Source organism: Alnus glutinosa, chromosome 9 (genome assembly GCF_958979055.1).
Source record: "Alnus glutinosa chromosome 9, dhAlnGlut1.1, whole genome shotgun sequence".
Taxonomy (NCBI): domain Eukaryota; kingdom Viridiplantae; phylum Streptophyta; class Magnoliopsida; order Fagales; family Betulaceae; genus Alnus; species Alnus glutinosa.
The window spans coordinates 24591817-24731883 of record NC_084894.1 but is presented as its reverse complement, the minus strand read 5'-3'; the positions used below and the strand labels follow the sequence as shown (position 1 = coordinate 24731883).

Sequence of the window (140067 nt, the reverse complement as noted above, 5' to 3'; positions counted from 1 at the left end):
GCCGGTGGGGGCCATGGCCCCCCCTCAACTCTTAAGAAAAAAATATTAAGGTAAAACAAAAAAAAAAAAAAAAAAAAAAAAAAAAATTAAGGTGTTTTTTTTAGATGAATCAAATGAAGGTTTTTTTTTTTTTTTTGCCTATTAGCCCTAGCAAGATTTTTTTTTTTTTTTTTTTTTTTCCTTGGCCCCTCCCCTTTTATCATCTATTCAACTATTGTCAAAAATTTTTCCTTTAAAATTTTACGGGTAGCAATGAACATGCATGAGAAGATAACAATGGAAGGAACTTTACAAAGTTGTAGAGACTTTGTTCAAAGTAAACGAAAAGGGTTTAGTCAAGTAGTGCATTGGAAGGAGACAGGTATGGATTTGAGGAGTCACAAGCTTGACCAAGCTCGATTTCCTAAAAATGTGTGGAAAAAAATAACTAAGACCTTTTTTATTTTTATTTTTTATTTTCTGAATCTTTGGACAACGGTTTTCTTTACTTTTTTTTTTTTTCCTAAAAACTCTTTTCACTTTTGCTTATTGATTTTTAATTTGAATGGAATAATAAAAATATCAAAACTGGGTTATGTTTAATTTACTTAAAATTTGCCTTTATATATATACTTTAACCCCTACTTAAGAAAAAAAATTATTTGACCCCCTCCCATTAAAATGTCTGGCTCCGTCCCTACAGACATGGATAGAAGTACCAATTTATCACTTTTAAAAACCTAAGAACTGATTTAAAAAACACCAAAAGCACATGGACAAATTTTGGATTTAACCCTAAATTAAAATTTGATACTCATTTCAGGAACTACAATTATATTTTGGTCATTTTTCTGAAGTATAGATTTGATCTAATCTCATGATCGAAAACAGGCGTTTATCTGAATCTCACTCTGAAAAATAGTTTCAGCATCAAGAGAATTTGAGATTGCCAATCTTAGAACAGAGCCTTGGAGTCAAAACTCTCATAAGGAACAGAGCCTTGGAGTTAACAGTGAAGAGGAACAAAAACTTGCACAAAAATGTAGTTTTGCCATTGCTTATCGATTTCAACATACTTATTTCCTGTGTCCCGAGGCTAATACATTTTTTGTGATTCTAGGAAAAATTAAATTGGAAATTGGCCTTACTAGAAGGGAAAGTAGAGAGATCGGTTTTGTGCTGTTTCTAAGCGCGTGGAGGCAGGAAGCCACTAGAGGTCTGACCTCCATCAACACAAATTGTCTGTCCAGTTATGTAGGAGGATGCGGGTAGGCAGAGGAATGCAACCATCGATGAGACCTCCTTCGGCTCACCCCACCGTCCAACAGGACTTTGCGAAGCTAAACTTTTCAAAAGCTGTTCGTTTGCAAAAGCCTGCAATGGTAGACCAAATCACAGCAAACATTAGAGGGCGGTCCTACATTTTATAATTAACATCCATCCTACTCCATGATAAGAAGAGTTTTTTAAAGGAAGATTATGTAGTGAAAGATACAACTAATAAAAACTACAAATGGGCCACTTCCCGCTGTGCATTTGGAAGCATTCTCCAACGACCACCACCCCCTTGATCTCTTCCATTCGTATTCAAAGTGGAAAGAATCCTCCCCCATAGTCTCCTAGTGAAACGGCTTTCACACTAACGCGCTTGCCAGCACCTAAGCCAATTGACCTACGACTGGCGGGTGTTGACCTATTTGTCTTTGTTTCATAGCTTCATACTTTGCTCAAAAAAATAAAAAGAAAAACTATAATACTGGGAAATTGCTCTAGGTATAACAAGTATAACTATTTTGCTTTCTAAGATGTATTCTGGTTATCCATCTATATCTGAGTAATCTCATTATCATCTAAATCGATTCCAACAAAACTTCTTATGCCCTTAACATTACTCATCAAGCTATTTTGCTTCTTATATGTAGTCTAGTCATCCATCTTGACCAATTTAAAACTTTACAAATGAATAGAACAAGAGAAAGACTCATTGAATACTGCAGAATGATGAAATATTGAATGATGATCATGCCAACAAGCCAAATGAAGAAGCATATGGTGAAAGGATGTTACAAATTCAAGGACGGGAGTTCTGATCCACCAGGGTGAGACGGAATTAGTCCTAATATTGTCCTTTGCCCACTCACATGCCAAACTTCTAGTAAGTTGGTTTATTGCTCCTGGATAAAACAAGACAAGTCAGAAACTTAATACAAATCAGGGCATAGGCTGTCAATAAAAACTAGATTGCATAAGCAAATTACCTTTACATGCTTCATAAATAGAGCCACTTCCCGTTGCCACCGATCCAGCAGTAGATGAAAGGAGAATGATGCTTCCTGCCCCTGATGCTTGCAGAAGAGGATGTGCAAGTTGGCACAGGTGGTAAGCAGCTTCAAGATTGATGCCCAGGATGAATGAGAAATCTTCAGCTGTGTACTCTACGGATGGTTTCATTAAGTTGGCTCCCGCATTGTTTATCTAGAGGCAGAAAATGGGCAGAACCACCCCAACAAAGGCTTAGTAACTAATAAAAGCTTTTGTGAGAACTTAAACAGAATGTCACTGAGAAGGCACAGGAGGTGACTGGGTTCCATGCTGACTCCATGTGTATGAGTTTTTTTTATGATGACTCTCTCAGAAATTAGACGATGAAAGTCAAAGGATTCAAGATGGCGAGGAATATCAATTTTCATTGTTAGATTCTGCTACCTAGGATGATCCTTTTCATCCTTCAATCAAAGCAAAATATATGGGTTGTCACAAAAACTGTCACTAAGAATCAAGCCAGTTTACTGTATAGAAGTCCCCTCGTACTTTCAGAATTCAGGCTACAGTTTACTCTTGATAATTTCAGGCTTGAACATGGAATCTGTAACATCCGATCTCCTACCCCTGACTAATTTTCATGTTTCGAATTTTCAAATCTTTTCCTGCATTTCCTCAGCAGGCAAACGCAACAATAGGAGAATTGGGTGGTACTTGTGTTTTGTGTTTATTAGTATTTTTCATATCTTCAATTTATTCTCAGTTGAAAGTATTTTTCCAATAGCATTGAGGTGAATTAACGAAAACAATATTCCAACTCAAGATCTTTCAAATCACAGATCAAAAATTAAGTCGATGGAAAATAATTAATTCTAACAAAGTTTCAACTCTCATCACAGCGGAGGAGAAAAATTATTTCAGTCAGGAAATGGAGGACTTACAAAGATATCGAGCTTGCCGTTAAATTGACCGGAAACTTTGTTCATAAGCTCCTCTCGTTGGGGTCGAGACAAAAGGTCACAGATTGAACCAGTAACTCGAAAGCCCTTCGCCTCCCACTCTTGCAAGCACTCACTCAATTCAGCTTCATTCCGACAGCATGTGTGCACGGTCGCCCCAAGCCCGGCCAATTCTTCAACAATAGCATACCTATACACATATATACATACAAACATGAAACACCCATCCGTTTGTCTCAAAACCAGTGAAGGCGAAGGTATAAAAACAGCAAATTTCTTTTCGTGAAGCTGAAAATAAAAGGCTAGTGAAAGAGAGAGCAGAGAGAAACGAACCCGATTCCTTTGGTTCCACCGGTAACAAGAGCTGTCTTTCCCTGAAGAGACCATCTACTGTTTTGTGCCATTTCTTCTGCTACAACTACTCCCACCACCTCTACCAGCTACCAATTCTAGGGTTCCACTGATGGGTTATATAGTAATACCGGACTGCCTGCCAGCTACCAGCCTACCAGTGGTGGGTAATGAAGATGACGATGCAAATTATGTAGTTTTCTGGTCTTTACATTATGTTCTGTCGACATGCTCGCTTTTGCAGGGAATGGTGGGTACGGTAGTTGAGGACATGCCCGCCCACTACCTTTCACCCGTTACTATTTTTTTTTTTTTTTTTTTTTTTTGAAGAAATTTGACCCGTTACTAACGAATAAAGAAAAAAAAAATGACATTGACTGTTTGTTCTAAATTCAAGGGATAAATGCAATATGAGTCAATTGGTGGTTAGCTTAAAATATAATTTTTTTTTAATATAAAAAATAATTTATATAGGTCTTTAGAATAGGCTAAAATAATAATTTAATTTATGTAGTAAAAATTTATCAAATTACTTGATGGATTCCATTAGTGTGTCACGTTAACATCAATAAAATGATAACACGTATTATTCTCAATAAAAAAAAAATGTAAAATATATAAAACTTAAAAATTAAAAAATAATAATTTTTTAATAAGAAAAACGGAAGGGGAAGGACAAAGATCCTCTCCTCTCCGGTTCACTTGAACCAGAGAAGATCTAGTTAGCTTTATTTTTATTTTAGGGGTAATATTGTCTTTTCACATTTTTATGAAAATATTTGTAAAGAACTTACTTTCGAATAGCTATATTTTGAACAGAATCATGAAACATTTGCATGAGCAATTCGAGAAGCCCACTTTCTCAAAAGTCACCAGGTTACAAAACAGGAATAAACTCTCAATAAAATCCCCCTTACAAGACTCTGTAAAAACTACTTAAAGCCCAAACCAAAATTGCTCACCAGCAGTAATTCACTTCCTTCTTGAGTGCACAAGAGGTGCCACGTCTCCTCCATAATCATATCTACCTACCAGCCTTCATTTATCTTCTCAAACCTAAACAAGCTTCTAGCAACTAACGGCTACGTTTGATATGGACATGCCTTATGAATCCTACTTGAAATGCCTAATCTGAAATGCACATGACAAATGATCCTCCTTTAAAACACCTTGCCCACAAGATGTAAGTAGGTGTCCTCTTAACTTGTAGAGAACTTCCCATTGGGCTTTGGGCTTTTATAAGAAAACACCTATCTCTACACTCCGTTTGGGCTTTTATACCTCATACATCTTCTAACTAACTAACAATTAAGCCCATTATTACAATTATTTCCCTTACCTAGTAGAAAAATGTTAGGGGTACTTAAACTTTTACAAAAAGAGCTTTACTAACTGATGTGAAATGTGTCATTAAAAAATTAATAAAATTAAAAGAGATAGGCTGGGTAATGTGCAGACTGACTTTGCTGACTTTTTTTTTTTTTTAAATGGTTTCTTTATCTTCTTATTTCTCACTGTAAAGAGATTGTCTTTCTCGACAGAAAAACAAGACTTGCAATAAGATTTAACCAAGGATGGGTCTTCCTCTTTCTCTCTCTTTTTTTCTAACCATGGATGGATTAAAATGTTGATGGCCCATATATGTTCTCTACTTCCCATATCTATGAAAATCAAAATGTCAATCTGGGTTTTGTTGATTTCACACTCAATTCTATTATTTTTCTTAAATTCCTTCTCTTTTTCTTGGCAGATCTGAGTCGCCATACGGCCCATACCCGAAAGACAACAGCTTCGGGTATGTTGGTGATGTACACCAACAGATCTGAGTCGCCATTTCAGATTTTACTGAAATGGCTTTTTACTGGCTAAAAACTCTATCTCTCTTCAAGTTGGGATTTTACTGAAATGGCTTTTTATTGGCTAAAAACTCTATCTCTCTTCAAGTTGGTGATGTACATCAAAGTGTTTAATTGATAAAAAGAATTGAATTGAAATGTGGTCTATGTTTCGCACTAAAATTCTGGGTGCTTGTGTTATCAGTTTAACTATGAGTTACTAGTGTACATGTTAAAGCATAGCGTAAATCAGAGTTTTGGCACTATGTGATTCAGACCTTCCATCAACTCTACAATGGCTGCAGTATTTATGCATGGTCAACTGAGTTTAGGTTTGGGTACCCAAAGATATGATTCTGTTCAATGGGTTCCTACCTCCAGGGATATTTGTTTTAATACTTTATTCGCAAGTCTGCTGAAACTTGTTGCTGATCACCTAAAACATAACACATTTGCTGGTTGTCTCCTTCAGCTTCTTCCTCTTATCCTCCCTTGTCGCCCAGGGCCTGAAGCTGGCAATCAACCTGCTCAACAGCAAGGACGTCAACGAGGCCTCCCTGCTCAATATTGAACTGAATTGAATTTAGATAGAAAAAAGAAAAAAAGAGAGAAAGAGGAAGACCATCTTAAATCTTCTTGCAAGTCTTGTTTTTCTGTCGAGAGAGACAACCTCTCTACAGAAAGAAACAGGAAGATAAAGAAACAACTTTTTAAAAAAAAAAGTCAACAAAGTCGGTTTACACATTCCCAACTATCTCTTTAATTTTATTAATTTTTTAATGCCACATCAGACTTCCACATCAGTTAGTAAAAAGCTCTTGGTAAAAATTTTAAGTACCCCTAGCATTTCTCTACCTAGTATATCCATCACACTACCCACCCCTTCAAAGCATCTTGCCCACAAGATGTGGGGTAAAAAGAAAAATACCCAGTTGGTCCTTTTGCTAATTATAATCAGCCCATTAGTAGCCATGCTCAATTGAACGAAGACTGGGAACTTTCCCAAAAACCAATTTCTCTAGAATTCTCTAATGCTTAGCTAAATCCCAACTTCAACGCACTGTTACCCCGTGCCAGGTGTTCATTTTTACTTCTGTTTCCATCTACTCATGCACGTCCCCACACTGCCCAACACATCACTTGACACACACATCATCTTCTTCCAACGCGAGCCTCTTAAACTGTGCATCCAACATCATCCGGTACAAGAGATTGTAAACTGTAAAGCCAGTGGTAGAAACGAATGCGAAAAATTTCCAACGCCATCTATGCTTCCACATAACAAAAATCACCCAATCTTCCTTCAAGGATTGAAATGCAAAGGAGGTCAAAACCAAAAATTTCTGCTGCATCTTCGACGTCGCCGTCATCACCGATGTTATTCCTGGATCAAAACTCTAGTTTTAGCACCCCAAAAGAAAAGGGTACCATCCTCCAAATTTCTTCCTAGCTTTTTAACAAAGATAATCTCTGCATAACAATATTGCGCTTCCCTGCCTGAAAAAAATTTTCCGACGACTTTCTTGAACATATCTTCATTCTTGATTTCTTGATGTTGCTGGTGGCACTTCTCCATTCTTGGGTTCTTGATTTCTTGATGTTGCGCGTCGTTCGGGTTCAAAAAGCCTAAGCTGTTAAACACTTGTTCTTGAATGTCTCTCGTCGTTGAGTAGTTGTCTCCCCGCTAGGGTGTTGTCCTCGTAGTTGTAGTTAGACCGCTTCCTAGAATTGATCTTGTACAATGGTCTCGTGCTCTTCAAGATTCGAGTCTCCTTTGATGCGCCCAAAGGATAGGTCATCACTTCTCAAAGGACGGTTATTAGTCTACCCTCACGAGAAGCTCTCCCTTACATCACCTATAGCCTTACACAATCATACTAGACTCTTCTGAAAGACTAAGCAACTAGACACCTAGGCATACCCATTACAGCGTCACGACAAGAGTGGTCACGCATACGTTTTGACCTAAACGTTCGTACTCTACCTACACGACTCCACATACGTGGACGAGACAAAGAGAGGTGTTGCACTTAAATCAATCGAGACACATGCAACACTTCCGAACAAAGGAAGAGGTCATTGTCTAGGTGGCATAGCTTGTCTACAAAAAACTATGCTACGTAGACAACACAAATCCTAATGAATGCATTTTACAAATCTATAATACATAAAAATATATTTTCTCAATGAGTAGAATACTCACTTTGGCTGCATTAGACTTTTGACTCGAATACTCCCCATGTTCTAGTTACTTGAACTCTATATTGGAGTACTAATTAAAGTCTCCAATCCGGACACGATCCTGCAAACATTTATGACGTTAGACTACGCTATGGAACTCTATACTCTATGACACATAGACTACCCGCGTGCTCACACGTCGCATCACTCGCTTCTAAAGCTATCTAGATACCTTAAGTTATTATTAGATTAGTCATTGGTTATAGGTTTGTGTCATATCTTGTTTATTAACTAGAAGACGCATCTACTATTTCATTAGCTTATTTGTAACTGTTGTGCCACATTATTATTCCTAATCCTTTTTATAGCTTGTTGCTTATTTACTAAGTTCACAACATATATATATATATATATATACACACATACACATACACATACAACGCTTAACTTAATCCGATGACACATAAATATCATGTGTGCTTGTATAGGTGAATTAGTTACTACGTTGCCACATAATGGATTCATATTACATTTATGCGTTCCTATTAGCTTACTAACTTATACTTATTAACTTAGGGCTATTTGAGTAGTTTACATCATAATATTTGTCTCATATAATATTAGTCTTAGGCTCTAGGTTTCTATCTTAATTTGTTTCTTATCCTTAAACCCCATTGCTATTATATTCAATACTTTTATCTTTTATTAGTTACTAACCATCTAGGTAGTTTAGATTATAGAACCTAAATCTTATATAACATATCAATTTAATCACTCAGTTTAGATTAGGTTACAATCACATATATATATTCACTTACTAACGCTTGAGGCATATACATAAATTTTCTATGAAAACCACATAGACACTTACATTCTCCAAACTACATTCTCCATTGACTTCATACACAAACTCAAATAAAATCCTCTCATCCGAAACTACATATAATCGACCACTACAAGAAATCACCATATAACAACAACAATTCATCAATATTCAATGCAAATCAACTCTCTAATATAACCCATATCATCCATTCGGCCTACCTTAGGGAAATACCCAAAAAAACCATACAATAATAATTAATAACTCCCTACCAAATTATGTTCCTCAAAGTCATACTCCCCAAGAAGATAACCCAGCAATACCATTTTCCAAAATCATCAATTTTACATACATATATTTAATCTTTTCCCAAAGAGAATTCAATAACTATGAACTTCCCTCCAAACATCATTCCATTAACAAACCTCAAAGATTAATAATACCTAGAGGGCCACCCAACCATTAAAAATCCATATCCATAATCCATAAAAATTAAGCTTCAAAAACCCATTGATTTGGCCAACCATATCCTAGAACCACACAACCCATAAATTTCTACATAAAATCAATCTACTAAAATCCACAACCAACACTTATACGGCTACAATGGAAGACATAAGAATTTAACAAAACACCACAAAACCTAGAAGTTCCATAATACCCAACAATCACGAAATCCAGAAATTGCCCAATGCCCATTCGGTTATCCCCAAAAATCAACACTCAAATAAAACCTAAAATCAGTAACCGGCCAAAATCCACAACACAGAAACCACACGGGTTCAACAAACCCATTAATCCCAAATAAATTTACAATTACCCAAATTAACCCATAATAATCTTAAAATGAAATTACTAAAATTGTAAGGATTTCTTTTCAGAAAACTACCGGAGATATCGCCGGAATAGTCTCTGGAAGTCGCCGGAAAACACACAGTAACAGCCGAAAAACGCACTTGGGAAACCGGATTTCCACTCGGGTTCAGCGGGTCACAGGTTTCACTCCCGGGTCTGGCGGGTTCGACGGGTTTCCGCGGAAATCTCTCGGGTCTCCTGTGTTCACCGGCGATGATCCACGAAACCCACCGGAAATCGGTGCCTCCTGACGGTCGGATCTTCCCCGGTTCTGCACCTCTGGCTCCGGCTCCGATCGATGCTTCACCCGACTCCCAGCTCTCTCTCTCTCTCTCTCTCTCTCTCTCTCTCTCTCTCTCTCTCGCCCAATCTCTCACTCTCGCCCAATCTCTCAATCTCTTATCCCCTCTCTTTGTTTCTCTCCTCCCTCAGTCTCTCCGACTCTCTCTCTGCCTCACTGTGTTCGTGCGAGAAGAGGAAGAAAGAAAACGAAGAAGGATGAAGAAAGACAAATAAGAAGAGAAAAGAAGAAAAGAACAGAGGAGGGGGGCTGATGCGTGTGGCCGCGGATAAGGCCAAACCTTGGTCTTTTCTAATCCCGGCCTTTATATTTTTTAAATTGTAATTTGCCCCATCTAATTCTTTCTATCTTTTATTGATCAATACTCAATCCTATATTTAATTAATTACTCCCACTTTAATTTTTTTGGTCTTTAGAGCATTAGTAGCAGTTACCCTATATTGGTTCTCTTCCCTATATTTAAGGAAAATTTCATGAAAAACATCAAAAATCCTCCCACAGCAGATGCCCTATATTTAAATTAGGGGTTGGGAATGAATAGTGATTCTCAATGTATACATGTCTACTATTCATTCCCTATGTATTATTTTAATATAAAAGAAGTATAATTAATTGATATAAGGAAAAGAGAAGAAGTAGGAAAGAGAGAAAAATAATAAAATAAAAGTAAAAAAATAATATTTAATTGATATAGGGAAAAGTAAGGGAATTTATTGTGGGGTATTTTTTTATAGGGAAGTAAAAAGTAGTTTTCTTCCCTAAATATAGGGAAAATGGTTAGAAATCTGCTGCTAGTGCTCTTACATATGGTCCAAGAACAATCAAAATGTGGTTGTGGCCGGTGGCCGGCTGGAGGAAAAAAAAAATGGCAATATGGTCACGTCATGGACGTTGAACAAGTTAGTCTAATGAGATACCCACCTTAATTTGTTGAACGGTTGTCCCCACAAACAATAAATTATTGAAGAAAGCAACACCGTGGAAGATTGAGGCCGCCGCTCATGACCACTTTTTAGTTTTTTTTTCAGTTAAAGAGGAAAAAAGGTTATAAACTTACATGGGTGAATCTTTTATGCTCTTAATCTGAATGGAATAAAAAATAAAAAAATTTTATAAAACTGCTTTCAAACAAAATGAGAAACGGTCACTTAATTAGTTAAAACATCTTTAATAAGTTATGCTTAAAACGACATACTATCTAACTCTCATTGACTTTTTCTTTAATAAGTTATGCTTAAAACGACATACTAGTAGCTAACTCTCATTGACTTTTTACTATCATTATTATTATTTTTATTATTATTATTATAATAAGTAACTCTCATCTTTCAATTTTTTTTTTTTGCAATGTCAACCATTCCGTTCAAATTCAATATTAAATCAAACGAATGTCCCTTTATACCCTTAAGATATTTATAAAATTTCAAATTAGGCTAAATTCCGGCAAAAATGACCGGATTCCAGCCATACTGATCAGATTCCAGCTAGTTTGGCCGGAATCTAGTTTGTTGGAATTCAGCACAGCGGTCAGATGTCGCTGGACTAGCGGCGGTTGCCGAATTCCATTTTACACTATTAGTGATTTTTTTGTACAAGCCAAATGCTGGAAAATCATTTTTTTTTTTTGAAAAATGATTACGTTCAAAATATTTTACGACGAAAAACATTTACGTCGAAACAAACGGAGTATAAAGAGATCGAAATTTTAGCAATTTTATTGTCTAAATAATTAACATTTTGGACAGTAATTAAATATGAGAGAGGTTATGTGAAGTGTACTTGTTTAAACAGGTAAACTCTACAATAACTATCATATTTGCATTCAAGAATCTCAATCCCGTAAAAAACGTTTCTCAATTATAAAGAATTCCTGCAATTTCATTTGACATCCGAATAGGATAAAGATTTCTCACAATATTTTGTCCAAATTGTTAACAAAATTGATCCAAAGTCCATCCTAATCCCGCTTCTTCAAGTACCCCTTGTTGACATATATATGGTCCAAGAACAATCAAAATGTGGATTGTGGCCGGTGGCTGGAGGAAAAAAAATGGCAATGATGTCCCATCATGGACGTTGATCAAGTTAGTCTAATTAGAAATGATGTCCCATCATGGACGTTGATCAAGTTAGTCTAATTAGAAATGATGTCCCATCATGGACGTTGACCAAGTTAGTTTAATTAGATACCCACCTTAATTTGTTGAACAGTTGTCCCCACAAAGAATAATCTATTGAAGTACGCAACGTTGGGGAAGATTGAGGCCGCCACTCATGACCACTTTAGTTTCTTTTTTCTTTTTTCTTTTTTAGACTAATTAACTGCAATTTTCACCATTAAATTATTGAAATACTTATAATATTTCCTTATATTATAAAGTATAAAATTATTATGCCTCTAGTTCTGAACCTTTCTCCAATATCCCATCTATAATTCAAATCGGGATTATAGACTATAGACTTACATTGGTTGGTGAATCTTTTACGCTCTTGATCTGAATGGAATAAAAAATAAAAAATCCTATAAAACTGCTTACAAGCAAAATGAGAAACGGTCAACTTAATTAAAACATGTTCAATAAGTTATGCTAGAATGACATATGACATATACTAACTCTCTCGTTGATTTCTTTTTTCTTTTTTATTTTTATAAGTAATTCCCATTGATCATTTCAACATAAAACGACATTTTGCCCCAATCTTATTCACACAAGAAGTCAAGAACGTTGTTGGTGTGTATTTAAGTGGTGTGGGGAAATACTTTCAAGTGAGAGTCTCAAGATCATTGTTTGATTCGTAATGCCTTCTTGGGAAAAATATAAAATTATTTAAACTTATTGGGGTAAGCAAAAAACACAAATAGGTTCAAGGACGTGTTTTTCATTAGCAAATTGGATGGAATCCACTAATGTTTCATATCAACATCGATAATATTGTGACACGTCCTTTAGAATAAAAAAAATAAAACGAAAAATTTCACTTACTATTCCTGATCTTTTTTTACTTTTGCAATCATACCCTCAAACTTTAAAAAGTGTTAATCTAGGATCACAATCTTTTAATTTTTTTTGTAATGTCAACCATTTCATTCAACGTTAAAACAAACTGTTAATAAGTAAAATGTCCCTTATAGCCCTAAAATGTTTATAAAATTACAAAAATATCTTGATTTAATAATCAAAAATTTATTATTATTTATATTTTTTAAAAAAAAAAAAATCAAGTCTAACCGAGGTCACAAACCTGACCCCCTGTGGGTGACAAATAGAGGTGTAATTTCAGACCTGTTATAATCGGCCGGGAAATTGAATTCGAGCACTAACCAACTCCAAGTAACTGAAAAATCGGGAAACCGGTTTAATACCCCGTTATTTATAACCAGGCACTTGGAGTCGAAGCCGGAGCCAGTTATTGAGTTTTAGACACCGGATTATAATCGGGTAATCGGCCTTTACTAGTCCGCCCTTTACCCTAAACACTATACGGTCTATACCCTCTCTTTTCTTCTCAGACTTCTCTAGACTCTTCCCGCCTTCCGCAATTCCGGCTTTTCTTTTCTAAGTTTCTTAGTTCTTCTTGACTTTCAGTTCTTCGGTTCACTGGTTCAGTGGCGCCCGTTCTTCTTCTTCTTCTTCAGTACTCACGCAGCGCCTGTTTTTCTTCTTCTTCGGTTCAGCGGTTCCAGAGTAACAGATTTCATGTTCTTCTTCTTCTTTAATTAGATTTTGTGAATTGATTTTATGATTCTTCAGGCGTTTATCTGAATCTCACTCTGAAAAATAGTTTCAACCTCAAGAGAATTTGAGATTGCCATTCTTAGAACAGAGCCTTGGAGTCAAAACTCTCATAGGGAACAGAGCCTTGGAGTTAACAGTGAAGAGGAACAAAAACTTGCACAAAAATGTAGTTTTGCCATTGCTTATTGATTTCGATCAACATACTTATTTCCTCTGTCCTGAGGATAATACATTTTTTGTGATTCTATGAAAAATTAAATTGGAAATTGGCCTTAATAGAAGCGCAAGTAGAGAGATCGGTTTTGTGCTGTTTCTAAGCGCGTGGAGGCAGGAAGCCACTAGAGGTCTGACCTCCATCAACACAAATTGTCTGTCCAGTTATGTAAGAGGATGCGGGTAGGCAGAGGAATGCAACCATCGACGAGACCTCCTTCGGCTCACCCCACCGTCCAAGAGGACTTTGTGAAATTAAACTTTTCACAAGATGTTCGTTTGCAAAAACCTGCAATGGTAGACCAAACCACAGCAAACATTAGAGGGCTGTCCTAAATCGATTACTCATCAATCTATTTTGCTTCTGATATGTATTCTAGTCATCCATCTTGACCAATTTAAAACTTTACAAATGGATAGAACAAGAGAAAGACTCCTTGAATACTGCAGAATGATGAAATATTGAATGATGATCATGCCAACAAGCCAAATGAAGAAGCATATGGTGAAAGGATGTTACAAATTCAAGGAGGGGAGTTCTGATCCACCAGGGTGAGACGCAATTAGTCCTAATATTGTCCTTTGCCCACTCACATGCCAAACTTCTAGTAAGTTGGTTTATTGCTCCTGGATAAAACAAGACAAGTCAGAAACTTAATACAAATCAGGGCATAGGCTGTCAATAAAAACTAGATTGCATAAGCAAATTACCTTTACTTGCTTCATAAATAGAGCCACTTCCCGTTGCCACCGATCCAGCAGTAGAAGAAAGGAAAATGATGCTTCCTGCCCCTGATGCTTGCAGAAGAGGATGTGCAAGTTGGCACAGGTGGTAAGCAGCTTCAAGATTGGTGCCCAGGATGAATGAGAAATCTTCAGCTGTGTACTCTACGGTTGGTTTCAGAAAGTTGGTTGCCGCATTGTTTATCTAGAGGCAGAAAATGGGCAGAACCACCCCAACAAAGGCTTAGTAACTAATAAAAGTTTTTATGAAAACTTAAACAGAATGTTACTGAGAAGGCACAGGAGGTGACTGGGTTCCATGCTGACTCCACGTGTTTGAGTTTTTTTTATGATGACTCTCTCAAAGAAATTAGACGATGAAAGTCAAAGGATTCAAGATGGCGGGGAATACCAATTTTCATTGTTAGATTCTGCTACCTAGGATGATCCTTTTCATCCTTCAATCAAAGCAAAATATATGGGTTGTCACAAAAACTGTCACTAAGAATCAAGCCAGTTTACTGTATAGAAGTCCCCTCGTACTTTCAGAATTCAGGCTACAGTTTACTCTTGATAATTTCAGGCTTGAACATGGAATCTGTAACATCCGATCTCCTACCCCTGATTAATTTTCATGTTTCGAATTTTCAAATCTTTTCCTGCTTTTCCTCAGCAGGCAAACGCAACAATAGGAGAATTGGGTGGTACTTATGTTTATTAGTATTTTCCATATCTTCAAATTATTCTCAGTTGAAAGTATTTTCCCAATAGCATTGAGGTGAATTAAGGAAAACTATATTCGAACTCAAGATCTTTCAAATCACAGATCAAAACTTAAGTCGATGGAAAATAATTAATTCTAACAAAGTTTCAACTCTCATCACAGCGGAGGAGAAACATTATTTCAGTCAGGAAATGGAGGACTTACAAAGATATCGAGTTTGCCGTTAAATTGATCGGAAACTTTGTTTATAAGCTCCTCTCGTTGGGGCCGAGCCACGAGGTCACAGACCGAACCAGTGACTCGGAAGCCCTTCGCCTCCCACTCTTGCAAGTTCTTATTCAGATCGGCTTCATTTCGAGAGCACGTGTGCACGGTCGCCCCAAGCCCTGCCAATTCCTCCACAATAGCATACCTATATACGTATATACATACAACCATGAAACACCCATCCGTTTGTCTCAAAACCAGTGAAGGCGAAGATATAAATAAAAACAGCAAATTTCTTTTCGTGAAGCTGAAAATAAAAGGCTAGTGAAAGAGAAAGCAGAGAGAAACGAACCCGATTCCTTTGGTTCCACCGGTAACAAGAGCTGTCTTTCCCTGAAGAGACCATCTAGTGTTTTGTGCCATTTCTTCTGCTACAACTGCCACCACCACCTATACCAATATTATTGCTACCAATTCTACGGTTTCCCTGATGGGTTATATATAGTAATACTGGACTGCCAGCCGGCTACCATGCGGTAGATGAAGATGACGATCTTTCCAATATATTCTGTCGACATGCTCGCTCTTGCATGGGAATGGAGGGCGATTGAGGACTTTTCCGCCCACCACCTTTGACACGTTACTAATGACTAAAGAATAAAAATGGCATTGACTCGCCTAATCTTCCGTGATCCGGCTTTAGTGCTGTTTAAAAAAGAACAGCATATCTGCTGTAAAAAAAACCGACGGTGTAGATTATATGGTAGAAATTTTAAAATAGACATCGTCGTCCTTAAAAAAAACTAACAGATTCTTTTAAACGGTGCTAACGTCTGATTCTAAAGACTATCATCCTATTTCTCAGCGGATCCAATTCTGCAAACCACTTCTCATGCCTTTGGAAACGCGCGCTATGTTGGGTTTCTTCAAAGTCGCACATGGCAACAAGTTCCTATGAAATCTCATCACGTGTCTTTCCAGCTATTTTGTGGTTCATGCATCTACTATCTTCTTCCTTATCTTTTCTTTCCTGCAATGTCTAAGAAAATATTTAATAGGTTTGTTAGTATTAAATAAAAATAAGTTTATTTGGTGTGGTAAAAATAAAATACTTTATTTTAATTTTATCCTATAAATTTGTCAATGGTAGTCATGAAAAGAAGAAAATATGAGTGATATTTTTAAAGTCCAAAGAAAAGAACAAAAAGAAATAAAAAAAAAAATAGAAAATATAAATAAATATAATATAATAGAAAATATAAATAAATGAAAGATAAATAAAATAATAGAAATAAAATAAATAAGATAGATGAAATAAGAAAAATTAAATAAAATGAGTCTAATACAAATGATGACCGTCAGCCATTATAGAAAAAGAAGATTGATGAGGTGAAGAATAGTCAAACTACGTGATAAAGATGGGAAAAATAAAAACAAACTCGATGGCTATCAAAAGGCTGAACGTCCATTTAGAAAGGCAATGGCCAAATGGCCATTAAAATAATAATAAAAAGGGGCAAAATGGAAAAGACTTAGAACATAAAATAGTAAAAGGAAAAGGTAGGTGAGTTAGTGAGATTAATCCCAATATTAGCATATTAGCATATTAGCATAGGTGTTAAACAAGGAGCAGGTCTTGTCCTTTATGTAAGTGCACGCCATGTATGTAATGTTCAAGAAAATATTTAATAGGTTTATTATAATTAAATAAAAATAAGTTTATTTAGTGTAGTATTTTATTCTATAGACTCGTAAATGGTGGTTAAAACAAAAAAAAAATGTAAAAGAATATTTTTAAAGTCCAAAGAAAAGAAAAAGAATTAGAAAACAAAACAAAATAAATATAAAAGAAATAAAAAAATATAAAATAAAATAAGAAAAAGAAAGAAATGAAATAAAAAGAAAAGTCAAAGTTAAGAAGAAAAAAAAATCAAATAAGAAGAAGAAACATGTAGGCGTCTAGGAGACCTAGTGCTTAATATCCGCGCAGTCAAGATGAATATTCTACTCACTGAGAAGTATTATTTTCATATATGATTAATTGCAAAATATATATTATTTTACAAACTTGAACCAATTGTATGTTGATTATGAACTGTTTTGGATGATTTGAGTACTTTTGAGTATATTGAAATTATGTTGATGTTTTGAAGTATGAATATGATATGTGGAGTTTAAATGAATGGAGTCAATGTATGTTATGGTTGGGAGTTTTGAAAACTGCAATTGCAATGGAACATGAATATGATTTTAGAGTGAGTTAAGTTATGCAAATTGTTTAGGAAATAACATGTTGAATTGTTTATGTTTTTATAAAGAAAACATGTGTTAAAGGCATGATTCATGAAATGAAATGTATATTGTTTTAAGGCATGAGGCATAAGCATATGAACGCTAAACGTGCATCGAAGTGAGGTTCATAGCCCACTGGAAATTATACATGGGTTAGATTCCCATGAGGTACCTACTTGGATTAGATTTCCTTGATGTATTCACGAGGTATTTACTTGGGTTAGATTCCCTTGAGGTCCTTGACCATGGGTTAGATTTCTATGAGGTGCCTACTTGGGTTAGATTCCCTTGAGGTACTAGTACTTACTTGGGTTAGATTCTCTTGAGGTCCTCGACCATGGGTTAGATTCCCTTGAAGCACTATACTTGGGTTCGATTCCCAAGGCATAAAACAATGAGCATGAGTATGTATAGCATTGTTTTTATGAGTAATGTTTTTATGTTATGAGTAGTTTTGCTAGACGTATTAGTATGCAAAAGAGTCTCAATGGAAAAGAGTTTATGTATATTTCTATCGGATGGTTGCATGATTTAAATGCTATTGTTTTCTAAGTCTCACTACATCAAAAGTATTATAGTAGGTGAGGATGTATGTAGTTGTTTCCAACAATGGAACTTCTACGTATAAGCTCAGCTGCGTAGTATGCTTTAAACGTTTTCTATTAGTCGGTATTTGCTATATTAGCTATGAGAGTTTTCAAACAAAAGCTTATAAAATTTATGGTTGTTATAGTGTACGCGTAACTAGAAATGAAAAGTTGGTTCTTTACGAAAACTCAATGAATAGTATACTTCTGAGGTCTTAGTATATTTATTTATGCTAAGATGGTGGGCTCATAATTCCACCTGTACGGATGCGGCAACCCCCGTAACCGTGCAGACATTGATGCTTTGATTGCAAGTTCTGCAGGTATAGATGTTGACTCGTTCACTTAGCGTACGGGATGCTATGATTGGAGCACAAGCGATAATCATAAGTTACGGACTCATGGGTAGTCCCCATTTTTGGTATTCTATTAATGGCTTGTGTCCTACATGGCATATGTATTTGTTGAGCCTGTATTTTAGTATGTAGTTAGAGTAATGTGTTTTATAAGCCTTAAATAGATAGACTTGTAAATGGTTCTTCTTGTAATTAACTGTTATGTATTAGATGTATTTCCGCTTATGATATGTGTTCCGCTGCACATTGATTATTATATTCCACTGTTAGATGTAACTCTGATTATCAGGTGTATGTTATGGGGCATGTGCCATATGTTGGCTGAGCGATATGTAGTCGCGCCACTGTGAAGATTCGTTTGTATGTTTTTTTTTTTTTAAAAAAAAAAAAAACGGGTCGTCACAACGCATTAAAAGTAGGCTTGACGATTTGGGTTGACGGGTCGGGTTCGTGTCGACCCATCGGGTTGGCAGGTTGGAATACAACCCGATTAATAATCGGGTTGGAACAGGTCAACCCGTCGGGTTTGCGTGTCAACCCGATTGTATTTTTTAAAAAAATAATAATAATAATAATTCAAAAAAATGCCATAAACGGGTTAGCGGGTCATGAACGGGTTGATGAGTCATAAACGGGTCTCGGACGTGTCATAAACGGGTTGGTGGGTTGGAAAAAAAAAAAATTAATCGGGTTGACCCGAACCCGATTAGCCCAAACCTAAATCCTATATTTTCGTGTCGGGTTCGCGGGTCATGTCAAAAATTGTCAACCCTAATTAAAAGGAGGCAAAGTCTCTTTTCTCTCTGCTATTCCGGAAAAGAGAAATAATTTGTGGGGGACGCAGCATCTCCTTCATATAAAAAAATTTGATTTTAATTAAAAAGTCACATTAGAGACAATTTTTTGATTAAAATCAAATTTTTTAAGCAAAAGGGGGTGCTGGGGGACGGTTTCCCGTCCCCTGTATATCAGGCCTCTCCGGAAAAATGGTGACTTTCTCTCATTTTCTCTTTGGTTCTTCGTAGAAAAATGCTGATATATGAAGATCTAACCGTCCAATTTTAGATTCGACTTCGGTAACGTGATCCTCGAAGCTCGATTTAAGTTTTGACCGAACGTTTTGAGGTAAATCGCAAAACTCGCATTTTTTGAGATTTTTGATAAATCTTGTAGAAATGAGTTTAACTTGGCGTTTTCTCTAGATTTTGTGTGGTTTGGAGTTGCTAGGAGCTTCCCGAGCATTTGGTCTTTGCTTGGCAAATTTTTGGTAAGTTTTCCATAGACATTAGTTTTGGATATTTCGTTAAAATGCTATTTTATTGTGATTAACCCTAAGTAATGCTTATGGGTTAGCAATATTGGGTTTATTAAAGTAATTAGAAATTATGGATAAATATTTTGGAATTTTAGAGTTTTATGGGTAAATTAGCAATGTGGCTTTTTTAGTGATTCAAAATGCTACCTAGTGTGATTATTAGTTAGAATGCTAATTAATGCAATGTATTGTATTTTTAGCGGCAGTTTACGGTTGAGCTTAGAGTCGTTTGGATATTTGGAAGTACAAGCGATCTGAGGTGAGTATTCTATTCACTGAGAAAATATATATTTTTATATGTAATAGATTGATATATATATATATATATATATATATATATATATATATTGTTTATGAAACCGAAAAAACCATATGATGAATTATATGTTTTGAGATAATTTGATTAGTTTCGATTATGTTCAAACTATATCAATGATGTTTAAAAAATGATGTATGAATGAAGAGTGTTGAATTAATTTAAAGTATTTAAGTATGTTCTGCAGTTGGGATTTAAATTATACAAAATTGTTTGAGAACATGTCTTGTTGAAACTGTTTAGGTTTTATGAAGAAATTATGTTTTGAATAATTTCAAAGTGTTTGATAAAATGATGTATTTGTTTAGTTTTAAGATAACATGATTTAGCAACTGCATGATTTTATAGCATGATACAATAATGAAATATATATACTGGTCAAGCACAGAGCATAAAACATGTAGGATAGAGCATACATCCACAGCAGTAAAGCAGCAGTATACACAGTTAAACAGCAGTTATCAGCATCATAGGGGGGCCCAAGCCCCAGTAGACCCAGTTTCATGCATATCATGTATAGCATTGTTTTATGAGTGATGTTTTTATGTTATGAGTAGCTTTTACTAGACGTGTTGGTATGCATAAGTGTCTTAAATGAAAAGCTCTTATGTATATTTCTATTGGATGGTCGCATGTGTTAAGATGTCATACATTGAATTTGAATGTACATGGATACATGACTGCCTAGGTACGAGTAATGGCATGTCTACGAATAAGAAGGTTGACTGTTATTATTCTTTAGGAAATATGTGTTAGCATAATTGAGTTTAACTCTAGTGCTCTCATGATCTATTGACGTTCAAGGCACGAAGCTGAAATAGGGTTAGAGATGGTATTGCAAGTGTTTTGTTGAAGGATGTTATCCTAGTATAGAAGAGTAAGAGATCATTTTTTATTGCTTAAGACTTATGTGTAAATGTGATATCTGTGATGAAGTGATCGTGTGCACATATGTCTAAGCCACCATTGAAAATATTATTATAGAGGGATCTATATGTAGAATCTTCCAAGCGGTAGACTGGAACTTCTACATATTTTCAGAGTTATATAATATGTCTTAATGCTTTCTTAATAGTCCGTATTTACTGTATTAGCTATTGGAAAATTGTGTCTAATATAGTGTTCGCACAACTAGAAATAAAATAAAGGTTGGTTCTTTGTAAAAATTTAGTTAGTTTTATATCACTGAGGTCTTAGTATGTTTTATACTGAGGCAGTGGACTCATTCTTTCACCTATGCGGATGTGGGTACCACCACAACCATGTAGATGATATTCCTATGATTACAGGTACTCCTAAGGCGGATGATGATCCGGTAACGTACTATTTGGGTTGCTACGATTAAAGTCTGTAGTAACAATTGTAGTGGGTTGGACTATGGTGTCCTTATTTTGAATATTTTTGTATATGACTTGTGACGTATGTGTCACGTATTATTTTGTATAAATCATTCATTTGTAATAGTTATATGTATTCAAACCTTAAACAGATAGACTTATGTTATGGCTCACATTTGTATAGATAACAAGTTTATTTATAGTTATACTTTTCCGCTTCGTTTGATGGTATCATATGTATTTCGCTGTAGATGTAACTCTGTATATCAGGTGCATGTTATGGGGCATGTGCCTATGTTAGTTGAGTGACACATAATCGTATCACTGTGATGACTTAATTTATATTTTGTATAAAACAAAAAAAAAAGGGGGTCGTCACACTTCCCCTCATTATTTTTTTTTCCTAGGCCTCCATTGTTAGGCAGATAAAAGACTAGAGATGGCAATGCAGTGGACCATGATCTACCAACTAACAAGCCGCTTGCGAGTGTTCCTACAATCTGCTCCATCCAATCGCGCCCTTCTCTTTAAATATTATGCTTCAATTATCACATATGACCATGCCAATCACTACTTGGTAACTTGAGTTCCATATGCAAGTTCTCGCTAACCAGTGACTTCTTATTTATCCCCCCATTTTCCTATAACTCTAGACACGTACTCATATTAATCACCCACTACGTCGACGCAACTACCCATGATATACTGAAAGTTACCCATATTCTTGCCACCTCACCCATCCTCAATTCTACCCACGTTGCTCAACTTCCCTGTCCATTAACATTCCTCTGTTCACCCCTGTTTTTCTCAACAAAAACAGAGGCCACTTGCTACACGTTTCCTTCGTGTTCTGATGCTACGGTTATATCACTCGTTGGTCAATTGTGTAAAATATGACACTGAATATAGTTTTTCGAGGATAATTTGACTATGGCTATTCCATTGAATATATGGAAGTTCAGAGATCAAAACAAAAGCAATAAAAGATATACATGAGACTAAGCTAACACTGTATGACTACAAGATAATTACAAGTGATAAGTCATACAGAAGATAAATCTAATCTCTCGTGATTAGATGAAACACTATCAGTAGTAAGAAGTCCACAAGTAGCAGAGTCTCTGATAGAAGCAGTTGGTAATGTATTTGAATGATGTTTGACGGGAACATTGGAGTTATCTTGATAACACTCTGGACGTCGTTCTTTATCCATATCTGATGTGTTGACATTTTGATCACACTTGGTAGACTGATTTGATACACTAACAAATTGTTCAAAGTATTTCTGATTGGGTTTCTTGGCCCTTCGACTTTGAATTGTATCACGTTCATTGTAGTTGGAGTGAGAATACCTCATTAACATTTTGTGTCAAACCAGGCTTTGAATATAGAAGCAAAAAATAGAATCTAAAGCTTATTTCCAAGTGTTTCTGCCTCGCTTTTGATAAATTAGAATAATTTCATCAAGTTCCATCACCTGCAAGCTGCAATTGACGTTTGCTATCTTGGTCCTCGAGAGAGATGACACCCCCTTACACTGCTTTTTTCCTTGATAAGAGCCGTTAGCTTCAATTGTTTGCATATTATTACTGGTATCACCTGTCTGCTATGCGTCCAACAATTGATTTTAAGTTTTTGAATGATAACGATGTATGCAAGAAAGCTAACGATTGTGCATGTTTGTTACTTTTGCAATGTGGCAGAGACATTGGTCCATGTGCGACTTTGAAGAAGCTCCAACGTCGTAGTGTTTTCGTTAAACGAATCTGTTTTAGTTTCTTTAAAGCGACACCGTCGTCTATTTTAAAAATTTTTCCATTCAATCTACACCGTTCGTTTTTTTTTACAGTAGATATGGTGTTGAGTCTTTTTGAATTCGAATATTATTTTAATTTATTATGCGAATGATGAGGTTTGACTTTGTAATATAAAATTAAAAAAAATATATATATATTATTCAACTTTTTTTATTTGAACCAAACACACCCGTTGTTTGTTCTAAATTCAAGGGATAAATGCAAAATGAGTCAACTTGGTGGTTAGCTTAAAATATAATTTTTTTTTTAATATAAAAAATAATTTAGAGGTCTTTAGAATAGGCTAAAATAACAATTTAGTTCATGTAGTAAAATTTTATCAAAATATTTGATAGATTCTGTTAGTATGTCACGTCAGCATCAATAAAATGATGACACATGTTATTCTCAATAAAAAAAAATGTAAAACATATAAAACTTAAAAATTAAAAAATAATACTTTTTTTATAAGAAAAACGAAAGGGGAAATGGGTGGCGTTGGGGAAGGGACAATGATCCTCTCCTCTCCGGTTCATTTGAACTGAAAAAGATCTAATTAGCTTTATTTTAGGGGCAATATTGTCTTTTCACATTTTTATGGACAATATTACCCCTCTAATAACACTAATTGGATCCTCTCTGGTTCATTTGAACCAGAGAGGATCCAAATGCTTGGGGGAGGGGGGTGGCTATAAAAAAAATAATTTTTAAGTTATATATATATACATATATATTTTACTAAGAGTGACACGTGTCATTTTATTGGTGCTGACGTGACACACTAACGGAATCCGTCAAGTGTTTTGACGGAATTTGACTGCAATGATTAAATTGTTATTTTGGCCTACCTTAAGGACCTCTTAATTATTATTTATATTGCATAAAGTAATTTGTAATTTAGGCGAACCACAAAGACTGATTTTGTATTTATCCTAATTATATACTAAACTATAAAATAAAAAATACGTACATAAAAGTATCTTTAAAGAACTAAATATTAATATTTTGAAAGAAAAAGAAAATTGCTGCTGAAAAGAAAAGAAAAAAAAAACATTTTTTATTGACAATAATTTTTTGTTAAATTCTTGATTTCTAATTTTTAATTATTTTTCAAAATTTGAAGAAAAAATTAGCAAGACTTTCCTCAAATTTAACAAAATTACTATATTACACTATATTCTTCCTTATTTCGTAGAGAAATGCTAAAGTTTACAAATTTTTCTTCTTAAATTTGGACCCCAAATGATGTATCATAATCCTAAATTTGTCCCTTTTTTATTTTTTATTTTTTTTTTCACTTTTCATATCATATCAATCATTTTTTTTTTTATTACTATTCAAATAAAAATATTCACCACAGAACAAAACTTTTTAACTTTCCTATTAAACAAATTCAAACTTCTTTCTACGTTATTTTACATCAATCACACTTTTATTATTATTCAACAAAAATTATTTCTCAACAAATGGTTACCAAACGGCATCTCTATTTCGAAAGACAAGCATTTTCCTTAAATTTGAAAATAAACCACATTCGAAAATCACCACAAAGTTATGTTTAAACAAACCATCTTGCACATGGGCGGCTCAATTTTACTGAGGTCAACAACTAATATTAATTTTAAATATTAATATGATGTATTTTTATATTAAATATTAAAAATATTACTAATGGGGAATATTCACTTCTATTTGTTCCACCAACAACATCAAAGTCAACGCTCATAATTCAAACAAAAAAATGCTCTCTTGAATCCATATGAAAATTTGGGATGGATGCCCAATGGCAAAGTCATCAAAAGTGTTGGGGGGTTTTGGCAATAAAAAAAAAAAAAAAAATTCCTCCCTTCAAGAATAATTATTCGTCTATATATATATATATATATATTAGAGGTATAGCCATTCCTCTATTCATTTCATCTCAAAGGTCTATTCCGCGTACCAATTGCATCCACTAGCAAAACAACCTAATTTTCATCCGTCACCTTCTCTCCTTGTCCTAGGGCGCTTTTTTTTTTCCAATTTTTAGACGGATCACAACCTCAGCATATATTGTCCTACCATAGCAAAGGGCCAAAAAGTATTGGGGTTAACCCATACATACCATTACTTTTATTTCTAAAGAAATCCACCAATTCCAAGAAATTTTCTTTTGGTAGGTTTAAGGCTTACGCTTAATAGGTTTCATCCATTCTTTTCCATTTGATACTCATAACAGATTACAAGGCTAGGAGAGAAAAGGAACTTTACTCTCAGCATGCAAGATAGACAAATGGAGGGTCTAAACAAAGAAAAAACACAAGACAGAAAAGAGCAAATGAAAATGTCTCAGTTAGAAACCATAAGTGGGGTGATCGATCGGCATATGTTTTGTTTTTCAGTCATGTTTTGGAAGGAAGCCATTCACTGTCATCCCTCCATCCACACAAATAATCTGCCCAGTTATGTAAGAGGATGCAGGTAGGCACAGGAATGCCACCAAGGAGGAAACCTCCTTTGGCTCTCCCGGCCGCCCTAGAGGAGTTCTTGAGTTTATAGCTTCCAAAAATTGCTTGTCATTGAGAGCCTGCAATAGAAGCAAGAACTCGGACTCGTTTCATATTATGTAAATCAAGAAATTGGAATGATTTTTAACTTGGTGGGTGCTGTCCAAGTTTCAAGGAATACTCCCTTCTCTCTTTATCCATGGATCCTATATGTAATACACAAGAAATTTTCTAGGATGACTAAGAATACTTTGGTATTAATATTAGTATTAAATTAGATCAAATATATTTTATGTCTAATTTTATATCTTCAGTTTGAACTATGCTTTAATACACATTATGGATAATTTAACAAGTAAGATTTAAATACTTTGATTTATAATAAATTAGTTAAAATAGTGTGAAATTTGTTTGTGAATTATACAAAGTTTTAATGGATCTTTAATAAAAATAAATAAATCAAATAATAAATCAATAAGAAAACTTTGAAATAGGACAAGACAAAAAAATAAATAAATAAATAAAGAATGATTTATTGACTTTTCAAAAATTTGAATTTTCAAAGTTAGACAAGTTGAGACATTAATGGCTGTACAGGATTTAAAATTGTAGAACTTCTTGAGTGTGTGCGTGAACTTAGCAGCATGCATGTTCAAGGGCATATCGCATGATCCAAGACAGGCTGGTGAATTTGCTGTAACTACGTGTCAAATGCAATTATGCAGAGCATTGCTATTTTTTCCACAGGATTTATTTATTCTTATATAGATAGCTGTACAGGATTTAAAATTGTAGAACTTCTTGGGTGTGTGCGTGAACTTAGCAGCATGTTCATAATGACATTATGACATTTTAAATATATGTCGTTATGATGTCTATATTTAGACAGAAAATAAGGGAAATAATCAATGGTCTAGATATTAGCATTTTAAAATTAATATTAGACTAATCTACTGTCGCGCGTGTGCGCAATAAATTGCAGTGAATTATTAAAGGCAAGAAGAGCTTTTAGATAGTCTGCGAAGTGGTAAGTATACTGAGAATTGATACTGTTATACTTATTGAAGTATTTGATAAAGTGTTGAGATATGATTATTTAATTTACATGAGCTTGAGTATTTTATGAGTAACATGATTATATGTTTTTAATTATTTTTACATGTATTGAAATAATTTGTGAAATGAAAGATAATGATTATGAAAATAAAAGAATGACTTTAAGAGAGACATGTTATTGCACATCTTTGATTAATGAGAATAAAAGAAACTAGAAGGTTTTCTATGTTAACTGTGGAAGCCGAAGGGGCCTTCCAGGTTAAATAAGAAACTAAGAGGTTTTCCTATGTTAACTGTGGAAGCCGAAGGGGACTTCCAAGTTAAATGAGAAGCCAGAAGTTTGAGGGTGTTCTTAGGTTAATTGTGGAAGTCAAAGGGGACTTCCAGATTAAATTAGAAATCATAAAGTTTTTCATGAACTGAGTTTAACCGAGCAGCCGAAGGTGCCTCCTGATAGCCGTAAACGAAAGGTTAAAGTCCTTTAGAAAGCCGGATGAGCCAGAAGAGTCTCTTAGAGAAAAATGAGAGAAGAATGCATTTTATAAAATGAATAATGTGATTTATATGTTTTGAGATTATTGAAGTGTTCATTAATTTATATTTATATACATTTTATGAGATGCAAGTACCATGTATATTGATATATGTATAAAGCCATACATATGAAAGAAATGTCACTAAAAAGATAAGTGAATTTTATTATGTATTATTAAACAACTCTACAATGCTTATCTTACCAGCTATGAATTATATAAAATGATTCTTTTTGGTAAACCTATTGTAGCTGTTATTATAATCACCATGTTGGAGACATTTTCTAAAAAGATGGCTCATATTTGAAAATGCTCAGTAACTCCTTATACTTATTGAGACCGTGGACTCATTAATCCGCCTATGTAAATGTGGCAACACCACAATTACATAGATGTTGATGCAGGTATAGAAGTGGGTGAAGAGGATCCATATGTCTGTCTAGGGTATTATGGATAAAGTTTTCTTGTGCTTTAGTTGTTGTAAATATCTAGAAAATGTCTATCTTTTGAAGTGTATCTATAGTTAGACATGTTCTAAGTACTTTTGATGTATAGCTACTTATGTGCTGTTTGTGGCACTTTTGACTAGTATTGTTCCATCATGTAAAGTACAATGTACGAATCTGTATAATATAGAAGTCATCATTTAAACTCTGATGTGTTCTATGGAGGTTATCTTATAAAAAAAAAAAAAAAAATCCGATGTGAGACATATGAACTCAGATGATATTGAGGTTGAGTTAGTAGTGCTTAGTGGAGATTGGAGATTTTCAATTTCATCTTTCATTAAGTAAAGGCGGGGCGCTACACTATAACTCTTCAATAGGAATTTCATAAGTGCATCCCTTCTTTTCATATATCATAGTACATTAATACTTCTTATTTTGGAAAGCAGCCGCCTATTTACATGAGAAAATGACATAAAAGGAGGCAAGGAAACTTTAACAGACCAGTTAGGGTAAGGCCTCCCCTAGAACATATCCTAATTTTTGGCCTAATTCTTCTTCTGATGATTGCCTTTGAGTTCCGAACACTATATCTGTAACATCCTAGCTTGTTCAGGAATGATTTTACCCTAAACTAATCAGGACTTGTAGCTTAAAGTTTTCACATCTATTTCAAGTGTAAATGTTGGATGGTATATATCTATTTCTACTCTTTTAAATCTACCTATGGCTTGCATGTGGTACAAATGAATAGATATACTCAACAATGGTCATGCCAACTAGCCAAAAGCAGAAGCATGGTGGAAGGATGTCATGGCCTTACAGGTTCAACGAGGGGGGTTCTGATGAACCATGGGGCTACAGAATTACTCCTAATATTGTCTTTCGCCCACTCACATGCCAAACTTTTAGCAAGTTGGTTTATCGCTCCTACATTGAGAAAGAAAAAAGAGACAAAATACACTGCCTTTAGAGTCACTATATAGAAATTACAAGCCAAAAGCTATGAATAAAATGCAGATTGCATAAGTAAATTACCTTTACTTGCTCCATAAATAGATCCAAGATTTAGTGACACAACACCAGCAACAGAAGAAATAAAAATGATGCTAGCTACTCCTGATGCTTTCAGAAGAGGATGTGCCAGCTGGCACAAATGGTACATGGATTCAAAATTGGTAGTCATAAAAGTAAAGAATTCTTCAGCTGTGTAATCTACAGTCGGTTTCCAGTCGTTCGTTCCCACATTGTTTATCTAGAACCAGAAGTTAGGAAGAACAGGATTTTAAAAGTTAAAAGAAAACCATTCCGTATGAAAACTAGTAACTTCCAACTTTTCTAGAAGCAAAATAGGAATCAGGAACTCTGGAGGATTCACAAAAGCCACTCCCATTTGTATACACCTGAACCCTGGATGACCCTTCTATTATCTTCTCAAACAGAAAACAGTCATATTTTTGGCGTCATATGATTACATGTTATCTAACAAAGGGAGGCCGGTGAAACAATGTCTAAAATACATGAAACCATAAAATTTGATAAAGCCCAAATAACATAACATGGAGTCACACAATTGGGTGCTACTTCATGTCAGAATCCGCTATGATTCTGTAACAGGTTTAAGTGTAGTTGGACATGGGCTGCTAGTAGTTGAATTGGTTACTGCAATTGGGCTGAGCAAGTGGGCTGATGGTTACAATTTAGTTAGTTAGTTTGGGTTGAGGAGAATTGTATAAAAGGTTACTTCCTGTAATGAAATACTCATGTAAAGTGATTAGTTCTTGTATTAGTTTTAGAGATTAGATTAGTGATAATGGGAGGCCCGATCTACCTCGAAATAGATCATACTTGTAATTCTCCATCTCCATTGATTTTCAATACAACCTTCATCCATTGAATCCATTGTTCTTTATAGAAAATTACAAGAAATATCCTTAAGTAACACCCGGGTGTGTTACAGATTCAATGCAGTAAGTGAAGATTTGAATGCTCTAATATGCGGAAACCTCATTTGCAGAAACAAGTATTTGAAAATTGTTACAGATAAGCTTAGTTTTATTGGGTTTTATTGTACCTAAGAAGCTGCTAAGTTCAAGCTAAATTTTTTTTTTTTTTTGATAAGTTCAAGCTAAAAATATACAAGGAAAGAATTTCTAATCTTTCAAGAAAAGTGACTTCCTTATGGATCATGAGTCCTCTCTCGAACAAGTTATCCAAAATTATCTTTTCCCTTCAAATTCTTTCAGTCTGCATAGTTGCCTTAGGAATAGAAGGAGAACAACGTTTTTATCACAACCAATTAGAATCAACCTATTATAAGATCCAACTATTTACTTTCTCCTACGTCTTCCCCACTTAATGTGGATTACGAGGAGTACCATAAGGTACTAGCAATCTATTGAAGCAAGTTTTCTGTTTCATCTTGATAAACCCATTCGAGGGCAGTTGATGAATTCTATGGATAACCTCACACTTCTATTCTAGTCCCAGAATGGCATTGATGTTTCAATGTTACAGTACAATCTTGTGTGTAAGCTAAAATGCTATGTAGAACACAATGAATTGAGTGTATTCACGACTTACAAGAATGTTTAGTTTCCTGTTAAACATCGAGGAGACTTTGTCCATCAGCTCGGCTCGTTGACCTGGATACATCACGTCACAAACTGAACCTGTGACTTGGAAACCCTTCATCTCCCAATCACGCAAGCATGCAGTGAGCTGGGATTCATTCCTTGAGCATGTATGTACTCTTGCCCCTAGCGCTGCCAATTCCTCCACAACAGCATGCCTGACCCAATTACAAAACCTTGTAAAAAGCTTTTATTGGATTTTATAAGATTAGTGTTGTTTAACCCTACGCCATGGAGGCAGACTTCTTCATAAACAGTTATCCATGAGACTTATTAACTAGAGAGAGAGAGAGAGAGAGACCAATTCCTTTTGTTCCACCAGTTACAAGAGCAGTCATTCCCTGAAGCAACCATCTGCCATCTCCGCAACTGCTCCCTGCCTGTGCCATGATGTCCACTCTCTCTGTCTATCTCTCCCACCTCTATTGATTCTAATGTTCATCACTTTTTACAATATTAGTTGGTGTATAATTCAAAGTGGACAAGTCAAAAAAATCGATGATTGACTCAAAATAATTTGTTTAAAGTTCTATTTCTTTCAAAGGGAAAATGATAGGCTCGAATATGAAATAAAATAAGGCCACTCCTCTTATCGTCTGCCGGCCATCTACAAGAAACTGCCAACTGTCTACAAGAAACCAACGAATAACCATTATAATAAGGTTTATAAGTCGAATGTAATTAAAGGCAAAGTGGGAGGATATGATGAGACTATCCTTGGCAAACAGGCTGATTATTCCGGTCATTTTGCTGTTGTTGCAAAGCCCATATTTTCATTGCATTGAAATGGAATGCCTCACAAAATAGCTATGGAGATTTTCGAGCCATTAAATATGTGATCTAATAAGACAACATTACTTCAAACATAGGAGTTGCTAACAGTCAAATTTGAGGAAAAGAGCAATACTTATTCCATTGCCTGTTTGAGCTGAAATATACCTAAGAAATGCCTCCTAACATGCTGCATGTGCAATTTGACAAAAAAAAACAGAGAGAGGAAGATGACAATAATAAAAATAAGAACGAAGTCCCACGAGGGTCTCATGTGCCAACACATGGGACTTGTTTTTGGCACTATATACATTAAGCTTGACTTAAGCTGCAGTTTAATGAAACAACTGGGAATGGTTGAAAAGTAATACAATCAGCTCATAAACTATTAGAAGGCTTAGAGATAGGAGGAAAAGATTCTACTTTGAGGAATACAAAAGTACAATAATTAGAAAATAAAAGGTTTGCTTTCAATACTACAAAAGACAAGGAGGGGAATACCAAGCTAGGTCATGTTGAGTGGAGATTAGACCAACAGGGGTCAATGAACAGTAAGAGAAAATAGAGAATATGGCTGAGTCGCCACTTCTAGTCATGTCTTGGGTAGAAACCATTTACAGACATCCCTCCATCAACACAAATAATCTGGCCAGTGATGTAGGATGATGCAGGTAAGCAAAGGAATGCCACAAGAGATGAGACCTCGTTTGGATCTCCAAGACGCTGAAGGGGAGTTCGAGAATACACCTCTTCTAGGTATTTTTTGTTGCTGAGCACCTAGATTAAAGAAAAATTCAAGATCAACTTTGACTTCTCGTACTGAATTAGATATCGACCTTTTACATGCCACACATCACCCGGTGCAAGTCCTAACATTCTAAACTATGAACTTATTAAGGTGCAGGTATGTTGCTATGATGACAGAGAAGCTTGAGTTTGAACAAAACTTGAAAATGTGGAAACTAGAAGAGAAATTTCAGTTTTGTAACCCATTAGATGAAAATTAAGAAGAAAAAAAATCTAATAAAGAATGCTTCTTTTCAAGTTATTGATCAAACAACTTGAAAAAGAAGCATTTGTCGTTTAACAGCCCTTGCTGCCATGATGTCGCAAAACATTATTGGTTAAATAACAATGTGGACGAGCTCAATCCAACTGATAATCACATCAGCACCGTGAAAAAAGAATTACCTGCTCCACCATTGAGGTTTTGATGTACCAGGGTGCAACAGCATTACTTCTTATATTGTCTTTCGCCCATTCACAAGCCAAACTTTTAGTGAGTTGATTAATTGCTCCTGGGAATCACATACAAAAAGGTTTTTTTTTTATAAGCTCCTCAAGTTCAAACTTTATAGGAACATGCAAGAATATTTTCATGTGACAGGTATATTACCTTTTGTTGCACTCTGAACAGACATAGACTTCAGTGAGACAAAACCCGATACAGAGGACATGAACACAACACTTCCCACTCCCGATGCTTTCAAAAGTTGATAAGCAAGTTGGGAGATATGGAAAACAGATTCAAAATTGGTCGTCATGAGAGTAGAAAATTCCTCAGCCGTGAAATCCACCGCTGGTTTCCGAATGTTTGTCCCAACATTATTTATCTGCGAATCAAAACAAGTAAGATTTCCAGTTCAGTAAACAAGGAAAGCAGTTCAAAAGTGACTAGCTTTATCACTTGTCCGGACAGTCTACGCTAACATAAAATGGTATATTTAAACACTTAATCAATATTCTAACACTCCCCTTCACAAATTAACTTTGAAGAGAGGATTTCAACTCGAACTCAGCCAACACTGATAGGAAATATGAAGTTCATCACTTAATCAATATTTAAACCCAAAAGGGGGACACAAACAGAACCTAATACATATGCAAATACACACAGACACACCTTCAAACACACACATCAATATGTTTAATGCAGGAGCTTACTTACGAGGATGTTAAGCTTCCCATCAAACACGGAGGACACAGTCCCCATGAGCTCCTCTCTCTGAGCTCGAACTGACACATCACAGACCGACCCAGTAACCCCAAAACCCAAACTATCCCATTCCCTCAAGCACCCATCCAGCTCACTCCCATTCCTACAACACGTGTGCACTCTCGCCCCAAGCCCCACCAGTTCCTCCACAATTGCATGCCTGAAAATCAAACCAAGTTCCAAATTTTCACAAACCATAAGGGAGAAGAATAAAAACCAAAAAATACTTTAAATAATTTGTGTGTGAACATACCCAATTCCGCGAGTGCCTCCTGTGACAAGAGCGGTCATTTCGCGGAGAGACCATCTAGGATTGTCCATTGGGCTACTGTTAGAGCCTGAATGTAACATGGGCTGGCTCCGGACGGGTCTTATGCTGGTGGGTTGTGGTATTTTGAGCTTCGAGTAAAGGGTTGGTGAAGAAGAAGAATACGGTGACGGTGGCGGTGGAATGAGGGTCTGAGACATTTCAGTGGCCAAGCGAGCAGGGTGAGAGTTTGAGGTTTAGAGCCGGGTTTGTTTATATAGATTTATATATAAGGAATTATCATGGTAAATGAGTGCTCTTTTGGAGAGGAGAAATGATATCTTTTCTTTCCCTTATATATTTCTTTTACAGTTTTACATTTCTTTTTAAATTTATCATTGGGTCCACAAATTTAATGGTAAATCACTGAATTTGAAACTTAGTTGTATAGAGATGTACAAAAAATGTATAGATGATGTAATTTTTAAAATCACCGTTAGATCAAAACTTAATAATGATCAATCTCAAAATTAATGGTGATATTAAAAACCACATCATTTTTTTAGGGAATAAGAGTAGGGTATGAATTTTATATATAGCATTACTATTTAAAATAACTATTGTATTTATGATTAATCATTATTGAATTTTAATTTAATTATGATTTTAAAAATCATGTCACCTTTAAGGGGATAAGTGAGGTGTTGACACATAGAAGCTAGAGGTGGCATACCAACTGATCGATACACAAGTGGCATCGCAGTTGAAATGTGGTAGCATGAAATGTTGACACGTGAAAGCACGAGGTGGCATAGTTTTGAACATGTGATCAATACTAAATCAATTATAACTTTTGCTAAGAATTAATATTTCAAATTTGTAAAGCTCTCTTCGACGCGCACACACCTAACCATATTTGGAGCAAGTCAATTTTTGGCCCAAAATTCACCATTTCCTCCTCCTAAAATTCTTTTAATCTCTGCTTACTATTACATGTAATTGTCAAAACATCACCAATTCCGCTTTTACTATTTTATATTAATATTCCCAAATTTCTATTTTTATTTAACTTATATTAACCGTGGACGCACATTACATGAAACATGGGAAAAACACAAATAGTGTTCCCTCAAACAAGATCAAATCATAGCCTAATCGGTGGGTATTGTTACGTGTGCCGCACACTAAGGAAGCTAAGAAGGAAAGTCGTGGTCTGCATGGCAAGATAAATCACGGGAAGGAAAGTCGTGGGCTGCACATCATGGCTAAGAAGGAAAGTGGCTGATCGCGGCCAAAATAAGGGATTGTTTCCCAGTAGAAAATTAGGAGAATAATAAAGGATTGTAGGAGAATAATAAAGGATTGTTTCCCATTTTCCCATTCGTGTATTTTTCCTTTCATGTAAGCATTCTATTTAAACCTAAGGAGGCAATGAATAAGCTATCAAATATTTCATCCTCAACTATTGCAATTGATCCTTAGGAGGCAGGGTACCTCGAATGCCCCTTATCCCCCACCATAGGTAGGCTAAGGAAGCTCTATTCCGAGGCTTTGTCTATGACCAAACATCAAACACGCTCTCAAACACAAGCACACAACAATTTGGTATCAGAGCCAATTCAAGATATGACGGAGCAGCGGTTGGAACGCATAGAGAAGGAACTGGGTGCGTTAAGCTCCATGGAGGAACGAATTCTCAAACGGATGGAGGAGATGCTTGCGGCAAAACCCAATACGAACCAGCAGACGCAAGGAGATCACCAGGAGGGTGAGGGGAGCTCTGCACGAAACAGGGTAAAGGGTAGTACTTCACGAACAGAATCTGGTTCATTTGTGCCCAAGTTCGCCAAGCTCAATTTTCCCCGTTATAATGGCTCGGAAGATCCAACTAGTTGGATATGTCGAGCGGAACAATTCTTCGAGTATCAGAATACAGCAGAGGAGGAGAAAGTATCATTAGCTGCTTTCCACCTTGAAGGGGAAGCACAACTGTGGTATCAACTTTTTAAGGAAGGAGAGGCAGCGTTGGAGTGGGAGGCGCTAAAGGAGGGGTTGCATGTTAGATACGGGCCTACTCAGTTCGACGATTTCTTTGGCGATCTAACAAAGCTTCGCCAAACTGGAACGGTGCGTGATTATCAAAGTGAGTATGAACGGTTGTTGAGCAGGGCTGGCCGACTCTCAGTGGCACAGCAGGTCGGTGGGTTTATTAGTGGCTTGAAGGAGACCATTAGACCAGAAGTGCAAGCCTCACGACCAGAAACGTTGACAGCCGCAGTAGGTCTCGCCCGGTTGTACGAAGCGCGACTATAGGCCCAAAGACACCCTGCGATTTTTTCTGAGGTAAAAAGAACCATGGCTTCTTCTAACTATCCTCCTTTACCCTCTGCTCATTTAGCCAGGAACCGCTCACCAGCAATTAAGAGATTAAGTCCAGCAGAGTTGAGTGACCGCCGTTCGAAAGGGCTCTGTTTCAACTGTGATGATAAATTCTCGCCGGGCCATAAATGCAAAAAATTGTTCCTAATAGAAGGTATATATGAAGAGGGTGAGGAGTCAAAGGAGGAGAATCCGAGCAAGGAGCGGTGGGATGAGGAAGACACCGACATTCCTGAAATATCCCTTCATGCGATTTCGGGTGCACAGTCTCCGCAAACCATGAGGATTAAAGGAATGATCATGAAAACTTGTATTACCTTACTGGCTGACACGGGTAGCACGCATAATTTCCTGAGCGTGGAATTGGCCGACCGACTGGGGCTGAAACCAGACCGACACACAGAGTTTGAGGTATTGGTGGCCAATGGAGAAAAGTTGAGCAGCAAAGGAAAGTGCTCAGCGGTTCAGGTTTGGTTTCAAAACACTAGGTTCACTATTGAATTTTATCTCTTTAATTTGAGTGGCTATGATGCAGTGCTTGGGGCCCAATGGCTAAGAACTCTTGGCCCGATTCTTTGGGACTTCTCCAAATTGTACATGAGTTTCCAGTGGCAAGGGCAGGAAGTTACTTTGAAAGGGTTAGCTTCCCCACAAGACAAGTTGCTAGAGGCATCAAAAATGCTAAAGCAACTGAGGAAACAACAGGAGGGAGTCTTTGTGCAGATATTCTCAATACACTTGGGCGTAGAACAGAGCTGTCCCGAAATTGCAGAACCTGAATTGTTACAGTTGCTGGAAGACTTCAAGGAGATATTTGCAGAACCCTGTAGGCTACCACCCCCCCGAAAGCACGACCATCAAATTCCCCTTATTGAGGACTCCAGGGCAGTGAATGTACGCCCCTACAGGTACCCGCATTATCAAAAAAATGAGATTGAGAAAATTATTTTGGGGTTGTTAAAAACAGGGGTTATAAGGGCTAGCACCAGTCCCTATTCCTCGCCTGTATTGTTGGTAAAAAAACGGGATGGTTCTTGGCATTTATGTGTGGATTATCGTGCTCTTAACCGTATTACCGTCAAGGACAAATTTCCCATCCCCGTCATAGACGAGTTGTTGGACGAGTTGCATGGGGCTCAGTACTTCTCCAAGCTGGATTTGCGCTCCGGCTATCATCAAATTCGAATGAAGGAAGGGGACGTGGAGAAGACAGCTTTTCGCACTCATCATGGGCACTTTGAATTCCTGGTAATGCCGTTCGGTCTCACTAACGCTCCTTCCACTTTTCAATCTTTGATGAATGATGTTTTCCGAGATGTTATGCGTAAGTTTGTCCTTGTTTTCTTTGACGACATATTAATTTACAGCAAGTCATGGGGGGAACACATGATCCATTTATTCATTGTTTTTGATATCTTGCGGACTAATCAACTCTATGTCAAAAGAGATAAATGCAGCTTTGGCCAAGTGAGGGTGAATTACTTAGGCCATATTATTAACCGAGAAGGGGTGGCGGTTGACCCTGAGAAAATCAAAGCCATGTTGGAGTGGCCACGGCCTACCACACTCAAGGCACTACGGGGGTTCCTAGGCCTTACCGGCTACTATCGAAAGTTCATCCAAAACTATGGTGTTATTGCTCGGCCATTAACTCAACTTCTCAAAAAGGATGCTTTCAAATGGACTACTGAGGCGGAACAAGCTCTGTTGCATCTCAAAACAGCTATGACGCGGGCTCCCGTATTGGCTCTTCCAGATTTCTCTAAGACATTTGTCATAGAGTGTGATGCTTCCGGGTACGGCCTTGGGGCTGTCTTGATGCAAGACCGACGTCCCATTGCTTTCTTTAGCCAAGCCTTGCAAGGGCGGAACTTAAATCTGTCAGCTTATGAGAAAGAAATGTTGGCTTTGGTGGCATCGGTTCAAAAATGGAGGCCATACTTATTAGGACAGCAGTTTGTAGTGCGAACGGATCACCGCAGTCTCAAATACCTATGGGACCAAACCATTGTAACAGAGGCTCAACAAAAATGGCTTGTCAAGTTGGTAAGGTATGATTTCATCATTGAATACAAGAAGGGGTCCGAAAACTCGGTGGCAGATGCATTATCGCGGCAGGGGGAAGGCTCTCTCATGGCTATCTCACAACCCGTACCCCAGTGGGTTGAACCCATCCAGCATGAAGTACAAAGTGAGCCCCTCCTCCGAGAGCTGGTAGAGAAGATACAGGCGGGTGACATGCAGGGACCATGGCATGTTCACTCGGGTGTCATCTACTTCAAGAATCGTATTTATCTTGCCTCCACCTCTGCGCTCACTCCAACGATCATTGCTGAATTCCACAATGCCACCCATGAAGGTTACCACAAGACGCTACAGCGACTGAGAGCAGTTTTTTATTGGCCAGGTATGAGTTCCCAACTCAAAGAATTTATCAAACACTGTGACACTTGCCAGCGCCACAAAACAGATGCGACCAAGCCTGCAGGGTTGCTACAACCGTTGCCGATTCCAGAGCAAGTTTGGTCTGATATCTCTATGGACTTCATTGATGGTCTCCCCCCGTCTAATGGAAAAACTACTATCTTGGTGGTTGTCGATAGGTTCTCCAAATATGGGCATTTCACTCCCATCAAGCACCCATATACGGCATCTCAAGTTGCCCAAGTCTTCTTTGAAGCCATTTTTCGGCTCCATGGGATACCAACTTCCATTGTGTGTGACCGAGACCCAACCTTCACTAGCCTTTTTTGGCGCGAGCTGTTTCGACTCAATGGTACTAGCTTCAGATTTAGCTCAGCCTACCATCCTCAAACGGACGGCCAGACGGAGGTAGTCAATCGCACCATTGAGATGTACCTACGATGCTTCACTAGTTCTTATCCTAAGCAGTGGGTTAAATGGCTACCGTGGGTTGAATTCTGTTACAATACCAGTTTCCACTCAGCCATCAAGCACTCACCCTTCGAGGTTGTTTATGGAAGGCCTCCACCCTCTCTCTTATCTTACATACCAGGTACCACTCAAGTTGCTGCGGTTGAGGGAGCCTTGGTTGCTAGAGACGCAGTACTTCGAGAGGTTCGTCGTCAATTAATGGGGGCCCAAAATCGCATGAAACAGGTTTATGATAAGAATCACACAGAAAGGGAGTTTTGTCCGGGCGAATGGGTCTACTTGCGATTGCACAACTATCGCCAACAGTCCCTTAGCAAACGGACCAACCAGAAACTAGCCCCCAGGTTTTTCGGGCCCTACCGCATTACTGCCAAGATTGGTCCAGTAGCGTATCGTTTGGCTCTCCCACCATCATCCAAAATCCATAATGTTTTTCATGTTTCGGTCCTCAAGAAATGGCTGGGCACCGGGACACCTGTACAAGATCATCTTCCCGTAGGAGAAGACGAGCCAGTGTTTCCACAAGCTGTGCTGGATCGCCGCATACAGCAAGGAGTCCACCAACTCTTAGTTCATTGGCAGGGATATTCACCAGCGGACGCGACTTGGGAAAGCTTATCCGACTTTCAACAGCGTTTCCCTGCTTTTGTCCTTGAGGACAAGGACGTTTCGAAGGGGAAAGGAGTGTTACGTGTGCCGCACACTAAGGAAGTTAAGAAGGAAAGTCGTGGTCTGCATGGCAAGATAAATCACGGGAAGGAAAGTCGTGGGCTGCACATCATGGCTAAGAAGGAAAGTGGCTGATCGCGGCCAAAATAAGGGATTGTTTCCCAGTAGAAAATTAGGAGAATAATAAGGGATTGTAGGAGAATAATAAGGGATTGTTTCCCATTTTCCCATTCGTGTATTTTTCCTTTCATGTAAGCATTCTATTTAAACCTAAGGAGGCAATGAATAAGCTATCAGATATTTCATCCTCAACTATTGTAGTTGATCCTTAGGAGGTAGGGTACCTCGAATGCCCTTTATCCCCCACCATAGGTAGGCTAAGGAAGCTCTATTCCGAGGCTTTGTCTATGACCAAACACCAAACACGCTCTCAAACATAAGCACACAACAGGTATAGATTATGGGTATGAGTCCCCTGTTTCCTAAGCACAGCTAGTAATCGAGATCAAATCCATGACCTCCAAACACAAATATATATCAAATGGGGGCGGAATCACCACACTGATCACCTGAAAATGCATATATAATTTCCAAGTGTTCTAACTTTTTGACTACTTCCACATTTATGGATATAAGAAAGCAATGTGTTATGAAATCAAAATTCTACAACACGTAAAAGACGTTGACATATCTTTCATTAGTTTATCTTAGAGTAATCGTAGTTTAATTAAATAAATATAGTTATAGTTATCTAAGTCGGTGCATGTCTTTTAATTATTTATATATAGCACTATAGTGCAAAAGTTATTTAGTAGTACGTAAGTTTCTCCAAGTTAGAGTTATCCCCAAGTAATTTATTTGTATTATTAGCTTATCTTAGGATAAAGGAATATATTTTATGTCTTTGTAATTCTCTTATTTACATGCATGAGTAATTAATAGAAAGGAAGCAGAATTAATCTCACACCTTGTATTGAAAAAGAATAGGTTTCCTCGATATCTAAAAAGCCTTAAGTTTCCTTAAAATTTAAAATCTTTCACTACTTAACAATTTCTCTCGTTACAAGTTCGATAAACCATTAGTTAACAATAATTAACAGGCAAATCATTGACCACAAGTGGTCAGTTTCCACGCGTTTTGACGGCCGGGGAGATCGACATACAGATCTTTCTTCTTTTTCCTGGTAATGCTGACACAAACATTTTGATTTTCTCAGAATAAAGAATATATAAGCCCTTTAATTAATTAGTTTAATTGACTATGTCTCTTGAGCTTCCACTTGGCAGACGTACGTGTAGAGATCATAAAATGGTGCAAGTTGGTACTTAATTAGTTGTTTTCATATAAATATGATGATCATCATATTTTTATGAAAACACCCTCTGTCGGGAGTGATTCTTAACTAGGGTTTGGCTGTCACTTCGTACTGCATGCTTGGAGCTTGGTTGTTGTTGGACTCCTTAATTTGGCTGCTAAGGTGGCAAACTTTGGCAAGAAAACGTTGAATATTGGGAACGTTGGAATTATCAACGTACCATGATCAAGAAGAGCTAGAGATGATTAATTATGTTTCAAAAAAAAAATGAAATAAAATTTTCTCCAGGTGATTGTGGCCTTATAAACATATTGTCACGTTATTTAAATAATATATATAATACCATAAAATAAATATATTTCGATTATTCTTTTGAAAGTTGAGAATTCCTGGCATTAGAATAGTTATATATATATAGGAAAAAGTATTGTCATTTCTTGATTATTGAAATGTCTTTAAAATTTTGAAGTTCTGCATGTGGAACACTTGACTGACTTATATATTGAAATGCACAAGATAAATAAAATGGATAATAATTCAATTTGACATGATCACTCTTAAAATGGATAATTATCGGATTATATTGTTGATGGTTTTGAGTTATATGTTAGATGTGCTGGGATCACACATTTTGTTATCATAATAATACCAAAGGGAAAACAAAAACAAACATAAAATAAAATAAAATTTGTCTAGCTTCTAGTGAAATTCAAAGAATTAGCCAATAATAACCCAGAAAATGAAGTAAAAGCCATAATTTTCTTTGGCATTCTTCTTCTTCAATAAATCTTAGGTTATGGTATATTAGTAGTATATATATATATATATCATCATTTTTGGTTGCCGAGGCATTTGATGGCACATAATTAAGAATCGAGTCCTATTTTTATCTTGTTGAATCAAAATCATGGCCATACAATTCAAGTCATTGCAAGGAGTTAAGAGTCATGTACATTATATTATGAAAATTTTATTGTGAAAATTCTCTCCTTTATTTTCATGTATTCTTATCAAGACTACACAAATGATTTCATTCATTCTTATTTTTTATTGCATATATGAAAGACAATCCTTATTTCATTCTGGGTTAGGGGATCAATTAATTCTTAATTTCCAATTATAATAATAATCTCTTTTAAATAACGTTGTTCACATAGCTAGGTGACGACCAATGAGGGTGATTGAGTTATAGCGTTGCAGCCAACATATGAACAAATAAGCATACGGATATATATATTAATCAAACTCTATCTTAGCCAAAAACCTATATTTTTCGTTTTTCTTATTGATGCTTGGGGAAAAAGTATAATAAAATATTTTGTGTGTGCATATATATATCGATCAATTTCTGAAAACAACGTTTTCAGACTTCTTTTTTTTTTTTTTTCCTAATTACGTTTTCAGACTTTCAGTATACAAGGAATTGGAAGTACGTACTCCAAACTTAAATTTATGGCTACCCGTAATGTCAATCTATCCCCATCAACAAATAAAAAATATAGACTTTCAGTACATGCAAGGCCTTCTGATCAACAAAATTGGTGTCATCTTTTTAAGCTATTAGTATATGAGTAGAAGTTTATCTAAGGCCTCTTTGCTAAACAGAAATGATTAGTTAGTACATACTTTATTATATATATATATATATATATATAGAGAGAGAGAGAGAGAGAGAGAGAGAGAGAACTAGTAAGAATTAAACAGAATGAAATAATATTCCTTCACTGTGTTTCAGTCATAAAGACCACAACCAAAAAATAAAAGGAAAAAGGGGAGATTTCAATGTAAAATTTATTTACTCATTTTATATATATATATATATATATGACTAATGTTATTTAATAGACTGCTATATTACTACTATACAACTAGAATAACGTGACACTCAAAATTAGTCTTTGGATCAATAGAAAGCTGTTACACATACATACATCTCTAGTTCACCTCTTTTGCAAATTAATCATTGAATCTTTCAAATGCCTCATAGATTCAATGGTGGATTTGCCCATCTCTTATACAAAGATGAACAAAAAAAATAAGTAAAAGATGCAAAAACCAAACATTTCTCTAGATCAATAAGGATTCGTAAAACAAAAAAATTAATGGCTGATTTTAACTAATAGTCCTATAATAGTCTACTAAATAACATAATCTCTCTCTTGATATATGTGTGTATATATATATATAGATATATATGTATCTATATTATTTTAAGGTTTTCTGAGTTTATCTTCAATCCTTTTTGGTTTATGGGCATGCATGGAATTGCTCTGGTTGAGATACAATTAAATATAGGGGAGAGAAAGTTCTTTCAATGTAATTACTTACGTACCCACCATATTGTATATATAAAATATTGCGACGAGTCTAGCTAGCTCTACCATGACCAAGTAGATCAAGGTTTGTCCTTTCATACAAATTAAATTGTATAACATCCAGGAAGTTACAGATCATAAATCTAGAAGGTTAAAAGCAGGCCCTCTGCCCCCCTCGACAAAACCATCTTCACTACCAGCCAGTCTACAATTCCTCTCTCTCTCTCTCTCTCTCTGGGGTTAAGTTTCCTGCAAAAATGGAGCCTGATCATGATCATCAGCCACCCCAAGAAAATCTGGACCAGGTGATCAGTTCAGATCATGAGCGAGGGGCAACCCAAGGCAAGTCCTATGACTGCACCTTTTGCAGGAGAGGCTTCTCTAATGCGCAAGCCTTAGGAGGGCACATGAACATCCACCGAAAAGAAAAGGCCAAGCACAAGAGATTCTCGAATATTGATGATCAATCTCAACCATCTTCGGACATCCCAAGGGTCTTTCCCTCGTATCCTCCAATACCTGCGACTTCTTCCTCTTGGCTATTCGAAGCCAATAAGCCTAGTGACGTCGAGAGTAGCACAGTAAAATGGCCTACGAGCAGGGATGAAACCCATGTCGGTGAAGTCAAGCAACTTCGTCTATTTGTCGAAGCATCATCAGACAAAGACCAATTTCATCGGAAAACTGAAGAAAAGGGTTTGTCATCTACCTATGACTTGTCTGGTTCGAAGATAGACCTTGAGCTTAGACTGGGGCCTGAGCCTGATCAGGACCCATCAACAGCAACTGGTACTAAAAAGTTCTTCTGAATTTCCAACATATATATATATATATCATGGTAATTATTATTTTGCATCTTACCGTAAAACATGTTTTCAAGTTAATTTTCTCGATTTAAACCTCCGCGTTCACATATGTAATTTTCATAATTTTATGGCATTTTGGTGGTGTAATTTAATTAAGCCCAGCTTGTACGGTACGGATTAGGGTTGAACAGGGCTGTTCCTGAGGATATATCTGTTATACATATATATATAAACCGTAGAAAGCATTTAAAAGTCTCCTTCGCGTTTCATGCACAAGAACCAGGGTAAATACGAGCTACAATTTTTATTTGATCCCTTCTCTACCAAGGAAGATAATCTTCTTCTTGATGACCTAAATGAGATGATCGATCTCTATACGTTTCTTCCGAGTTTCTATCTTTTTCTATCTAATACTAGCTCCACTAGTCGTGCATCAAGAATTAACTTGTAGACATTTTTATTATTCCAAGAGGCCTTTTTCTATTATCCTTAGAAGCATGATTATAAGAACCATTTTTCCCAAAAAGCAGAATCCTGGAAGGCAAATTAATTTTGGAATTTGTTTGCATGAAGTGGACCACTTTGACCAATCAAGTAGTACTTGTACTTGCCATCATTAGACTTTAACCATTGCACCAAAATAAATTCACTAATAAATAGATGCATTTCAAACTTGTTTTTCTTCACAATATTGCTGATAAACGTTTGATAAAGTACATGATTGAGTTATGAGGCCAAATAGTATGGAAATCTAACTGGTCAAACATCACTTCAACTCGGTTTAATTTCCTTAATTTCACAATTACTTAGGGAAAAAGATTTTCCGATATCATTCTAATCAGTTGAAAGGGTAAAAGTAAGTTATGATCATTGTATTGTTTAAAAACTATGCGAAGTTCAAAATTCAAAAAGTTATGATCATTGTTAGCTTATTTTAGCTATTGTTTTTTCCAACATTAAACCTGCATTATATTATTGCATGTCAAATGATAGGGATATAGAGGATATATGCAGTGGATGATTATAAACAGAGATCAAATTTAAAGCCATACGATCACAAGCGTTTCTCAGTATATATATATATATATTTCTTAGTTTAGACTGTAAAATGTGATCATAAGTATAAATTCAACTATCCAAGCTAGCTTGGCAGATTTTTCAGATGTGATTAATTGGGATGCCACTGGCTTGTTTAGGTATTTATTGCAAAGCATAAAACAGGTGATCAGGTAGAAAGTGAAAGTTATGCATATTTTTACACAAGTAATTAATTAGTTCTTATTCAAATTATAGAGAATGATGCTTAGAGAGGACTTATATATACACATTAATTACTGCATGCCTTGCATTGAATTAATTCGTTCTTCTATATTCTTGCTAGCACACGAAATAATTAAGTTCATCCTAATTTGGGACTGTCACTCGAAATTTGAAAATTTTTTATTTGGTTCATCAATGCTAATAGTTTTTGAATTTCAATATGTCTTTAATTAGTACTGTCATTTTTCTGATGACCTGTATTTTTGGCAATTACTCCTCTTTTATTTGCAGTGAATCCATCTTGCATAATTAAGGTCTTGATTGCAATAGAAACCCATGTGAAATCATTCTAGTTCATGATGCATGCGCTTCCTCCTGCCATCCTTTTTCTTTATTTAATTTCAACTTTTTCTGTCAAAGAGTGGAAGAAGCTCAATCCATATGGTACCCTCATGCTAGATGGATACCACCCTAGCCTAACTAATTTGAAATTATGTGAAAAATAAAATGGTAATAGACACATGACATGATGCCCTTTGGATATTGGTATCATATATATGTTATGATCTTTAAGTATCCTACATGGTTTAAATACAATCTTAACCATATTGTATAAGCTCTTGAGCATCCTACCCTTACAAGCTGATTTCCTAGGGTGGGTTTTACCCAAAGTTTGTATTATTTGATATCAAAGCCAGCTACACGTCGAGTATGAGATCAAACATGTACAGCTCGTCAAGTATGGGATCGAAAAGGTTACGGCTTTGTATTCGAGTCATGAAGGGGGTAACCTATGTAACGACCCACCCTGAATGACACAATATTGTCCACTTTTGACTCTCCTGAACTAGATTTCCTAGGAAGTCATCCATCCATGTACTACTCTAGCTCGCATAAGCACACATAATTGCGGAGTTCTGATATATATGTTCATGGTCATCACGGCTTTAAAACACGCTGTGTCAAAAATGGTGCGAATATACATATAAACACATCCTCATTCTCATACCTCGACGAAGTGAGACATCACAAGCACCCCGTCTTAGGACCCAACGTCTCCACTGGAAACTTCATGGGATCACCTCATTTTTTACGTCCTAGCGAGTGCCCACTGGCAACCCTCATGGACTTGTGCACGCTCCCCCCCATCTCAAGCTGGGCAATGGCTCTGATATCATTTGTAGCGATCCATCCTCAACGACATAATATTGTCAACTTTTGGATATCCCGAACCAGACTTCTCAGAAGGTCACCCATCTTGGTATTACTCTCACATAAGCACGTTTAACTGGGAAGTTCTAATAGGTTCATAGTTATCACGACTTTAAAATGCGTCGTGTCAAGAAGTATGTGAATATACATATAAGCACATCTTCATTCACATACCCAAACTGTAACGACCCAAAAAAAAGTGCTAGCCACATCTGCTCTATCACCCTAAAAGGACTAGTCAATTTGGAGTTCCTATAATTTCTTATAAAGCCCATATTCACCTACTAACTAAGCAATGTGAGACTTAGCACTCATGAATATCTTTATAAACCACTCACTCTATGTGGGTTACTCATCTTCCCAATATGGGACCGGGGTGTTACGTATACAAGCGATGTGGGACGTCACAACCTGTAGTAAGAGAAATGGTTACTTTCGGGTTAGTGTCGATAGAATGGGGCGTCGTGGACGTTGTCTGGGGAGAGTGGTAGTATGTTATGATCATTCCCATAAAGAATATCTTCAACTGCATCTTTCAATACCCAAAATCTGTGTCGTTGAACATTTCGATTCCAATCTTTTCTTCTTCTACTGTCATTGCTCCCACACAAACCAAAAGCTCTGATACCAGTTGTTAAGAAATTTATCATATTTTCCAAGACCTATGAGATGCAAAAAATTAGAAGACAACAAAATTAAATCAACCACACACAACACCAAGATCTAAGTGGTTCCCTCAATATGAGATACGTTCACTGGCAGAGGCGATCACGAAGAAATTCACTATGAATATGGAATACAAAAATAGCAAAGATAAAATCACTCAGAACCCAAAGCCCCAATACACTCAAATCTCACTATCACACCATCGAGATTATTCCCAAAAGAAAATACAAAAGACGGAAATACAAAATCTTCTTTTGCTGGAAACAGATGACAACTGGTCTCTATGTTTCTCTCTCACATTGACAGTCATACCTTCTCTTTTTTCACTCTTGTTCTGGCTCCTCCAAAACCAAGAAGAAATATACCGTGGGCGGCTCTTCTGATTTGCTTATGTGCGGGTTGTGCGGCGCGCGCACACTTTTCCCACAAATAAAAACTAGCACTGGTGTCTTTGGTTGCACCCTCAGTTGCACATACTGATGCTCACGTTTTTGCACTCTATAAAATTCTGAACATCACATGCCCTTTTATAAGCACTATAAATTGTCGGTCAACAAAAGCTTATCCAAGTCAATATCAAACTCCTACACCTAAGATGATTTGTACGTATGGACATGTCAAAAAAAAAAGAAAAAAAAAAAAGAAAGAGGACTTTCAGATATATAGTTAAGTCGGCCAACACAACTCCAAAACTAATAAGAATGAGTAACACAGAAGGCCCCACTTGACTTGATTAAAGGCAACCAACAACAAGAAGAGGATATCAGATAGAACATAATTAACAATGTCGTCTAGCTTGCCACAAAAGATTCTAGAATTTCGTCCACACCTTAAGACAAACAAGTACAGGTGCTACATGTAAGCATCAACTAAATTGACCACAAACCATATATAAAACAAATCTGCCCGTAAAGTTGAATGAATTCCTCCCAACGAATTAATATTGAGCCAAATTTGACCTTGATCTGTTCCAGCTCCAATTTTGAGAAGAAGATCGAGATTAATTAATCAGCAACATGCATTGACCATGAGCAATAATGTTCCTCCGTGAAAACATCATTATTCTTATATTAATTACAACACACCCATACATCAATCAAAGCTTCACTCATTTGGATATCTAGGCCTAGGATTACATATAGGCCACTATTTCATCCTTCATGCAAGCCCTAAACATGACCTCCGTGAAGTTCAGATTCTCAGCTACACGCACAACGTCGCAGCACTCTCTTCTATTACCAGCCTGGGAATGAATATATAAATAAACAATAGAATCAAAATATAATTTTAGATATGTTTTAAGATTATTCACAAATTAAAGGGATTCTGTAGACAACCTTGTCCTAAAAGCTTAAGCTAATAGAAATTGATGAATTAATTTATATTCTAAAAGTTTCGATCCCCTCATGTTTCTGAATCATAGATAAGGCTCGACACGTGAAATATTTAATTGAAATTAGAGATGAATGACTGAAACAGGGTTCGAGCACAGGATTTATGCTTTGATATCATATATTAAAACATCATTTATCTCAAAAGCTTGGTATCAGAGTCAGAGATCTCAAGTTTGAATCCGTCAATTCACGTCATTCTAATTAAATATTTCACGTGTTGTGCCTCACTTTTGAAAATGCAAACCACTCACCTCACCATGTCTCCTCGCGGGCGAGAAGACCTGAATTTTGGATATTAAATCAGCAGAGTGATTCCCACTTGATGAACAAGCCAGTAACCCACGAGGTGATCTTCTAACATAACTTGTAAGAATTTGGTTCCCCTTGCTCCTTTCTATGGCGTCAAAGTAGAAAACATGAGGAGCCTCACATGGATCATTTGAGGGATGTCGAGTGTTGAACATGTAGGGTGGCTTAGCCGACTTCTTCCATGGCGTAAAGGTTTGGAGGGGTCTATGCAAAATGGTTGGTGGATAAAGCTTTTCATAAATATGAGCAGAGTAGCCCCATGATATGGAAAAAGACCAGTTGCTTTGTTTATGATAGCAAATGGTCTGCTGCAATAGCCTTGACTGATCAGCTTTTGCTGCTTCCATTAGGTGGTTCAGTGACTCGTGGCGGCTCTTGATGGAAGGAAAAATTGGGTCGACTACATCGAGGTGATGAAGCGAAACGGATGGAGACTGTGGAAGAGCTGATAGAAGTCCGGAAATGTCACTGTGTAGATCAATCTGTAATGGAATATACATATATATACATATTTAGATATATAAAAAGCCAGTTAATTTATATTGTTTTCATTGCTTTCATGGTTGCTATCTTTCACTTTCAAGTTGACCATGGCAAAGGATTAATCTGATAAAAAATATTCGACATTACGTTTTTATTATAAACCACTGCCAAATGTTTAAGCATTAAATACCCAAGGATCACAATCATGCCATACATGACAAAATATTTTCTTAATAATGTTGAACAATTAAAAAAAAAAATCATTATTTTCTATTAACTCAAGTTTTTGGGATAATGATTTAACATGGTATAAGAGCAAATGTCCGAATTTTACCTCTCATTTGATCAATTAAATATTTCACGTGTTTGGCTTCACTTGTTAAAGCATCTGCAGCAGTTGCTCTAAAACCTCCATATCGTGTATATTTAACTAATATATAGGCAAAAATCAGGTCCAACAGCTTTCTTCTCCTTATGATTTAAAACACATATTTTCTTTTTTAATTGCTACTTTTAGACAAGCACTATGACTTATGTATTCTTTTTTCTAATGTTTTTTCTCTCTTTTTTTTGCTAGGGTCATTTCTCTCTCTTCTCTCTTGGTGATTTAAGAGAGAGAAAAAATAAATAAATAAAAATAAAAATAAAAATCGGAAAAAAAATATTGAAGAAAATAGATAATGGAATAAGAAATCTATAGGAGTACTTTGTAATATTGAACGTAGAATATGATGTTTTTTTATTAACTAAAATGCATAACATTGCTAGAGATGCATGCTCTTAAATGAGAGTTTGAACCCACTAGGAATGTTATGTATTAATGATGATTTAACAGAAGCTTCCATCTGGTTAGTCTAAGTACTTCAAAAATATGGAAATGAAAGGACTTAGAAAACAAAATTACCTGATGAAAGCCCTTTTCCTGGGTAAGAGAGACTCCCAAATCAGCAATACAGGACTGCAAAATATGGTCACTCCCATACAATGTTGGATATGTCTTTATGCAGACATCTAAATTCTTCACCAACGCTTGTGCCAAAGGATAACTCAAAGCAAACCCTGCCCCACCAAATGCCATTCCAAAAGAATGATCAAAATTCGATGCCACACACTCTGAATTGGACCCAATATAGAAGTATTTATTATGATCATATCTGCCCAAAACCTCAACCAGATTATCCAAGAAAAAGATTGAGTCATCATCTGCCATGATATACCATCTAACCCCTTTGTTTACCTCTCTGAATAACTCGAAAATTATGCGTGCCATTCGAATTGCATCTGGATTTGGATGTTTGTTGTATTCTTGGTATCTAGAGGTATCTTGTGAGACACGAAAAGGAGGAGAAGATGAAGGCCATTGGAGTACTGTCTCTTTGGGAGCTCTATCCAAATAGACAAATCCCCTGGTTTTGTTTGGCAGCCACCAGGCTTGGATGTAGGGTTTTTTGCTTTCCCATGTTTTTGCAGAACTCGCTATTCCAAAAACAAGGTGGCTAATGTTGGTTGGAGAATCTACAATGGAAGATGAAGATGAAGATGAAGACCATGTGTATCTCAAGTTTGCCAAGAGGGCAGAGGACTGGCAGCAGGGATGGTTGGAGAGGATAATGTAGAATAAGTACCAGACTACTCCTGAAATAGCTAGTGATTTGCATAAACGCACTACAAATTTACTGTATAAAAATGTTAATCTTTGTTGCATGACTCCAGACTTGGAAGCAATGACTAATGACATTGTGAAAATTAGCCTAAAATGATGGAAACTGATCAAAAGAAAGTTTCAATTCTAGTTCAATAACATGGAGAAGGAATCTGTGGTTGGATTTCTCTTCCTTGATTAATTTGCTAATTAATGTGAATGTTCAGTTGCTTTTTGAACTATGTTCTGCAGACTGCAGCTAATCATTTGGATTGCGTTTTACATGCAATGATGGAATTGCTTTAACGGCTATAACTGTTAGTTTTTGGCACCCTGATCCAAAAGTTCCAATCTTTGCTGCAAACCATTCAATCAAAACCGTTCTAAGTTGGGGCCATCCTGCATGTATCAGAGATCGATACTGCTAAATATCATTATGAAGGGCACGAGAAAAGTCACGTCTGGCCTATTGAGGGCCCTTTGGCCCTCGTGACACAAAGGGCTGGATTATGTGAGAGAGGTCATGTCATGCTTAAGGTTTAGTTTAAAGGTTCATATAAGTTTGTTAAATTACTATATTTTCAAATGAGCTTTCATTACTTTTCAAATTTGATAATCTGCTGCTGTTGTTTAGATTCTCTTCCACTGTAGTCTATTAGAATATTAGTTTAAATAATTAGTCTGTCATTTTCTATAAGCTTAAGCTTTTGTGATAATTGGTAATTTAAGTATCAGTTCAAACCATGTCTCTGTCATTCGCTCCTATTTTAAATATTTCATATGTTGGGTCTCACTTGTTGAGAAGGAGTTTGACCTCACACGTAAGGAGTCCATCCGTCTATCATTTTCTATAATTAATAATTTAATATACTTTAAAGGCAACCGTTTACATAAACCCAACGCTTGGCCTTCATTTCTTATTCCGAGTAGAAGCATGATGGGCATAAACCCTCAATCTGTTAAAGTATTTGAGTAAATAATTAAATTCATCTCTTCCTATTAGTTTAACCTTTTTAAGATAAGTGATGAGTTAACGTGAGATAAGAGCCATCCAAATACCTTCACCACTTAATCTTAGTTTCTTCATATGAAGCTGGGCAATATTGAATAGTTTCTATTCAACAAGATTAAAGAGAAACCCAACAAATCTGCAATTTCATTCTAATAAACACACGCACACACACAGAGACAAGGGAGACAGAACTGGGGGGCAAATGCAGCACTCAACAAGATTTAAGAAGTTTAATACTAATGTAGGCCTTAAACCGGTAAATGCTTCTTGCTGAAACTCATAAAACCACCTTTCAACAACAATAAAACTAGAAATATTAGGCGACATCAGCACCGAAAGAGCCTCAAAGAGAAGACAAATGATCATCTCTTCAGTCATCATCAACGTATATAGTTTCTTGTGAAAACAGGCCGCCAAACACCTTCCTGACTTCTGTCTTCCCGGCCTCTGTCTGTTTGCCTTTCAGCTTTGGCTGTTCCTTTGGTTTGAAAGCAGGAAGCTTGAAGCTTGGTTGTTTATTAACAACAGCTTTCTTGGGTTGCAAAGACCGTGCCTTGGCCTGTCCTCTGACAGTTGCAACCTGAACTATGGGTTTCTCTGCAGACTTTTGAACTGCAGTTGTGACCTGGGAACTAATCTTTTCCCAAGACAGCCCTGAGCCGAAGTCTTTGGCTTTATTCAAAAGGGTCTCCACCGAAGCTCCGGCGACCTCCGCCTTCTCTTGAGCTTCTTCTGCTAGACTAGCAGCTAGAGACTCTTGCTCCGAGAGCTTCTTCACCTCTTTTTCGAGTTTCTTGGTTGCTTCAGCTGCTTCGCGAGCTCTCTCAGCTGCTATCCTTGCCTCTTCCTCTGCTTTGGCCTTTGCGCGCGATTCTGCGTAAGCTTTTCTTCTTCCATCCTCAGGAATGGCACTAAAATTAAGCAAATTTCATTCAAACAAGTCAAACGAAAATCTATCTTTAATGAACCTGGTTTGGTTGGTTTCTCTTTTCTTTCAATTTATTTTTTTTAAAAAAAAAAAAAAAATCAAACAAAAAATTCTTCTAAATATTTCATATATATGGTTAGTTGCCTGCAACTTAATTACCTGAAAAGCTCGTCTACACGCCTTGAGGGGGCTGAAGGATCCGCAAACACTTCCACAACCTGAAGCATGTCAAACAACAAAAATTCACAAGTCAATTTTCTTTTCCTCCAAACTAATTTCTTCAATTCCGTCTATTTAACCGACATGTGTCTAAAATGCACGTGATTCTTACATGTATTTTTTAAAAAAATATATATGAAAATTATATATTTTTATTACAAATGCACGTTAGAATCACATACATTTTGGGGTGCCAACATTCATCTCTAACAAGACTGACGTGACATTTCCAACTAACTCTTAGATTAATGATTGTTAAATAAATAAATTTACTAGTTGATTAAATACTAGAAAAAAAAAAAAAAAAAAAAAAAAAAAAAGAAGAGAGAGAGTAGCTAGAGTGAAAATGTACCTTATTTTCTGCCACTGCTGTGTTTGAGAAAATATCGGCCACTAGAGATGCTATCTTAGACTTGGCTACCTAGTATTAATTTTCAAACACATAAAAAAAAATAATAAATAAATAAAAATTTAGTAACATGGAAATTTGATGGCCAAAAATAAAATGAAATTTACAATAAAATGCAGATACTATCGCATACATTACATTACTTTGTAGTCGTTTGCACCCGTGCTTCTTTCGGCTGACACCACAACATTATAGGAACTCTCAGGGGAAAAGTCTTCGGTCAAATTTGTCTTTATGAAAGTATAGCTGACATCCGTTTCCACTACTTTTTGCAAAAACTCGGGAACAGATAACGGCTGTGATCCTGAGAAGAAGTTGTTAAAGAACGAGGAGATGCCATCCAATACATTGTACGTTGATCCGCCTGTCGCGTTCCCATCATAGATAATAGCCACGTGGCTAACTCCAGACAGCTGGGCAGCTTCGATCATTTGCAAGGCGTCCAATGTGGAGACCTCGGATGTGGGACCGTTTTCTGCAGGGCCGATCGTGACGACGACCTTGCTGGCATTTCCGATTGCCTTGGCAATTGATTCAGCCCCTTTGAACGTGGATTCAACGGCGTTGAGGCGTTTCGAATCTTCGTTCGATATGATCTGCGGTGTTGATGCAATTGTTAAGCAGGGAAAATGTTGACTGTCCATATTGTGGGCTTTGTACAATACACTTCCTCAATTGAATTGTTTGGTTAAAATTCGCATCACAATTGTTTGGTACATAGCATTACTCGTTAAATTAGTGTAAATGGAATATTATTTCTTAGAATAATTATTTATTTATTGTGTGGTTATTCCAGGGTTAAATAAATTGTTTGGATGAAAATATGCATTCGATCATAAATTTCATGTTTGAGTTGAAATTTTGAATTAACAATGTAGTACTCTATTAAAGCTTCCAAATAATCAAACTTAATAAAATAAAAGGAAACTTCACTTATCACTTGAATTACTATGCATTTTTCAACATTTTCCCTAAACTTTAAAAATTTGTAACCGGGATCTAAATTTTTTTCAATAGTTTAAATGGCCAACATGTAAAAAGTTTGTTATACTCTTATAAAAAAATTTATAAAAATACAATTATACCTTAAATAAAAAAGAATTAAAGACTGAAATTAAAACAAAACAAAAACAAAAAATTAGAAAGTAGAACAAAAAAATTAAAAAAACAAAACCAAAACCAAGCAAGTGCATACAGTGTACCCATGATTCAGCCATAGGGAATAATGTTAGAAGTCTCTCATTTGTCACTCTTGTGTCCCTTAAAAAATGAGGTGGCTTTTAAAATTATTATTAGGCTTATAATTGATCACTATTGAATTTTGATAAAATTGTGATTTTAAAAGCTACCTCATTTTTAGAGGGACTTCTAGAATTACTCTGCTATGGGTGATTTTTCTTTTCTTCTTTTTCCTCTCTTTTTTCTTTATTTTTTAATAAAATGGGAAATTTTGGTCATTTTTACTTCTTCTATTACAATTTACTAAAAAAAATTAATGGATGAGCGATTGAAAGGGACTAAAAAATCAAACACCCACATTGCATATTTTTTAAGTTTAGAGGAACATTGAAAAAGCGAATAAGTAAAATTTTCCCCTAAGATAATTATCAAGTATAATTTATTTGTTTTAAAATGACATTTATTATCAATTTTTTCTATCATATCCTAGGAAAAATTGTTTATTGCCCCCCACTCTCAAACCCCTTGTCACACTTAGGGCACTGCCGCGAAATGCTTCTTGGCACTATATATAGCTAATTGCTAGGAATCACAAAAGAAAAAGGCAGCCATGAACTTCCACAAATCTAGCCCATATTGATAAGGCTAAAGAAACCACCAACCTTGTATTTGGCAGCAAGACGAGCCAACTCTTGGGCAGAACCGAGCTCGGGCACACCAGCCCTGACACTGAAACCTTGACGCAGCAACGTTTGTGCAATGCGAACACCAGCCTGCCCGGTAGCGCCAGCGACGAACACTGTGCCGGGGTCCTTCCGTCTCGACAAGCCCGAAGAGGGATTACTCACGACTGGGATCAAAGACTTGACGTCCGGGACTGAGATCTTCCCAAAGTTAAAACGAAAAGGACTGGAGTTTGCCGAATCATCCGGCTGGGGCTCACCGGAGGAGGACGAATCATTGCTCTTGCCAAAGCGGAACGACGGGAAAGGACCGGCCTGCTTGGCAAAGATTGTGAGCCTCGTGTTCTTGAAGATTAGCCTAGAGTGCGGTGTAGGGGTTAGAATAAATGAATTGGAGGTGAGCGTAGGAGCCATCGACGGAGAAAGAGGAAAATATCGAAGGCCACCCTTTCCTCCAATTCGGTTACTCGCTCACTCTTTTTGTTAAAAGAAAAATACTTTTGTTGGTTCTGGTATTATCTGGATATGGAGGCAAGGGAAGCCTAGCGAATGGAATTGTGCCACGTAGTCACAGTTTATCTACTAAACGAAATCCGGGTCCAAACGTTTTAACGTCGCCAGAAAACGACTTTTGGCCACTAGATATTACAAGGACTATTTAGGACTTTCCTTGCTAGCTGCTAGTACCAGTCTATCAAATATCAAAGTCTATCCACCAGGTTACCACAAAATTCAGTACGCATGGCCCACAGAATGCCAATACGAATTCCCCAGAGGATGTGGTAAGGAACATATGAATACCAATTGAGAAATGCCAGGTTTGGGAAAACCCAACATTTCTCTTTTAAGAAATTGCAAGGGATTGCCGGCATTCGGTGTCTTGACACCGCTTCATTGGAGCCGGCGATGTTTGAGCTTTCCCCAACCATCCAATGAATACAACGATTATAATTGTTGTTCTCCGTGCGCATCTCATGCATGCCGTGGTGCAATGGCTAATACTTTTGAATCCAATCAAGATGGTGCTCCCAAAAGAAGACCTAATTTGTATGAAAAAGGCTAGGTTTTCCAAATGGAGAAAAATTTTGGTTTTCAATGATGTATCATAATCCCGTGTGATCTATTGATTTAGTAAATAGAAGTATAAGTAGCGAAGAAAGCAATAGTAACTGTGGCAAAGCGGTGTTAAGACAATGCACCTTAGGCCAGCAATCCCTTAAAATTTGTTATAATGCAAAATTTCCAGGTCCCTTACTTGACCTGAAATAGAATACTATAAAAAGTAACCATCAAGACATTCTAAACCCATGGATGCCTTACAGTTATAGACGCAATAGATTAAAACTGTGTTTTACTAAAGTAAAGCAAAGCCAACACACAAGTTGCCGCACAGATGCTCCTCTCTCAAGACTCCTTACAAACACTTTATTCATTTCTGTGGGCTTCCACGCCTTGTCATGTATATCACTTATTCTTCTTCAAAAGATTAAAACGTCATGTATGTATCACTTCAGCACAACCTCTTAATTCCTTGGCTTCCACGCCTACAATATCCTCTCAAAGAATTCAGCAAATTCAGATTCTAGTTTCTACGCATACTTAGGCCTCAGACTAAATAAATTAGACCTTCAAACCTGGGATTGGGGCTGGAGAAGTTGTGAGAGAGCCAATTTACATAGAGACAAGAATAACCTAGAAGTTTTATAAGAAATGCCACATACATGTAACCCACAACAGAAGGTACAGGGAAAAGACAAGTTAGAAATCTATCTTAAGAAATAAGAGTTCAGCTAAACTTCAGTCTGATACACTTCTTCCTCAGCTGCTAACCCTCACCTATGGCTATGGCATCAATAGTACTAAGAGGTGAGGGGGGAAGAAGAGACAGAAAGGGAAAATCAGGAAAAATAAAAGCTGATATACCATCTGTTTAGATAGGAATTTATGCAGCCAACATCAGGTTTAATAAAGCTAAACCTAGAAACTGCAGTCCATTTGTTTGGGTATTAAATCATCTACGAGACAGGAGACTGAAACAACTAAAATGACTATATATTATATAGACCCAAAATGAAAAGCATATCCATGCCACAATTAAATAAGTACTTGAGCTTTTCCTATCTGGATTAAATGAAATATCTGCACAAGCCATGGAAGCCTGAAAACAACTGCCCATAAAGATAAAGTCATATATATTCTCATACAGAACTAATCATCACATACACATACATAAACCATCTCTATAGACCTTACAGCAGAAATCAGGTCAGGATGAGTCCAACAACTAAAGCACCATGAAGTATTTCAGATAACAAAGTCCAAGGAACAACTCTCAAGCTGCCAACCATACAGAGGTTAAACCAAAATACAGTGAGAAAGGAACTATTACACGCATACAAAGAGGATTCACCTATAGAGATACAGAGTTCTCTACTTAAGGAGCCCAATAAAAGAATGAAAAACTTCACCTGAATTGATGTTCAGAATGTGGATCTGCACATGGTCTGCTCAACCAAATCATGTAGTTGACATTATTTTCATCTACCAATTGACCAGAAACCCAATTTAGTATCAACTTAAAATTATTGAAAATACAGGACCTTTAGGCTTAACTTTTGTCTTCAAAACACACAAAAAGGAAGAAAAAGAGAATAATAAAGGATTGTAAACCCTACCAACATGGTTAGATTTCCCCTGCAATTACTTTAAATAACAATTGGCATCACTTAAGCTTATATAGCAAAAAAAATTAAAATTCTAAAGCAACATACAAATAAAACAAGCATCGGTCACAGCAGTGAGATGCCTTGCATCCATATGACAACAATATCCTATAAAACAAAACAAAACAAAACAAAAAAAAGATTCCCAACTAAGGGAAGACAATTATTACCAGAAAATCTAGCAGCAAGTTCTGCATAAAGTTGCACTCAAGAGAATAGCTCAGGAAATCCTCATTTATCCATTTCAGCTGCCAGCAGTAAACATAGAATACATCAAACAGTAACCAATATATCAAACTGCTTCCATTTAAGACATAAACATCCCAGAAAACTTAATTGCTAACGTTCAACAGGAATTTAAAAAAGAAAAAAAAAAGTTGATTTAAGGAAAAAGAACGGCTTAATGCCCCAGAGGCAGCAAAAAATTTAGTGACTGATGCCCTTCTTAGCTTTAAGTGATTCGAGAGCCTTCTTCCGTAACTCAATCTCAAGCTTTGCCTGCTCAGCCTGCATGTCTTCATCATCACTTGGATAAGACTCCCTCCTTGCAGAATGTTCACCATCAGAAGCATAAGCATCATCCTTATTCTTCACTTTCAGCTTCTCTGCACGCCGTTCTTCCTTTTTACGACGTCTTTCCTCACGCCGTCGACGTTTTTCCTCCTTCCGAAGTTTCTTTTCCTCCTTCCTTCTCCTCTTAGCCCCCTTCCTATCCTCTAATTCAGAATCATAACTATCATCTGAAGCAACCTCTTTCCTCTCAGATCTTTTATGCTTTCTCCTTTTCTTCTCTTCAGTTCTGTGCTTATCACTTTCCTCAGAACTGGAATCATCTGGAGCAGCCTGTTTATTATGATAAAGTTTTCCAACAGAATCTTGTACAGTTTCTGAACGACGTCTACTGTTATCCACATCGTTTGAACGAGACCGGTTCTTCTCATCAGATATTTTACCATCTCCAGGGTATGGTGGATGTTGCCTATCACCTACTAAAGATTCTTTATACAATGTGGGTGACGTATGTTGACCAGGAGATTCAGGACGAACCCCCCTCCTAGAAGATTTCTCACTGTCAGAAATGTTTCATGATGTCAGACTCTCATGCATCATAAGTAAGGGTGTCTGATTAGCATGAGAATATGTATTTTAAAGACAAAAGTATACCTTTTTGTCTCCTCTTCTTTCTTTCTCAACTCCATGTTATCAGAACGAGCCTGGGATCCAGTAGCCCGATAATCTGCTATGTTTTTAGGAGAATGTCCTTCCTTGTAAGGAACCTTCACAGGTGAATCTTTCTGCTTGTTGACAGCAGATGAATGCACGGACCTTTTATGCGAAGCCTTAGATTTATGATCAACATCCTCCTCCCTACAAAACCAGTATCACTCCAGTAATTTAACCAACAAAATCAACCCATTCCACTATAGTAAGAAACAAAATAAACAGTTAGAAACCGGTCAAATTCAAATTGAACCTGGCATATTTAGGTTCTTCCCCCTCTTCACTTATTTCTAGACTGTCATGACGAGATTTTCGTGCAGGACTGACGCTGCCATCACGAATCATTTGCTTCCCTGCTTGCCTCACAGGACTACTCTTGTATGGACTAAATGACCTTCACAAGCACCAAAATGGTCTAAATATACAAATCAAATGGAAAAATCAAAATATTATAACAATATAAGTGTCAGGTAAGACATATACCTCCTATCTTCACTGGGAACCCTTTTCCTTGCCTGTGGTGGAGATTTTGAGGGAGTTGGAGACTTCTCTGGTGAAGACATCGAAACTGACACTTTATTGCGGGTTTCACTCCGATTCCGTGCATCTCTCTGTGGTGATCTCAAAGAACTAGAGGATCGCTGTGCCAGAGGAGACAATTTTTCATGTGCCCTGAAATGCAGATTTACACAAAATACTGAGCTGCCTCACACATTGAAACTACAAGGTATCGGTATAAAATCAATTAAGGCGAACAGAAAGGCCATGAACCCATTTGAAATGCAATAGGAGATGCTATAAGTGGTTAGGCTTTGCAATATCTTCTACTTGCACAACTTAAGTGTAAATACACAAGCTCTATTCAAGTTCCTTACACCTAGCCACACAGTGCCACCAACTTGCAACTTATTTTTTCAGAGAACCCAACCAAAAAAAAAATTCACAGGAACAATCTTGTCCTAAATAGTAATACCTGATCCTTTCTTTGGATGATTGGGGAGGGCTCCTCTGGTGCTTTGGAGATTTCCTCCTAACTGGTGATGGAGAGGTACGTTGTATGGGAGATGGAGAACTTGATTCATGGGGTGGAGACCTACGCCGGGAAGGAATTGGTGATCTCCTACGACTAGGAATAGGTGACCTATGCCGCACAAGTGATGGAGAGCTACGCCGTGGTGTTGGAGATCTCCTATACCGCCGTCGCACAGGAGACAATGGTCTTTGTCGTAAGGGAGAGGGTGATCTACGTCGAATAGGTGAAGGCGATCTGCGCCGAATAGGTGAGGGCGATCTACGTCGAACAGGTGAGGGTGATCTACGTTGCACAAGAGGTGGGGATCTGCGTCGAACAGGTGATGGGGTTCTTCGCCGTCGCACAGGTGAAGGTGATCTCCGTCGCCGTATAGGAGAAGGTGATCTACGGCGTCGGATAGGTGAAGGTGACCTACGGCGTCGAAAAGGAGAAGGTGATCTACGGCGTCGCACAGGAGAAGGTGTCCTACGACGAAAAGGAGAACGCAACCGACGCCTCACCGGAGAAGGTGATCTATAAAGTGAGCGTGACCTAGATCTTCGCCTAGAATAAGATGATCTTCGTCTTGAAGGAGAGAGGGAATTTAAAGGCGAATTCCTTCGACGAGGCGTCACAGGCCGTCTTTGTGGGGAGCGATACACCCTTTCTGAAGAAACAGAGCGCCCTCGAGCTTCAGGTGATCTAGATACACTCCTTGACTGGTGTCTACCACTAGAAGTACAAATTGAGTCAGAAATTACACTTAAAGTATGAAAGAGAAAATTAACGATATATTCTTTGAAAATAATCAAGTAATACATGAAATCCCCCACTAAACAGGAAAACCAAAAGAGTAGTCTAGCCATGATAAACTGAATAATGAAAGAGTAGTAAATAAAGAAACATACCCTGAAAAACTTCTGGGATTAGAAAACGATCTGCTCATTGACCTAGATGGAGAGCCTCTGCACTTAAAAAACCTGATGTAAACAATTCTACCACCAAGCAACACAATTCAATGAATTATAGCATATGATAGTAAGGACAAATACCGAGGGGATGAAGGAGAATGTCGGGCTGAATGAGGAGATCTAGAAACCCTGTAAGAGATTCAGAAGTCAACAGTCTTCCACATCTTCATCAAATATAGCAATTCTGAAGTTACTTTCTACGTAGCAATCATTTTAGAGACAGAAAAGCAATCTTCAACCGATCACACTCAGCAATCACACGTATATTTCCCTTCTTTTTATAATTAAGGCTAAGCATGGTAAATTGTAGGTATCGGCATTCGCAGTACGACAAACTCCAATATTTAATAACACTTCTATTGACCTATATTATGCATGGAAAGAAGTAATAGAACTACATCATCAACATAAGAAACTCCAATATGAACAAACAGTAACATTTTAAGTATTAAGGGTATCTGCTGAAGATAAAGTGAAATTGACTCTGCCCTCTTCCCTAGAAGAAAAACAAAAAGAGCAAAAGACAAAAACACCACAAAAAGACAGTTCAGTATGAATGCTAGCGAAGAAAGAAGCATATTGAAGGAAAATAAGGAGCCAGCTGCAAAATGATTGGAGGAAAGGCAAGAGGAAAGTTTAAGGAAAAGAGGTTAGGGAAAATATTTATGTGTGTATACGTGTGTACGTATGTATGCATGTTTGTATAAATTGTATGTACAACAGATATGTACTAAAAACATCCTTACTCAAAACGTATGAGTGCATGCGGATAGAGTGTAGAGACATATGATGTGTATATCAAGAAATGACACTGTCTAGCTACAAACTGCAAGAAGAATAAAAAATACCAGATGGAAGAGCTGGTATTAAAATGTTGTCCTATCGTTTACCTGTACCTTCCTCTCACACCATTGTTCCTCTTGCCAGCTTCTTCCTCATCCTCAGGATGGTGACTCGAAGCTCTGGGCTTTGAGTTTGGCTCCAAACCAGAGTTAGTTGCCCTCGTATCAACCATGCCGTCCTACAGTAGTTTGAGGTAAAGGACATGAACCCAAATAATTGCAGAAGCTAGCTGAATGCCATGAAAAACACAAGCGGAAGTTAAAACCAAACACTTAGATCTAGAGAATGCAACTCCAGCATGAAAATGTAAGCCTTACCATTTTCTTCAATCTCTCTTGCTCAAGTTCTCTTTCCTTATCTTTCTTCTTCTCAATCTCAAATGCTATCCTATCTGCTTCCACCTGCAACCAGCCATTGTACAACTTTGTCAAGAAAGAGACATCAAATGGACAAACAACAAGCATGCCATGACTGGAAAAATATTTCTACCTTCTTCTTCCTAGTTTCTTCTTCTTTGGCATCCAAAAACTGCTGAGGAACACCACTTGCATTCTTCTGTGCACTGAGAAGAAGCGTCCATAGCTCTTTCATAAACTTCGCAGTATTTTTCTCCATGAATCCAGTAAGTGAAATTTGGACCTCCTTCCCATTCACTACCTGCATCCAAATAAAAAGCACTTGATTCCGACACTATACTCTGGCAAACTAACAAGAAGCCCTCGTATCAACAAAACCTTACTGATAAACTATAAGCTCAGTTGGTAACCGGGGGTAATTGGGTTTAGCTATCTCGATGTTTACATCTCCATGGCAAGTAGTATAGAGCTTATGACAAATAAACAACTTGAATCTTGCATACAAATTAAAGCTACATAAAAATAAATCACTTCTTGAGATGAAATTGCTAACAAAAGACAATAATAGATTACCTTTTTCTCCAAAAGACTGTTAATGAAGTTAATAAGAACTTCGTCTTCGAACCCAAGAAGCTCAGTCACCCTATTAGCAATCCACGGTCTGATAACATCCATCTTCACCTTTGTCATTTCCACCTAAAACACAAATCACAGTCATCTATGCATAATCACCAAAACAAAAACAAAAAAACACAACAACCACACTTCAAGCCAAAATCCCGCCAATTCCTGGCATTGCGCACTTCCTGTTGTCGCAAATTTCTAAGCAATTGACAAAAAGAGACGGATATCCAATCAAAGTAAAAGAAAACGAACCAGGTGCTCCAATTCAGGAGCAAACTTCTGCGATTTCATAAGCTTCGCTTGCTTGTTCGAAAACCGAGTGTCTTGGTCCGCCGACGTGCCCTGAACAAACACACACAATATTCAACCAAAAAAAAAATACGAACAAACACACAAAAACTAGGATTTCGCTGTACGTCTATACACATACCTAAACTACAATAATTACCAGAATAAACAGTAATTAACACATTCAATTGCGAGGATCTGAGTAATCCACAGGCAATTAAGTTTGGATCTAAGAGAAAAAGCGCAGGTTATATGCGGAAATTAATGGCTATTGTGTACAAACTTACCCGGAAGAAGCCGCCCGACATTTCTAGGGTTTGTGAGGGACTGTAGCAAGCTTTTGGCCGAGACGGTGATAGAAGAATCTTTGCGATGAAATAGAGACGGGCCTCCAAGACTTGGCGTTTAGGCCATGAATTGGCGTGCGAGAGTACTTTGCTGCGATTCTCTACAGCTAACGAATTGTGTGCCCTAGTTATATGCTGCAATTACATGCATACCCGTTGATTTCCTTTTTTACCCCTGTGCCGTTTTAGTTTTCTTGTATTTATTCTTTTCTTTTCTTTTTATTCTATATAGTATTTTATAAGATGAAATACATTGTGAATTTTTTTTAAAATAAAAAAATGGAAGACAAGCTAGACACTAGATAGAATGTAATATATGAAACTAGTTCTTTAAAAATTGTATATTATTCATATCATTTGTTGTGTATATCTCATATTCTTCGAGACTTTATATTATAGGTCCCCAAGGGGTAGCTCAATGGGCTCGGGGCCACACCTCATGAAACAGAAGTCACTAGTTCGAATCCCCTCTCCCTCTCTTATGTGGAAATGTCAAAAAAAAAAAAAAAAACTATATAGTATAGGCATATAATCATAATAGGATGATAAAGAATATAAATTGATGGTTAATTGAATTAAAAGGTTACATTAATGTACTAAGAATTTTAGGAGATGGAAACTAAATAGTCATCCACCTAACGCACGAATGCATTAACACTCTCCTTTGGATTACCATTTACTATAAAATATGTCTAGTTAAAACCTTGTCAAGGAAAATCTATTCAAAAAAAAATGTGGCGAAGGAAAAAAAACAAAATACAATATTCTTGTGTGCCTTCGAATGCTCTAGAATTGTCTCGTTAAAACCTTGCAACGAAAAATCTTGTGAGTAAAAACCTTAGTGAAGAAAAAAATAGTACAATCCACATAATCATTAACTTCCCCTCATTAGTATGTACACTTTTGATTGTTTATGATGTAATATTTTTAAGTCGACGCATTCTAAAGTTGTGCACCAATTTCTTGGATGATGCAGTTGGTAATGTCTTAGCGAATAAATCCGTCAAATTATCACTCGATCGTATTTGCTTAACATCAATATCACCACTCTTCTGAAGCTCATATGTATAAAAAAATTTCAATGAAATGTATATGGTGTTATTACGTTTGATATAGCCACCTCTAATCTGTGTGATACAAGTAGCACTATCTTTGTATAATATTGTCGAGTTATCTTTGATTGTGGACAGACACACTTTTCTCGAATGTGTTGAATTACTTATCTTAGCCAAATTCATTCTCCACTTGCTTCATGAATTGCAATTATTTCTAAGTGATTTGAAAAAGTAGCAGCTATAGTTTGTTTAACAAATCTCCATGAAATAGCAGTACTGTCACACGTAAACATATATCCAATACGTGATTGACCTTTTATGTGGATTAGAAAGATAATGTGTTTGCATATCAAACTAACTACAAACTTGATCCACTTGGATAAAACAATCTCATGTCAATTGTTCCATGAAGGCAGTGTAGAGCATGTTTGACCCCATTCCAATGTCTTCAAGTTAGTGTAAAAATGTATATTGCTAGTAAGTTGATCGAAATGCTATATCAAGTCGTGTGCAATTTGCAAGATACATCATAGTGCCAATTGCACTAAGATATGATACTTTAGGACCAATGATTTCTTCATCATCTTTTCGAGTGTGAAAATTATCATTTTTTACATCAATTGATAGAACAACCATTGAAGTGCTCAAATGATTAGCTTTATCCATATAAAAGTGTTTCACATGCAGCCCTTTTTGTATATGTTGATTGATGAATAAGAATTTCATTTAGAAAATTTTAAATTTATACAGCAAAACAAAATTTTGTTTTTCCAAGATCTTTCGTCTCAAACTCGCTATATATATATAAGCGGCAGTTCTTATAAGCTCTTATAGAGTCCCAACAAGATTTAAATCATCAACATATACTACAACAATAAAAAAAAAAAAAAAAATATGGATTCTGACTTCTTAATGAATACACGTGGTCAAATTGAATTATTCTCAAATTATTCTTTGAATATATATCCAATGAGATGATTGTACCACATGTGTTCGGATTGCTTTAACCCATGTAAAGATTTTTATAGCTTGACAGAATAAATACAATGGATTGCTTTATCTATACAATTGACTCGATTCTGTTATTGAGATTCAACACAGAAAATAAGGGAGCATGAGGAAGAAAGAAGAAGAAATTAAGGAAGAAAAGAATGAACTTCAAGAACTTGTATTAATTCAGTCACATTCGAGAGGGTCAATCTCCTAACACATTCGAGAGTGCAACTCTCCTTTTGTTCATAGAACAACAATGAACAAAGATACTCATACAATTAGACTATTGGACTTTATATAGACAAAGCCATAAGCTAACTCTAACAATTGGAATGGGCCAAGCCCATTCAACCCATTATTAGCAACCCAGCCAATTCCTACTAATGGGACTATTACAATACCCACCCATTTTAAGCACCTTGCCCTCAAGGTGCTGGTTGAGCAAAAAAGGGAACCAATTATTTATTTATATGTATTTATTTGCCAACCCATGGACTTTGGGCCTAATTCAAGCATCAGTCTGCAGCAAAATTCTTTCAAAGCTAACCGGTCCTCTATCAACCCAGTTGTTGACTCACGGCCCAAGTCGCTGCACTCTTAACATATTCTGAAGTAGGCCAAAAAAATTTTCAACAAATTTTTTTAAAACTTTTTCAAAAGTAGGCACAGTTGTGCACTCTAACAAAATTATCCAATGGCAGCAAATAAGCACCAACTGTTCTACACTAAGCTTTAACTCCAAGTAGGCATTTCTTCTTATGCCACGTAGCCTTAACCTGACGCAGCTGTAGGTTCTCGGTTCTTCTATTCCTCGTCAATGGCCTTCACGCATTGTTCGATCAATGGCCTCTAGCTGCCACATTTTAGGCCCACTTTTTCAACTCCCTTCTTCCATTGCCATGTAGTATCTTATATTTAAGCAAGCATCTTCTAGGTTTTTCTCTTCACGTACTTTCCTTCTTCATGACCACACTTCAAGAGAAAAGCCCCAAAGCGTCCTCTATGTACAACACATGATCTGCTTCTACTTTGATTTCTTTGACCAATTCCTTAGTTCAGCTTTGTTGCTTCTTAGTCATGTCCACGTTGTGGGTTCGCCTACTTTATTTCTTTTTTATTATTATTATTATTTGCAAGACTCAGAGACGACGTCGTGAGAGCTGGATCTCTTCCTCAGCTTTCAGCCTTGCTCGTCAACCTCCACGTCATCTTCTTCGTCTATCAGTTTCCATCGCCATCTATGCTTCCAAACAACAAAATCTACCGCAGCTTCCTTCAAGTACTGAGACATGAAGGAGCTCACAAGGCCATCCGTGCAATATTCCAACCAAAATTATAGCCTTATGCATAAATTGTTTCACTTGAACAAACCAATTCAAATTTGGAAAGTGCTTTACCACGACATTTTGAGGAATTTCGTCAAACACCTTGTAAGTATTTTCAACTGGATCTATTTCTTAAAGATCACCTCTCTTTTCCTCTAGTACTTCAGTGAAGTTTTCTATGATTTCCATGATGACTTTCATGGAAAAAATATATTCGTGTATTTCTCATCATGGTTTACAATGACTATGAGGTGATTTTATACAAGAGAGTTTATATTTTAGGCTACATAGATTTTAGGCTAGAATCACGGCTGACCCTTGTAACAAGGGATATACAATCAAAGATCTTCCTGTAATCTCTCCTAGAATCTTTGGATCTTCCTATAATCTCTCAATAACAACTCACGCCAACATTCCATTGGTTCTTGAACTGAGAGTCTTGCTTCAAGATTGTCTATCGTCTCGACTTCTATTTCATTGAAGTGTTCTTTGTCTTCGTTGACTTGTTCTAGGTTTTCTTTCTCCTCAGGAACGGAGAACCGTGAGTAAATAGCTTGAAGAAATTCAAACCACATAGAAAGACCTTCACTATCTCGTAAGGCTTGGAACCAAGTCAAAGCTTTACCTCGCATATAAATGCCAGTGATGTGGAATCGTGTCTGATCGGAAAGATTGAAGAAGTCACAGAATTTTGTGCTTTGGAACACCAGCCTTCAGGATCATCTCCATTAAAATATTCAAAATTGAGGCATAAAAGCCTGGAATGATTCACCGGTTCCAGTGCTTCATTCGACACTAATCGAGACATCGCCATTGAATTTAACAAAATCATAATAAAATGTAAAGGATCTAGGCTCTGATACCACTTGTAACAGATATGAATTTGTTAATGGAAATCTAGGGTTTTGATTTAGGAAATCGTAAATGGAAATGGAAAATTATGAAGAATTGAAGAAGAAATTGATGAATTTATGTGAGAAATGGAAGAATAGAATTCAAGACTATATTGATTCGACCACATTCGAGAGTGCCAGTCTCCTTAGTAACATTCGAGAGTGCTAATCTCCTATTGTTCAAAGAAAACTACAATGATTAAAGATACCTCTACAATTAGACTATTGAACTTTATATAGACAAAGCCCTAACCTAACTCTAACAATTGGAATGGGCTAAGCCCATTAAGCCTATTATTAACAATCCAGCCCATTCCTACTAGTGAGACTGTTACATTGTAATTTACGCATAGTAATTGGGGATTTGAGTCCTATGTTGTTTTCGAGTGCATATCATTTAAAACATTGTTCATGAATTTAGGATGCTGTTTTGTTTTACATTTTATGCATTTTAGTCCATTTGTTCACATTCTTGGATGACTGAGTAAACTTAGTGTTTTCATATCAATTTGGGAATTTATAAATCCTGATGCTTCTTATTTCAAATCAACGTATCCTCTTGTAAGTTTTATATTGCACTTTGTGATTGTGACGTATTTATGAAGCATCTTCATCATTCCATGAATTCTCACACATTTTTTTTTTCATGTATCTTAGGTATATGTGAAAATACTTAATTGGTTTTCCTTTGGGTTCATTAGTGTTGCTTCTGTCAAAATATCAAATGGTTCCATTATTTTCATGCTTTCTCTAATGCATTTAAGTGTTTCATGCATTCATCTTGCATATTGACCTAGTTAGAAGAGAGAAATGTGTTGGAAAGTAGGTAGGTGTTAGAAATTTTGGTTTCCATTGAACAATCTGCTTTGAGCATTGGTTGATTTGTAGTTTTTGCTTGGGTTTGTTTTGTGGTGGCTAGTGAGTGGTTAGTCTTGAGTGGTTGGGTTAGAGGTCCATGTGCATTTCCCAATCTTTGTTTGACATGCTTTGGTTGGATGATATGCTTTTGCAGGAACTATGACTTCTCCATCTCACAAGCGCAAGAAGACTCTTGTTTCCAAAGACAATAGGAACAAAAAGCACAAACTCGACAACCTTCCCATTATGAGAGCCTTTTCTTCTAAAGCAGCTGCTTCTATTGCTACTACTTCTGAAGATGTTGGATCTGAGAATTGCTTTCCATCCAAGGACTACGATAAAAGTATATATGGATTGGTTCATTTGACACACTGTTCTTGCCAAATGTGAGATAAATCTCTTTAACCTTTATGATGATCATTTTTCGTTTCATTGGTGATATTCTTACCTCTAGGCATTGGACGTATTTCGCATCCATGTCTCCTGAGCCCTATATAGAGATGGTTCACGAATTTTACGCAAACATCTCGGGGTTTTGGAAAGATCTGCTCATTTTTCGCTAGGGGTGTACAAACGGTTAAAACCGGCGGTTATTGGCTAAAACCGTAACCGCTAATCGCCTTATTGAATTTTACCAACCGCAACCGCTAACCGCCTAGGCGGAGGCGGTTATTTTTATAACCGCCGGTTAGCGGTTATTGAGGAAATAACCAACGGTTTTATAACCGCTTTTCAATTTGGGTTTTGGACCCTTTTTGGGCCTGTTTTAGCCACTTTGGGGCTAGTTTTAGTGCAGATATGAAATCCAATAGCCAAAACAAATCTAAACAGAAATACAAATATCAATACAATCCGTATTCCTCTCCTGCGGACTCTTCATCGCACGGCCTGAAGCAACGGAAAACCAACTAAAATCAAAATCAAAATCAAAATCAAAATCAAAATCAAAATCAAAATCAAAATCAAACAATGTAAAAACGAAAAAGCATACAAATCCAAACCTCGGCCTGCCGACATTAAAATCAACCCAAAATTTCTATAAAAAAACTAACACCCACTCGATTGGAGCTCAAATACACAGAAAAATTAAACCCTAAAACTGAAACCCTCAATCAGTCCTCCACAACCGAAACCCTAAAATGAAAAACCCTAAACAAACAATTTAAAATCACATAAATCAAGATTGCACAAACCCTAAAAAAGCCGAGACAAATGCAGCAATGGAAAGTAAATCGCTAGGATATGGTGATTCGGTGAATGGTCGTTTCAGAGAGTTATTTTTCGAGATATAGGGAAAGAAAGCGAGAGAAAGAGTAGAGATGCTTATAGACTATAGAGTAGCGGCGGCGGAGACGAGACGAGGCACGAGCTAAGCGGAGAGGAACAGCGCTGGAGAGGCTAGAGGCAGAGGGGCGAGCGGCGGCAAGGTGAGGAAATGAAGAATGAAGTGAAACCCTAAAGGCTAAAAGAAAAAGATGTTTATAAACATTGTCCAAAACGGCGTCGTTTTGGGCATTGCTGAATGCCCAAAACGACGCCCCTCTTACTCTACTAACCTCCAGGTTTTTTACTTTTTACATTTTTTATATATATATATATATATAAAAGCGGTTAGTGGTTATTAACCGCTTTTCCCAAAACCTATAACCGCTAACCACCTCCGCCTAGGCGGTTAGCGGTTACTTATAACAGCTTTTAAAAGCGGTTGGCGGTTAGCGGTTATAAGCGGTTAGCGGTTTTAAAGCGGTTATAACCGCACCGTTTGTACACCCCTACTTTTTGCACATCTTTCAAGGGTAAAGTCATCGAGATTACCCCTGATTTGCTTGCATCCGTCCTCGAGATTCTCAGGGTTCCCGACCTTATCTTTCCATATTCTAAGGTAGACACCATTTAGGGGTTATTTTTTGCTCTCGTTCCTAGACATATGAGCCATTATTCGGTGGGTTGTCTATGACCGTCCTTATGGCTTATGAGGATCCTAGTCCTCGTTATTTTGTGCAATATGTGCAGGCTCTCAACCTGCTCTCATTCCTAGACTGATCATATAAGCCATTATCCAGTGGGTTGTGTATGACTGTCCCTATGAGGATCCTAGTACTCATTATTTTGTGCAATACGTGGCCTCTCAACATGCACTCAGAGTTTAGCTTTTAACGAGCGTGTTTTATGCATGCCTTAATAAAAGGTTATAGTGTGGATCTTTGTTCCGACATTATCCTCCTTATTCAAAGTGGCTTGTTGAAGAAAATGATTTCTCTTTTGTTTGGTAGTCTTATCACCAAAACGGTTAATGTTTTCCCAAACATTATTTTGTTAGTGAACTTAATGGAAGTTGATAAATGTTGGATTTTAATAATTGAATCTAGCATGGATGTGATTAAAAGAATTAAAATCCAAAAGGATGTTATCTAAAACAATCTAAAGCACGAGATCTTTGTCAAGGAGCGGGACTGCACTGTATTTGTATGCTAATAGAAAGTCTTGGGTCCAACTCTTCTTTCCTCCGTTCACCTCTCTCCTACCGAATGCAAGGCAAGTGCCACTTGAAATTGATAAGATCTTAATCCACGTGCATTTAACTTATTTTATATTTTACTCTTTTCTTTATTCTTCTTCTTTTTCTTTTTTTTTTTTTTTTTTTTTTTTTTTTTTTTTTAATTTTCTATTTTTAATAAGCAATTGAATAGGATATGTGAGTTTGACCACTTGTTTAATGTATAATACATCTAGATATCAAAGCATTTTATTAAGAGTAATGCGGATATTTACACCAAATTTTTTTTGAACAAAATAATCGGAGCTATCATACATTAATCTGAAGAGGCCCGAAGGCAAATACAGTGAATAGAGGCACATCGACATCCTTCACACTAAGCCAGTGAAATCTGACTTGGGTGTTGCGTACAAATAAACAAATATTACAAAGACAGAGGTTTGAGCCACTTTTTAACAATAAAACACTCATAATAAATAAAATATGGCTGATCTAGCTAACAAGCCATAAAAAAGTCCAGTAAAATCTGCAAATTTAACAGATAGACTTTCAAAAACTACTTTAAAAAAACTGAGAAAAAAAACAACTACATAAAGCACTCAACACAAGTTGACGTTGAAAGAGAAACTGCGCGTGTTTTGTAGAAACCGGGGAAAAAACATAGATCTGGCCTCAAAAGTAGATGTAGAAGAAGAAAGCTCAGCCAAACTGTAATAGTCAAATTGACTGTTTAGGTGTTTAATGAGAATTATAGAAGAAAATGAAAAGAGAGATTAATGAAAGATCAAAAGAATTATAAATCTGTGTTGAAATAGCAGAATTCGAGATCGCTACTCTCCGTATTCTTGGCATTTCGAGGGGCCAAGGAACCTCCAATTGGTCTAAAGACTTTACAATCAATTTCAATAATCCTACCATTAGTCTATTAGGCCTTTTATAGACATTCCCTTATCTAAAGACTCCACTAATTGGAATGGGCCAAGCCCATTCAACCCACTACTATTAACCTAACCTATACACTATTAATATACCCATTACACTATTAACCTAACCTATACACTATTAATATACCCATTACACAAACTTTTGTCGGCGACACGGACAGAGATGCCAGTTCCCTATAAGACCTCTTGTGTTAGCCTTCTTATCTAAAGAAACCAAAAACAAGAAGAAAAAAAAATACAAAGCTCCATAGCTCTAAAATGACTAGGAGACCCAAAGCTCCATAGCCCTAAAAGGACTAAGAGAACAAAAACTCCATAGCCCTAAAAGGACTAAGAGAACAAAAACTCCATAACCCTAAAAGGACAAGGATAACAAAAACTCCACTGGATTTAAGCTAGAGAAAAAACAAAAAACTCCATAACCCTAAAAGGACTAAGAGGGATGCACTATCGGGGGGAGGAAGGCGTGGAGCCTCATTCATCCAACAACTCTCTTCTTCTTCTTCTTCTTTTTTTTTTTTCCCTAGGTCCGGCTCTCCTTTTATACCAATTAGGATTTTTTTTTTTTTTTTTTTTCCTTTCAGAGACTGCTATGAAAATTTATTTAAAATACATTACGTCAATCGATATGAAATAAATATAATAAATAAGCGTAAAGTATAACATTATTATTTTATTAAGATTACTTGGAGTTGCTCTTACTTTTATGTATAATATATGATTGTTGTGAGTCCCATAGTTGTACTTAGTTTGTTAACATGGGGTCAAAGTTCCAATTCGATCCAACATGAAACATGCCTTCCGTAATAAACTATCTTACATAAGAAATGACTTTGGATTTTTCATTTTTTGGCAAGACGTATATTGTTGCACATGGTAAGAGTCCAAGAGATATCTAACACGTCATAAAGATGCCACCATGAATCACTTGCCTCAAAGTTTGAGTAAATTTACATGGAATAAGATTTGGTCCAATATTTAGGGTATTGCATAAGTGCAATATTTACCGTTATTTATTTTAAATAATCAATTTATATCGTGATAAAAAAAAATAAAAAAAAATAATTAGACAACTTAATTTATATATTTATTTATTTTTGAACCATTATAAGAGTAACTTATAATATATATCAGAATTACCTTTGTAACTAGAAGCGGTGGTTCAGCAATTCCAACTGTCATTCATGCAAGCCACCATTCTTTCTAATTTTTATTGTCGTTGAAATAAACGACAAAAAAAGAATATGTTAGTTTTGTTTGTGAATGTGTATTAAGAGTTTTTTTTTTTTGGTTTAAAAAGATATTTTGATGTTTTAAAGTGTTTGCTAATTTTTTTATATTGAGAAGAAAAAATAGAAAACAATGATTTTAACAAAATTAGCATTGAATTCTCTTTTTGTTTTTGTTTTTAATAGATAAATAGCATTGAATTCTCAAAATAACCGAAAGCAAATTGCATGGCAAATTGGCAACTGATAGGATAGGAGGGCCAGACCGTGGACGGAAACGTAGGGCCCACAACCCATTGGGCGGTGACGGATCTGCCTCCGTCCTGTCTGTCCCAACAAATCGAACGTTGTACACGCCGCTTACGCCCCCCGAAAAGACTTTCCCAAACGAGAGCGAAGGAGGAAAAAGAGATCAGGATCGTGCAGATCTCGCCACGTGGAACCCACAAATATAATCGGATGCAAACCTATTTATATTCCACCCTTTATTCTGCTTTTCTCGTCCGCCTCTCTCTCTCTCTCTCTCTCGCTCGCCGTTCTCTTTCTCTCTCCCCATCTCGCTCACTCTCAGACACCGCGCAAATCCTACGCCTCTCTCAAATCCACAAAACCTAGAATTTGATTTCCATGCTTCGTTCGGATCTTTGGTGCTGAAGTTTCTCTCCGAGTTTTTCCCGAGAAAATCACCGATTCGGTAGTTCGGAGAATCGGAGCTTTGGGAGATTCGGAAATGGCGGCTTCGACGACGAGCACCGTCTACATTCAGGTCATCGAGGACGTCATCAACAAGGTCCGCGAAGAGTTCGTCAACAACGGAGGACCAGGAGAGGATGTTCTCAAGGAGCTTCAAGGAGTAATTATCAGTTTTTTTTTTTTTTTTCAATAATAATTTTGTATTCATTTTTTTTTCGTTTTCGGTGCTATTAGGGTTATATTACAGGGAATTTTTTATATGGAGTGATTAGTTCTTCATTTTTTAAGGGATCGGTGGGGGGTTTGAGCAAATTGATGTGGGTTCGATCTGGTCATTTCTAGGGTTTTGAGATTTTCCCTATACATAGGGTTAAATTGTCCTTTTGGGAAGCTATTTTGAGCTTTCTGTTAGCTTATATATTTGGTGCTTGAGTTGGGTTTAGCTGATTTGTTATGGGAAATTTGTAGACATGGGAGGCGAAAATGATTCAAGCTGGTGTAGTAATTGGTCCGATAGAGCGAACTGGCGGTCCCAAGCCCACACCTGGGGGTTCTGTCCCCGTTCACGATCTTAATGTGCCGTACGAAGGGACCGAGGAGTATGAAACTCCCACTGCTGAGATGCTCTTTCCTCCAGTGAGTTTGTGCTTTTTTCTTTCACTGAAACTATCTCTGTCTAGTTTTCAAATTTTATAGTAAGTTATGAGTTCAATTAGTGGAGAGTTAATGTGGTTTACTTTGAAATGTAGACGCCTTTACAGACTCCCATTCAAACACCCTTACCGGGAACTGCAGACAGCTCGATGTATAACATTCCTACTGGACCTAGTGACTATCCCACTCCTGGAAGTGATACTAGTGGTGGTGGGGGCGGCAACAATAATGAGGCGAAAGCTGGAAGACCTAGCCCCTTCATGGTAAACATTACATTACTGGCACCATTTTGTTTGTTAGTTTCAATTGTGAAAGCCTTAATGCTTAATAATTAATTCATAGTAGAAGTGTCTATAGCTGTTTTCATTTATAAACTGGCATTAGTGTAGTGGGGGACTAGTATCCTTAGCTGGTTTGTAAGTTGCCTAAGGATGCTAAATAGGTTATAGTTCTATTTGGTGGTTTTAAAAGGTAGCTTATAATAATCCTCTTTATTCTTGTTGCAGCAACCTCCTTCTACTTGGATGAGCCAAAGGCCCCCACTTGATGTTAATGTTGGTAAGTTTGTTATAAAATAATCTCATAGGTGTTTGTCTATTATTTATTAATCCTTAGTGTTGTACTTGTGTAGCTTATGTGGAAGGGCGGGATGAGTTGGACAGAGGAACCCCTCATCAGCCCACGACACAGGTAATCCCTGTTGTTACTTCATATTGCAGAAGAAAAAGTCATAGTTAAAGAGTTCTGGATTACTAAGGTGTATAAACCTCCTTTTTGGAATGTGTTCTTTGAATCTCTTTTTGTATAGGATGTACAACATAATGCTAGTACCATATTTTATGTGTTGTCTTATTGTTCGAGAAAAATTCAGGACTTCTTCACGCTGAATGCTGGGAAGCGAAAACGTGAAGATTTTGCTTCACAATATCACCCTGGTGGATTCATACCTCAGCAAGATGGAGCTGGGGATGCTGCCTTCGAGGTGTTTGAGATTGAGGTTTGTCCTCTCCTTTTTTTTTTTTTATTTGTTGGATGAATAAGATTTTGAATGCTTTTCTTCTTTTGGATAAATTTGGGTTGAATTAAGTATTTTAAACGGTTTATTTCTCTTGATGACTTTGCTTTTGCTTACCTGAATTTTGGATTGTGATTTAATAGTGTGAACCTTTGTGGACTCTTCCTTGGACTGGGAGATTGGTTTAAGAAGGTAAATTGGGGTTCTGTTGTATTTTTGACGTTGAAATTTCGTATAATTGGTTGGAAGTTCTTTAGTATGTTTAGAGTTGACCAAGGATCCTTTAAAAGGGTACAGAGCTGGACATAATATGTAATATTAATGTCCATATATTGAGGACAATGTCAGATTAAATGAAGTCAAATAGTTGAAGTGGTTTGGAATTCTACTTACCTTAGGTGTTAGATGAGGTGGAGGTACTGCAAATTGGAGAAAGTAAGGTAAAATCATCAGAAATAGGGTTAGTGGAGAGGGTAGTTGAAGTATTATGATATGACTAGTGTCAGCTGCATGGCTTGAAAAAAAAGGAAAAAAAGTAGGCATTTGCTTGCAATTGCTTCCATGCCATTTCCTGGAAGGATAGGAACTCTTCTCCTATACCACTGTTCCCGGATAGTTGAACTTGGTTTGTCCAATTCTTAGGGAGAAGGGTCCATCAGAATGAATGGAAAGATGGAAAGCTATGACCTGTTTAGTTGTGGTTTTCACTAGGTTGTATATAATTCAGTGGTCTGTCAGATGACTTTCCTACTAACTGTTTCCTGCCTAGTCAAAGCTTGCCTTACAAAGCACAAGTTGATATCCCCCTTGCAGGACATGGTTGAAGGTGGTGTTGATCTTTCTAAAGGCTTTATTGGGTTTTATTTTAAGCTGTTATTCTGGGATTGGCTAATTTAGTTGGAACTTGAAATAATCCAGGACTTTTTGGCCTTTTTTTTTTTTTTTTTTTTTTCTGTTGTCCTATAAACAGTTCGAGCTTATCTTAGATCTTGTTAACTTTATAGATTTTAGGCACCTTTAGGGTGGTAGCTTTTCTTGTATACCTTTTGTGTAAGAGGGCATTGCCTCTTCTCTTTAATAAATTATTATTCATCAAAAAAGAAAGAAAGAAAAAAAGGAATCAATTCAAGCTTGATGATGTTTTCTAGTGTTTGGCTAATTAGTTGGATCTCAATGTTTTCTTTTGTGATAGTCATAGGGATTGAATCAGTTAAGCTTTTGAAAACTAAGGGGCGCCTTACGCTTTTTTAATTAGATTGGTTTCTTACTTCTCAAAAAAAAAAAAAAAAGCTTTTGAAAAATTGTTTTTGAGGGAAAGGAAATTGTAGATATACTTTTTGTATTGGTCTTGAATAAATATACTTGGTGGGGCCTCAATTTTTATAGCTAGATAATATTGGGTCCAATCTAAGATAAGCCTTTTTCTCCACTTTATATTGCAGAAAGTGAGGACATTTATTGTTGTAATATATAACTTTTCATGACTGTATTTATAGGATTTTGATTTTAGTTAGAAAAGAGGACCCTTCTATAATGGCATCACTTTTGTAATCTCAGAATTCATTTTCCGGTGTATGGCATGCTCTCTTATTGATTTCATGCAGTATTAGATTCATTTAATTGTAACCTTTCAGGTAAGCGGAGGCAGCACTTCTCTGGGTGGACATGGAATACTCACCACTGCAAATAAAGAGGCTCTGGCACATGAGGCAAGGCCATGTTCAAAGATTCCTCAACTTGATGGACCGATTCCTGATCCTTATGATGATGTCCTCTCTACTCCCAATGTAAGTATGGTTCTGCAATTTGTAAGACAGTATGCAAACAAATACTTTGCTTTTATTGTTTTATTTTCCCTCCCTTGTATATAGATATGTATGTATCTGGCATGCATACCAACTTCGCCCTAGTATACTTCCATTTGATATCAGTTACTGATATCCTAGCCTAATGTTTGGTATCATGAGTAAAACCTTATGTTTGAGGCATTTTCACTGAATTGCCTGTAGAGGCCGATCTTGTGATCTGACTGAGGACTTATCTGCCTTGCGTATTCTTAGAAATCCTTCATGTTTCTTTTGCTTTAAAAGTGGATCGATTGATTGATCACAGTCATGTGGGCTCTTTATCTAAATGTGGGTGGGTGGGTTGTCACCTGTTCATTTTTATGTGGAAGTTGCATTTGTGCGTTTCATCAATAGGCCATTGATCCATATCTTACTGGTTGCTGGGAAGGAGGGGAAAGATTATTTTTGCCAATGAAACTCTGGCTCAAATGGCACCTCCTCTCCCTCTAAGAATAGGGAGGTGAGGTCACAGGTTTAGAATCCACTGGTTGCATGTGTAACCTATCAATTAAAAAAAGATTGCTTTTTCTCCCTCTATCTTGGCCAACAAACGAATCATTGGGCTACAAAGTGCCATAATATTTGATTGCTTGTAAAGGGAGTTGGCTCCATATTGGACCTCAGGGAGTGTAGTGCTTCATGGATTTGATCATGTATAGAATAAGAATTTCCAATTGATTGATGACAGCCTAAAATGCATATTCTCAGCATTGTCAGCTGAAAAATTTATAGTCAGTTTTTCAGAAGTTGGGATAAATGGATAGAGTTCAGTGTGTAGGTAGGCTGAAACTTTGTATATTTATTCTTCAACACATTATATCGTTGGACAGCTGCTTATGTTGCTTTTGATTAGTTATCATGATTTTTTTGTTCTTTTTGCTCCTACTACCTAGGTGGCTTCGCTTATATATTTCATGTGTACATGGGGTGCCTTACGCTTTTAATGATGTCTCGATTAATTATTGAAAAAAAAAGGGTAGGCCGGAACTTTGACAGATTGATTGGATGGTTTAAATTTTCCCAAGTATCTTGGGTGCTACTATCAAAAAAACAGAAAAGAAAAAAAGAAAGAAAGAAAAAATATTGGGTGCTTGATCTCTTTTCTTTCTCCCCTCCCCTCCCATTCTACAGATATACAATTATCAAGGAGTTTTCAATGAAGACTACAACATAGCCAACACACCAGCTCCTAATGGTAAAACTTGTGAATATGTGCGATAAAGATTATGATTAAAAGTTTGAAATGGTTAAAATTGGTGTGGCATAAGTTTGTCTCTCTAAAGTTGTAGCTGCCTTTTTTTTTTTTTTCCCCAGACATACCAGCAGGTACTCCTGCTGTAGTTGTTCAAAATGATGTTGCAGAGGATGATGACGATGAGCCCCCACTGAATGAGAATGATGATGATGATTTAGATGATGTAGACGAAGTAGAGGAACAAAACACACAGCATTTGGTTTTGGCTCAGTTTGATAAGGTAACTCTCTGTGCGTGTGTGAGATCATGCATAATAGATACGTAAAACATATTGGGCTACTATATTTACTTTTCTGACTATTATAATACATTTGGGTGGGTAGGTGACGCGTACCAAGAGCAGGTGGAAATGCTCGCTGAAGGATGGCATTATGCACATAAACAATAAAGACATTCTCTTTAACAAGGTTAGTTTTCCTCTAATGATTGATGGGAATTCTATTGTGCTTTCTGTTTTTATCCTGTACTGGACCCTAGCTCAAAAGTTTTCATTGGAATGCTCTGCAGGCAACAGGAGAATTCGACTTCTGATTTTATTGGAGAGTATCTATTCTGCCATTTTCTGGCAGTTGCTCTTGCAGAGCAAATGCAGAGGGATCATTGGGTGTTTAGTAATTTTTCCTTAATTATTATTATTAATTGAGAGCTTGAAGAAAGAGAGAGATGCTTGATACTTTTTAAGACTGGGATGGGATGGATGTTGGCCTGTTGTACATAAAGCAAATGAGCTTTTTCGGCCTTTAAATGGATGGCACTTGAGGCATTTGCAGAAGTTTTACCATTTCTCTAATGGAATATGTAGTTCCATCAACTCTGTATACTTGACCATTTTGGTTAATCTACCAATTGCAGTCTGTTTATTTATAGTTTTGTTGACACCCCCCAGCTTGCAGCCAAGTCACGTATAAAGGGGGGAAGACCTAGAGGTTTCACTTGGCCATTTGTATTTATTTATAGAGTAATGCTAAATATTATACCCTTGTTCCATTGTGCTGATGTGTCGGGGGGGGGGGCAATCAGATTTTATATATATATATATAACGAGGGCTAATTTAAGGGCTTATGAATACTTCAATGTCAACCGAGTAGAGTAGAGTGTAGTATATAGCATTACTTTTATTTTTGTGTAACGCTTTTCTTCACTAAATTTTATGCCAGGTTCATATTGACTAACGTGGCAAGTAGCTTCTCATGTGTGAAAATCTAGTGTGAACTGTGAAGAGTAAGGTCACTCTATTTCTATTATTGAACCGTCAAATTTGAATATCAAACCCATCCCCCTGACCCTTCCACCGTGGTCCTCTGTATATTTTCCCAGTTCATAATATTGACTATTTTTTTTTTTTTTTTTTTTTTTTAAATCAAAATTAGATCTGGGCTCTCTAGAGCCCACAGTTGTGTTTTAGATGACAGCAGCCTGAAGGATCTTAATTTTTATTTGATTGGTTTCTTGTGCAAGGCTATTTGGGGAAGAGAAATGATATAAATATATCTCTTATATATTTCTTACAATTTCATTTTTCAATTCCCTACATTGGGTCTCATAAATTTAATGGTGAATTTAAAACTTGTTTATATAAAAATATATAGGAGATGTATGTGGATCTTTTCTCCTCGAAGAAAGTTTCTGTGTAAACATGCATCACCAAAGCATTTGCATCTCGATCATGTTAAAAATATTTTCCGTAGTTACAAAGAAAAAACAAAAAAACTCGTCAGAAACGTATTTGATTATTTATTTCTGAAGTTCTCTGTAACTGGTTTTGTCATAGAAAGCGACCAAAAGAAGAGGACAAAAAACAAAGAAGAAAGGGTTTTTGTTAGAAAGAGATATACATTAAAGAGAGAAATAAAAACGTACAAGCTATCACATATTGACATCATTTGACACATTTGCAGAAATCAATGATGACAAGAATTCCGTCTTCAAGAAAATGCAATAAAACAAGCAGAAAGATGGTGGATACTGGATAGGGAGGAAAGGATCCCTATTTGTAGACACCGGCAACAAAACTGACAAAACCTACCATGACAAAAAAAATACTCGATCAGAAAGAAACATTCAATATACAGCTGCGGCACCAAAATGTCACTGCACATTGTCCACCAGCACGCATTGTGATTGAAGGCGAGTAAGCAGGTTTGGGGGCTCGGTGAAGGCAGCCACAGCCGGATGTTTCCACCCACCAGCTGGTGAGTCCAGACTTCTCTTCTCCCCATTGCCGCTCTCCAACAATCTCTTTTCTACCGTCTCCGAAAATGGTTCTGGGGATAGAACGAGCGGCGATAGCAAAGGAATTGCCTTCGGAGTTTCACCGGAGGCAGAGAATGGGCCGGTGGTGGCAGCAGCAGCGACGGCAATCTTATCAAGCTGAAGAGATGCCGGAGCGTGCTTCTGTAGCCTGGTGGGGGCCTTCCCCACTTTGGCTTTGGCTTCTTTCTGATCCATCGATCGGTTGATTAGGAGATGATGTGAAACTTGTCACAAGTTTTGGTATGATCTCTGGCGGCACCCACAAGAATATAATCACTCTCAGATTGGCTTGGGTTGAAGAAAGGCATGTGGTGGGATAAGAATAAGAAGCTAAAAAGAGAGCGTGGAAAATTACGACCTTTTCTTCTTGAGTAAGCGTAAACAAAGGGGTCGGTTAAAAAGTCAGAAACGGAAAAAAAAAAAAAAAAAATCAATTTTGAATGGTAGGTAAAAAGTAACGGTCATATATATGCTTATTTTTACAAGGGCATTGTGTTTCCGCAAATTGTATGGACAATAGTTTTTATAGGGGTTTATATTTTCTAAGACAAAGACAGTCGTGTAACCAGAGCTTATAGAACAATTCGGTGGTATATATTGGAAAGCAATTCGGTGAATCACGGCTTATTCATTCTCCAATCAAAATCCATGTGAGTGTCGGCGGGTTCCGTACGTGTGGTGAGGAAACAAGAAAAACAAACTTAGTTATATAGGAGATTCGAGAAGTGTGACACGGCTTGAATTTTTGGGTGGTGTCTACTTCAAATCTTAACTTTTGGGCGTGTATACTTAAAAGCATTTTGGATTGCTTTTTAATGGTCAGGGACTCAGGTCCATTTTAAATTTTTTTGGCCCAAAAATAAAAGGGGGGATATCATGAGTCATGACCCTACGAGAAGTCAAAATACTCGACCGTCGCCGAATTGCCACCGACTTTAAGTGACCAGTAGACGGAATAAAACTATGGTTTTGGCATCGATTCGGTTCGGTAGGAGGTAGATATTTTTTTAGGCGGTTAACCGAACTGATTCAAACGAGCTGTGTTTTATTCAACCGATTTAAAATGAAACGACGTCATTTTGAATATAGAGCACTTGTTTAACAAAAAAAAAAAAAAAACCATTTTGGCCCATAAAAAAAGTCTTGGCCCGATATAAAAAACTCACGGTTAATCGATTAGCGACAGACATGTAACCGAATTAACTAAAATAGTCGAAAATTGTTATCGTCGATATAAAGTTGGTTAATTAACCGACTTAACCGAGTGTAACGTTTTGGTGGATAAAAATGCCCTTATTGTCACCGATTTAACCGATACCCAACATTAGTCTATGCTAGCCCCTCTGAGTCCATCTTTAGTAATAGACACATATTTTTATAAAGAGTAATACTAGAAATTACATTTTTATTTTACAACTATTATACAATACTGATGTAATAGTCCTATTAACCTTTAAATAAGTCTTTATTTTAAAAAATTAGTTGAGACTACGATATCAACATTATATAATAAACATAAAATATAATATAATATATAGCATTACTTTTTATGAAATATGAATTATCAATCAATTTGTAATATCCAAGCATTTCCCTTTTTCTTAGCAATGATTATTTACTTCCAAAACAAGTGAGCTGTACCTTTCCAAATTTATGGTCCAAATTAAATAAAAATTGATTAAGAGTAATGTTACATATCACTCTTGTATTTTTTTTTGTGCTTTTAAAATTGATGTGGCTCTTAAAATTATCATTAAATTTATAATAGACCACTAATGAATTTTAATCCAATGATAATTTTAAGAGTCATATTAATTTTAGGAAAACAAAAGAAGGACACAAGGATAATATATAGCATTACTTTTGATTAATCGACATAAAATGCAACTTTTTCTACTTTCTAAATTAAGAGAATATTTACTCTGTACCTTGGCCAGCCATGGCAGGTCCATAAGGACCATAATGCATGCTATAACATCATCACCCATGAGAGCATGGGATGACAATCATTTGCCAAAAAATCCGATATATTCCCATCAAATTACTATCTCATTGTCAATGTATTTTTCAAACTACCAATTTTGTCAATGTCCCTTCTAAACTACCAAAAAATGTCAATGTCCCCCTAATGACAGAAATGTCATTCATAAAATTATTAAAAAAAAAAAAAACTAAAAAAAAAAATATTAAAAAATATAAAATAACAAAAAATTATTCCAAAAAAAAAAAATTACAAACTGTTTTTTTTTTTTTTTTTTTTTTTAAAAAAAATTATTAATTTTCAGTTTTTTTTTCTTTAAAAAAATTTTTCTTTTTTGTTTTTTTTTTTTTAATTTAATAAAAAAACTGGTTTTTCTTTTTCTTTCTTTTTTTTTTTTTATAAAAATAATAATAATTTTCAGTTATTTTTTCGTTTACTTTTTTTTTTAAAAAAAAAATAATAAAAAAAAAATCTTCTTTTTTCGTTTATAATTTTTTTTTTTTAATTTTTTAGTTTTAGTTTTTTTTTTTTTGAATTTATAAGGACATTTTTGTCTTATTCAAAAAAATTTATGATCATTTTTGTATTTTTGATGGTCTTAGGAGGAATATTGACATTTTTTGGTAGTTTAGGGGGGGACATTGACACAATTGATAGTTTAGGGGGTACATTGACAATAAGGTTATAGTTTAAGAGGGTTATGTGTACTTTTCCCTATTTTAATTTATAAAACTCAAAAATTTAATGGTAATTTAAAACTTGAATATACGAAGATAGGAGATGGTTATGAGAGCATCAGCAGCATACACTTAATTTATTTTTAACTTCTTTATTTAAAAATATTGTACAATAACTTCTCTGAATTTTTTTCTAAATCATTAAAATATTATTTTTTATTTATTATTTTATTATTATAAGGAGATGAAAGGGGAGAGGTGAAAAAAGAGAAATCAAGTTTATAATTATAATAATAATTAGAAATGCTACGATGCTTCTCAATAGCATTTTCGATGCTATTGGAAAGAACATTCCCGATACTTAAAAGAACCTGTAACAAATTTGCTGCGGATGATTTTATGTAATATTTTTTTTTTTGATATTTTTCTTAGATTTAGAAAAGAAAACTACCCATTGGAGTAGTGATGAGAAGCCATCGTCGGTGCCCTTTAAAACAAAAAGTCAAACTCACTCGAAGTACGAGTGACTGAGTGAGTATCAAAATTGGACCACAAAAGAATAAAGCGGGAGCCATGAACCCATTACGTACACCTTGATCATCCACTCCGGTCAAAATGACACTGCCTACTATGGCTTGCGGTGCCTCAACTCTACCTCTCTTCAACCTCAAGCTCTCACAGTCAAGCCCAACTCGCCGACCAAAGCCATCACAAGCACTCAACTCTTACACCCAAATTAGCACAAAATCATGTTCAACTTCTAACACTCATTTCAAGGCCAAATTACCTTTGCTTTCTGGCCGTCGACTCCGATTCCATGTGAGGACCCAAAATCTCCCATTTTGTTTTGTTTTTTGCTTCTATGATTTGTTGGGTGATAGTTTTTGTGTTTGTTGGGCAGGTGGGAGTACAGAAAGAGCATGCTTCTGGGGAAGAGGACGACACGGTTGCCTCTGACGCAACGTCTCAGGAGAATTTTGCTTGGTCTTCTGTGATTATGCCGTGCGTCTCTACCACTTTCTCTTCAATTCATGTGTGTTTATTTATTTATTATTATTATTTTTTTATAATAATGGGCATTAATTCTGTATTTTGGATGAATTTGATGGGTATCTAAAATCCTAAAATGGTTAGCTCTTGCATCACATGTGATAACAGTATCATTTATTTGTTATTGTTTACTTCAAGCTATGATTTTCAGGATGTATGAATGCAATCGCAAAATTAGACCTTCAACCTTGATTACCATATTGAATTACTCTGTTTTAGTTTTGGTTTGAAAGCAAGAGTAGTACTTAAAAAATTATAGAAGAGAGTAGGGTGAATCAAGAAATAATACGTGACTGAGGTTTTAGTACGAATATGTTTCTCTGAAAAGATAAACAAATCATTTCCTAAATTTAACTCTGTTCCTGCAAATTTTAGGTTTCTTTTCCCAGCCTTGGGAGGTTTGTTATTTGGGTATGACATCGGTGCCACCTCTAGTGCTACCCTCTCATTGAAGGTGCATATTTTGTTTATTGACTTCTTTGTTATATATTTAATTTGCTTTTAGTAATCTTTCTCATTGTTTTGATAACCAACGATCCATTTAGGTGTCTTATACAGCCCATTTAAGCATATACATTTTTTGTTGTTACAATGATGATTGTTAGTCACCTGAGCTCAGTGGAACAACTTGGTTCAACATTTCGGCCGTTCAGCTTGGACTTGTGGTATGGTTGGAGTATCAGAGTTACATTTCTTCTGCCATTTTTTGGGACACTTGCAGTTTGTTTTATGTTCAATCCATTCTTTTAATATTGACTTGAATACAGGTCAGTGGTTCTCTTTATGGAGCTCTTTTTGGTTCTCTTCTTGTCTACCCTATTGCAGACTTCCTTGGTATGACCTTATTTACTCTTTCCTGAAGTTTGGAGCTTTTTTATGATTTTCTTTCCAATATAATGGGTTTTCTCACAAAGGGAGGAGGCGAGAACTTATCATAGGAGCTGCGCTATATGCACTTGGTGGTCTGTTCACTGCCTATGCTCCGGGCCTTGGTGTCCTTTTAGTAGGAAGGCTGCTCTATGGCCTCGGTATTGGTTTGGTGGGCTTCTTTGAAACTCCCCCTCTTCTTTTCTGCAGTCTTAGCTGCTATTATGTACCTAGTCATACTCTAACCTTCTTATAAGTGAGTTAATTTGGCAGGCCATGCATGGGGCTCCTCTCTATATCGCAGAAACTGGCCCATCTCAGATTCGTGGAACTCTAGTATCTTTGAAGGAACTCTTCATAGTTCTGGGGATTCTGGTATTGTTTACTCTTATATTATTCTCTATGTTCACTTTCTTGTCTGAAATAAACTGAGCTTGGAAATGAAATTTTCTGCAGTTGGGTTATTTTGTTGGAAGCTTTCAGATTGGTGCAGTTGGTGGGTGGCGTTACATGTTTGGAGTTAGTGCACCAATTGCTTTAATTATGGGACTAGGCATGTGGAGTCTTCCACCATCTCCACGCTGGTTACTTCTTAGGGCCGTACAAGGTAAAGGCTCTGTACAAGATTACAAAGAGAAAGCCATTGTTGCCCTGAGCAAACTAAGGGGCCGTCGTCCTGGTGACAAATTGTCTGAGAGGAAAATAGAAGACACCTTTGTCTCATTGAAACATGCATATGCGGATCAGGAATCTGAGGGCAGTTTCTTGGAGGTCTTTCAAGGCCCAAGTTTGAAAGCCTTCCTAATTGGTGGAGGTTTGGTCCTTTTTCAACAGGTATTTCTTCCTTTTTGCTGGTATGAATTTCTCTTTAAAATCAAGTTCAAACAAGCATGTAATGAAGAAATGTGGAGTTTTTCTTGTTGGTCAGCCAGTTTACCACCTGATTGTGACAGATAACTGGGCAACCAAGTGTTCTATATTATGCAGGTCCAATACTTCAGGTACGTGATGGTTGAACTCAAATCTGTTATTTGGATAAAATGCTATTCCTTTATCTCAGTTTGCCTAGCTTAAATGATATTCTTTGTGATTCTGATATTCAAGACTGCTGGATTCTCCGCTGCCTCTGATGCTACCCGAGTTTCAGTTGTAATTGGTGTGTTCAAAGTATGTTTAATAATCTTCTCATGATGTCTTTGAACATAGGGGAAAGTGTCTCCCCGCCTTTATATCTTCTGGTAATGCTAATAATGATTCATTTGTGATTGTTTTCCTCCTTCAGTTCCTGATGACATGGATAGCTATCCTAAAAGTAGATAGTCTTGGGAGAAGACCCCTGCTAATTGGAGGTGTCAGCGGCATGGTATACATCATATGACTATCAATCTACTACGTATCATGCATTATTTAATGTTCATTTAAAAAAACATGATGAAAGCTAAACTATGGTTTTCTCTAAATTACCACAGGCTATTTCTTTATTTCTGCTTTCTGCTTATTATAAGTTTCTTGGAGGGTTCCCTTTTGTTGCTGTAGCTGCTCTTCTTCTCTATGTTGGTTGCTACCAGGTAATCATTCTCTCTTTTGGAACTATTTCTTTCGAATATAACAATGAGGAGCACTTCTATCGTGTCAAAAGATGGCTGAATTTCATTTATTTTCTAACATCCATAGAAAATTATACTTTAGAGAGCTCCAAGATTTTTAGAACTTTCTGGAAAAAAAAGAAAGAAAAATGAATGGGAAAGCAGTTAATATCTGATGAGTAGTGACAAGTTTTTCTTCCTGACACGGTTGATGGGAATTTTGATTCATTATTAGATTTCTGTTCTTTGAATGGTCTTTCAGATATCATTTGGGCCGATCAGTTGGCTTATGGTGTCGGAGATATTCCCACTTCGGACAAGAGGGCGAGGGATTAGTCTTGCAGCTCTTACTAACTTTGGTTCAAATGCGATTGTGACCTTTGCTTTCTTACCATTGAAGGTATTGATTTGCTTTTATCAATCCATTTCTTTCAAAGCTGGTATCTAATGGTTCATAGTTTTCATTCTCCTGTGATTGATTGAATATGGAGTACTGCTAAATATTGCAGGAGATTCTAGGAGCGGAAAACCTCTTCCTTCTTTTTGGGGCTATTGCTTTGTTGGCACTTCTGTTTGTATTGCTCGTTGTCCCAGAGACCAAAGGTTTGAGCTTGGAAGAGATTGAGTCCAAAATTTCAAAGTGAAAGCTCGTATCTGTCGAAATGATTAGTTGAGCTTTCAATTCGCCAAGAATTTTGGTTACTCTGTACACTTGTATCCTGGCATAGCATTGGAAGATCATCTCTTTGAAACTTCATCAACCTATATGTCTTACCATTTCATGAAAGCAATCTTGTTATTGTACATTAATGAAGCTCATCAAGATATAAGTTGCAACTACAGGTAATGGCTTTTCAGCTAGAATACTACTGGGCTTTCGTTAACTGGATTAGAATCTTGGTGGGATCTCAACAAGTCAAGTCAAGCCCTTCTGAAACTACCCACAAAAAAAAAAAAAAAAATGATAATAATAATAATGCCCTTCTGAAACTCTCTCAAATAACCTGCTTCTCCCTTTTTTCCCTCCTTTCTTCCTCCTTTGCCATCCCCTTTGCCATCTCTTCTCCTCTCTCTCTCTCTCTCTCTATATATATGTGGGCTACTTAGAACTTAGTTATTAAATTAAAAAAAAAAGTCTAAAACTCAGGTACTAATAAGGTATTTAACCATAATTTATTTAAACTTGAATATAGTAATAACTGTATTATTTAATATTACATATAGATTTAGATAGTAATCTAAAACCCTCATTACCTTATATGCGGATAACGGATAATAACTGCATTTAATAACCGTAATAACTATGAAGATGCATATAGTAATCACATAATGTAGATGTAGATGTGAATATCTAAAAGTGATAGCCGCATGTTGTAGATGTGGATATTGCTAATAACTGCATCTGCATTTGCATTTGCATTTTCACCCCCACTTCAAAAATCTTAAATTTTGGAAGTGTATTCTTACAAGCTTAATTTTGGATTGCTTTTAATGGTCAGGATCCAAATTAATTTTTTTTTGGCCCAAAAATAAATATTAAAACATATTTATATAGAACTTTTCTTAAGAGGGGAGAGACCATGACCCTACGAGTAGGCAGAATACCCGACCGCCCCCGAATTGTTACCGACTTCTAGTGGCCAATAGGTGGAATAAAACTAAGGTTTCAACGTTGGTTTGGTTCAGTAGGGAATATAGATTTTTTTAAGTGGTTAATCGAACCGATTCAACTGAGCTATGTTTTATTCAATCAATTTGAAATGAAACGATGTTGTTTTGAACCTTAAAACACTTGTTTAGCGAAAAAAAAAAAAACCATTTTGGCCGCCCATAAAAAAAGTCTTGGCTCGATATAAAAACTCATGGTTAACTGATTAACCGAAATACATGTAACCAACTTAACTAAAATAGTCGAAAATTGTTATCATCGGTATAAAGTTGGTTAATTAACTGACTTAACCGAGTGTTGCGTTTTGGTGGACAAAAATGCCCCTATTGTCATGGATTTAACTGATACTCAACATTAGTCTATGCTGGCCTCCCTAAGTCCATCTCTAGCAATAGGCACACATTTTTATAAAGAGTAATACTAAAAATTATTTATTTTATAACTATCATACAATGTTAATATGGAAGTCCCATTAACTTTGAATAAGTCTTTCTTTTAAGGAATTAGTAATTGCACCGTTGGTCCTTGTGGTATGTCATAATTATTTTTCATTCCCTATGGTTTAAAAAGTTCATGAGAGGTCCTTGTGGTTAGTAATAATTACAAATCGATCCCTGGAGCCAAATTTCGTTAAAAATTTTAACAGATTCCGTCAAATGCCACGTCAGCGCCACGTGTCGCCAATAAGATGGCGACACGTGTCCATCTTAATAAAATAATATATATATATTTTAAAAATAAATAAATAAACTTATTTTTTTAAAAAACAAAACAAAAAAAAAAACAGAAAAAAACAAAAAATTGAAGCCAAGGGGTGGCTGGGCCACCTCTTTGCTTCCCCTTTTTCTTTTCTTTTTTTTTTTTTTAAAAAAAAGTTTATTTATTTATTTTTTAATAAATTTATAATATTTATTAAGATGGACACGTGTCGCCATATTATTGGCGACACGTGGCGCTGCCATGGCATTTGACGGAATTTGTTAAAATTTTTAACGGAATTTGACGGTAGGGATCGATTTATAATTATTGCTAACCACAAGGACCTCCCATGAACCTTTTAAACCATAGGGAATGAAAAATAATTATGACATACTACAGGGACCAACAATACAATTATCTCAAACTATTATATTAACATTATATAATAAATATAATATATAACTTTACTTTTTATGAAATATGTAATTATCACCCGATTTATAATGTCCAAGCATTTCCCTTTTTCTTAGCATTGATTCTTTACTTCCAAAACAAGTGAGCTGTACCTTTCCAATTTTATGGTCCAAATACGTTTCAATAAAATTGATTAAACGACATAAAATGCAACTTTTTTCTACTTTCTAAATTAAGAGAATATTTACTCTGTACCTTGTCATAACATCATCACCCATGGCGGCACTTCAAGCATAATCTTTATAGTAAAGAATTGGACTTTATTTATTTATTTATTTTTTATGGACTACAGCTTCTTGAATTAAATCGTGAGCGGCCATATTTATCTAAAAAGAGATGCGTTGCAAATTATGCGAGACTGTGAAACAGAAACGCCCAATGCAAGTCGATATGGGCACTTAGGATTCGTTTGGGTTTGCGAATTCAAAAAGTACGATTTAAAATCACGATTTTAAAATGTACGATTTGAAAAAATTAATTTTTAAAAATGCAGTTAAGCGTTTGGCAAAAAAGGCAGTTTACCATTTAAAATCGTAAATTAGCCTTTAAAATTTAACGTTTTTAAAAAAAGCATCATCTTACATGCGATTTGAAAAAGCAGATTTTCTGCGTTTTCAAATCGCAATTTTTAAAAACGCAGTTCCTAAACGAATTATATTTTGCGATTTGATTTAAAATCACACTTATTGTCTACGAAATCGCATTTTTAAACACACCCTTAGTGAAAGGTATATAAAATTTGGACCGCACTCTTTTAGGTTAGCAAAAGACAAATATGATAGTTTACTGTTTAGCTTGAGACTCAAGAAGTTGTCACCTATATTATGATCAAAATCTAGATGAAAGAAATTCATTATCAAATCTATGATATTGTAATTAGAGAATATGTTGTCACTATGTCATGATACCAGCTTCTGCTATGGAGTTCTCAATAAGAACGAATATTGTAAAAAAAAAAAAAAAAAAAAAAAATTCATCACCCATGAGAGCATACGATGGCCAATCATCTGCCAAAATCCGATATAAATTCATCTTTTATTTTTAAATTTATAAAACTCATAAATTTAATGGTAATTTAAAACATGATTATACGAAGATCGGAGATGGTTATGAGAAGCCATCGTCGGTGCCAAAAAAATCAAAAAGTCAAAACTCACTCGAAAGTATCAAAATCGGACCACAAATGAAAAGAATAAGATAAAGCGGGAGCCTGAACCCGTTACACCTTGATCATCCACTCCGGTCACACTGACTGACACTGCCGTCTATGGCTTGCAGTGCCTCTGTTCAACCTCTGTTCAACCTCAGGCTCTCACAGTCACACCCAACTCGCCGAACAAAGCCATTACAAGCACTCATCTCTTACACCCAAATTAGCACACAATCATGTTCAACTTGTAACACCCATTTCAAGGCCAAATTTCCCATGTTCTCAAAATTACCTTTGCTTTCTGGCCGTCGACCCCGATTCCATGTGAGGACCCAAAATCTCCCATTTTGTTTTTTTTTTTTTTTTTGCTTCTATGATTTGTTGGGTGATAGTTTTTGTGTTTGGTGGGCAGGTGGGAGTACAGAAAGAGTATGCTTCTGGGGAAGAGGATGACACGCTTGCCTCTGACGCAACGTATCAGGAGCATTTTGCTTGGTCTTCTGTGATTCTGCCGTGCGTCTCTACCACTTTCTCTTCATTTCATGTGTGTTTTTCATGTTTTTATTATTTATTTATTTATTTATTTTTATAATGGGTATTCTGTATTTTGGATGAATTTGATGGGTATCTAAAATCCTAAATTAGTTAGCTCTTGCATCACATGTGATAACAGTATCATTTATTTGTTATTGTTTACTTCAAGCTATGAATTTCAGGATGTATGAATGCAATCGCAAAATTGGACCTTCAACCTTGATTACCATATTGAATTACTCTGTTTTAGTTTTGGTTTGAAAGCAAGAGTAGTACTTAAAAAATTATAGAAGAGAGTAAAGTGGATCAAGAAATAATGCGTGACTGAGGTTTTAGTACGAATATGTTTCTCTGAAAAGATAAACAAATCATTGCCTAAATTTAACTTTGTTCCTGCAATTTTTAGGTTTTTGTTCCCAGCCTTGGGAGGTTTGTTATTTGGGTATGACATCGGTGCCACCTCTGGTGCTACCATCTCATTGCAGGTGCATATTTTGTTTATTGACTTCTTTGTTATATATTTAATTTGCTTTTAGTAATCTTTCTCGTTGTTTTGATAACCACCGATCCATTTAGGTGTCTTATACAGCCCATTTAAGCATATACATTTTTTGTTGTTACAATGATGATTGTTAGTCACCTGAGCTCAGTGGAACAACTTGGTTCAACTTTTCGGCTGTTCAGCTTGGACTTGTGGTATGGTTGGAGTATCAGAGTTACATTTCTTCTGCCATTTTTTGGGACACTTGCAGTTTGTTTTATGTTCAATCCATTCTTTTAATATTGACTTGAATACAGGTCAGTGGTTCTCTTTATGGAGCTCTTTTTGGTTCTCTTCTTGTCTACCCAATTGCAGACTTCCTTGGTATGTCCTTATTTACTCTTTCCTGAAGTTTGGAGCTTTTTTATGATTTTCTTTCCAATATAATGGGTTTTCTCACAAAGGGAGGAGGCGAGAGCTTATCATAGCAGCTGTGCTATATGCTCTTGGTGGTCTGATCACGGCCTATGCTCCTGGCCTTGGTGTCCTTTTAGCAGGAAGGCTGCTCTATGGCCTCGGTATTGGTTTGGTGGGCTTCTTTGAAACACCCCCTCTTCTTTTCTGCAGTCTTAGCTGCTATTAGTACCTAGTCATGTTCTAACCTTCTTATAAGTGAGTTAATTCGGCAGGCCATGCATGGGGCTCCTCTCTATATCGCAGAAACTTGCCCATCTCAGATTCGTGGAACTCTAGTATCTTTGAAGGAACTCTTCATAGTTCTGGGGATTCTGGTATTGTTTACTCTTATATTATTCTCTATGTTCACTTTCTTGTCTGAAATAAAAATAAACTGAGCTTGGAAATGAAATTTTCTGCAGTTGGGTTATTTTGTTGGAAGCTTTCAGATTGATGTAGTGGGTGGGTGGCGTTACATGTTTGGAGTTAGTGCACCAATTGCTTTAATTATGGGACTAGGCATGTGGAGTCTTCCACCATCTCCCCGCTGGTTACTTCTTAGGGCTGTACAAGGTAAAGGCTCTGTACAAGATTACAAAGAGAAAGCCATTGTTGCCCTGAGCAAACTAAGGGGCCGTCGTCCTGGTGACAAATTGTCTGAGAGGCAAATAGAAGACACCTTTGTCTCATTGAAATATGCATATGCGGATCAGGAATCTGAGGGCAGTTTCTTGGAGGTCTTTCAAGGCCCAAGTTTGAAAGCCTTTCTAATTGGTGGAGGTTTGGTCCTTTTTCAACAGGTATTTCTTCCTTTTTGCTGCTATGAATTTCTCTTTAAAGTCAAGTTCAAACAAGCATGTAATGAAGAAATGTGGAGTTTTTCTTGTTGGTAAGCCAATTTACCACCTGACTGTGACAGATAACTGGGCAACCAAGTGTTCTATATTATGCAGGTCCAATACTTCAGGTAAGTGATGGTTGAACTCTAATCTGTTCTTTGGATAAAATGCTATTCCTTTATCTCAGTTTGCCTAACTTAAATGATATTCTTTGTGATTCTGATATTCAAGACTGCTGGGTTCTCCGCTGCCTCTGATGCTACCCGAGTTTCAGTTGTAATTGGTGTGTTCAAAGTATGTTTAATAATCTTCTCATGATGTCTTTGAACATAGGGGAAAGTGTCTCCCCGCCTTTATATCTTCTGGTAATGCTAATAATGATTCATTTGTGTTTGTTTTCCTCCTTCAGTTACTGATGACATGGATAGCTATCCTGAAAGTAGATAATCTTGGGAGAAGACCCCTGCTAATTGGAGGTGTCAGCGGCATGGTATACATCATATGACTATCAATCTACTACGTATCATGCATTATTTAATGTTCATTTAAAAAAACATGATGAAAGCTGAACTATGCTTTTCTCTAAATTACCACAGGCTATTTCTTTATTTCTGCTTTCTGCTTATTATAAGTTTCTTGGAGGGTTTCCTTTTGTTGCTGTAGCTGGTCTTCTTCTCTATGTTGGTTGCTACCAGGTAATCATTCTCTCTTTTAAAGATTGGAACTATTTCTTTCGACTGTAACGATGAGGAGCACTTCTATCGTGTCAAAAGATGGCTGAATATCATTTATTTTTTTAACATCCATAGAAAATTATACTCTAGAGAGCTACCTTGATTTTTAGAACTTTCTGGAAAAAAAGAAAGAAAAATGAATGGGAAAGCAGTTAATATCTGATGAGTAGTGACAAGTTTTTCCTCCTGACACGGTTGATGGGAATTTTGATTCATTATTAGATTTCTGTCCTTTGAATGGTCTTTCAGATATCATTTGGGCCGATCAGTTGGCTTATGGTGTCGGAGATATTCCCACTTCGGACAAGAGGGCGAGGGATCAGTCTTGCAGTTCTTACTAACTTTGGTTCAAATGCCATTGTGACCTTTGCTTTCTTACCATTGAAGGTATTGATTTGCTTTTATCAATCCATTTCTTTCAAAGCTGGTATCTAATGGTTCATAGTTTTCATTCTCCGGTGATTGATTGAATATGGAGTACTACTAAATATTGCAGGAGATTCTAGGAGCGGAAAACCTCTTCCTTCTTTTTGGGGCTATTGCTTTGTTGTCACTTTTGTTTGTATTGCTCGTTGTCCCAGAGACCAAAGGTTTGAGCTTGGAAGAGATCGAGTCCAAAATTTCTAAGTGAAAGCTCGTATCTGTCGAAATGATTAGTTGAGCTTCCAATACGCCAAGATTTTGGTTAGTCTGTACACTTGTATCCTGGCATAGCATTGGAAGATCATCTGGTTGAAACTTCATCAACCTATCTGTCTTACCATTTCATGAAAGCAATCTTGTTGTTGTACATTAATGAAGCTCATCAAGATATAAGTTGCAACTTCAGGTAATGGCTTTTCAGCTAGAATACTATTGGGCTTTCCGTTAATTGGATTAGAATCTTGGTGGGATCTCAACTAGTCAAGCCCTTCTGAAACTACCCACACACACACACACACACAAAAACGACACCCTCTGAATTTCTCTCCAATAACCTGCTTCTGTAATGGACTTTTCTTACATGAAAAGGGATTTAACGAATAAAAACATAGAAAATACTAGATAAACAAGAATTGAAATGATAAATGCACTTTGAGAGGTCTATCTCTCCAATTGGCACTTCGAGAGGTCAAAACTCTCTCTCTGAATTTCTCTCCAATAACCTGCTTCTGTAATGGACTTTTCTTACATGAAAAGGGATTTAACGAATAAAAACATAGAAAATACTAGATAAACAAGAATTGAAATGATAAATGCACTTTGAGAGGTCTATCTCTCCAATTGACACTTCGAGAGGTCAAAACTCTCTTACAAATTACGGGTTCTTTGAGAGGCCCTAACTCTCCTGAAACTATTTTACTCGATACTCTATTCTTTTTTCATGCTTTCTTCCTATAGCCATGATTCTCTTTTATAGATTCTTAACACAAAGCATATTCTAAAATGTATATTCTACCGTTACAACTTATTTTTCTAATATCCCTTACATACCCCTAACTAATACCCCTTGCATTCCCTTCCCCTTAAAAACACCTGCAAGGTGTGCTTACAAAGAAGAGACCCATCAGTCATGCTATTCACAAAAAAAGCCCAAATAAATTGCAGCCCAATAATTGCTCCCGTTAACCTTCCAGAAGCTCCAGCTAGTCTTTCCCACGCATAACCCTTGTTTTCTTTCTTTCTTTCTTTCTTTTCTTCTTCTTCTTTTTTATTTTTTATTTTTTATTTTTTTTTTAAAAATTCATGAATTGCCAACAGGCGCTCCCAGTCATGCATTTGGATTCTCTAATTCCATCAGGAGTCATGATGCACGCTTGGACACCCATCATGTGGACCTGCAAGCTTCTACATTCTTCTACAGTCTTCTTCTAATAAGGAGTACAATACAATGAACCTTATCTGATTCCATCACAGGGAATACAATGAACCTGGACATTTTCTTGAGTGACTGTGATGTTATTGACTGTGACCGTAAAAAGTCCTCCCTCTTCCTGAAGCTTCTCATGCCTCTCTCTTCCAACGAAAAGAGAAAAGCATCGGAACTAGGGTTGGCAATTCGGGTTCGGGTCAACCCGACTGACCCGATTATACAAACGTGTCAACCCGAACCCGATTATTAATCGGGTTGTGACACGTGACCCGAACACGACCCGATTAATAATCGAGTAACCCGAACATGACCCGACAAACCCGACTAAAAAACGTGTCACCCGTTTACCCGACACGACATCAATTTCACTGTTTTCACATGTTTCAACCTTCATTTTTTTTTTTTTTTTTTTTTTAATCGGGTTATAATCGTGTTGGCGGGTCAACCCGCGTAATCGGGTTATAATCGTGTTGGCGGGTAATCGTGTTATCGGGTCAACCCGTGCAATCGGGTCATAATCGGGTCAACCCGATTATGACCCGAACCCGATTATAACAAACCCAAACTCGATTTTTTCGTGTCGTGTCAAAAATTGCCAACCCTAATCGGAACTAGTCCAAGGCTACTGTCCCTAGTTCGGCTTCTCGAACCTCCGGTTCAATGTCCGTTGCTGCTCCGCGACAGCGGCATTCGGCGCGTCCGCTTCAGCCACCGCACGTGCGGATCTCCTCCCGATAATGCGAGACCTTCTGTCAGTGGCAGACCCAGGCTTGTAAAAATGGAGGGGCCAAATTGAAACAAAAAAAAAAAAAAAAAAAAATTGAGGGGGTAAAACTAAAAAAAATTAAAAAATTAGGGGGTAAAATTTTAATTTTAATTTTTTTTGATTTTTTTTTTTTATTATTTTTTTTTTAGGGGAAAATTTTGGGGCTTAGAGGGGCCAGGGCCCCCCTTGACCCCAATGTAGGACCGCCCCTGACTTCTGTGAACAGCTTGGTAGCTCTGAATCTCCAAATCTTGAAGAGTTGCATTAAGTCGTTTCAATTTCAGCAGTGATATATTCGAATCTCTGGCATCGCCTCTGCCAAATCCTGCTTCACAAATGTGGACATTTGTGGTCGCTTCTTCTTGAGTATATCACAGAGTTGCACTCTTTGCTCCGTTCAGGACGCTCTAGATCGGAAATTTTTTTTCAAATCTGAACTTGCATTCGCTGCTTCGTTGAGGACGCTCTCGATCGGAAAGAAAAATTTCTAGACGATTTGGAAGCTATGGGTGAAGAATCGAACGGCTCTGATACCACTTGTAATGGACTTTTCTTACATAAAGGGGGATTTAACGAATAAAAACATAGAACATACTAGATAAACAAGAATTGAAATGATAAAGACACTTCGAGAGGCCTATCTCTATAATTGGCACTTCGAGAGGCCAAAACTCTCCTACAAACTACGGTCTCTTTGAGAGGCCTTGGCTCTCTTGAAACTACTTTACTCAATACTCTATTCTTTTTCCATGCCTTCTTCTTACGGTCATGATTCTCTTTTATAGACTCTTAACACAGATCATATTCTGAAAGGTATATTCTACCGTTACAACTTATTTTCCTAATATCCCTTACATACCCCTAACTAATACCCCTTACAGCTTCTCCCTTCCATCCCTCCTCCTTTCTTCCTCCTCTCTCTCTTTTTTAACTTTTCTTTTTCATTTTCCATATCTTTTGAAAGGTCTTTCCACCAAAGACGCAAATGCAAATTAAGAAAAGTGAGTAAATGGGGATCAAGAAAAGCCACGAAAAAAAATGAAAATACCCCTGTTTGTTTTTTTTTTTAAAAAAAATTATAAATTTTTTTAAAGATTTATACATGAGTATTTTTGTAAATTTCATTAAATTCTGACCAATTACAAAATCCTAACATTTTTTTTTTTTTTTTTTTTTTTTATCCTTTAGAAAAAAGGTTATTTTGGGTACTCCGTTAGGATTTAACAATATATCTTAATGTAAAATTGATGTAAGGTAATGTGATGTAAGAATAACATATCCCTTAAATTTAATACTATTTTATACTTTACTCACTGTTAAGAAAAGTCAAATTCGATAATAATTTTACTGTAATATATATATACGCACTTAAAAATGTGAGCGAGAAATGTGCAGAATTTTTACAAAGAAAAATGAGTGCCACGTCAAAGGGCAGGTGAAATGTTACTCTTTTTCCCATACTTAAAGAAGCGGAGCCATATTTTCTGAAATGTTACGCTAAACAAATTCATACCATCCTGAATCCACCATTAATTAATATCATTACCACCTCTTTCATTCCCTCCAATGAGATCACCTGCGGTTTTTTCGTGGCTTTTCTTGATCTACCACCACCTGTCTGTCTTTTCCACACACGCGCCCCTCCATCGGTCTTCCTGCCCCCATCCCCCAATCCACCACGAGCCGTCCTCTAACCAGCCATTCCACCGGCGCGTGAGCAGGAGTTGAAACTTTAATTTTAGATGGGAGGAGCAAAACTAAAAAGAACACTTTTCAAAAAAAAAACAATTTTTTTTTTTTTTGAAGGTCTTTCATAAAAAAAAAAAAAAAAAATTATTATTATTATTATTATTTTTTTTAACAAAAGAATTTGTACATGGTGATTACGTTGAAGTTTGGATGGTGGTGGTGGGCGGTCAAGGTGCGTGGTTCCACCCCTGTGTGTGATTCTCACGCGTCGCCCCATTGTATGGCATCCAGATTCCATTTATCCCTTCGAGTGCTCATTTTCACCTCCTTCCTCAACCATTGGAACTGTTAACAGAACGCTGATACTAACGTTTTATTACATAATGGGTAAAATCCCTATAAAGACTGATTTAACGTATCACAGCTTGTTTATTTATACTTGGGGTTAGTGAATAGATGTAATTGAAGATATATCAGCAGATTCAAAAGAAGATGATGCAGCCTCAGACTTGAGTTAAAGAGATAATGATAATGCAGAAGATAAAGAAGATAATGCACTTGTACCAACAACTTCACCAACGTGATATCAATATTGGAATTTGGTAATTTACATTTGAATATGTGTATATCTTAATTTGTTGTAATTCTTTTGGCATATCAAATATTTGTAATTTGGTAATTTACATTTGAGTTAATGATTCTCTCAAAATTTAGAATCAATATTATAAGATGTTACGGAGTTTTACATCATTCCTTTTGACAGTGTTATAGAAGAATGACAACTCTGGTAGTCTGTTCATTGCATTGTATCCGCATTTACATATTAATCAAAAGTCACCACATAATTAAGATAGATTATCATGATTGATGTTTTATAGTTTTATCAAATGGAATGTCCAGTTCCATTAATGATTGTAAACATTTAATTGTAAACTACAAGGTTTATGATTTTAAATATTCTGTGTGATAATAAAAAAAAAAAATGAAGGGAGAAATTTTTATAGTTTTTTTTATTGTTTTAGTGAGTACTATTTACTTAACTAAATTGGTGAGGCTGCTTGGAATTCAGTTTGGACTACTTCAACTAATTGGCTCATTAAAATAGCCAAAGTTTACTAAAAATGCTCTAAATAAGTTATATGCCCAATGTTCATATATCGTCGAATAACAACTTTACTCAATTTAAATAAGAATGTCTTACAAAATAATTGAGATTTGAGGCACTATTCCTAACACGAGACAGCCAATTCAACGACCGCCTCTCAGGATTGAATCAGTGCTAGACATGGAAGGAGCAGAAGCCAGGGAAAAAGGATATGACAAGAAATCATATGATTCTTTACTTGTAATGGCATCAAAAGAAGCGTTGTAATGTGGTAATTCCCGCAGATCAGCATCGCCATCCAAAAACTGCACCACTTGCTTCATGCTGGGCCTAGCAGCTGGTATTGCATGAGAGCAAAGAAGGCCTAATTTCAAAACCAATTCCATTTCCTCCACCACATAATTACCTTCCAATCTAGGATCGCTAGTATCAAGGATAGCTCCTCTTCTACAACACTCAATGACCCAATCAACCAAAATCACCTGTTCAGCCTGTCCCTGGGCCTGTACCTTTAAAGGCATCCTTCCACAAGCCACTTCGAGGATGAAAGCCCCAAAAGCAAACACATCAGTGAAAGTGGTTGCCCTTCCGGTTCTGTAGAGCTCCGGAGCCAAATAACCCACGGTCCCAACCAAACCTGTGGTTTGGAGATTGGTACCATGGTCGTGTAATCTTGCAAGGCCAAAATCTCCTAACTTTCCGTTTAATTCAGCATCCAAAAGAATATTGCTTGATTTTACATCTCGGTGGAGAACAACTTGCTCCCACTCTTCATGGAGGTAAAGAAGGCCAGATGCTACTCCTCTGATGATTCGAAATCGTTGAACCCAGTTAAGGTTTGGTTTTTCATTGCTATACAAGAACTTGTCAAGGCTTCCGTTGGGCATATAATCATACACCAAGAGGAGTTCTCCCCTTCGCCGGCAATAGCCCAGGAGCTGCACCAAGTTCCTATGCCTCAACCTTCCCATGCTGACGATCTCTGCCACAAATTCCTTCATCCCTTGTTTTGAATCATGGGAGACTCTCTTTACTGCAATTTGTACATTTGAAGGAAGTGTTCCTATATAAACCTTTCCAAAGCCTCCCTCTCCAAGAAGTTCCGTGTCTTTGAAACCTTTGGTTGCTTTGTGGAGATTCTTATAGCTGAACCTGTGGGGGCCGTACTCCTCTTCCCAATCTTCTCGTAGTTCTTCATATTTCTTCCTCCTCAATATGTAAGCAACAGCTTCAGCGACGGTTATCAGCACGATCGCTACTGCTACGAGAGAAGTGATGAGCACAAGGCTTGGTATCTCTTTCCTCTTTGGAAGTGTAGGAAGGCTTGAAACATCAAGGCTTTGTGATGGTCCACTTTTATTAAAGCTCCATCCAAGAATGTAGTGGTCACTTGCAAGTGTACCTGTGGCTGAAGAGAAACCAACATACATGGATTCCAAGAGAATTTGAGACAGGTCGATGTGTCTTGACAAGAGAGGCCTGTTTGGTTTTGGAATTCTGGTTGGGGCAAGTGTTACATTCAGTAACTTTTCTGTTTCATTGTAGTCTATCCAAAGATGCATTGGCTTCCCACTCGTGAGCTCTAAGCTTAATTATATTCTTCCCTTCTTTATTGGAAAAATACTTTGAAGGAACAAATTCAACAGAATTTATACTGTTGACATCGATTCCCACATGATTTTTAATATCTCCAAAATCAGCCCCCGGAACAGGATCAAGCTCGATGGCCAAGATGTGGTTTGTAGAAGAGTTGTTATTTGAATCATTGAAGAGCCCCAGATACCGATTTGCTTCAGCATGGGTGAAGTCTCTCGAGGGACTGATGGTAAAGGCGATGCCTTCACCACCAAGCTTTTTCACTTGAGGAACCATGGCAAACACAAAGTTTGTAGAAAATGAAAGAGATGAAGTTGTGTTGAATTTCATTGGACATTGATAGAAAGCACGACCAACTACGTTTTGTGAAAGATTGGTTAGCTGCAATAGACCATTGGGGTGGATTTTTGCGAGTCCATCAAGACTCAGATTGGCTTGATGATCACGGAAGCCATTGTAGATGAAGCCGTTTTCATCTTGAGCAAGGGCCAAGAGAGTATAGGAAACATAGACAAGTATCAGAAAATGAAGTGATCTAAGAACTATTGCCATCGGAAAAAGAGGAAAAAAGAAACAAAAAACTTCCTCTTGGTAGACAGAAGGCTTTTATTTGTTTAAATGTCTTAGACTCCTGAGAAGGACACGGGTTATATATATATATATATATATATATATATATATATATATATATATATATATATGGATCTGGCTTCAGTGCTGTGGAAAAATAAAGGGTCCAAATTTGTTTCACCAAAAACAGTGTCGTTTCAGTTATTTAAGCAACACTGAAAAATAAACGCCGTTTGAGAAAGGGGGAAATATGCAGACACGCTAGTATATATATATATATATTTTTTTTGGATGAATAACACACACTAGCATTTTACAAATCTTCCCTGCCATATTCTTCTTGAACGGAGAAGCTCGAGCTCATCTGCCACTGGACTACGGTGAGTTGGGGACGACAGCGTGTGCCGCGTGTACGGCTTGTGCGGGAGCTTCGATGTCTGCGATAGCACGGGACCGAGGCCCTGTGGATGCCTCCCTCTTCCAGGGTTCCAACCCGTGAACGACGTCGAAAGGGAGTCCGAGGACTACTCCGGCGGGTGGTGGTGATGGAGTTAAACCTGGTATTGGTGGCAAAGGAATCAACGGTGCTGGCTGAGGCTGAAATGGGTTCGGGATAAGTGGAGGTGGCTGAAAAGGATTTGGTGGTGGAAGGAAAAGGTCCGGGTGGGCTTCCTTTTTATCTTGCAAAGATTCAGCAGGTTTTGAATTTGTAGTCTTTCAATTCCAGGAATAGGCAGAAAGGGAAGTCCTGGAAGGGGTGGGAGTTGTGGCAATGGTTGAAGCTCGGGCATTAAATTTAAAGCTGGATCCAAAACACAAGAGTATTTCTATACGGGATAATTGTACGGTTGGTATATGTGATATGCCATAATTAATTTTTAGTCTTTATGATTTAAAAAGTTAATGAGAGGTCCTTATCGTTAGCAATAATTATAAATCGATCCCTACCGTCAAATTTCATTAAAAATTTTAACAGATTTTGTTAAAAGCCACGGCAGGGCCACGTGTCGCAAATAAGATGGCGACATATGTTCATCTTAATAAAAAAATATAAATTTATTAAAAAATAAATAAATAAACTTATTTATTATTATTTTTTTAATAACTTTATTTATTTATTAAAATATATTTATATTTTTTTTATTAAGATGGACACGTCTTATTTGCGACACGTGGCACTGTTGTGTATCAAAATAACATGTTGACAAGAATTGAACCCTTAAAAAAAAAAAAAAAAAGACAAAACAAAACACAATCAATCATATGTAACAATTGGAAACACAAAATTATATGCGTAACCAATTGATATAACCCAAAAAATGACTAAATGTTTGTTACTTAAACACAATTTTTTTTCCCATATATACCCCTGTGATTTTATAAATTTCATGATGTGCCCCTTGTGGTTTGAATAAGTATCAGAAATGGTACCTTGAGGCCACCTCCTTGGCCAAAATGGGGGTGGCAACCACCCCAATTTTTAATTTTTAATTTTTATTATTATAATATATATATATATAAGAAATCATTAAAATAATAATGAAAAAAATGGTAGCCACGTCAGCGCTGAGGTGTGCCACGGGGACAGGTGTCGCGCATGTACAACGACACCTGTAGGATGACGTGGATGGACGTTAGTTTTGGACGAAAAATTGGACGGATGTACCATTTCCGTCTTTTCCCATACCACATGTACAAATTTTGATACACAACAAAACTAAGGGGGCAAAAAATAAAGTTCGTAAAACACAGTAGGCAAATATATATTTAACCCTAAAATTTTTAACGGAATTTGATGGTAAGGATTGATTTGTAATTATTGCTAACCACAAGGACCTCCCATGAACTTTAAACCATAGGAAGTGAAAAATAATTATGACATATTTCATGGACCAACGATACAATTATCCATTTTTATAAAGATTGAAGGAGAGTTTCGAATATCAGGTTGAGGTTAGAGAGAGAATAGATAGAAAGTGTATGACTGTGAGTCCTTGTGACTTTGTGAGGGAGCGATAGATGCAAAGAGAGAGAGAGAGCTTTTTCTTTTATTTTCCTTTGTAATTTTCGTTTTACCCTTAAACGGGGTTAAAGGTTTTACTTTAAATGTTTTGGTTTAATTCAAATTAAATCTTGGCCTTTAATTTTTTAATAGTAATTTTAAGTTTTAACTACAACACTGAAGCCAAATTTATTATATATATATATATATATATATATACACACACACACAATGTAAGGGAGGAAAATGACGATATTTTTATTATATTTGACTCTATTGAATTGTATTAAGTTAAGATGCGGTAAACAAGGCAGAGTAGACCAAATACGGTAACCAATTAATGACAGTTCCCATAGTCATTATGGCAATCAACTAACCTCACAAAGAAGATAGACAGTCTTCTTGGAATTCTGTAGTTATATATGCACCACGGATTTGGCTTTCATGCTGTACTTTAAATAACAACATATCTGCTGTACTTTAAACTGACGGTCAAGATTAAAAGTCTATTTTAAATATAGAAAAAGCTGGTTACTTTCCAAACTTTAAAGGTTTTGCCGGTTACCATTTTTCATTTGGCTCTATTTCCTCCTTCTTCATTTTACTTCCTCTCCATTTTTTTTTTCGTGGAGCCTTCTGTTGTGAAGATTGTTTGCCTCTACAGTTTGCTCTCCCTCTTTACAACAAAAGGCACCCATTTCCCATAAGGGAGTATGAACTCTAAATTGCAAACTACAACTCGATAGATAGAGACAAAGAAGAATTTAAATGGACAAAACAGCCATGGAAGTGTAAGCGAAGGAGAGAAGCACCCAATCTTGTAAAATCGTAGATTGGGCAGCCGATTCATGGTGGAAAAGACCTTTGGGCAAATTTTAGAAAGGAAAAAAAAAATCTGTAGAGAATTGAGGAGAGGAACTCCCCGTTAAAGCACAATCCGTGGACTTTGATGACGTTGAGAATTTTCAAGAGGGCCAAAACAAACAAACTCTAAATTTGGATGTGTTTGTATCTGGGATATTGTGTTTCTCTTTCAGTCTTTCTCTTCCAGTTGAGAGAGAGAAAAAGCAGTTTAGAGGAGAAAAAATGAAGAGAGAGGACGTTGGGCGGCTTGAGCCAGTAGAAAAGAAGGGTGACCGGCAAGAGTGGTAACTTTTTTAGGTTTTAAAAAGACTTTCAATCTTGGCCGTTGGTTTAAACTACAACAGATCTGCTGTTATTTAAACTACAGCATGTAAGCCAAATCCATGCACCACCCATGCTGCCACAGTGCCACCTACGTTGACAATGATTTGAAGATCCATCCAATTAATCCAGCCTCCAAGGAGGACCGCGATTAAACAAAGAGCCCGGCATTTATCGAAGCCGGCCGGCCTGTCACAAATCACCCACCAAAGTGGACAGAGGTTTGGTCAATGTAAATACTCTCCATTTATATTTTTAAAAAATAACTCCTGCACAACAATTATAAGATTTTAAAGATATGGAATAAATTTCACGTGGAACTCATGTAATGGAACCCACCATATGAATCCCATCTTATGTCTCTAGAATAGTACATAACTGTTGTGTACCAATCACTTTTTTATATTTTTTTCAAATTATGTGCGATAGAAAATTGATTTTTCCAATACCATCATGAATAAAGTCTTTTATGATTCATACCGGTGCCAATATTTTCAATGACGTGGATGAAGTTTTTATGTGCATACAGGACCTTAGTGTGAGTTTTTTTTTTTTTTTTTTTTGTAATAATGTGATTTTTTTTTTGTTCATGTGAAAGTTTATTATATATCAACTCAAACAATATTAACTCATGATTCAGTGTTTCAAGAGTAGGGTCTAGTCTTCTAGATCTAGACCTTCACTGAAATTTCGTCCATGTAATGAATGAAAGAAAGAAAGGGAAGTTTTGGATGCTGGCTCCATCCATAAATTCAATCTGTATGTGTTTTCATTAATTGTGCCCTAAATGTCAAACGATATTGATCACATCACTTGTGCAACGTGCTTCTTCTTCTTCTCCTCCTTTTAATTTTAGCAGTGAAACAAAGAGCCCGGCATTTATCGAAGCCTGTTACAACTCACCCGCCAAAGAGGACAGAGGTTTGGTCAATGTAAATACTCCATTTATATTTTTTTTCAAACTACGTGCCATAGAAAATTGTTTTTTTCCAGTGCCTTCGTGAATAAAGTCTTTGATAATTAATTCAAACCTTTTGAATAAAGTTTTGGCAATCTTACCAACATCACTTTGAAATAAAATAGAAGAAAAATTAATTCCAGTGCCAATATTTTCAATGTGGATGAAGTTTTTATGTGCATACAGAACCTTAATGCGACTTTATTTTTTATTTTTTTATTTTTAACTATTTTTTGTAATAATGTGAGTTGATTTTTGTTCATGTGAAAGTTTATTATATATCAACTCAAACAATATTAGCTCATGATTCAGTGTTTGAAGAGTAGGGTCTAGTGTAACGCCCCCAAACCGTTAAGGGTTAGGTTCGTCCATTTTCAAACACCAATCCACAAAGATTCATAAAGTCTACGAGGTAACCTAGCTAATATGTTGAATTAAGTAAATTACTAGAAAATAATTTTAAAGCTCAGAGCTTCAATAAATGCGGAAACGATTATTTCGAAAAGAGTAATAATGTTTAATACAATAATTGAAATGCAAAGGAAACTGGATTTATTGTGCAAGTGCACTTATTAAGGTAACAGAAAAATAATATCCTGGTGCTAGCCTAGATCCCATTCCGACCGCCTAGGTCTCTCTGTTCATATCCTGAAAACAAAACAAAATAAGGAGTGAGCGAGAAATGCTCAGTAAGGTAACCCTCAACCATAAAACGGTTGAGTTAAATTCATTTTCTTCAAAACAAGTATTAAAAAAAAAAACACACTTGGAATCAGAAATTTCCATAATATAAACTATAAATTCAGCATTTTTCGTAAAGCATAAAATTATTGGTTGGTAAATAAACTTCTCATATTTAGGGCCCATGTACACTATTACTGTGACGACCCGTTTTTATTTTTTATTTTTATTTTTTATACAATCATAAAACGAGTCATCGCAGTAGCACGACTACGTGTCGCTCAGCCCCATAACATGTACCTGATAATCAGAGTATAACATACATCTATCTATGCAGCGGAAAACATAAATCTGAATAGCGGAAATTACAACTTATACATTTATTACAAATTAATTACCACAAAGAGCCATTTAACGTCTATCTGTATGAGTCTTATTAACACATTATTTACAAAACTACTATAGCTTTACAAAGAATATGTGACACAAACGTCATAAGCTATACCAAACCTATAAAACAGTGGACAACCCGTGGTCCGACAATTACAACCGTCGCGGTGAGCTTCAGTCATAATATCCCAAGCACACTGCTACCAACCCATCGACTATACCGAAGTACCTGCAGCCAAAGAAACATCATCTACACGGTTGTGGTGGTATCCACATCCGCATAGGTGAAATAATAAGTTCACCGCCTTAGTATACCTCATACTAAGACCTCAGTGGTATAAGACTAACTGAGTTTTCACAAAGAACCAACCTTTATATTATTTTAGTCGTGCGAGCACTATATTAGCCACAATTTACCAACAGCTAATGTAGCAAACACCGACTATTCAGAAATCATTTAAAATATACTATATAGCTGTGAAAACATGTAGAAGTTCCAGACATCCCTCCTTGGAAGTTTCTACATATAGACCCCTCTATAATAATACTTTTCACCGGTCGCTTGGACATATGTGCACACGATCACTCCATCACAGATATCACGTATACACATAGGTCTTAAGCAAAGAACATGGCATCTTACTTTTCCGTACTAGGATAACATCCTTCAACAAAACACTCGCAACACCATCTCTAATCGTATTCCAGTTTCGTGCCTTGATGTCAGTAGATCATGAGAGCATTAGAGTTAAACTCAATCATGCTAACACGTCTTTCCTGATTAACAAGAACAGTCAACCTTCCTACTCATAGACATGCCATTACTCGCACCTGGGTAGTCATGTATCCATGTACTTTCAAGTTCAATGTATGCTATTAACACATGTGACCATCCGATAAAAATATACATAAAATCTTTTTCATGAAGACTCTTATGCATATTAATACGTCTAGCAAAACTACTCATAACATAAAAACATCTCTCACAAAACAATGCTATATATGCTATGCATGAACTGGGGCTAATAATGCTGGTGATACTGATACTGTTATGCTGCTGATACTGATACTGATACTGCTGATACTGATACTATTATGCTGCTGATACTGATACTGCTGATACTGTTATGCTGCTAATATACTAATACTGCTGGTATGTATGCTCTATACTACATGCTCAATGTTCCGTGCTTGACCAGTATATATTGCACTACTGTGTCACGCTGAAATCATGCAGTTGTTAAATCACGTCCTTTTAAAACTAAACAAATCCAGCATTTTATCAATCATTTCGAAGACATTCAAAACTTAGTTTCTTCATCAAATCTACGCAGTTTCAACATGACATGTTCTCAAACAATTTGCATAATTTAAATCTCAACCGCAGAACTTAATACTTTAAATCTAGTCAATACTTTTCACTCATACACTATCTCTTTAACATCATTGATATAGTTTAAATATAATCGAAACTAAACAAATCATCTCAAAGCATATACATTTCATCATATGGTTGGTTCGGTTTCGTAAACAATATATATATTTTTATCAATCCAATACATATAAAAATATATATTTTCTCAGTGAGTGGAATACCCACCTTGGCTGCATTAGACTCCAACTCGAACACTCCTTGGACTCTAGTCACTTGGACTTTACATTGGAGAACCAATTAAAGTCTCCAATCCGAACATGATCCTGCAAACATTGGTAGCATTAGACTATGCTATTGAATTACATCCTCTATGACATCCTAACTACCCGCATGTTCACACGTCACATCACTCGCTTCTAAAGCTAGCTAGACACCTTAAGCTATTATTAAACTTACAATTGGTTTTTGGTTCCTATTGTATCTTGTTTATTATCATAAAATGTATTTACTCTATTTACTAGCTTATTTACTAAGTTAACAATATATATTTAACATATATGTATGCATACGTATATATATATATATATATATATATATATATATATATATATATATATATATATATATATATATATATATATATATATATATATATATATATATATATATATATATACATACATACCTATACATATACAACTCTTATACCTAACTGATGATACACATAGGTACTATGTGTATATAGATAGGTGAATTAGTTACTAATTTGCTACATAATTGATTTATATCGCATTTTTAGGTTTTATAAGTCTATTAGCTTATACATATTAACTTAGGGTTATTTGGGCAATCTATAACTTCTCGACATTTATGTTTCCATTGTTGTCCCCCTTATTAACCTTAGGCTCTAGATTTATAACTACTAATATACTTTATCTTTATCGGTTTCTAACTATCCCAGTAATTTAGATTATAGGATCTAAATGCATTAATTACTACCTACTTATTTTCCTTATCTTATTTCTCATTTCTCACTTAGTACCAAGATGAGGACTTTAATTACTAATTGACAATCCATTGTCCTCAAAGCATCCAATTAAACCAAAATAAAGAATCTAACTTAATTGAATCAACCTTATCCAACATATCATCAAAATCCTCATTTACATATCATGACCAATTCTCATCAACTTACATGAAGACTAGAATTGTATTACACAATCTAACATAATTCCTTAAGATAAATTGCCACCAAGAGCTAAGCTTCATCAAGGAAACACAACTTAACTAGAAATCAAACTCATCCATGAAATCCAACAACAAAGACACACCCATCAAAGCTTCAACTCCCTTCCATAAGCATAATACTCAATTTACAATTCCCAAATCTAGATTTGAATTACCATCTAAATACCCTTCCATATCACCAAAAATTCCAAAACTTTCCCAATCCAAATAACTCAAACATTAAATGGAAAATCAAAGGACTAAAATAACATTAATAAATACTATTAGAGCCGAGATCCATAGATACTAGTTCCAACTTCAATTAACATCAACACCTAAAATATTTAACATTATAAGCATATCATGGAATATATATATTAACCCTCCTCAACTAACTACACATCAAAACCCATACCAAATATCAATTCCACTATATTCTTACAATTCATCACACCATCATAATCACTACAAATCCCATCAAAACTCATCAATTTTTCTCCCTATAATCTTATAACAATAATCGTCCTCTAACCACCTAGAAAACCATTAAACCATTAATATTCCATATTCAACACTTTAAAGGAATACAACTAAAAACCAACTCTAATCCACCAACAATTCATAGCAAAACATTAACCACAATTCAATAATCCAAAGAAACCCAAATCAAAACTTAAATATCAAGAATCAAACTACATCAAACCAATCCATCAAAATTACACTAATCAGCCCATCATCATTACATAAGCCCCAAAATTCACAAACAAAACCCTAGATTTAGATTTAACAAAAGCCATAGCAATCCACCAAATTTCTTTCCAAAACTTAACCCAATTCTGAAAATCATCAACCATAACCGAGGAAATAAATCCAAGCTTCAACACCCACAAAACACCAAGTTCAATCCAAGTTTCCAAGATAAAATCTATCAATAATAACCCATAAACTCAAAACCCCCAATCGGTTCCAACAATAGATCAAAGGAAGGTTCAAGTAAAATTCAAAGAAAAGGAAAAGATGTCTCACCGGAAATCGGCTTTGGTTCGCCGGAAAACCGCACCTAGAGGGTCAGGTTTCACGGGTCTCGGGTCACGGATCTCTCTCTCGGGTTCAATGGGTTTCAGGTCTCCATGGGTTCCTGGGTCAACGAGCTCGCCGGAAATCACTGCTGGGACCGCCAGAAAACTCGCCGGAAATCGCACCTAGAAGATCGGCCATCGTAGCTTCACCGGCGTCATCCACCGGAGGATCGGGCTCCGATCTCTCCCTCAATCTCTCGGCTCTCTCTCTCGGTCTCATCTCACTGTCTCTCAACCCTCTTGATCTCTCCCTCTAAATCTCCCTCTCACGTCACTCTCTCTGTGGGTCTGGCGAGAAGAAGAACAAAAGAGAAAGAAGAAAGTAGAAAGAAGAAGAAAAAGAATAATAAGAGAAGAAGCAGTCGTGGACTGCTGTCCACCATGAAGAGAAAAGAAGAAAAAGAAAAGAAAGAAAAGAAAAGGAAAAGAAAATGGATAAGGGAGAAAAAAAGGAAAATTACTAAAATGTCCTTCAATTTTAATTCTTTTATTTGTTAATTGCTATTTAACCCCACATTAAATCTAACTACATTTTACCCCTTACCTTAAACTCTTTATTTTTCAATTATATAAACATAATTTATAACTGGTAAATCTCCTATTTATTTTCTTGGTCTTCACAATTACGCCCTGTGTACTAGGGTTGTGCGGTCGACTGCGACCTCAGGCAGGTAAACTGTGGCCACAGGCCTACCCCGTCAGCTAATTAATTGAAGTGCACTTAGCATGACATAGGGATGGATTACCGCATTCTCTAAGTCCTTCAGCGGTTGCGCTTCCATCCAAGCAACGGTACTGAGCTTAAACTCTGTAAATCTCTGGGGCCAAAATAATAGTCTCCTCCACACAGGTGCCTCGTTTATAAAAATTTCATTTTCATAAATTATTCTTCTTCCTTTGATAATTCTTAAGGCAACGTGTGGGAGGGTTTTTACTCTCATTTTCTCATTAATTTCAAAAAGCTGTAACTTCCCGTCTCAGGAACCAACTAAGCGATTTACTAATAATTAGAAAATCCTTAATAACCAAAGCTTCTTTTAAAACTGTGATTTCAAGAATAACATTTATACCGACAACTTTCATCTCAAAACTATTTTTAAAACAGTCCTTCATGCATCAATATAATTTGAAATACAGAACAAGAACAATTAATTGCAAATATGCTAATAAAAGGATAAAGTAATATAACATAAAACAATTTGAGAAGGGGTAGAGGATTTCTTACCTCGATACTGCTACTAAAAAGATTACTTTGAAATAACAACTACCTGAATTGATAAAACTTAACTATGTCAGCCTTAGGCTAGAATACACCTCTTAAATAGAATTGGACCTAACACATCCCGGCTTCCTGATCTCTACCTATATCATGATTATAGGCGTTTTATTATTATTAGAAAATTATTAAACGATATTTGAGTGTGTGTGTGTGTTTTAGTTTTCATGAAAATTCTTATATTATATTCATAAAACATGATATTTGTTCACTATGAAAAAATGTTCTTAGAAATATTATTAGTTCAAATTAAAATCAAGAAAAGAGATATTAAAATTAATATACTTTAAAGTAGCTCCATAAAATACAAAATAGAACTTATCAATTACATAAAAAAAAAATCAAAGGACAAAGGACTTCTATACCTGACGTTGATACAAAATAGGAGAGAAAAAATAAAAATAAAAATAATAATAAGCAAGGGGCAAAGAATGGTACTTTGGTTTAGAAAGAAAATGACAAAAACTACTATCCTGTTGATTCCTGTGACTTGCTATCAGAAAAGAAAAGACAAAATAAAGAGGAGAAATAGGCAGGACATGGTGCGATAATCAGAGAAAAGAAAAGAAGGGAATTCCCACTCGGCTGTATCAATCAAAAGAAAAACAAGAGAAATCGATAAGGCCATGCTGATACGTACACGGCTTAGAAGAGGAAGGAAAATAAAATAAACAATAAGAAGCAAATCAGGTGTGGAGACCATGCTGTCCAAAAATAAATAACCAAAAGAAAAGAAGAAAGTAATCAAGGCTAATCATGCTGTGAAGGCTACGGTAAACAAAGAAAAAGAATAGATCGAGGTAGAAGAACAGTAATACATGGTGAGATGTTGACATACCTGCAGTGTTTCCTGGCTAGAAACAAAGAGATTGCGACCGAGCCGTCTTGCGAGAGAGGTATAGGGAGATGGTTTTTGTGAAAATTTCTGAGATGAGAAGAGCGAATGACGGCTAAAGGATGTATTTATAAGGCTTAGGGTTCTATATTATTATTCTCTCCTACCATTAGGGTTTAGATGAAATGAGGACTATTTTTAATACAGTGAAATTAAAATAACAATAATAGATAAAATTCTGTAAATGCTTGAAATTTTTTATTTAAAACAATTATTGTCTCCTTTTAGATTTGGGAAAAATTAAATTGTGAAGACCGTATTAAAATTCTTTAAATGCAGCTTCTAAAATTTTCTTTGGCATTTAATTGTTCATTGATCAATATTTTGATAAATTAATGAAATTTAAAAATTTTGTTCTCTTAAAAGAAAATAATTGTCCATGGCTACTGAAAGTACATAAATCTCCTTAAAGGAATACCGGGATCGTTACAATCATTTCCCCTTAAAGGAATTCCGTCCTCAGAATTGCTAAGACCTTCGGAAAACCAACCTATGACGCAACCTGCAGAAATGCAAAGTTAAATAACCCATACTAACTTAACCAATACGACCATCCGCACGAGGCGGGGATTCGGGTGAAGATGTAGGATTATGCTGATAGTATGGATAAAAGAAGAAGAAGCAATTTCTAATTTTTCTTCATTAAATAAGAGTAATGTTATATAACACATATTTTCATCCAAAATAAGAATGCTTCACAAGTAAAATCACTCTGGGCGTCAAATCCAGAAAACTCATCTACAATAAAAGAATCCAATTACAAATAAGACATACTTATAAAATCTTTGTAACTGTTGATACAGTTTCCGGTACGGTGACGTGTTATCTTGTGATTCGTTGCCTTCCTTAATCTTCGCTCTCCTCGTAATCTGCAAAATAATAAACGGCTCGTCGGACTATGGGGGTGCCGACCGGACCCCCACTCCGATGCCTAAGTCAGTTCAAACTAATTTTCTGGAGAATATTTGTAATCTCAAAAGCTCAGAGAATCTGCTTCCTTTTTTAATACCTGGCGTAGTAGTCTTATTTATAGGCTCACAGTTCACAGTTATAAAACTGCTAGAGTGCTTGGAACATAATCTAATTAGGAGTCTGAGTCCTAGATCACATAGTCTTGAATCTTATCTTTCTAATTAGGAGTCTGAGTCCTAGATCACATAGTCTTGAGTCTTATCTTCATAGAATTCAAATTGGGTAGTAGAGTCCAAACTGGATATGACACTCTCTTTAGCTAATGTCATTCTATTAGGTACCTTATCCCATATTTGATGGGATAGAAGTCTATCTTGATATACTCGGGATATACGTCTTTTTGGAAATAACGAATGGTCTTATAAATTGGGTCTAATCTTGCTGGGCCGACCCGATGGGCTCGGCCCACATGTCTTTGGAGCTAATTATTTCTCCAACAGTCACCCCCCTAATTCTCTTATTTGAATTTAGAATGTAAGAGAATTAAATACCTCAATTTCTGAATCTGGATCTTCCATGATCTGTATCTGACAATTACTGCCTCTTTCAAAGTAATTATGACGAATAATGCCTCGAATCTCTGGAAGGATTAGAATTCCTGCTCCTTGTCGATCTAGAACTGCTGTTAAAGTTCTAATTGGACTCTGATCCTTTATTAGACTTCTAATCTGATATCTTCTTAGACTTCTGATCTGATCATTCTTCTTATCTGATTGGACCATAAGTCCTATCCCAATTCTACTAGGGATAACTGATACCTGATTTCCCTGAAGTAGTTGCTAAATGTTTATCTCCTCCTTGGATCGGGTTGAGTGGATCCAACTTGTGATTTGTCATAGTACTAATAGCAACTTCTCATAGATATCTTCTTCATAAATGCCTCTACATAATATTGTCGGTCGGGCCAAAGTTGTAAAAATGATCTCCTACTCTCGGTAGGAGATGGATCGGACTGATGTAGTTGATTTCACCAAGATTGTGGTGAAATGCCACTCTGAGAGAACACTTTGCGTACAACTTTCCTGAGATCAAGGTTCTGTCTGACAAAAAATGGTAAACCGTTGTCCGTTGAAGAAAAGGCTTAACATACCCGAAGCTTCTTCATCGGTAGTGCTTCGTAGACCGCTTCCACAAAAATCTCTCTTGGGGGCTTCGGAGGCCCAGACTAGCGCTGAGGCTTTGGTTGTCCGAGACTTATAACGACTAGGGGCTTCTGCTGGCCTGAGGTTTTGTGCTTGGCGTACCGAATCTTCTAATCTGAACACCATCTAGCTTGGTCTCACCTGTGAATATCTTTATTTTCGAACTTTGTAATGTTTGAATTCTTTGTTATGGAAAAACTTTCCATGACAAATCAATTCTCACTTATCCTCTAATAACTTGAACAAACAATCGGTTTGCGTAAGTTAACTCCGAGGAGGGTAAGAAAAATCTTTTGTTTCAAAAATCTTTTTGTTTTGAACTCCGTGACTAGGAGAGAAAAAATCTTTTGTTTTAACCTCCGTGACTAGGAGAGAAAAATCTTACTTTGAGTTATCCTCCTTAACTTAAACAAACAATCGGTTTGTATAAGTTATTACCGAGGAGGATATGAAAAAATCTTTTAGAAGCGATGAACTTACTTGGTTATTTTTTGTAGAGGTGATATCCTCGTATGGTTTGTTATAGGGGTTGTCTCCCCGTATCTTTGTTCGAGTTGCTCCTGAGAGATCTTAATTTGAGAGTTTGGTGTAGCTTCGGTGATTTTCCCCTTGTAGAAGCTTTAACTTTGTTGAGCTACCCCCCATAGCTTTAGTCCGCGACCGCGGGCTAAGTCGTTTGAGGCGGATAGTCAAGTCCTCTTGGTATCCTGGACGATGGTGTAAAAGAGATCTCGGAGTTCGGAGTGAGTCTCAGGGCTTCAACCTGTAAATACTTGAACTTTCCTTTTCAAATGTATCTTTTCTTTTTCATGTAAATTTTTTATTTTTTATTTATTTATTTTTTTTTTTTTTGTAATGAATAAAATTTCAATGTTAATGAATGGAAGTCTTGAACTATTTGACTTTCACTTTCCTTATCTTATTAGCCGTAGAACCTCATAATTTTTCAAACTGAATTGAACATCTTTACCTGGAAAAAAGTTTAAAGTTTCTCACTCAAAAAGTTCTTCCGAGACATATCTCGGTTTCTTATAAATCTTACTTTTTATACTAGAGTTACCTCCAAAACTCGAACAAATAATCGGTTTGTGTCAGTTTTTTCCGAGGGAAGAACTGGTCTAATTTTTTGAAATTTAAGCTACCCTAAATATTTTGAACAAACAATCGGTTTGTTGAAAAATTTTACAGAGGAGAATAAAAAACTATTTGCATTAAAGTGTTGAGTCTTACTTGATGATTTTTTAAAGAGGTTTTATCCTCATACCTTCCTGAAGCTTTTCATTCCTGAAACTTTTTCATTCTGAAGCTTTGTCATCCTAAAGCTTTGTCGTCCTAAAGCTTTGTCGTTCTGAAACTTTATCTCCCTGAACCTTTTCCTTCCTGAAGATCTGTCTTTCTAAACCTTTACCTTCCTGTTTGTTTTCCTGAAGCTTTATCATCCTGAAGCTTTATCTCCTTAAACCTTTACCATCCTGAACCTTTGTCATCCTGAACCTTTGTCATCCTTGAAGCTTTTTCTTCCTGAATCTTTACTGAAACTCTTTCTGAAGCTTTATCATCCTGAACCTTTGTCATCCTGAAGCTTTTTCATCCTGTTTACCTTTCTGAAGCTTTATCTTCCTGAATCTTTATCATTCTGAAGTTTTACCTTCCTGTTTACCTTAATGAGCTACCCCTCATAACTTTAGTCTGTGACAGCAGCTTAAGTCGTTCGAGGTGGGTAGTCAGGTCGCTGAGCTTTACCTTTCTTTTCAGAAATCTTTGTAACCTGTAAAAGACTTTATATATTACTGAAATGAAATCATAACTTGAAATCTTTACCTTTTAATTTCTTTATCTCTGAATGCTCCAATCTTTTAACGTCTGGAGACCTCCAACCGAGAGGTTTTCTTGTCTTGGTGTCCTTTCCATAACCATTTTGGGTTGTCCGAGGAAAGGACTCGGGCCGATTCTATCTTGGATGTTCTTGTCCTTCCGAAAACCTGCAATCCTGCCGTTGTATCCTTTGTTGGACTAACCGTTAGGTTTTTCTTGCTCTCGGTGTTGGATAGACAGAGAGACTTTTTCTTTTTTTGCTCTCAGTGTTGGACTAACCGAGAGGCTTTTCCTGCTCTCGGTGTTGGACTGACCGAGAGGCTTTTCCTGCTCTCGGTGTTGGACTGACCGAGAGGCTTTTCCTGCTCTCAGTGTTGGACTGACTGAGAGGCTTTTCCTGCTCTCGGTGTTGGACTGACCGAGAGGCTTTTCCTGCTCTCGGTGTTGGACTAACCGAGAGGCTTTTCCTTGTTTTCTCTGCAAGGTTGTCTCCCTGGCTCTCGGTGTTGGACTGACCGAGAGACTTTCCTTGTTTAATTTGTTGTAGGGGTTGTCTCCCCGTATCTTTTCTGCAAAAAGGGTTAACGAAGCACTGCATATACTAAAACAAAATAGCAGAATGCACAGTAGCACCATATATTCTTTTCATCCGTCGGGATGATTTTGTGATCCTTTCACTCACGACAGGAGTGAAGCCTCAACATATGAGTCTATTTTATCAAAATATATATACATTTCGGCAAAGTGTACAAGTGCATGCATATATATATTTTTTCCTGGTTGGTAAAAACCAACATTTATCCTTACTTTAACATAAATCATGTTTGTCAAAGAAGAGTATGAACTTATCTGGTGAATTCGATGAAGATGAACCGTCTTACTTGGAGCTCCTTATCTTGCACACCACTCGATATGGTGCTCTTTGGGAGAGTTCCTCAAACTGGACCATCGGCTCGGATTTGTCCCTCGGCACGTGACTGTGCACTTAGGAGGATGGCAAATCTAGAGGGGTCCTCAAAGTGTGCCATTTGGAACTAGGAGCTCGGGCATAGTCTCCTCGGGATAGTACCCTCGGAATAATACTCTCGGTATGTGTCATCTCGGTACATACTTTTCGCCTCGGTAGAATACCCTCGGATCAAACTTCTCGGATTATACTTTCTTCTCAGTATATCACCTCGAATCTAACTTTTCGCCTCAATAAATCACCTCGGATCTAACTTTTTTTTTTCTTTTTTTTTTTTTTTTTTCCTTTTTTTGTTGTTTTTCGACAAACAAAAAAAAATAAGAGCCCTGGCCTTGTCTCTTCTTCACTTTTACAAGTTTTCAATGCGTGATCCAAGTCCTTTCTTCAATCCCTTCCGCACGTCTTCATAATGTCCATCTCCTTCCAGAATTCAAACCCTTCTCTTTATTTATTTTTCTCTCATGTCTGTCTCCTTCTCTCTCAATCACGTCGCTGCCCATGTGATCAGATTGTGATTGACAACGTCATGGTCCTTTCTTTCTTGTCATCTCTGCAGAGAAGGTTAACAAACACGTTGCCGGTACTATAGACGAGCACAAATCTAGAGATATACTTTTATTGACTCAAAAATCTCTTTCTAATAAAAGGAAAGGCATGGGCTAAGAATTTTTTCAATTTTTCGCAAAATCAAGGCTTGAGAAGTTCAAACCATCATTCTTCATTTATAAACCCAATTATTTGTCTTGTAGTGCCAATAAAAAATATTAAAAATCAACAAGTTTCAGAAGAGAAGCATCATTCCAACCAAAACTCAATAGTATAGTTGTAAGGCTTCATGTTTTTTTTACGAAGCATTTGTAAATGGACAAGGGCACAATAATTATTGATCTTTGCCTCTTGTTGAAGAGAGTTTCAGATCTGACACTCCAAAATTTCTCATCATTGGATTTCATCATAACACATATAGTTATCCACACCATGAATTTCTTTCCACAATTTAACAAATCAGAATGAAAAGAAAGGTATGGACTTATCTTGCGCATCCGCAGTGAAGAGTTTTGATTTTGTGTCGGTGGACGCAGATTGGGGGTCTTCATGAAGGAAACCATCGGCCGGTTTCAGCCATGAATTGTCGTGAAGTCATCGTTGTGAATTTTGTACTTTTTTGTTGTTTCAAAAATAAGCTGAATCCATCATCACCGAGAAATTAGGTTCCGATCCGTGATTTCAAACTTGACTTGATCGCGCAGTCACCATTGCGGATTTATTTTTTCGTAAGAACGATTCTTCGTTCCCACAGAAGGCGCCAAACTGTTGGTACAGTTTCCGGTACGGTGATGTGTTACCTTGTGATTCGTTGCCTTCCTTAATCTTCGCTCTCCTCGTAATCTGCAAAATAATAAACGGCTCGTCAGACTATGGGGGTGCCGACCGGACCCCCACTCCGATGCCTAAGTCAGTTCAAACTAATTTTCTGGAGAATATTTGTAATCTCAAAAGCTCAGAGAATCTGCTTCCTTTTTTAATACCTGGCGTAGTAGTCTTATTTATAGGCTCACAGTTCACAGTTATAAAACTGCTAGAGTGCTTGGAACATAATCTAATTAGGAGTCTGAGTCCTAGATCACATAGTCTTGAATCTTATCTTTCTAATTAGGAGTCTGAGTCCTAGATCACATAGTCTTGAGTCTTATCTTCATAGAATTCAAATTGGGTAGTAGAGTCTAAACTGGATATGACACTCTCTTTAGCTAATGTCATTTTATTAGGTACCTTATCCCATATTTGATAGGATAGATGTCTATCTTGATATACTCGGGATATACGTCTTTTTGGAAATAACGAATGGTCTTATAAATTGGGTCTAATCTTGCTGGGCCGACCCGATGGGCTCGGCCCACATGTCTTTGGAGCTAATTATTTCTCCAACAGTAACGAACACCATACTTATACGAAACAATCGACCCATTTGTTTCTACAACAATAGCTTCAGAATTTGTGGACAACTCTTTTATACGAGCTTTTACTTGCAATTCCGAAACTCCGGTAGCTAAAGATTTTATGACAAAACTAAAGTTGTGTGGCCGTTTGGGTGTTGGAATTTTGAAATCAAAATTGAATTTTTATTTTGTTTGTAAATTTTAAGGCAAAGAAAATGTATTTGGGTGATGAGTATAATTTAAATTCTTTTTGAAATTGTATTTGGATGTTGGATTTTTTAGATTGAAAAGTATTGTTTTTTAATGTTAGAAAATGATTGGAGGTATGAACAGTTGTGTATAATAATTGGTGTTATGAAAAGTAGTGTGGAATAATAATTGAAATAATAATTATTTATTATAAAAATTATAAAAAATTATATTTTTATTTGATCATTTTTTTATGTAACACATTTTTTTAAAATGAATTTTTTTTTAAAAATAAATAAAAGAACTGTGCGTTGCCCACTTGGGAAAATGAAATCCAGAATCCGAAATGCACGTAGCCACATAACATGTACACAACAAACAAATGTCGATCTCTTCAGTACTATGACATGCACAATCCATTTATACCATTGATTTGAATGAGTACAACCTCAGTTAATAAAACCATGACATTTCGTGTTGGCCTATTCGGATTCAAAGTCTAGTCGTTTTGGAAGTATTAATTCGAATCCGACCCATCGTTAAACAGTTTAAACCTATCGGTTAACCATGACACAGCCTTGACTTGACTAGCATAATTCATTTAATAAACAGGTCGTATTTAAAAATAAATTTATATGAATTTTAACATTTTAGGGTTTTGCTATTTAATTAAAAAGAGAAAAAGAAAATATATATATATATATATATATATATATATATATATATATATATCACCTACAAGTTAAGCGAGTTGATCTGGAATTGACTTATTTATTAAATATATGTGTTAATTTGGGTAACATGAATTGACCCGAACGTGATTCTAGAAAACCTTAATTCGCTAATTTCGTATTAAGTTCGTATTGAGATGTGTCAAATATTGCCGCCTTAGAGCATCTCTAACAATAATTGTGTCAACCTCATTGGATGCTTGTTCCCCTTTTCTTTCACATTTATAAGAACCAAACCATCCAATTTTTTTTTTTTCTTTAAAGAAATATTTTCCTATTGCTATGATTTTCCCTTTTCTTGCCTTCTTGGTACATATATTCCTTGACAACCACACAATCCAATTTTGTTTATATTTTAAACAAATATTTTCTTTGTGGTCGCTATGATTCCATTGTGTTGCTAATTTTCTCTAAATTACCACAGGCTATTTCTTTATTTCTGCTTTCTGCTTATTATAAGTTTCTTGGAGGGTTCCCTTTTGTTGCTGTAGCTGCTCTTCTTCTCTATGTTGGTTGCTACCAGGTAATCGTTCTCTCTTTTAAAGATTGGAACTATTTCTTTCGAATATAACAATGAAAAGCACTTCTATCGTGTCAAAAGATGGCTGAATTTCATTTATATTTTTAACATCCATAGAAAATTATACTTTAGAGAGCTACCTTGATTTTTTAGAACTTTCTGGAAAAAAAGAAAGAAAAATGAATGAGAAAGCAGTTAATATCTGATGAGTAGTGACAAGTTTTTCTTCCTGACACGGTTGATGGGAATTTTGATTCATTATTAGATTTCTGTTCTTTGAATGGTCTTTCAGATATCATTTGGGCCGATCAGTTGGCCTATGGTGTCGGAGATATTCCCACTTCGGACAAGAGGGCGAGGGATCAGTCTGGCAGTTCTTACTAACTTCGGTTCAAATGCCGTTGTGACCTTTGCTTTCTTACCATTGAAGGTATTGATTTGCTTTTATCAATCCATTTCTTTCAAAGCTGGTATCTAATTGTTCATAGTTTTCATTCTCCTGTGATTGATTGAATATGGAGTACTGCTAAATATTGCAGGAGATTCTAGGAGCGGAAAACCTCTTCCTTCTTTTTGGGGCTATTGCTTTGTTGGCACTTCTGTTTGTATTGCTCGTTGTCCCAGAGACCAAAGGTTTGAGCTTGGAAGAGATTGAGTCCAAAATTTCAAAGTGAAAGCTCGTATCTGTCGAAATGATTAGTTGAGCTTTCAATTCGCCAAGAATTTTGGTTACTCTGTACACTTGTATCCTGGCATAGCATTGGAAGATCATCTGGTTGAAACTTCATCAACCTATCTATCTTACCATTTCATGAAAGCAATCTTGTTATTGTACATTAATGAAGCTCATCAAGATATAAGTTGCAACTTCAGGTAATGGCTTTTCAGCTAGAATACTACTTGGCTTTCGTTAACTGGATTAGAATCTTGGTGGGATCTCAACTAGTCAAGTCAAGCCCTTCTGAAACTACCCACAAAAAAAAAAAAAAAAAATGATAATAATAATAATGCCCTTCTGAAACTCTCTCAAATAACCTGCTTCTCCCTTTCTTCCCTCCTTTGCCATCTCTTCTTCTTCTTCTTCTTCTTCTTCTTCTTCTCTCTCTCTCTCTCTCTCTCTCTCTCTCTCTATATATATATATATATATATATATGTGGGCTACTTAGAACTTAGGTATTAAATTTTAAAAAAGTCTAAAACTCATGTACCAATAAGGTATTTAATCCTAATTTATTTAAGCTTGAATATAGTAATAACTGCATTTTTTAATTTTGCATATTGATTTAGATAGTAATCCAAAACATTCATTACCTTATATGCGGATAATGGATAATAACTGCATTTAATAACCGTTATAACTGTGCGGATGCATATAGTAATCATATAATGCGGATGCGGATGTGAATATCTAAAAGTGATAACTGCATTTTGCAGATGTGGATATTGCTAATAACTGCATTTACATTTTCATCCCCACTTCAAAAATCTTAAATTTTGGGCGTGTATTCTTACAAGCTTAATTTTGGATTGCTTTTAATGGTTAGGATCCAAATTAATTTTTTCTTTGGCCCAAAAATAAATATTAAAACATATTTATATAGAACTTTTCATAAGAGGGGAGAGGCCGTGACCCTACGAGTGGGCAGAATACGCGACCGCCTCCGAATTGTTAACAACTTCCAGTGGCCAATAGGCAGAATAAAATTATGGTTTCAATGTTGGTTCGGTTCGGTAGGCGATATAGATTTTTTTAGGGATAATTGCATCGTTGGTCCCTGTGATATGCCATAATTATTTTTCACTCCCTATGGTTTAAAAAGTTTATGGGAGGTCCTCGTGGTAAGCAATAATTACAAATCAATCCCTGGAGTCAAATTCTGTTTAATTTTTTGACAGATTCTGTTAAATGCCACGTCAAACTAATAAGAATGCACCACGTGTCCATCTTAATAAAAAAAAAATTATTACAAAATAAATAAATATACTTATTTTTTTTAAAAAAATTCAAATTCAAATTCAAATTCAAAAAAAAAAAACAAAAACAAAAAAGCAAGGGGTGGTCCAAGCCACCCCTAAAGGGGTGGCCAGCTTATGGGGGTGGCTGCGTGTCACCCTCGACTGTCACTGGGGGTGGTGCGCGGCTACTCTTTGTTTTTTTTGTTTTTTTTACTAATTTTATTTTTTTTATTAAGATGGACACGTGGCGCATTTTTATTGGTTTGACGTGGCATTTAACAAAATCTGTTAAAAAATTTAACAGAATTTGACGCCAGGGATCAATTTGTAATTATTGCTTATCACAAGGACCTCCCATGAACTTTTTAAACCATAGGGAGTGAAAAATAATTATAGCATACTACATGGACCAACGGTGCAATTATCCTATTTTTTTAAGTGGTTAACTGAACTGATTCAATCAAGCTGTGTTTTGTTCAATCAATTTGAAATAAAACAACGTTGTTTTAAACCTTATAACACTTGTTTAGCCAAAAAAAAAAAAAAAAAACCATTTTGGCCACCCATAAAAAAAGTCTTGGCTTGATATAAAAACTCACGGTTAACTGATTAACCGACATACATGTAACCGACTTAACTAAAATAGTCGAAAATTGTTGTCATTGGTATAAAGTTGGTTAATTAACCGACTTAACCGAGTGTTGCGTTTTGGTGGAAAAAAATCCCCCTATCGTCATCCATTTAACCGATACTCAATATTAGTTTATTCTGGCCCTCTTAAGTCCATCTCTAGTAATAAGCACACGTTTTTATAAAGAGTAATATTAAAAATTATATTTTTATTTTATAATTATCATACAATGTTAATGTGGTAGTCCCATTACCTTTTGAATAAGTCTTTTTTTTTTTTTAAGGAATTAGTTGAAACTATTATATTAACTTATATAATAAATATAAACTAAAAATATAATATATAACTTTACTTTTTATGAAATATGAATTATCACCCTATTTATAATGTCCAAGCATTTCCCTTTTTCTTAGCACTGATTCTTTACTTCCAAAACAAGTGTGCTGTACCTTTCCAATTTTGTGGTCCAAATACGTTTCAATAAAATTGATTAAACGACATAAAATGCAACTTTTTTCTACTTCCTAAATTAAGAGAATATTTACTCCGTAACTTGTCATAACATCATCACCCATGGCGGCACTTCAAGCATAATCTTTAGTAAAGAATTGGGCTTCTTTTTATTTATTTTATTTTATTTATTTATTTATTTTATGGATTATAGCCCCTTCAACTAAATCGTGAGCTGTCATATTTGTCTAAAATGAGATTCATTGCAAATTGTGCGAGACTGTGAGTCAGAAATGCCCAATACAAGTCGATATGAGTACTTAGTGAAGGGTATAAAATCTGGACTGCAATCTTTTAGGTCAGTGAATATTGCCTACGTAAAGGAAAAGGCAAATATGATAGCTCACAGTTTAGCTCGAGACTCGAGAAGTTGTCACTCATATTATGGTCAAAATCTAAATGAAAAAAATTCCTTTATAAATTTATGATATTGTAATTAGAGAATATGTTATCCTATGTCATGGAGTTCTCAATAAGAACGAATATTGTTAAAAAAAAAAAAAAAAAAAATCATCACCCATGAGAGCATGGGATGGCCAGTCATCTGCCAAAATCCGATATAAATTCATGCTTTATTTTTAAATTTAGAAAACTCATAAATTTAATGGTAATTTAAAACATGATTATACGAAGATCGGAGATGGTTCTGAGAAGCCCACGTCGGTGCAAAAAAAATCAGAAACTCAAAACTCACTTTAAGTATCAAAATTGGACCACAAATGAAAAGAATAAGATAGAGCAGCAGCCATGAACCCATTAGAGCATTAGTAGCAGTTATCTTATATTGGTTCCCTTTCTTATGTTTAAAGAAAATTTCATGAAAAATATCAAAAAACCTCCGGATCAGGATTCCCTCAAATTATTTGCCCGAATTTGATACAATTCGGGCAGGTTGTTGTGAGTAAGCATTTATGAGATTCACCTGACCGGATAAGCAGTTGGGCAGCCCAACTTTTATTTGGTCAGGTGGGTCTCATAAATGCTTACTCACAACAACCTGCCCGAATTGTATCAAATTCGGGCAAAGAATTTGAGGGGATCTTAATTCTTACTATTCATTCCCTATGTATTATTTTAATATAAAATAAGTATAATTAATTGATATAGGGAAGAGAGAAAAAGTATGAAAGAAAGAAAAAGAATAAAATAAGGTTAAAAAAATAATATTTAATTGATATAGGAAAAAGTAAGAGAATTTATTGTGAGGTATTTTTTTATAAGAAAGTAAAAAGTAGTTTTGTTCCCTAAATATAACAAAAATAGTTGGGAATCTAATGCTAGTGCTTTGCACCTTGATCATCCACTCCGGTCACACTGACACTGCCTACTATGGCTTGCAGTGCCTCTGTTCAACCTCAGGCTCTCGCAGTCACACCCAACTCGCCGAACAAAGCCATTACAAGCACTCATCTCGTACACCCAAATTAGCACACAATCATGTTCAACTTGTAACACCCATTTCAAGGCCAAATTTCCCATGTTCTCAAAATTACCTTTGCTTTCTGGCCGTCGACTCCGATTCCATGTGAGTACCCAAAATATCCCATTTTGTTGTTTTTTTTTTTTTTTTTGCTTGTATGATTTGTTGGTTGATAGTTTTTGGGTTTGATGGGCAGGTGGGAGTACAGAAAGAGTATGCTTCTGGGGAAGAGGATGACAAGCTTGCCTCTGATGCAACGTATCAGGAGAATTTTGCTTGGTCTTCTGTGATTCTACCGTGCGTCTCTACCACTTTCTCTTCATTTCATGTGTGTTTTTCATTTTTTTTTTTTTTTTTTTTTTAATAATGGGTATTCTGTATTTTGGATGAATTTGATGGGTATCTAAAATCCTAAAATGGTTAGCTCTTGCATCACATGTGATAACAGTATCATTTATTTGTTATTGTTTACTTCAAGCTATGATTTTCAGGATGTATGAATGCAATCGCAAAATTGGACCTTCAACCTTGATCACCATATTGAATTACTCTGTTTTAGTTTTGGTTTGAAAGCAAGAGTAGTACTTAAAAAATTCTAGGAGAGAGTAGGGTGAATCAAGAAATAATACGTGACTGAGGTTTTAGTACGAATATGTTTCTCTGAAAAGATAAACAAATCATTTCCTAAATTTAACTTTGTTCCTGCAATTTTTAGGTTTTTGTTCCCAGCCTTGGGAGGTTTGTTATTTGGGTATGACATCGGTGCCACTTCTGGTGCTACCATCTCATTGCAGGTGCATATTTTGTTTATTGACTTCTTTCTTATATATTTAATTTGCTTTTAGTAATCTTTCTCGTTGTTTTTATAACCACCGATCCATTTAGGTGTCTTATACAGCCCATTTAAGCATATACATTTTTTGTTGTTGCAATGATGATTGTTAGTCACCTGAGCTCAGTGGAACAACTTGGTTCAACTTTTCAGCCGTTCAGCTTGGACTTGTGGTATGGTTGGAGTATCAGAGTTACATTTCTTCTGCCATTTTTTGAGACACTTGCAGTTTGTTTTATGTTCAATCCATTCTTTTAATATTGTCTTGAATACAGGTCAGTGGTTCTCTTTATGGAGCTCTTTTTGGTTCTATTCTTGTCTACCCAATTGCAGACTTCCTTGGTATGTCCTTATTTACTCTTTCCTCAAGTTTGGAGCTTTTTATGAGTTTCTTTCCAATATAATGGGTTTTCTCACAAAGGGAGGAGGCGAGAACTTATCATAGCAGCTGTGCTGTATGTTCTTGGTGGTCTGATCACTGCCTATGCTCCGGGCCTTGGTGTCCTTTTAGTAGGAAGGCTGCTCTATGGCCTTGGTATTGGTTTGGTGGGCTTCTTTGAAACTCCCCCTCTTCTTTTCTGCAGTCTTAGCTGCTATTATGTACCTAGTCATGCTCTAACCTTCTTATAAGTGAGTTAATTTGGCAGGCCATGCATGGGGCTCCTCTCTATATCGCAGAAACTTGCCCATCTCAGATTCGTGGAACTCTAGTATCTTTGAAGGAACTGTTCATAGTTCTGGGGATTCTGGTATTGTTTACTCTTATATTATTCTCTATGTTCACTTTCTTGTCTGAAATAAACTGAGCTTGGAGATGAAATTTTCTGCAGTTGGGTTATTTTGTTGGAAGCTTTCAGATTGATGTAGTTGGTGGGTGGCGTTACATGTTTGGAGTTAGTGTAACAATTGCTTTAATTATGGGACTAGGCATGTGGATTCTTCCACCATCTCCACGCTGGTTACTTCTTAGGGCCGTACAAGGTAAAGGCTCTGTACAAGATTACAAAGAGAAGGCCGTTGTTGCCCTGAGCAAACTAAGGGGCCGTCATCCTGGTGACAAATTGTCTGAGAGGCAAATAGAAGACACCTTTGTCTCATTGAAATATGCATATGCGGATCAGGAATCTGAGGGCAGTTTCTTGGAGGTCTTTCAAGGCCCAAGTTTGAAAGCGTTCCTAATTGGCGGAGGTTTGGTCCTTTTTCAACAGGTATTTCTTCCTTTTTGCTGCTATGAATTTCTCTTTAAAATCAAGTTCAAACAAGCATGTAATGAAGAAATGTGGAGTTTTTCTTGTTGGTAAGCCAATTTACCACCTGACTGTGACAGATAACTGGACAACCAAGTGTTCTATATTATGCAGGCCCAATACTTCAGGTAAGTGATGGTTGAACTCAAATCTGTTCTTTTGATAAAATGCTATTCCTTTATCTCAGTTTGCCTAACTTTAATGATATTCTTTGTGATTCTGATATTCAAGACTGCTGGATTCTCCGCTGCCTCTGAAGCTACCCGAGTTTCAGTTGTAATTGGTGTGTTCAAAGTATGTTTAAAAATCTTCTCATGATGTCTTTGAACATAGGGGAAAGTGTCTCCCGGCCTATATATCTCCTGGTAATGCTAATAATTATTCATTTGTGATTGTTTTCCTCCTTCAGTTACTAATGACATGGATAGCTATCCTAAAAGTAGATAATCTTGGGAGAAGACCCCTGCTAATTGGAGGGGTCAGCGGCATGGTATACATCATATAACTATCAATCTACTACGTATCATGCATTATTTAATGTTCATTTAAAAAAAACATGATGAAAGCTAAACTATGCTTTTCTCTAAATTACCACAGGCTGTCTCTTTGTTTCTGCTTTCTGCTTATTATAAGTTCCTTGGAGGGTTCCCTTTTGTTGCTGTAGCTGGTCTTCTTCTCTATGTTGGTTGCTACCAGGTAATCATTCTCTCTTTTAAAGATTGGAACTATTTCTTTCGAATATAACAATGAGGAGCACTTCTATCGTGTCAAAAGATGGCTGAATTTCATTTATTTTTTAACATCCATAGAAAATTATACTTTATAGAGCTACCTTGATGTTTAGAACTTCCTGGAAAAAAAGAAAGAAAAATGAATGGGAAAGCAGTTAATATCTAATGAGTAGTGACAAGTTTTTTACACGGTTGATGGGAATTTTGATTCATTATTAGATTTCTGTTCTTTGAATGGTCTTTCAGATATCATTTGGGCCGATCAGTTGGCTTATGGTGTCGGAGATATTCCCACTTCGGACAAGAGGGCGAGGGATCAGTCTGGCAGTTCTTACTAACTTTGGTTCAAATGCCATTGTGACCTTTGCTTTCTTACCATTGAAGGTATTGATTTGCTTTTATCAATCCATTTCTTTCAAAGCTGGTATCTAATGGTTCATAGTTTTCATTCTCCTGTGATTGATTGAATATGGAGTACTACTAAATATTGCAGGAGATTCTAGGAGCGGAAAACCTCTTCCTTCTTTTTGGGGCTATTGCTTTGTTGTCACTTTTGTTTGTATTGCTCATTGTCCCGGAGACCAAAGGTCTGAGCTTGGAAGAGATCGAGTCCAAAATTTCAAAGTGAGCTCATATCTGTCGAAACGATTAGTTGAGCTTCCAATACGCCAAAAATTTTGGTTACTCTGTACACTTGTATCCTGGCATAGCATTGGAAGATCATCTTTTTGAAACTTCATCAACCTATCTGACACCGGAACAGAATAACGATTATTTTGTAGGCTAATCAACAAGTAATTTGCAAGGAAGAAATAAGAAAATTCACCCAAAACAGAGAGAAAACTCTGAATTTTGATAATTAATCAATAACAATAATCTGCTGAAAAACGTCCACAAGCCGGACTTAAATAGCTGAAAATTAGGTCTTTAAAAGAATTTTGCCAAAAATAGCAAAATCCCGAAAAGCCTAATAAATCTCCTAAGACTTGAAATAAATACAAATAAGCATATTATGGAAATACTTTGTACCAAAGAATATCTCCAAATTAATGGAAAATTTTTGGTGCCAAAGAATGACCATATTTTAGGGAAAAAAAAATAATAACTATAATATTACTTGACGACAACGTAAATATAAATATAGGAATTCTTTAAAAGATGAATCAAGAGATTTGTCGATAGTCTCTTCTTTCCTTCTTGGTCTTTTTCTTGATGGATGTTGACAACTCGGTAGAGAATATCTTCTAAATCACAATTTGCCAAAGGTATCTTCTTTATTTCTTGAGTAGTTAACCCTTCCCTTTCTTGCTTAAATCAAACCAATCACATCGCCACATCATAGACTAATTAATTCTATAGTTGCGTCCGATTTCCTCCTGCATCAGTCTCACCGGGTTGGAAAGAATTCGTCCTCGAATTCGAATCTTTTTTACCTCGATCTTTTGGAAGGCCGATTAATTCATTCTATCTCGTATTCCTCGATACCAAAATAACTCGAAACCAGAAGATAAATAAATTGCAACTCATTACAACAACTAGCCTCACACTAAATTGAAATAATTCAATCTTCTCACGTCTTTTATTTATTTTCTCCAATTCACGCTCTATAAAAGTCTTCAATGAATTATCAATTCTTTTTTTACCGCAAAAATTAAAATTGTCATCCATCACACCAAAACCAACATTCAAATTATTACTAGAAGAACTTGATAGAAAATTTTCAATACCAAGAAAATCAACATTACTAATTTCCTCATTACTCAACTGAAATCCCTCGTCATGTGGACTTTCATCAAACACATGGTAGTCATTATTTTCATCAATAAATTTTATTGCATCACCCACAAAACTTACCTCTTTCAATAAATCTTCTTCTTCATGATAGACATCATAAATTGGGGAAGAATTCCAATCCACAAATCTTTGTGAAGGATTTTCAACATCTTCATGTTCAACATCATCATGAACATCTCCATGTATGAACTCCTCATCAACGAACTTGTCTTCTTGGAATTCTTCATCAACAATTTCTTCATCTTGACCACGTTGTTCCCGGTATAGAGCAGGATTGTGATACGGGATGTCGAAGGTGAAATCGGAATCGGAGTTCATCTCACGATTGCCGACTTCCTGCGCCGCTAGGCGTAGGGCTAACTCTGCAACTTGCCTCTACAAATCCTCAATCATCATATCCTGAACGTTACGATCATGGTGCGGAGCTTCCTCATTCGGAACCTGCTCACGACGACCACCACGACTACGACCACCAACCATCGAAACTGATGAAGAACGATCATGGTGCGGAGCTTCCTCATTCGGAACCTGCTCACGACGACCACCACGACTACGACCACCAGCCATCGAAATTGATGAAGAACTCGTCTCAGGAAAGTGCTGAAGCTTTGATACCAATTGACGCTGGAACAGAATAACGATTATTTTGTAGGCTAATCAACAAGTAATTTGCAAGGAAGAAATAAGAAAATTCACCCAAAACAGAGAGAAAACTCTGAATTTTGATAATTAATCAATAACAATAATCTGCTGAAAAACGTCCACAAGCCGGACTTAAATAGCTGAAAATTAGGTCTTTAAAAGAATTTTGCCAAAAATAGCAAAATCCCGAAAAGCCTAATAAATCTCCTAAGACTTGAAATAAATATAAATAAGCATATTATGGAAATACTTTGTACCAAAGAATATCTCCAAATTAATGGAAAATTTTTGGTGCCAAAGAATGACCATATTTTAGGGAAAAAAAAATAATAACTATAATATTACTTGACGACAACGTAAATATAAATATGGGAATTCTTTAAAAGATGAATCAAGAGATTTGTCGATAGTCTCTTCTTTCCTTCTTGGTCTTTTTCTTGATGGATGTTGACAACTCGGTAGAGAATATCTTCTAAATCACAATTTGCCAAAGGTATCTTCTTTATTTCTTGAGTAGTTAACCCTTCCCTTTCTTGCTTAAATCAAACCAATCACATCGCCACATCATAGACTAATTAATTCTATAGTTGCGTCCGATTTCCTCGTGCATCACTATCTGTCTTACCATTTCATGAAAGCAATCTTGTTATTGTACATTAATGAAGCTCATCAAGATATAAGTTGCAACTTCAGGTAATGGCTTTTCAGGTAGAATACTATTGTGCTTTCGTTATCTGGATTAGAATCTTGGTGGGAGCTCAACAAGTCAAGTCATGCCCTTCTGAAACTACACACACACACACACACACAAAAAAAAAAAAAAAAAAAAAAAAAAACCCTCTGAAACTCTCTCTCAAATAACTTGCTTCTCCCTTCCTTCCCTCCTCCTTTCTTCCTCCTCTCCCTCTTTTTTTCCTCTTTCTTTTTCATTTTCCATATCTTTTGAAAGTTGGAAGCTAGATCCACCGCCACCTGTCTATCTTTTCCACACATGCGCCCCTCCATCGGGCTTCCTGCCCCCAATCCACCACGAGCCGTCCTCTAACCAGCCATTCCACCGGCGCGTGAGCAGGGGTTGAAACTTTAATTTTAGATTGGGGAAGCAAAACTAAAAAGAACACTTTTTGAGGATAAAAATTAAATTTTGAAGGTCTTTTTCATTTTTTTTTAAAAAAAATGTATTTTAGAGATTTTTTTTTAAACAAAAATTTGTACATGGTGATTATGTTGAAGCTTGGATGGTGGTGGTGGGCGGTCAAGGTGGTTCCACCCCTGCGAGTGATGCTCACGCGTCGCCCCATTGTATGGCATCCAGATTCCATTTATCCCTTCGAGAGCTCATTTTCACCTCCTTCCTCAACCATTGGAACTGTTAACAGAACGCTGATAATAACGTTTTATTACATAATGGGCTAAATCCCTATAAAGACTGATTTAACGTATCACAGCTTGTTTATTTATACTTGGGGTTAGTGAATAGATGTAATTAAAGATATATCAGCAGATTCAAAAGAAGATGATGCAGCCTCAGACTTGAGTTAAAGAGATAATGATATGAAGATAAAGAAGATAATGCACTTGTACCCACTACTTCACCAACGTGATATCAATATTGGAATTTGGTAATTTACATTTGAATATGTGTATATCTTAATTTGTTGTAATTCTTTTGGCATATCAAATATTTGTAATTTAGTAATTTACCTTTGAGTTCATGATTATCTCAAAATTTAGAATCAATATTATAAGATGTTCAGGAGTTTTACATCATTCCTTTTGACAGTGTTATAGAGGAATGACAACTCCGATAATCTGTTCATTGCATTGTATCCGCATTAACATATCAATCAGAAGTTACAACATAATCAGGATAGATTATCATGATTGATGTGTTACAGTTTTATCAAATGGAATGTCTAGTTCCATTAATGATTGTGAACATTTAATTGTAAACTACAAGACTTATGATTTTAGATATTCCATGTAATGATAAAAAAAAAAAAATAATAATAATGAAGAGAGAAAATTTTAATAGTTTTTTTTATTGTTTTAGTGAGTATTATTCACTCACCAAATTGGTGAGACTGCTGGGAATTCAGTTTGAATTATTTCAACAAATTGGCTCATCAAAATAGTCAAAGTTTACTAAAAATGCTCTAAATAGGTTATATGCCTAATGTTCATAAAAATATATCGGCGAATGACAACTTAATTTACTCAATTTAAATAAGAATGACTTACAAAATAATTGAGATTTATGGCACTATTCCTAACACGAGACCAACCAATTCAAGGACCACCTCTCACAAATGAATCAGTGCTAGACATGGAAGGACCAGAAGCCTGGGAAAAAGGAAAGGACATGAAATCAGATGATTCGTTACTTGTAATGGCATCAAAAGAAGCGTTGTAACATGGTAATTCCCGCAGATCAGCATCGCCATCCAAAAACTGCACCACTTGCCTCATGCTAGGCCTAGCAGCTGGTATTGCATGCGAGCAAAGAAGGCCTAATTTCAAAACCAATTCCATTTCCTCCACCACATAATTACCTTCCAATCTAGGATCGCTAGTATCAAGGATAGATCCTCTTCTACAACACTCAGTGACCCAATCAACCAAAATCACCTGTTCAGCCTGTCCCAGGGCCTGTACCTTTAAAGGCATCCTTCCACAAGCCACTTCGAGGATGAAAGCCCCAAAAGCAAACACATCAGTGAAAGTGGTTGCCCTTCCAGTTCTGTAAAGCTCCGGAGCCAAATAACCCACGGTCCCAACCAAACCGGTGGTTTGGGGATTGGTACCATGGTCGTGTAATCTCGCAAGGCCAAAATCTCCTAACTTTCCATTTAATTCAGCATCCAAAAGAATATTGCTTGATTTTACATCTCGGTGGAGAACAACTTGCTCCCACTCTTCATGGAGGTAAAGAAGGCCAGATGCTACTCCTCTGATGATTCGAAATCGTTGAGCCCAGTTAAGTTTTGGTTTTTTGTTGCCATATAAGAACCTGTCAAGGCTTCCGTTGGGCATATAATCATAGACCAAGAGGAGTTCTCCCCTTCGCCGGCAATAGCCCAGGAGCTGCACCAAGTTCCTATGCCTCAATCTTCCCATGCTAACGATCTCTGCCACAAATTCCTTCATCCCTTGTTTTGAATCATGGGAGACTCTCTTTACTGCAATTTGTACATTTGAAGGAAGTGTTCCTATATAAACCTTTCCAAAGCCTCCCTCTCCAAGAAGTTCCGTGTCTTTGAAACCTTTGGTTGCGTTGTGGAGATTCTTATAGCTGAACCTGTGGGGGCCGTACTCCTCTTCCCAATCTTCTCGTAGTTCTTCATATTTCTTCCTCCTCAATATGTAAGCAACAGCTCCAGCGACGGTTATCAGCACGATCGCTACTGCTATGAGAGAAGTGATGAGCACAAGGCTTGGTGTCTCTTTCCTCTTTGGAAGTGGAGGAAGGCTTGAAACATCAAGGCTTTGTGATGGTCCACTTTTATTAAAGCTCCATCCAAGAATGTAGTGGTAACTTGCAAGACTACCTGTGGCTGAAGAGAAACCAACATACATGGATTCCAAGAGATATTGAGACAGGTCGATGTGTCTTGACAAGAGAGGCCTGTTTGGTTTTGGGATTGTGGTAGGGGCAAGTGTTACATTCAGGAACTTTTCTGTTTCATTGTAGTCTATCCAAAGATGCATTGGCTTCCCACTCGTGAGCTCTAAGCTTATATTCTTCCCTTCTTTATCGGTAAAATACGTTGCGGGAGCAATTTCAACAGAATCTATGCTGTTGACATCGATTCCCACATGATTTTCAATATCTCCAAAATCAGCCCCCGGAACAGGATCAAGCTCGATGGCCAAGATGTGGTTTGTAGGAGAGTTGTTATTTGAATCATTGAAGAGCCCCAGAAACCGATTTGCATGAGCTTGGGTGAAGTCTCTCGAGGGACTGATGGTAAAGGCGATGCCGTGACCACCAATGGTTTTCGGTTCAGGAACCATGGCAAACACAAAGTTTGTAGAAAATGAAAAAGATGAAGTTGTGTTGAATTTCATTGGAAATTGATAGAAAGCATGACCAACTGCGTTGCGTGAAAGATTGGTTAGCTGCAATAGACCATTGGGGTGGATTTTTGCGAGTCCATCAAGACTCAGATTGGCTTGATCATCACGGAAGCCATTGTAGATGAAGCCGGTTTCATCTTGAGCAAGGGCCAAAAGGGTATAGGAAACATAGACAAGTACCAGAAAATGAAGTGATCTAAGAACTATTGCCATTGGAAAAAGAGGAAAAAAGAAACAAAAATCTTCCTCTTTGTAGACAGAAGGCTTTTATTTGTTTAAATGTTTTAGACTCCTGAGAAATTTATATATATAGAAAATGTAAGGGAGGAAAATGACGATATTTTTATAATATTTGACTCTGCATTGAATTGTATTAAGTTCAGATGCGGTAAACAAGGCACAGTACATCAAATAAGGTGACGAATTAATGACAGTTGCCATCGTCATGATGGCCAATCAATCATTTAACTTCACAAAGAAGATAGACATTAGACGACAGCCTTCTTGGAACTCTGATTGGAAAAGTAGTTATACATGCACCACCCTTGCTGCCACCTACGTTGACTATGATTTGTAAGATCGAGTCTAACCAAAAGAAAGAAAGAAAAAAATTCATCTAATGAATCCTGCCTCCAAGGAAGAACGCGATTAAGAGCATTCTCAGCAACTTTTTAATTATTATTTTTAAATATAAAAAATAAAATTACTTTTTATAAAAAAACACGTTATAACAATTTTTTTTTATTTTTTGTTTATATTTTTAAAATATTATATTTTTATTTTTATTTTAATTAAAAGTAAAAAGAAGAATATAAAATAGAAGAGAGATAATATATTTTGTGAATAAACAATTGAATGGAAAGTAAATAGTGCTTTTCATAGCACGAAAACGAAAATTTTAAAAAAGTTATTGGGAGAGTTTTTTTTAATTTTCTTAAATTTTTTTCTAAAATTTAAAGAACAAATTCCCTTTAAAAAAACTGTTAGTGAATGCTTTAGTAGAAAACATCAGCATCAAGACAAACCTCTTGGGGTTAGCAGTGAAACAAAGAGCCCGGCATTTATCGAAGCCTGTTACAAATCACCCACCAAAGAGGATTGTGGTTTGGTCAATGTAAATACTCCATTTACATTTTTTTCAAACTACGTGCCATAGAAAATAGTTTTTTCCAGTGCCTTCGTGAATAAAGTCTTTGATAATTAATTCAAACCTTTTGAATAAAATTTTGGCAATCATACCAACATCACTTTGAAATAAAATAGAAGAAAAATTAATTCCAGTGCCAATATTTTCAATGTGGATGAAGTTTTTATGTGCATACAGGACCTTATGTGACTTTATTTTTTAATTATTTTTTGTAATAATGTGAGTTTATTTTTGTTCATGTGAAAGTTTATTATATATCAACTCAAACAATAGTAGCTCATGATTCAGTGTTTGAAGAGTAGGGTCTAGTCTTCTAGACCGGCCTTCACTGAAATTTCGTCCATGTGATGAAAGAAAGAAAGGGAAGTTTTGGATGCTGGTTTCATCCATAAATTCAATTTGCATGTGCTTTAATTAATTGTGCCCTAAATGTCAAAAGGCAATATTGATCACATCACTTGTGCAACGTTTATCATCAACTACTTTTTTTAGCTGCTGCATTTTCAACAGTTAAAAATTATAATAATTTGCTTCTGTAATTTATAAAACATATTTTTCGCTACAAAAAAAAAAACACAAATTCTGGACGGTTTAAAACCGTTCAGAAATCGAAAAAAAACCGTCTGGAAACAATTCCAGACGGTTTATTATGGACGGTTTAGAACCGTCCAGGATAAACAGTCGCGAAATAAATTTCTGGACGGTTTGGGTCAAATTCTAGACGGTTTTGCCCAAATCGTCTGGAATTCCAGACGGTTTGGGCAAAACAAATTCTGGACGGTTTGCCCCCCCCCCCCCTCCCCCCCGTTTTTTTTTTTTTTTTTTTTTTTCGAGATGTATTTCTTTTCTTTTTTAATATATATTAACATCATTAATTAAATTTTATTATTATTTTTAATTATTTACCAGAAAATTAAAATTATTATAACACAAGGTTAAGCATCGATCACTATCTGTACGTGTTCACATAGTCATGGCTAACCAATCACTCACCAAAGAAGATAGATACAGTCTAGCTACTTGGAATAGTGGTCGTTTTACGATTGCAACAGCCAAAATGTGAACAACAAATTGGCGAGAAGCACCACCCTTGCTGCCGCCTACGTTGTTGACCATGAATTAAAATCTTCATCCAATGAATCCATGGCCACATACCGATCGACAAAGGAGGACCGCGACTATATATATATCAAATCATCCACCAAAGAGGACAGAGGTGCACGAGATAGAAAGTTGATTTTTCCAGTACCTTAGCTTCTTGAATAAAGTAGTCTTTGATAATTCATAACTTTTGAATAAAGTTTTGGCAATCTTACCATTACTTGAAATAAAATAGAAGAAAAATTCCAGTGCTAATATATACTTTCAAAGTGGATGAAGTTTTTATGTGCATACAGGACCTTAATTATTTGAGTTAATTTATTTATTTTTTGTAATAATGTGAGTTATTTTGTTCATGCGAAAGTTTATTATATATCAACTCAAACAATATTAATTAACTCATGATTCAGTGTTTGAATAGTAGGGTCTAGTCTTCGATCTAGACCTTCACCGAAATTTCGTCCATGGGATGAAAGAAAGAAAGGGAAGTTTTGGATGCTAGTTTCATCCATAAATTCAACCTGCATGTGCTTTTTTTTTTTTTTTTTTTTTTTTTTAGGAATAAAAGATTTTATAAGGCTCAACTCAGCAATCAATACACTCCTGTGAAAACTGGAAACAACTCCTGCATAGGGACAACAAACCCCTAGCTAGGAAACCAAGAGAGAAAAAAACTCATCAACGACAACCCTACTGCTTCCAAGAACACAGTAAACAACAACATAAAACAAAGCAAACAACTACAAGATCAAAACAGAGAAATCAAACCCCATCAATCCTCAAAGACACATAGGACTCACAACATCCCATTACTCCAGAAAATGCAAATTCCATTTAGCAACAAGGTTCATATTCTTCCTGAAATGGCTGATCTTCCCTTTTGCTACAATCTTCACTCGAGTTTCCCACCTAACACGAGTCAAAATTGCTTCCTCCGTGCGTAGAGTGTTATTGTGCAAAAGGTCGTTCCTCTGCTTCCATGTATGGTATACAGTAGCTCCAAAACACAGTCGACCCAAAACTGCTCTTAAACTTTTCCCCTGCATCACCTTCAAGCTCCAAACTACAATATCATCCCAATCCAAAGGCACATTGTAAAAAGAACACTCAGCCATGATTTCAGTCCAAATCCGCCTACTGAAACTGCACCTAAAGAAAAGATGCTCACGGCTCTCTTGAGCTCCATAGCAGAAAGGACAGAGAATCTGTCCTGAGTAACCCCAGCAACACATGCGTTGTTTAGTGATCAAAGCATCCCTGAAAACTAGCCAAAGCATGAAAGAATGCCGAGGGATAGAAGCAGGAGCCCAAACAATCTTCCACCATTCAACTACCGGATGCACCTCTCTCAATTTTTCCCAAGTATCCGAGCACTTATATGTGCCACTTCGAGAATTCCATACTGGCTCATCAGCATCTCCAACCTCAACTGTGTGGAGTTGACTCTGAATCTCAACAAGATCATCTGACCGGGCATAAGGCCAAAACCAAGCACCATTCTTCATAATGACATCCAGTTTGGCATGCAGGGGAAAACCTGAATCATGAACGATTCTACAACCATATTTATCCAAAAGACAGCCTGCAGGATGCCAATTATCCAACCACAAGAACACCTTATTACCCCTCCCAACCTTAAATCGAATGAATCTTTTGGCTAGGTCTCGGAGCTTGAGAATCTTCTTCCAACTCCAAGAACAAGAAGCTGGAATAGGAACTGTCCAGAAGCTCCTACCTTTCAACCAGTTTGCTTCAATCCATGCTACCCATAAAGAGCCTGCTTTTGAAAATAAATTCCAAACATGGTTAAGCATCGAAGCCTGATTCCAAATAGCAATGTCCTTGATCCCAAGACTCCCTTCTCTCTTAGGAAGACAAACCTTACTCTAAGCCACCTTAGCATGAGCTTTTGAATCACTACCACTCCATAAGAATCTATTTAGTTTCTGCTCAATCAAATGAATAACTCCCTTGGGCAGAATGAAGACTTTGGCCCAGAAAACCTGCATGCTAAGAAGCACGGATGACAAAAGTTGAAGCCGGCCAGCAAAGGAGAGGTTTTTTACAAGCCAAGAATCAATTCTTGCTGTAATTCTATTTACCAAGCATTCACAATCAGAGGAAGATATACGCTTAGTGACAAGGGGAACACCAAGATACCTTACTGGAAGAGAGCCCTCCAGCATGTGAAGAATCTCCAAGATGGGTTGCTTGACAGCAACAGGAACACTGGCAAGGAAAATAGAACTCTTAGAAGGGTTAGCCTTTAACCCTGATAAATCCTCAAACTCAGCAAGAACCTCAACTATGGCAGTAACTGAGGAAGTAGTAGCAGCTGAAAAAATCAGAAGGTCATCTGCAAAGCACAGATGAGTTAGATTAACTGCAGCACATTTTGGGTGATAAGTAAACGCAGGGGAGCCAGCAACTTCACCCAATAAAGAAGACAGCCCTTCCATGGCCATGACAAAAAGATAAGGGGAGAGAGGGTCCCCTTGCCTCAGTCCCTTCCTTCCCTCAAAATATCCCACCAAGGTTCCATTCAGAGATATAGAAAAACTTGGACTAGTAATGCACGCTCTAATCCAGGCAATGAACCGTCTAGGAGCTCCAAAACATTTAAGACAATGCAGAATATATTCCCAATCCAAGGAGTCATATGCTTTCATCAAATCAACCTTAAGAGTACATCTAGGAGCCCCCTTGACCTTGTGGTAATCGCAAACAACTTCCTGCGCTAGGAGAATATTTTCAGCAATACCACGTTTGGGAATAAAAGCTCCCTGGTTAGTGCTAACCACCTCATCCAGCCCCTTCATCAAACGATTGGCCAGAACTTTTGTAATGCACTTATACACCACATTGCAAC

The 140067-nt window shown here is 36.4% G+C and overlaps 14 protein-coding genes, 3 long non-coding RNA genes and 1 pseudogene across 24 annotated transcripts in view; 6 read left to right on the top strand and 12 right to left on the bottom strand.

Moving 5' to 3' along the window:
* Positions 1-1514, top strand: part of LOC133877771 (uncharacterized) — a 3298-nt gene extending 1784 nt beyond the window's left edge. Inside the window, exon 2 of the long non-coding RNA XR_009901774.1 lies at positions 1100-1514. This is a non-coding gene — a long non-coding RNA (uncharacterized LOC133877771). The remainder of the gene's footprint in view (positions 1-1099) is intronic.
* LOC133877770 (tropinone reductase homolog At2g29150-like) lies at positions 1010-3850 on the bottom strand. Its single transcript, XM_062316174.1, has 5 exons — positions 3534-3850; positions 3183-3390; positions 2238-2454; positions 2047-2153; positions 1010-1353 (listed from the first exon to the last, which is right to left on the bottom strand). The coding sequence occupies exons 1-5, from the start codon at positions 3602-3604 to the stop codon at positions 1165-1167; spliced, it is 792 nt and encodes a 263-aa protein (XP_062172158.1). The 5' UTR covers positions 3605-3850; the 3' UTR covers positions 1010-1164.
* Positions 3851-5009: 1159 nt separating this feature from the next.
* Positions 5010-9797, bottom strand: LOC133877772 (uncharacterized). The gene is made up of 2 exons (XR_009901775.1): positions 9280-9797; positions 5010-5958 (listed from the first exon to the last, which is right to left on the bottom strand). It is a non-coding gene; the product is annotated as an uncharacterized LOC133877772 (long non-coding RNA).
* Positions 9798-13437: 3640 nt separating this feature from the next.
* On the bottom strand, positions 13438-15709 carry LOC133877769 (tropinone reductase homolog At5g06060-like). Its single transcript, XM_062316173.1, has 5 exons — positions 15503-15709; positions 15148-15355; positions 14208-14424; positions 14017-14123; positions 13438-13785 (listed from the first exon to the last, which is right to left on the bottom strand). The coding sequence occupies exons 1-5, from the start codon at positions 15571-15573 to the stop codon at positions 13597-13599; spliced, it is 792 nt and encodes a 263-aa protein (XP_062172157.1). The 5' UTR covers positions 15574-15709; the 3' UTR covers positions 13438-13596.
* Positions 15710-28053: 12344 nt separating this feature from the next.
* On the bottom strand, positions 28054-33585 carry LOC133877778 (tropinone reductase homolog At2g29260, chloroplastic-like). Of its 4 annotated transcripts, XM_062316185.1 has the most exons (9): positions 33324-33585; positions 33023-33230; positions 32471-32687; positions 32266-32372; positions 31697-31851; positions 30605-30657; positions 30254-30462; positions 28709-28925; positions 28054-28600 (listed from the first exon to the last, which is right to left on the bottom strand). In XM_062316185.1, exons 1-9 carry the CDS (start codon positions 33536-33538, stop codon positions 28482-28484), a joined length of 1500 nt encoding a protein of 499 aa, XP_062172169.1. In that variant the 5' UTR covers positions 33539-33585; the 3' UTR covers positions 28054-28481. The 4 variants fall into 4 exon arrangements, with proteins under 4 accessions (XP_062172169.1, XP_062172168.1, XP_062172167.1 ...); XM_062316184.1 differs by lacking the exons at positions 30605-30657; positions 31697-31851; positions 33023-33230; positions 33324-33585 and having other exon boundaries at positions 30254-30461; positions 32471-32610; XM_062316182.1 differs by lacking the exons at positions 28054-28600; positions 28709-28925; positions 30605-30657; positions 31697-31851 and having other exon boundaries at positions 29894-30461; positions 33324-33584.
* Positions 33586-42962: 9377 nt separating this feature from the next.
* On the top strand, positions 42963-43952 carry LOC133878378 (transcriptional regulator TAC1-like). The gene has a single exon (XM_062316928.1). The coding sequence runs from the start codon at positions 43149-43151 to the stop codon at positions 43698-43700; it is 552 nt and encodes a 183-aa protein (XP_062172912.1). The 5' UTR covers positions 42963-43148; the 3' UTR covers positions 43701-43952.
* A 3586-nt stretch (positions 43953-47538) lies between these two features.
* On the bottom strand, positions 47539-50759 carry LOC133876897 (uncharacterized). The gene is made up of 3 exons (XM_062315134.1): positions 49926-50759; positions 48481-49020; positions 47539-48078 (listed from the first exon to the last, which is right to left on the bottom strand). The coding sequence occupies exons 1-3, from the start codon at positions 50757-50759 to the stop codon at positions 47968-47970; spliced, it is 1485 nt and encodes a 494-aa protein (XP_062171118.1). The 3' UTR covers positions 47539-47967.
* A 1031-nt stretch (positions 50760-51790) lies between these two features.
* LOC133878569 (protein PLASTID TRANSCRIPTIONALLY ACTIVE 16, chloroplastic) lies at positions 51791-55577 on the bottom strand. The gene is made up of 5 exons (XM_062317131.1): positions 55073-55577; positions 53375-53827; positions 53175-53243; positions 52763-52821; positions 51791-52586 (listed from the first exon to the last, which is right to left on the bottom strand). The coding sequence occupies exons 1-5, from the start codon at positions 55505-55507 to the stop codon at positions 52046-52048; spliced, it is 1557 nt and encodes a 518-aa protein (XP_062173115.1). The 5' UTR covers positions 55508-55577; the 3' UTR covers positions 51791-52045.
* Positions 55578-57244: 1667 nt separating this feature from the next.
* LOC133878568 (uncharacterized) lies at positions 57245-63586 on the bottom strand. Of its 4 annotated transcripts, none has more exons than XM_062317126.1 (15): positions 63419-63586; positions 63096-63185; positions 62793-62915; positions 62353-62520; positions 62181-62264; positions 61911-62041; positions 61102-61149; positions 60958-61014; positions 60011-60781; positions 59521-59709; positions 59291-59431; positions 58981-59184; positions 57987-58885; positions 57562-57634; positions 57245-57430 (listed from the first exon to the last, which is right to left on the bottom strand). In XM_062317126.1, exons 1-13 carry the CDS (start codon positions 63437-63439, stop codon positions 58243-58245), a joined length of 2670 nt encoding a protein of 889 aa, XP_062173110.1. In that variant the 5' UTR covers positions 63440-63586; the 3' UTR covers positions 57245-57430; positions 57562-57634; positions 57987-58242. The 4 variants fall into 4 exon arrangements, with proteins under 4 accessions (XP_062173110.1, XP_062173111.1, XP_062173113.1 ...); XM_062317127.1 differs by having other exon boundaries at positions 61917-62041; XM_062317129.1 differs by lacking the exons at positions 62353-62520; positions 62793-62915; positions 63096-63185; positions 63419-63586 and having other exon boundaries at positions 61911-62092.
* A 10167-nt stretch (positions 63587-73753) lies between these two features.
* LOC133878104 (transcription initiation factor IIA large subunit-like) lies at positions 73754-79602 on the top strand. The gene is made up of 11 exons (XM_062316603.1): positions 73754-74125; positions 74434-74601; positions 74715-74882; positions 75126-75177; positions 75251-75309; positions 75491-75616; positions 77269-77421; positions 78613-78676; positions 78796-78956; positions 79060-79143; positions 79244-79602. The coding sequence occupies exons 1-11, from the start codon at positions 74003-74005 to the stop codon at positions 79265-79267; spliced, it is 1182 nt and encodes a 393-aa protein (XP_062172587.1). The 5' UTR covers positions 73754-74002; the 3' UTR covers positions 79268-79602.
* A 929-nt stretch (positions 79603-80531) lies between these two features.
* LOC133878142 (uncharacterized) lies at positions 80532-81361 on the bottom strand. The gene has a single exon (XM_062316651.1). The coding sequence runs from the start codon at positions 81183-81185 to the stop codon at positions 80826-80828; it is 360 nt and encodes a 119-aa protein (XP_062172635.1). The 5' UTR covers positions 81186-81361; the 3' UTR covers positions 80532-80825.
* Positions 81362-84183: 2822 nt separating this feature from the next.
* On the top strand, positions 84184-87998 carry LOC133877264 (D-xylose-proton symporter-like 3, chloroplastic). Its single transcript, XM_062315505.1, has 14 exons — positions 84184-84467; positions 84550-84650; positions 85074-85152; positions 85304-85363; positions 85466-85532; positions 85613-85737; positions 85839-85940; positions 86022-86399; positions 86519-86566; positions 86670-86732; positions 86848-86928; positions 87035-87133; positions 87414-87551; positions 87661-87998. Exons 1-14 carry the CDS (start codon positions 84264-84266, stop codon positions 87793-87795), a joined length of 1680 nt encoding a protein of 559 aa, XP_062171489.1. The 5' UTR covers positions 84184-84263; the 3' UTR covers positions 87796-87998.
* Positions 87999-91167: 3169 nt separating this feature from the next.
* LOC133877263 (D-xylose-proton symporter-like 3, chloroplastic) lies at positions 91168-121986 on the top strand. 2 transcript variants are annotated; one of them, XM_062315504.1, is made up of 14 exons: positions 91168-91467; positions 91556-91656; positions 92084-92162; positions 92314-92373; positions 92476-92542; positions 92623-92747; positions 92848-92949; positions 93037-93414; positions 93534-93581; positions 93685-93747; positions 93863-93943; positions 121014-121112; positions 121402-121539; positions 121649-121986. In XM_062315504.1, exons 1-14 carry the CDS (start codon positions 91261-91263, stop codon positions 121781-121783), a joined length of 1683 nt encoding a protein of 560 aa, XP_062171488.1. In that variant the 5' UTR covers positions 91168-91260; the 3' UTR covers positions 121784-121986. The 2 variants fall into 2 exon arrangements, with proteins under 2 accessions (XP_062171488.1, XP_062171487.1); XM_062315503.1 differs by lacking the exons at positions 121014-121112; positions 121402-121539; positions 121649-121986 and adding exons at positions 94050-94148; positions 94437-94574; positions 94684-95058 and having other exon boundaries at positions 91195-91467.
* On the bottom strand, positions 99743-101793 carry LOC133877262 (L-type lectin-domain containing receptor kinase SIT2-like; annotated as a pseudogene).
* On the bottom strand, positions 106920-111001 carry LOC133878361 (uncharacterized). Its single transcript, XR_009901887.1, has 3 exons — positions 110610-111001; positions 108582-108679; positions 106920-107231 (listed from the first exon to the last, which is right to left on the bottom strand). It is a non-coding gene; the product is annotated as an uncharacterized LOC133878361 (long non-coding RNA).
* A 3521-nt stretch (positions 121987-125507) lies between the features above and the next one.
* On the top strand, positions 125508-129180 carry LOC133877753 (D-xylose-proton symporter-like 3, chloroplastic). The gene is made up of 14 exons (XM_062316150.1): positions 125508-125732; positions 125824-125924; positions 126343-126421; positions 126573-126632; positions 126735-126801; positions 126881-127005; positions 127107-127208; positions 127290-127667; positions 127787-127834; positions 127938-128000; positions 128116-128196; positions 128304-128402; positions 128684-128821; positions 128931-129180. Exons 1-14 carry the CDS (start codon positions 125685-125687, stop codon positions 129063-129065), a joined length of 1524 nt encoding a protein of 507 aa, XP_062172134.1. The 5' UTR covers positions 125508-125684; the 3' UTR covers positions 129066-129180.
* Positions 129181-133025: 3845 nt separating this feature from the next.
* LOC133877752 (probable L-type lectin-domain containing receptor kinase I.6) lies at positions 133026-135218 on the bottom strand. The gene has a single exon (XM_062316149.1). The coding sequence runs from the start codon at positions 135161-135163 to the stop codon at positions 133163-133165; it is 2001 nt and encodes a 666-aa protein (XP_062172133.1). The 5' UTR covers positions 135164-135218; the 3' UTR covers positions 133026-133162.
* A 2789-nt stretch (positions 135219-138007) lies between these two features.
* On the bottom strand, positions 138008-139012 carry LOC133876896 (uncharacterized). The gene has a single exon (XM_062315133.1). The coding sequence runs from the start codon at positions 139010-139012 to the stop codon at positions 138008-138010; it is 1005 nt and encodes a 334-aa protein (XP_062171117.1).
* Positions 139013-140067: the final 1055 nt, after the last annotated feature.

What these genes read in the sequence shown, in the direction of transcription:
- LOC133878142 (XM_062316651.1), bottom strand. Translation starts at nt 81,185, where the DNA reads ATGGATCAGAAAGAAGCCAAAGCCAAAGTGGGGAAGGCCCCCACCAGG.
- LOC133878569 (XM_062317131.1), bottom strand. Translation starts at nt 55,507, where the DNA reads ATGGCTCCTACGCTCACCTCCAATTCATTTATTCTAACCCCTACACCG. An exon ending in GTCTTGCTGCCAAATACAAG is followed by an intron (nt 53,828 to 55,072) that starts GTTGGTGGTTTC and finishes TCAACACCGCAG; the next exon opens with ATCATATCGAACGAAGATTC. An exon ending in CAGCAGTGGCAGAAAATAAG is followed by an intron (nt 52,822 to 53,174) that starts GTACATTTTCAC and finishes GACATGCTTCAG; the next exon opens with GTTGTGGAAGTGTTTGCGGA.
- LOC133877752 (XM_062316149.1), bottom strand. Translation starts at nt 135,163, where the DNA reads ATGGCAATAGTTCTTAGATCACTTCATTTTCTGGTACTTGTCTATGTT.
- LOC133877770 (XM_062316174.1), bottom strand. Translation starts at nt 3,604, where the DNA reads ATGGCACAAAACAGTAGATGGTCTCTTCAGGGAAAGACAGCTCTTGTT. An exon ending in GGTGGAACCAAAGGAATCGG is followed by an intron (nt 3,391 to 3,533) that starts GTTCGTTTCTCT and finishes ATATGTGTATAG; the next exon opens with GTATGCTATTGTTGAAGAAT. An exon ending in ACGGCAAGCTCGATATCTTT is followed by an intron (nt 2,455 to 3,182) that starts GTAAGTCCTCCA and finishes TTCTGCCTCTAG; the next exon opens with ATAAACAATGCGGGAGCCAA.
- LOC133877263 (XM_062315504.1), top strand. Translation starts at nt 91,261, where the DNA reads ATGGCTTGCAGTGCCTCTGTTCAACCTCTGTTCAACCTCAGGCTCTCA. An exon ending in CTGTTCAGCTTGGACTTGTG is followed by an intron (nt 92,374 to 92,475) that starts GTATGGTTGGAG and finishes ACTTGAATACAG; the next exon opens with GTCAGTGGTTCTCTTTATGG. An exon ending in TCTATGTTGGTTGCTACCAG is followed by an intron (nt 121,113 to 121,401) that starts GTAATCGTTCTC and finishes ATGGTCTTTCAG; the next exon opens with ATATCATTTGGGCCGATCAG.
- LOC133878568 (XM_062317126.1), bottom strand. Translation starts at nt 63,439, where the DNA reads ATGTCGGGCGGCTTCTTCCGG. An exon ending in GGTGTGAGAGGAAGGTACAG is followed by an intron (nt 61,150 to 61,910) that starts GTAAACGATAGG and finishes AATCTCTTACAG; the next exon opens with GGTTTCTAGATCTCCTCATT. An exon ending in CATTCTCCTTCATCCCCTCG is followed by an intron (nt 61,015 to 61,101) that starts GTATTTGTCCTT and finishes TTTTAAGTGCAG; the next exon opens with AGGCTCTCCATCTAGGTCAA.
- LOC133877769 (XM_062316173.1), bottom strand. Translation starts at nt 15,573, where the DNA reads ATGGCACAAAACACTAGATGGTCTCTTCAGGGAAAGACAGCTCTTGTT. An exon ending in GGTGGAACCAAAGGAATCGG is followed by an intron (nt 15,356 to 15,502) that starts GTTCGTTTCTCT and finishes ATACGTATATAG; the next exon opens with GTATGCTATTGTGGAGGAAT. An exon ending in TATTTATGAAGCAAGTAAAG is followed by an intron (nt 14,124 to 14,207) that starts GTAATTTGCTTA and finishes TGTTTTATCCAG; the next exon opens with GAGCAATAAACCAACTTACT.
- LOC133878378 (XM_062316928.1), top strand. Translation starts at nt 43,149, where the DNA reads ATGGAGCCTGATCATGATCATCAGCCACCCCAAGAAAATCTGGACCAG.
- LOC133876897 (XM_062315134.1), bottom strand. Translation starts at nt 50,759, where the DNA reads ATGTCATTAGTCATTGCTTCCAAGTCTGGAGTCATGCAACAAAGATTA. An exon ending in AGGAAAAGGGCTTTCATCAG is followed by an intron (nt 49,021 to 49,925) that starts GTAATTTTGTTT and finishes ATTCCATTACAG; the next exon opens with ATTGATCTACACAGTGACAT. An exon ending in CCGCGAGGAGACATGGTGAG is followed by an intron (nt 48,079 to 48,480) that starts GTGAGTGGTTTG and finishes ATTCATTCCCAG; the next exon opens with GCTGGTAATAGAAGAGAGTG.
- LOC133877264 (XM_062315505.1), top strand. Translation starts at nt 84,264, where the DNA reads ATGACACTGCCTACTATGGCTTGCGGTGCCTCAACTCTACCTCTCTTC. An exon ending in ATGCAGGTCCAATACTTCAG is followed by an intron (nt 86,567 to 86,669) that starts GTACGTGATGGT and finishes CTGATATTCAAG; the next exon opens with ACTGCTGGATTCTCCGCTGC. An exon ending in TTGTAATTGGTGTGTTCAAA is followed by an intron (nt 86,733 to 86,847) that starts GTATGTTTAATA and finishes TTCCTCCTTCAG; the next exon opens with TTCCTGATGACATGGATAGC.
- LOC133877778 (XM_062316185.1), bottom strand. Translation starts at nt 33,538, where the DNA reads ATGTCTCAGACCCTCATTCCACCGCCACCGTCACCGTATTCTTCTTCT. An exon ending in ATTTGTGTTGATGGAGGGAT is followed by an intron (nt 30,658 to 31,696) that starts GTCTGTAAATGG and finishes CGGAGATGGCAG; the next exon opens with ATGGTTGCTTCAGGGAATGA. An exon ending in ACAGGAAACTAAACATTCTT is followed by an intron (nt 28,926 to 30,253) that starts GTAAGTCGTGAA and finishes TTCTGGTTCTAG; the next exon opens with ATAAACAATGTGGGAACGAA.
- LOC133877753 (XM_062316150.1), top strand. Translation starts at nt 125,685, where the DNA reads ATGTTCTCAAAATTACCTTTGCTTTCTGGCCGTCGACTCCGATTCCAT. An exon ending in CCCAATTGCAGACTTCCTTG is followed by an intron (nt 126,802 to 126,880) that starts GTATGTCCTTAT and finishes TTTCTCACAAAG; the next exon opens with GGAGGAGGCGAGAACTTATC. An exon ending in ATGGCCTTGGTATTGGTTTG is followed by an intron (nt 127,006 to 127,106) that starts GTGGGCTTCTTT and finishes TTAATTTGGCAG; the next exon opens with GCCATGCATGGGGCTCCTCT.
- LOC133878104 (XM_062316603.1), top strand. Translation starts at nt 74,003, where the DNA reads ATGGCGGCTTCGACGACGAGCACCGTCTACATTCAGGTCATCGAGGAC. An exon ending in CCCACTTGATGTTAATGTTG is followed by an intron (nt 75,178 to 75,250) that starts GTAAGTTTGTTA and finishes GTACTTGTGTAG; the next exon opens with CTTATGTGGAAGGGCGGGAT. An exon ending in TCGAGGTGTTTGAGATTGAG is followed by an intron (nt 75,617 to 77,268) that starts GTTTGTCCTCTC and finishes GTAACCTTTCAG; the next exon opens with GTAAGCGGAGGCAGCACTTC.
- LOC133876896 (XM_062315133.1), bottom strand. Translation starts at nt 139,012, where the DNA reads ATGCTTAACCATGTTTGGAATTTATTTTCAAAAGCAGGCTCTTTATGG.